The sequence below is a fragment of the Microcebus murinus genome, chromosome 28 (genome assembly GCF_040939455.1).
Source record: "Microcebus murinus isolate Inina chromosome 28, M.murinus_Inina_mat1.0, whole genome shotgun sequence".
Classification (NCBI taxonomy): Eukaryota; Metazoa; Chordata; class Mammalia; order Primates; family Cheirogaleidae; genus Microcebus; species Microcebus murinus.
Genome location: NC_134131.1, coordinates 13,933,885 through 14,074,778, shown reverse-complemented (window position 1 = coordinate 14,074,778; position 140,894 = coordinate 13,933,885). Strand labels below are relative to the sequence as shown.

General features: G+C 56.9%; 2 protein-coding genes across 2 annotated transcripts; both read right to left on the bottom strand.

The window, feature by feature from the left end:
* Positions 1 to 2,230: 2,230 nt before the first annotated feature.
* Positions 2,231 to 15,055, bottom strand: CAV3 (caveolin 3). Its single transcript, XM_012760704.2, has 2 exons — positions 14,869 to 15,055; positions 2,231 to 3,074 (listed from the first exon to the last, which is right to left on the bottom strand). Exons 1-2 carry the CDS (start codon positions 14,980 to 14,982, stop codon positions 2,733 to 2,735), a joined length of 456 nt encoding a protein of 151 aa, XP_012616158.1. The 5' UTR covers positions 14,983 to 15,055; the 3' UTR covers positions 2,231 to 2,732.
* A 26,208-nt stretch (positions 15,056 to 41,263) lies between these two features.
* LMCD1 (LIM and cysteine rich domains 1) lies at positions 41,264 to 108,744 on the bottom strand. Its single transcript, XM_075998434.1, is given in 8 exon segments — positions 41,264 to 41,643; positions 41,750 to 41,934; positions 44,660 to 44,719; positions 44,721 to 44,876; positions 52,161 to 52,496; positions 54,009 to 54,264; positions 59,066 to 59,154; positions 108,633 to 108,744. Coding segments are annotated over 7 exon segments (1,098 nt in total). The 5' UTR covers positions 108,675 to 108,744; the 3' UTR covers positions 41,264 to 41,643; positions 41,750 to 41,775.
* Positions 108,745 to 140,894: the final 32,150 nt, after the last annotated feature.

Sequence of the window (140,894 nt, the reverse complement as noted above, 5' to 3'; positions counted from 1 at the left end):
AGCCCTGAATTTGAGGAAAGTCTCCGGAGTTAACGGGGCGGCAGCCGTGCCACCTCTGGACTCAGGGCGTTCGTTGCTGGGACAGGCACGGAGGGCGTCCACACCAGCCGGTCCCCGCTCTCCGGGCAGCTACAGGGTGCCTGCTGGGGTCTCCATGCCCGAGCACCGGCCCCGGGGCCCTGTGGGCGGGAACGGCGGGGCCTGTGGGCGGGAACGGCGGCCCTGTGGGCGGGAACGGCGGGGCCCTGTGGGCGGGAACGGCGGGGCCCTGTGGGCGGGAACGGCGGCCCTGTGGGCGGGAACGGCGGCCCTGTGGGCGGGAACGGCGGCCCTGTGGGCGGGAACGGCGGCCCTGTGGGCGGGAACGGCGGCCCTGTGGGCGGGAACGGCGGCCCTGTGGGCGGGAACGGCGGCCCTGTGGGCGGGAACGGCGGTCCTGTGGGCGGGAACGGCGGGGCCCTGTGGGAGGGAACGGCGGGGCCCTGTGGGCGGGAACGGCGGCCCTGTGGGCGGGAACGGCGGCCCGTTGGCACCTGTGCCCACTGGCTCGCTGCCCGGCCGGCCCGGGCTCTGCTGCTGTCCGGGGCCGCCCTGCTCGCAGCCAGCAGAGGCCGCCAGGCCCGAGGGGCGGCGGCTCGCGTGAGCTTTCCCTACGGGGCACGGCCTTTCGGGAACCGGGGCGGTGGGAGAGCCGACCGGGACACTGACTCGCTCTCCCCGGGCGGAAGCCGAGTGGGTCCGGCCGCGGCCGCTGTGAGGCTCTGTGGAGGCCGAGGTTCCGGACACCGGCGTGTTCGGGGTGCGTGTCGGCGGCGGCCCGCCCCTTCCTGGTGCTTTCCGTGTCCGCAGCGGTCCACGCCTGCGCGCTAGGCCTCAGGGCTGAGGGTGCGCGCCGCGTGGTGGGCCGGCCGGGGCTCAGCGCCTGGGGGCCCAGGGGGAGGTCTGGGAAGACTCGAACCCAGGCCCTGCCTGCCGGGGAGGGTCCCGGCCTCCGCCAAAGACTGCTTTCCTCCGTCGGGGCCTGTCGGCTGGCCGGAGGCGACAGATCTCACTTGGACCTGACCTCCCAGGGGACGTGGGGTGGGGCCGAGTCCCCAAAACAAGCGAACCCCGCGGACAGACACGCCGGCGGTCCCTGGGTCGACGGAGGGGGAGCAGCGGGGACGCGCGCCGGCCGTCCCTGGGTCGACGGAGGGGGAGCAGCGGGGACGCGCGCCGGCCGTCCCTGGGTCGAGGGCGGGGGAGCAGCGGGGACGCGCGCCGGCCGTCCCTGGGTCGACCGTGGGGGGAGCAGCGGGGACGCGCGCCGGCCGTCCCTGGGTCGAGGGCGGGGGAGCAGCGGGGACGCGCGCCGGCCGTCCCTGGGTCGACGGAGGGGGAGCAGCGGGGACGCGCGCCGGCCGTCCCTGGGTCGACGGAGGGGGAGCAGCGGGGACGCGCGCCGGCCGTCCCTGGGTCGACGGAGGGGGAGCAGCGGGGACGCGCGCCGGCCGTCCCTGGGTCGACGGAGGGGGAGCAGCGGGGACGCGCGCCGGCCGTCCCTGAGTCGAGGGCGGGGGAGCAGCGGGGACGCGCGCCGGCCGTCCCTGGGTCGACCGTGGGGGGAGCAGCGGGGACGCGCGCCGGCCGTCCCTGGGTCGACCGTGGGGGGAGCAGCGGGGACGCGCGCCGGCCGTCCCTGGGTCGACCGGGGGGAGCAGCGGGGACGCGCGCCGGCCGTCCCTGGGTCGACGGAGGGGGAGCAGCGGGGACGCGCGCCGGCCGTCCCTGGGTCGACGGAGGGGGAGCAGCGGGGACGCGCGCCGGCCGTCCCTGGGTCGACGGAGGGGGAGCAGCGGGGACGCGCGCCGGCCGTCCCTGAGTCGAGGGCGGGGGAGCAGCGGGGACGCGCGCCGGCCGTCCCTGAGTCGAGGGCGGGGGAGCAGCGGGGACGCGCGCCGGCCGTCCCTGAGTCGAGGGCGGGGGAGCAGCGGGGGACGCGCGCCGGCCGTCCCTGGGTCGAGGGCGGGGGAGCAGCGGGGACGCGCGCCGGCCTCCCAGACACACAGAACGGCACGACACAGCCAGAACCCTTTATTGGAGCTGTCTCACTCCCGACGCGAGTCCCGGGGGCTTCCTGGGCGGGCGTGGGGGCGGGCGTGGGGGCGGGCGTGGGGGCGGGCGTGGGGGCGGGCGTGGGGGCGGGCGGGGACGCTGTCGGTGCAGGCGCGCGAAGACCTGCAGCGGCTGCCTCTGTGCGCACGCTCCTCCCCCACGGGCCGTGGGCGGCCGGGCCTCGGGCTGGGCCGTGTGTGAGTTTCTGAGACAGAGTCTCACCACCCCGGCTAGAGTGCCGTGGCGTCAGCCTCGCTAACAGCAACCTCACACTCCTGGGCTCAAGCGATCCTCCTGCCTCAGCCTCCCGAATAGCTGGGACTACAGGCATGCGCCACCATGCCCCGCTAGTTTTTTCTCTATATATTTTTAGTTGGCCAATTAATTTCTTTCAATTTTTAGTAGAGACGGGTCTCGCTCTTGTTCAGGCTGATCTCGAATCCTGACCTCGAGCGATCCTCCGCCTAGGCCTCCCAGAGTCCCAGGATTGCAGGCGAGAGACCAGGTGTGCGCCCTTCTTGGGGGGGGGCGAGTAGTCCCTAAAGGGGCTGAGCTCCCTGGCGCCCCTATGGTGCGGTGGCTGGGCGGGGCGGGGGTGGGGGTGCCCAGCCTGGCCCGCCGCCCCCGCCGTCCCCGCCTCAGACTTCCTTGCGCAGCAGGACCTTGATGCTGCCGCACGCCTGGCCCAGGGCAGCGAAGAGCGGGTTGCAGAAGGTGCGCACGCAGAGCGAGTACACGTGGCTGGCGCACTGGACCCCGATCAGGTAGCTCTTGACGCAGGGCACCACTGCCCAGATGTGGCCGAAGGAGATGCAGGCGAACAGGAAGCCCCAGAGCAGCGCCAGCGGCACGCCCAGCAGCGTGGACAGCAGGCGGTAGCACCAGTACTTGGACACGGTGAAGGTGGTGTAGCTCGCCTTCCACACGCCGTCGAAGCTGTAGGTGCCCACGGGCTCCGCGATCACGTCCTCGAAATCCACCTGCAGGGGCGGGAAGGGGAGGGTCTTGGGATGCTCCGCTCACGGCGCCCGCCCACTTTCCGGAACCTTCTGGGTCCCCCGCCCCCGGGGCTCTGGCCCTGCAGGTCTGGGGGTGAGGCCCAAGACTCTGCATTTCTTTTCTTTTTTTGGGAGACAGAGTCTCACTCTGTTGCCCGGGCTAGAGTGAGTGCCGTGGCGTCAGCCTAGCTCACAGCAACCTCCAACTCCTGGGCTTAAGCGATCCTCCTGCCTCAGCCTCCCGAGTAGCTGGGACTACAGGCATGCGCCACCATGCCCGGCTGATTTTTTTTTTTTTTTTTTTTGAGACAGAGTCTCACTTTGTTGCCCAGGCTAGAGTGAGTGCCGTGGCGTCAGCCTGGCTCACAGCAACCTCAAACTCCTGGGCTCGAGTGATCCTTCTGCCTCAGCCTCCCGGGTAGCTGGGACTACAGGCATGCGCCACCATGCCCGGCTAATTTTTTTTTTTATATATATATCAGTTGGCCAATTAATTTCTTTCTATTTATAGTAGAGACGGGGTCTCGCTCTTGCTCAGGCTGGTTTTGAACTCCTGACCTTGAGCAATCCGCCCGCCTCGGCCTCCCAAGAGCTAGGATTACAGGCGTGAGCCACAGCGCCCGGCCTGATTTTTTCTATATATATTAGTTGGCCAATTAATTTCTTTTTTTATTTATGGTAGAGACAGGGTCTTGCTCTTGTTCAGGCTGGTCTCAAACTCCTGACCTCAAGTGATCCTCCAGCCTTGGCCTCCCAGAGTGCTGGGATGACAGGTGTGAGCCACCATGCCTGGCCCAGACTCTGCATTTCTAACCGGTTTCCCTGGTGATGCCGCCGGTCCCTGGGCCACAGGAGACCCTGTCCAACTGCTCACCTGATGGATGGACAGATGGCCTGGAAGTCTTGAGCCACTTGTGTAAAGTGCTGGCCCGGCTCTCAGATTCCCTCTCTGACTCTCAGGGTGGTGGGCAGTCATGCCCACCCTGCAAAGACTGCCGAGCACCCATGGGTGGGCGGTGGTTGGCATGGTGCCTGCCTCACAGTTCCTGCTACAGTGAGAGGGTCGGTTGGGGGGGGGACCAGGCCTGTGGGCACCCCTCCCCCCCCAGAGGATAGAGAGACCTGGGGTTAAAGAAACTTCCAGGAAGAAGGAACATCTACCGTGTTTCCCTGAAAATAAGACCTCCCCATGAAACAAGCCCTAGCAGGATGTCTAAGCACGTGCGCCATAGAAGCCCCACCCTGAAAATCAGCCCTAGTGACAGGCGTGGCTGCGCAGCATCTGCACAACCCGTGCGTGTCGTCGCGGAGCGGGAAAGAACACGAGCAGCCCTTCTCCTCCGCCCCGTGACAGCTTTAGTGCTCGGCAGGAGAGATCGGGGCCGGTGGCTCTAAAGGAAACAGAGTCGCAAGACATTCAGGATGGGACTCGGGGTTTGGAGAGTGAGGATGATGTTCCAGAAGAAGACGACTTCACTCTATTTGAATCAGTATAGATGGTTGTACCATAGTTAAAAAAAAATAACACATCCCCTGAAAATAAGCCCTAGGATGCTAAATATAAGACCCCTGGGGGGGGTGGCTGGGATGGCGCCAAGTCAAGGGGGTAGGGGGTGGTGCTCGAGGCTGGGAGCTGCTGTGGCACGTGGCAGTGAGGGGCACGCAGCTCCCAGGAAGAACCCACCGGCCAATAAGGGCACCTGGTGCAGTCCACCCATTCATGCATCCATCACCCATCCTCCTGTCCGTCCTCCCGTCCATCCTCCCATCCATCCTCCCATCCATTCTCCCGTCAGTCCTCCCATCCAGCCTCCTGTTCATCCTCCCATCCATCCATCACCCATCCTCCCATCCATCCTCCCTTCAGTCCTCCCATCCATCCTCCCGTCCATCCTCCCGTCCATCCTCCCATCCATCCTCCTGTCCGTCCTCCCGTCCATCCTCCCATCCATCCTCCCATCCATTCTCCCGTCAGTCCTCCCATCCAGCCTCCTGTTCATCCTCCCATCCATCCATCACCCATCCTCCCATCCATCCTCCCTTCAGTCCTCCCGTCCATCCTCCTGTCCGTCCTCCCATCCATCCTCCTGTCCGTCCTCCCGTCAGTTCTCCCGTCCATCCTCCCATCCATCCTCCTGTCTGTCCTCCCATCCATCCTCCCTTCAGTCCTCCCATCCATCCTCCCGTCCATCCTCCCATCCATCCTCCCGTCCATCCGTCCATCCTCCCGTCCATCCTCCTGTCCGTCCTCCCATCCATCCTCCTGTCAGTCCTCCCATCCATTCTCCCGTCAGTCCTCCCATCCAGCCTCCTGTTCATCCTCCCATCCATCCATCACCCATCCTCCCATGCATCCTCCCTTCAGTCCTCCCATCCATCCTCCCGTCCATCCTCCCATCCATCCTCCCGTCCATCCTCCCATCCATCCTCCCGTCCATCCTCCCGTCCATCGTCCCATCCATCCTCCTGTCTGTCCTCCCGTCCATCCTCCCATCCATCCTCCTGTCCGTCCTCCCATCCATCCTCCTGTCCGTCCTCCCGTCAGTTCTCCCGTCCATCCTCCCGTCCATCCTCCCATCCATCCTCCCGTCCATCCTCCCATCCATCCTCCTGTCTGTCCTCCCGTCCATCCTCCCATCCATCCTCCTGTCCGTCCTCCCATCCATCCTCCTGTCCGTCCTCCCATCCATCCTCCTGTCTGTCCTCCCGTCCATCCTCCCATCCATCCTCCTGTCCGTCCTCCCATCCATCCTCCTGTCCGTCCTCCCGTCAGTTCTCCCGTCCATCCTCCCGTCCATCCTCCCATCCATCCTCCCGTCCATCCTCCCATCCATCCTCCTGTCTGTCCTCCCGTCCATCCTCCCATCCATCCTCCTGTCCGTCCTCCCATCCATCCTCCTGTCTGTCCTCCCGTCCATCCTCCTGTCCATCCTCCCATCAGTCCTCCCGTCAGTCCTTTCATCCATCCTCCTGTCAGTCCTCCCATCCGTCCTCCCGTCCATCCTCCCATCAGTCCTCCCATCCGTCCTCCCGTCCACCCAGCCAAACAGATGCCCATGGAGCACTGTCTGTGCTGCACACCAGCTCTCGGGCCGCGCTCAGCGCCATGCCTGGCCCGTGCAAGTGCTCAGTGATGGCATCATTTGTACAGGGGCTCTGACGTTCTCGTGGAAATCGCTCTCAGAAATTCTGGTGACACCGGCTCATTCTCCAGCCTCCCTGGTTATAAACGTGCGCATGCAGGTCTCAGTCTACACCGATCAGACAGATGGAGCCCGGCGCGGTGGCTCACGCCTGTCATCCCAGCACTCTGGGAGGCCGAGGCGGGAGGATCTCTCAAGGTCAGGAGTATCGAGACCAGCCTGAACAAGAGCGAGACACCGTCTCTACTAAAAATAGAAATTAATTGGCCAACTAAAAATATATATACAAAAAATGAGCCGGGCATGGTGGCGCATGCCTGTAGTCCCAGCTACTCGGGAGGCTGAGGCAGGAGGATCGCTTGAGCCCAGGAGTTGGAGGTTGCTGTGAGCTAGGCTGACGCCACGGCACTCTAGCCCGGGCAACAGAATGAGACTCTGTCCCCCCCCAGCGAAAAAATCAGACGGACGGAGTCCTTCCCCTCACTTTCCAACTATGGCCCGTGGGCCACACGCGGGTGTTTCTTCCCGTTTGTTTTTTGACTTCAAAATAAGATATGTGCAGTGTGCACAGGAATCCGTACATATTTTTTTTTGAACTATAGTCCGTCCCTCCAATGGTCTGAGGGACAGTGAACTGGCCCCCTGTTTAAAAAGTTTGAGGACCCCTGACTTAGCGTAATAATCCCAGCCCCAACCATCTCTCCGTTGTGTCTCTTAATCATAATGACTTATTATTATTATTTTTTTTTTTGCAGAAGCCATCCATCGGTGCTGATGTTTGAATATCTGAATGATTTCCAGGATTGCCTTCGGGCCGGGCGTGCAGGGGCAGCTGCTCTCTTCTCCCAGCCAGGACAGGCCACGGGAGGGCGGGGCGGGCGGGGGCAGCTGTTCCCCTAACTGGGACTGGCGCGTCCAGAGAGCCCTGGCCGCCGCCGGCCCTGTGCCGCTTTGGGGAGATATTTATAAGCCGCGGCGCAGGCGGCTCTAGCAGCCCTGCCCAGGTATCAGAAGCACACGGTGACTTCATGTCTTAATTCGTTCCCAGAAGTGGAGGGACGTGGGCTTTTCCTTTCGGGGTGGGGGCTGTGGGGGTCCCCGATGGCTGAGCCCCGGGGCGCCGTGGGCGCTGGAGAACCGGCCGGAGGGTGGGGAGGGGCTTTGGCTGCTTGTGCCTTGGCGCCTTCTCTGGCATATTTATTTTTGGAGCAGTAAGAGAGCCAGCTGGCTAGCTGGAGCCTGCCAGCCGGGCCGGGGGGCGGGCCGCGCAGGGCCTGAGGGTGCCCGGGGCCAGCAGCCCCCGCCTGCCGGAGCCGCCACCCGAGTCCTTCGTGACTCAGTCCTGGGGCGTCCAGGGCCCAGGGCGGCTCACGCAGGGCGTCTGCCGGCGGGAACTACCGTGTTTCCCCGAAAACAAGCCCCGGCAGGATGTCTGAGCACGTGTGCAATAGAAGCCCCACCCCGAAAATCAGCCCTAGTGCCGGCGTGGTTGCGCAGCGTCTGCACAACCCGTGCGTGTCGTCGCGGAGCGGGAAAGAACACGAGCAGCCCTTCTCATCCGCCCGTGACAGCTCTAGTGCTCCACAGGAGAGATCGGGGCCGGTGGCTCTAAAGGAAACAGAGTCGCAAGACATTCAGGATGGGACTCAGGGTTTGGAGAGTGAGGATGATGTTCCAGGAGAAGACGACTTCACTCTATTTGCAAAAAGGTAGATGGTTGTACCGTCCTTAAAAAAAAATAACACACCCCCTGAAAATAAGCCCTAGGGTGTGTTCTTGAGGAACAATACATAAAAGGCTCTGTCTTATTTTGGGGGAGATACGGTAGCTCCGGCAGGGGGTCGGCCTAGTATGGGTCCAGCCTCCACCTGGCCACTGCATTCCTGTGTGATTCTGGGCTTGGTGCTGTCCCTCTCTGGGCTTCTTGTTGGCTTTTTTTTTTTTTTTTTTTTTTGTCTCCTGCAACTCTTGACACATGGAGAGGACTGGCGCAAGGTCCCTAGTGAGTGGACTTAGCTCTGGAGTTGGGAGACCCGAGCAAGCGGCTCAGCTTTGCCGGGTCCCGGCTACCCCGCCGGCTGCTGCCTTGCTATTTGCAAGGGGGTCCGCAGGCAGCGGCCCCCCATCCCCACCCCAGCGAAGGCGTTACGGACGTGAGCGTTCAGAAACATCCGTAGAAACTTGATGCCGCGATTTTATGTCTGTTGAATCCCATAACAAAAATCGGAGCTTAGATCTGCATGCCTGTTTTTCATTTCATCCCTCTAGAAGTTAATTCTTTTTTTTTTTTTTTTGAGACAGAGTCTCACTGTGCTGTCCAGGCTAGAGTGCCGTGACATCAGCCTCGCTCACAGCAACCTCCAACTCCGGGACTCAAGCAATCCTCATGCCTCAGCCTCCCCTGGGTAGCTGGGACTACAGGCATGCGCCACCATGCCCAGCTCATTTTTTCTATATATTTTTAGTTGGCCTATTAATTTCTTTCTATTTTTTAGTAGAGACGGGGTCTCACTCTTGTTCAGGCTGCTCTCGAACTCCTGACCTTGAGCAATCCTCCCACCTCGGCCTCCCAGAGTGCTGGGATGACAGGTGTAAGTCACCACGCCCGGCCTAATAGTTCATTTTTATTGTATTTTACAACAGACTGGCATGATAATAATAATAAAACTGGCCCTGTGCCCAGGTAGTGTGAGAAGCACTGGCCTATAAAAGAGGAAGCTAAAATGAGGTGGCAGCTGCAAAAACAGCTTAAAAAACGGCAAAGCTTTGCTTCTTTCTTAATAATCGGCCATAACGATAATAGAATTCCATGCAGTGGAATTGCTGTAGTGATGCCCACAATGCTCCTGGCCCTTGCGGGTGTCGGTTCCAGGCCATGCATCTTGCACCTGCTATTTCATGTGCAGGCAAGTCAGCCCAACATTGACGGTGTGTCTGAGCACCCTCTGCAGTCTCCGTGCGCAGGGTCACCCGGGTCACGCACCCCAGCAGGGGCCAGTTCTGACTCGGGTGAGGAGGTGGCCGGGCGTCACCTGGAGCCAGGGGTCAGGAGCACCCTACAGAGGGGACCCAGGGCACCTGGGCTGGAGCGCAAGGGGACTTGGGTTCATGAGCTGGAGCCGGGAAGAGGCTGAGGTGACAGACGGCTGCAAGGAGACAGAGGACCTGCCAGGGGAGCCCCTCAGCACCTGTAGCCCCCCGCCCACCTGCCCGACCCTCCGCACCTCCTCTCCTGCCAGCTCAGCCTCTGCCCTCAGGAAGGCCAGTGCGGCTGCGGCTCAGAATGGGGCGCGGTAGAAATGCCAGGCTTGGCTGCGCACCAGCTCCCAGTGGGTGGTTCGGCACACCCCAAAGATGGCCCTCCATTACTCTCAGCGTCTGTGCCCTCGGGCAGGCCCGTCCCATCTGAGTCTGGGCTTACCCTGGGACTCTGCCTTCCCCATCAGAGTGTGGCAGAAAGGGTTTGCTGTGAAGTTCCAGAACTGAACTTAGAAAGACCTGGCAGCTTCTGCTTTGGGGGCCCGGAGACCCCATGTGGGAAGTCCACTTTTATACCCTGCTGTGGAGACCCGTGAAGTCAGAAGTCCCCTGCGGGACGTGCTGTAGAGACTGGTGGAGAGGCCATGTGAACGGGGAGGCCTGAAACTACGAGCAGATGGTCATCCCCGCGTCCCGGCTGAGCCCTGCCTGCCAGCTACCGATTCTGCCATACCCCGGGCATGTGACTGAGCCGTCCTGGGTGTCCCAGCTCAGTGGCGCCCCCAGGCGATTGCAGCCCCAGCTGCCGTCTAACTGCGGCTGCATGAGAGGCCCTCAGGGAGAGTCAGGCCAGGAAAACCACCCGGCTGAGCCCCGTCAACACTCAGAGCTATGAGAGATCATAAAATGGTTTAAGCCATCAAGTTTTGGGGTGGTTTGTTACACAGCAATTTGTAGCTGACACAGTGTGTCTTTAGGGGAGATACGCGATAACTCTGGACTCCAGGTCTGTCTGGCTATAGGTTGATGAGAGGAATTTGTTTGCTGGAAACCTGATGTGTTAGAACATGGGACTTTCCACTCAAACATGGAAGTGCAAAATATTCATCCAGATGATATGCGCGTACGGTGGCAGAGACCAGGAACCTGCATTGTTGGCAAGCTCCCTGAGAAATCGGACTGCGTTTTGAGAAAGTCCAGACCGTATGATCCTCAGAAGTCCCCATGACACCCAGTCCTGACACCTGTGGGTGTTGATCAGACGTGGCCCCTTCTTGGAGGTCACTGGCAGAAAGAAAGACGTTTCCCAGAAGGAAGGAATTGACAACGTGGAGTGACTGCGGGTCGGGTGGCTCTCCGCCATCCAGCCTTCGCCTGTCTTCCCTGTCTCCTCTCCCACAAATCCTCTTTCAGATCCTCTGGACTAATCCCGCCGAATAATAGTTCATTCTCCTGCAGACAGAGCACAAAAGAGGCTTCATCCATCGTGCCAGGTTTGACTAGCTGATGGGGCATGGCTTCCTGGGAGAGCGCCAGGATCCGTTAGTAATGTCTGCCGTGAACGCAGGCAGGGGCGGCTGTGGCTCTCTCCCCTCCTGCCCAGGGTCGTGAAACGCCTCCAGGCCTTTGCTTACTCTGTTCCTCCTTCTTGGAAAGCCTTGCTCCTCCTCCGCCTCCCGTTTGTCACTTTTCTCGTCTTTATCACGCGCCTTGCACCTGCCCACAGAGCTGGAGCCTGGTTCTCCCAGGTGAAAGCGATTTCCTCCTCCCAGAGCCTCCCAGGAAGCCTGACCCGGCGTCCACGCTTCGCCTCGAGCATGGCGTTCTGCGCGTTCTCCTCGCTGCAGTCTTGCCTGTTTGTCAGGGTCCGGTTCTGTGTCGGGGTGCAGGCGCCACGCCAGTTCCTCCTTGGTGCAGCTGGGCGTCCCCGAGGGCCGGACTCGGAGCGGGAGGCGGCGGCACTGAGGCTGCTGCCTCGTCTGGGCGGCACTGGCCTGGACTCGTCGCCCGAGGGTGTTGGCTTTTCTGCGAGTGGCAGGTGTGGGCGCTCGGGGGTCCGGGACGCTGGCGGCGAGCTGGAGAAGTTTGGGGTGCTGCGTGTCCGTCTGCCTGTCGGCCGGAGGCGAGAGGAGTCGGATCCAACGACAGGACCACCAGTGGGACCCTCGGGCTCAGTGCGAGTTGGGGGCTGTCAGGGGTCGGCCCTGAGCCCTCTCAGCGGCCACTTGGGGGGACTTTTGAGGTGGGGTGTGCCCTCCCCCTGCCCCAGCACTGACCTCTGTGACCTTCCACGTGACCCCCGCCCCCACCCACACCCCCGGACCTGGGAGAGCACAGCGGGTGGGACGGGGGTGCAGGCTCCTCCGTCTGCCTCTGGCTCCCGTTCTCCAGCCAGGGTTCAGGGCGGCACAAAGGGGGGTCCCCCTACACTGGGGGGCCACACCCAGAGGCCCAGGGGGTCTGTGTCCCGCCGCTCAGGCTGGGCTGTTTGCGTGTGAAGCCCGAGTGGCGGGTGGGGAAGGGCAAGGTCTCCTCTGTCTGTACCCGGGACTCGGGCCCAGAGAGGGAAGGAGATTTTGCCGGAGTCACGCAGCGAGCTAGTGTTGAGGCTGGGGATGGAACCGGGGCCCCCCAGCCCCAGAATTCTTTCCATGTCTCACCAACAGGTGTCATGAGCGGCACTGCCAGGGCCTTCTGTTTTTCTGGACACAGAGTCTCACTCTGTCGCCCAGGCTAGAGTGAGTGCCGTGGCGTCAGCCTCACTCACAGCAACCTCCAACTCCTGGGCTCAAGCGATCCTCCTTCCTCAGCCTCCCGAGTAGCTGGGACTACAGGCATGTGCCACCATGCCTGGCTAATGTTTTCTATGTATTTTTAGTTGCCCGATTAATTTCTTTCTATTTATAGTAGAGACGGGGTCTCACTCTTGCTCAGGCTGGTTTCAAACTCCTGACCTCGAGCGATCCTCCTGCCTCGGCCTCCCAGAGTGCTGGGATGACAGGCGTGAGCCACCGCGCCCGGCCTGCCAGGGCCTTCTGAGAACCCTTCCTGGCCGTCTCACTTGTCCCTTCCCCAGTTGGGGACAAAACCCAGGTGACGTGGGGCTGCCCTGTTCAGACTGGCCCCGCCGCCCCTCCCAGCGCAGCCGCCTCCCCCTCCCGTCCCCTTCTTCGTGCTTTAACGGGCCGTTGCGCTGGGCCTGGCGTGACCGAGCCTGTGTGGGGGGTCTGTCTCGCTGTCTCACCGGCCCTGTCCCGCAGAGCTGAACGTGTCCGTCTCCTACTTGTTGGAAGCGAAAGGAAGCGAGAGTCACTCCCCAGGCCAGAGGAAGCCCCAAACGTGCCCGGTACCGGCCTCCCCTGGCCAGCAGGATCTGTGTCCTCTTTGGGCCTCTGAGTGCTGGTGTCCTGGGGTTCGGGCTCCAGGAGAGCCCTCACGGCTGCTCAGCGCCACCAACCGCCGCCCTGGGGTCACATCGGGCCTCCTGAGAGCCCCTCTGCGCCCCTCACCTGGACTGGGCCCCCCCTCCCCCTCGGCCAGGTGGTCACCTGGGCGTGCCGAGGCCCCTGGCTTAGCTCCCCTGTCCCCAGACCGAGAGCCCCACCCACACGGGTCGCACTCGCGCCGGGCCCTGTGGGAGACACTTCCCAACCCTCGCCTCGCGGTCCTCACGCCGTGTTTCTGTGGCACGGCGCTGCTCTGAGACCCCTTGTTTCCCCCAGTGGAGGCAAATGACCTCATCTCCATTTTACAGGGGGAGGGGGAAACTGAGGCTCAGAGAGCCGAGCTGCCTTGTGGAGTGGCGTTACGTTTGGGCCTGGATTTGGAACCGGGTCCTTTCCAAGTCAAGTCCGGGAGGACTCCCGCTAGAGCGCAGCGTACAGACCGGGACTGGCCGCCCCTCACGTCTGTGTTGGGCTTCTCAGCTGCGAGATTTGCTCCCGGATTTCCCATTGCAGCTTGCACGCTGTGCCGGCATGCATGCTCTACCTCGGTCACTAGTGCTTTCTAGAACGAGCACACACAGCGTCACACGAGTGTTGTGGAGGAATGCCGGAATGAAGGGGTTGTGCGGAGGAGGGAGCAATGGATTGCCTGGAGGAATCAGGGAGGACTTCCTGGAGGAGGTGCCATTCAAGTAGAGCCTTGAAGGCTGCACAGGAGGTGGGCGCTGCTGGCAGAAGCACGGGCGGGTCCTGGCAGGTTTGAGCAGCAGGCTGGGCGCGGACTGTGTTGGGCTCGCAGCAGCGCGGCGAGGGGTCAGGCTATCCGGCGGGGGAGGGGGTGTCCCTTGAAGGGGTCAGGACAGCACAGGACAGAGCAGCCCTAGCCACGCCGCCCACGCCCACGGCCCTGAGCGTGGACATGCGGCGAATGCAGCCGCAGGATTCCATCGCCAGGAAACTCTTAGGCGTGTTTGGGACAATCTGGGCGTGCGAATCCATGTTCAGCCTAGACCCGGCGCAGAGCGACTGCTTCTGGCGCAGTGCGGCCCTGAGCGGGGTGCACCGCGCGGAAGGCGGCGTGGGGAGTCGAGGAGACACTGCACACCGGCTCGCCGACGCCCGGCCCTTCTCGACACGCGGGAACGCCGCTGTTTTACACGCACGTGCGGGCAAATAAAAAATATCACAAGATTAATTTTGCCTCTTTGTTGTTTCCTGTTTTGAACGTGGCTACCAGACAGTGCAGAATTCCACGGGGCGACCGCGCCCCCGTTGGCAGGCGCTGGGCTGAGGCTCCGGCGTGTTCCACAGGCCCCGACACTGCTGCCCGTGACCGGGACCTGCTCTGAGTTCTGCTTTAAAAGGATCCCTCTGAGGCCGGGCGCGGTGGCTCACGCCTGTGATCCCAGCACTCTGGTAGGCCAAGGAGGGAGGATCGCTCAAGGTCAGGAGTTCAAGGCCGGCCTGAGCGAGAGCGAGACCCCGTCTCTACTAAAAATGGAAAGAACTCAATTGGCCAACTAATATATATAGAAAAAATGAGCCGGGCATGGTGGCGCATGCCTGTAGTCCCAGCTACTCAAGGGAGGCTGAGGCAGCAGGATTGCTTGAGCCCAGGAGTTGGAGGCTTCTCTGAGCTAGGCTGACACCACAGCACTCACTCTAGCCTGGGCAACACAGTGAGACTCTGTCTCAAAAAAAAAAAAAAAGATCCCTCTGGGCACCAGGATCGGGGTGTGGCCTGGGGACAGCCGGGCCCAGAAAGAGGCCTCCAGCGGTGGCTGCAGAGACTCCCCGAAGGCCGGGCGAGCCTCTGCCCTGCCTGGCCGCAGGGCGTGGGGTTGGTGGGGGGACAGACGCTGGGCGACGATCTGGGGGTGGGGTGCCCCTCCAGGGGCTGCCAGGCTCTGGGGCCCGACCCCGCGCTCTCCGTGGGGAAAGGCCCTGGGCACAGACGCCAGCCCGGCTGGACACCTGTCTCTGCTCCTCCCAGGACGGGGCCAGGCGTGCCCGGCAAGCGCCCGGAGCAGCAGCGGCAGGAGGAAGGTCCTTTGTGCCTTCCCTGCCCGGCCGAAGCCGCGCCAGGCGCACGGGCGAGTCCCTGCCCTCGGTTGCGGGACTGGGGAGGAGACAGCGGCAGGTCTCCGGGCAGGGCAGCCCCCAGCGAGCGCCCGACCGGGTGGGGGTGGGGACGGCCGCCCCGCCTACCTTGACGATGTCCTCGTTAATGTTCTTGGGGTCCCGGTTCACCAGGTCGATCTCCTTGAAGTGGATGTCCTTCACGATCTGCGCCTCCAGGTCCGAGCGCTCCTCGGCCATCATCGCGGCGGTGTGGCCGGGGCGGAGGGCGCTCGGGGAGACAGGCTGTGTGTCCCCAGACTCCTGTCCCGGCAGCTAAGTAGGCCCCGCCCAGCACGCCGTGACAGCTGTCCCGCATAGCTCCAGCCCGCTGGCGGGCGCCTCCGGGCCCTGGCAGGCCTCCAGGCTAAAATTAAGGCCGGGCTCTCCGGGAAGGCCGCGCGGCTTAACCGGGGCTGCGAGGGGTGCGGGGCCCCAGGACGAGGGAGCAGGTGCCGGGCAGCTTTGCTGAAAGTGGCACTCAGGCTGGGATTGGAGTGTCAGAGGCCAGGCTGCGTCCCGGCTCCGGCCACTGCGGTCCACAGCCTCCCGGGCAGGGCTGGGGGTGCAGGCGCCCGCGTAACCCAGGAGGAGAACGGGGCCCCTAAGTGGCCTGGCCCAGGTCTGATTGGGGCTCGAGACGGAGTCTGGTGCTCTCCCCGCACCCCGGGGTGGGTGGGGACATGGGCACATCCTCGCCTACCGCCCCGCCCTTGGGACTTGTTTTATTTTCCAGCATATGGTGGGGGTACAGATGTCAAGGTTACGTATGTTGTCCTTGCCCCCCCCTCGAGTCAGAGCTTCAAGCGTGACCATCCCCCAGACCAGGCGTCCTCAAACTACGGCCCCCGGGCCACATGCCGCCTGCCTAGCACAATTTATCCGGCCTGCTGGGTGTTTTTGCCACCGCTGCCTGTCCTGCTCAGCAGCCGAGGCGTCCCGGGCCCGCAGTGCGCATGTGTGGAATGTGCACCGCGCTCTCCAACGGCCTCCCACGGTCTGAGGGATGGTGAACTGGCCCCTGTTTAAAAAGTTTGAGGACCCCTGGTCCCGACGGTGCACATCTCACTCATTATGTTTGCATACACCTATCCCCTCCCCCCCACACACGCGAAAGATGTTATTTCTATGTGTTCACTGAGGTGTTGATCCGTTAATACCAGTTTGCTGGTGAGTGCACGTGGTGCTGGTTTTTCCATTCTTGAGACACTTCACTTAGTAGGATGGGCTCCAGCTCCATCCAGGAATATACAAGAGGTGCTAGATCACCATTGTTTCTTAGAGCTGAATAGTACCCCATGGTGTACACGCACCACATTTTATGAATCCACTCATGGATTGATGGGCACTCGGGTCGTTTCCACAGCTTTGCAATTATGAATTGTGCCGCCATAAACATCCGAGTGCAGGTGTCTTTTTCATAGAGTGACTTTTGATCTTTTGGGCAGGTGTCCAGTAGTGGGACTGCTGGATCAAACGGTAGATCCACTTGCATCGCTTTGAGGTCTCTCCGCATTGCTTTCTGCAGAGGCTGCGCTGGCCGCAGTGCCACCTTGGGACTGCTGAGACCTCTCCAGCACAGGAGGAGAACAGAGCCACCCTCGAAGGGGCCGTGAAGTGCCTTCCTCCGGACGGAGGTTGCGGGTGTCTGGAGGCGAATTCCTTGGGCAGAGGGACCTGGCCCCAGCTCTCCACCCGCTCCGTGTCCTGGGACAGGGACAAGTAACGATAGGTCCCCGCGGCGAGACAGGGTTTGCAGTGCTGCAGACGAGCCGGGCGGGCTGGGGAGGCCGTGTGAGTTAAGGGTGTCATTAGAAAGATCACCCGGCTCGGCCGTTCCCGTGTCTGCTTCCGCCGCAGCGGGTTACAGTCGCACAGGGACTGGACTGGGGGTTCACTGCAGGGCGCCTCATGACCCGATGTGAGGGGGGTCCCCAGTCCTTGTCGTGGGGAGGACAGTACCGTGTTTCCCCGAAAATAAGACAGGGTCTCATATTTCTTTCCCTTAAGAAGACACCCTAGGGCCGGGCGTGAGGCTCACGCTTGTAATCCCAGCACTCTGGGAGGCCAAGGTGGGTGGATTGCTTGAGGTCAAGAGTTCGAGACCAGCCTGAGCAAGAACGAGACCCCATCTATAAATATAAAGAAATTATCTGGGCAACTAATATATATAGAAAAAAATGAGCCAGGCATGGTGGCACATGCCTGTAGTCCCAGCTACTCGGGAGGCTGAGGCAGGAGGATCGCTTGAGCCCAGGAGTTTGAGGTTGCTGTGAGCGAGGCTGACGCCACGGCACTCACTCTAGCCTGGGCAACAGAGTGAGACTCTGTCTCAAAAAAAAAAAAAAGACACCTAGGGCTTATTTTCAGGGGATGTGTTAATTTTTTAAGTACGGTACAACCATCTACATTGATTCAAACAGAGTGAAGTAATCTTCTTCTGGAACATCATCCTCACTCTCCAAACCCCGAATCCCATCCTGAATGTCTTGCGACTCTGTTTCCTTTAGAGCCATCGGCCCCGATCTCTCCTGCCGAGCACTAGAGCTGTCACGGGGCGGATGGGAAGGGCTGCTCGTGTTCTTTCCCGCTCCGCGACGACACGCACGGGTTGTGCAGACGCTGCGCAGCCACGCCCGGCACTAGGGCTGATTTTCGGGGTGGGGCTTCTATGGCCCACGTGCTCAGACATCCTGCTGGGGCTTGTTTCGTGGGCAGGGCTTATTTTCGGGGAAACGCGGTGGCTTGGAGCCCCACCTCCACTCCCTGGGAAATCTAAGCCCCTCCCCCAAACCCCAGCCAGTCCCCAGGAGGCCCCTTTCTCGCTCTAGCGCTGAGCGGCTGCTGCTCCAACGGGCAGGCCACCCTGGTCTCCTCAGTTTGCTCTCGATCTGCCCAGACTTAAAACCCGAATCCTCTCGAGGCGGAGATCCTTTCGTGGGGCGGCAGGACATGGCAGGCGCTCACGGGCGAGGATCGGGAAGGAGCGAGAGGGAAGGCTGGGTTACCACATGACAGCCGTGAGTCAGGCAGGGGACGTCCCTGTGTGACCCTCCCGAGACTTGAGCCCCCGTTTTGAGGCTGTCTCATCTCGGTTCTCTCTTTCCTTCTTTCCTTCTTCCCCACTTTCTTGGAAAACCCCAGCAAACTGCAGTTTCCACATCCCTGTCGTTTACTCTTTTTTTTTTTTTTTTTTGAGACAGAATCTCACTCTGTCACCTGGGCTACAGTGCCGTGGCATCAGCCTCACTCACAGCAACCTCAAACTCCTGGGCTCAAGCGATCCTCCTGCCTCAGCCTCCCGAGTAGCTGGGACTACAGGCATGTGCCACCAGGCCCAGCTAATTTTTTCTATATATTTTTAGATGGCCAATTAATTTCTTTCTATTTATAGTAGAGACGGGGTCTCGCTCTTGCTCAGGCTGGTCTCGAACTCCTGACCCTTTAGCGACCTTCCCGCATTGGCCTCCCAGAGTGCTGGGATGACAGGGTGAGCCCCCGCCCGGCCTGAAGCTCGTCTTTGCTGCTCACTTGCCTCGGGCGGCCTCAGTCCCACACCCCTCTGCGGTGCCAGTTTTCTCACCCAGTGGTCCGGTGTCCCCTTTGTCCCAGGGAGGGGCGTCGTTCCTGAGTGGCTGCCATGGGGATCACGGCAGGAGCTGTCCCAACAGGTCACCTTGAGAAAGTCGCATAAACTCAGGGAGAATCACCCGGCGTTCATCAGGACTAAGCTCTCGGGGGGAAAATAATCCGAAAGCACAGAAATAATATATCGTGTTGCAAAGATGGCCTCGCAAGAAACATAGCTGCAGGCTTCCAATTGTGATGGAGTCGCCTGCTAGCGTCTGTTCGCAGCCGAGTTTCCTTTGAGCTCTGCCTCGGAACACAGCATGGATCGGCCGGCAAGCTGACTCCGCAGCCCGCCCCGCGGGCGGGCGGCCGGCCGGTGGGGCTGGAGGCTGGAGCAGGACACGGAGGTTGGCCTCACCTCCCTGAGCCGGGCCGTCTCTCCCCTCTGTCCTGCCAGCTGTCCCCACCGCAGTCAATTTCTTTTTTCTTTTTTTTTTTTTTTTGAGACAGAGTCTCACTCTGTCTCCCAGGCTAGAGTGAGTGCCGTGGCGTCAGCCTAACTCATGGCAACCTCCAACTCCTGGGCTCAAGCGATCCTCCTGCCTCAGCCTCCTGAGTAGCTGGGACTACAGGCATGCGCCACCACGCCCGGCTAATTTTGTTCTATATATATTAGTTGTCCAGCCTATTTCTTTCTATTTATAGGAGAGACGGGGTCTCGCTCTTGCTCAGGCTGGTCTTGAACTCCTGACCACGAGCAATCCTCCCACCTGGGCCTCCCAGAGTGCTAGGATGACAGGCGTGAGCCACTGCGCCTGGCCACCAGCTGTATTTTGTAAGTTGAAAAGCCAAAGAATCCCTCCCTTTCTAACCAAGGAAAATGTTTATGCCCTGGTGAGAAAGCAAATCCCTCTTTTGTCAAGTAAAGCTAAAAGAAGAAGACATTTTCGTAGAACGTGCATAATTATTCAACATGTTTAAATAAGTTTATCTGGGTGCCTTCTACAGTTGCTTTGTGTTTCCCTGGTGGTAGCCATGGAAACCGCTCCCTGGGAAGCCCTGGGTAAAGGAAGGCATCTTCCCGCCTGGGCATCCCAAGGGCTTCGGACTGAGGCTGGGTCAGGAACCGAGACCGCAGCGACCCCTGGTGGCGGTCTCTGCTCCAGCGGACCACGGAATCCCTGGCTTGGCCTGGCTGGAAATCCCAGCCGGACAGCAGCCACCTGCACCCCGCTGCTGCCTCGGTTCCGCCCCACCCTGTTCCCAGCCACAGCTCCTTTTTGAGACAGAGTCTCACTCTGTCGCCCGGGCTAGAGTGAGTGCCGTGGTGTCAGCCTAGCTCTCAGCAACCTCAAACTCCTGGGCTCAAGCGATCCTCCTGCCTCAGCCTCCCGAGTAGCTGGGACTACAGGCATGCGCCACCACGCCCAGCTAATTTTTTTTCTATATATTTTTAGTTGTCCAGCTAATTTCTTTCTATTTTTAGTAGAGATGGGGGGGGGGTCTCGCTCTTGCTCAGGCTGGTCTCGAACTCCTGAGCTCGAGCGATCAGGCGTGAGCCACCACGCCCAGCCTGTTCTTTCTGACTTTTTGCAGCTGTCCTTCTGCTCCCTGCTGCTGAGCAGGGCCTGGCTGCTCTGGTCTGTGTGCTCAGCCTTCCTCTCCGCTTGTCTGTCTGTCTGTCTGTCTGTCTGCTCCTGTCCCCTCCTCCTGCTTCCCCTCCTGCCCGTTTTCTGCTAGCACATACAGCCCCTACCGTAGGTCTGTTTGGTGCTTCCCAGTGGCCCTGTGGGCTCCTCACTGTTGTCATGCCCCTTCCACAGACGGGGACGGGAGTGCCACTCTGGGTCCTGCACCCACCGGGAGGGCGAACCCAGGAGGGGCCAGCTCGGGGCTCTGACCGGACGCTCCATACCAGGGGTCCTCAAACTTTTTAAACGGGGGCCCAACCACTGTCCCTCCGACCGTTGGAGGCCGTTGGAGAGCGAGGCTCACATTCCACACATGCGCACTGCGGGCCTGGGACACGTCGGCTGCTAAGCAGGACAGGCAGCGGCGGCAAAGACACCTGGCGGGCCAGATGAATGTCCTCAGGGGGCCGCATGTGGCCCTAGGGCCGCAGTTTGAGGACGCCTGCTCAATACTGATGTTTGGTATCTGCAGGGCAGCGTAAGAACAGAGACATGCACTTCACATCGGGTGGGCACCCCCCACGCTCTGCTAGGGGACGGTCCCCCCAGCCTCTCACGTTTCTGCATGTCTTGCAAGCAAGGTGCCGCCTGCCCTTGTTCTCTGCTGTCTTTGCACGGGAGAGCAGCTTTGGGAGCTGGAGGCACCGTGTTTCCCGAAAATAAGCCCTCCCCACGAAACGAGCCCCGCAGGATGTCTGAGCACGTGCGCAACAGAAGCCCCACCCCGAAAATCAGCCCTAGTGACGGGCGTGGCTGCGCAGCGTCTGCACAACCCGTGTGTGTCGTCGCAGAGCGGGAAAGAACACGAGCAGCCCTTCTCCTCCGCCCGTGACAGCTCTAGTGCTCGGCAGGAGAGATCGGGGCCGATGGCTCTAAAGGAAACCGAGTCGCAAGACACTCAGGATGGGATTCGGGGTTTGGAGAGTGAGGATGATGTTCCAGAAGAAGACGACCTCACTCTATTGGAATCAATGCAGATGGTTGTACCGTACTTAAAAAAAAATCACACATCCCCTGAAAATAAGCCCTGGGGTGTCTTCTTGAGGGAAAGTAAATACGAGACGCTGTCTGATTTTTGGGGAAACACGGTAGTGTCTCCCACGGGGACAAAGCACAGGCGTGCACACTGGCAGTGCTCAGCTACCCAGGGTCCCTAAGCGAGGGCTGCTCTCCCACAGTGCCCGGCCGCGCTCGCAGGCGCCCCTGCTCCCCTCCCGCGGGGCTCTGGGCAGCGGGGCTCTGGGCAGCGGGCTCTGGGCACCGGGCTCAGGGCAGCGGGCTCAGGGCAGCGGGCTCAGGGCAGCGGGCTCTGGGCAGCGGGCTCAGGGCAGCGGGCTCTGGGCAGCGGGCTCTGGGCACCGGGCTCAGGGCAGCGGGCTCTGGGCAGCGGGCTCAGGGCAGCGGGCTCTGGGCACCGGGCTCAGGGCAGCGGGCTCTGGGCAGCGGGCTCTGGGCAGCGGGCTCTGGGCACCGGGCTCAGGGCAGCGGGCTCAGGGCAGCGGGCTCAGGGCACCGGGCTCTGGGCAGCGGGCTCAGGGCAGCGGGCTCAGGGCAGCGGGCTCTGGGCAGCGGGCTCTGGGCACCGGGCTCAGGGCAGCGGGCTCAGGGCAGCGGGCTCTGGGCAGCGGGCTCTGGGCACCGGGCTCTGGGCACCGGGCTCAGGGCAGCGGGCTCTGGGCACCGGGCTCAGGGCATCGGGCTCAGGGCAGCGGGCTCTGGGCACTGGGCTCTGGGCACCGGGCTCTGGGCACCGGGCTCAGGGCAGCGGGCTCTGGGCAGCGGGCTCAGGGCAGCGGGCTCTGGGCACCGGGCTCAGGGCAGCGGGCTCTGGGCAGCGGGCTCTGGGCAGCGGGCTCTGGGCACCGGGCTCAGGGCAGCGGGCTCAGGGCAGCGGGCTCAGGGCACCGGGCTCTGGGCAGCGGGCTCAGGGCAGCGGGCTCAGGGCAGCGGGCTCTGGGCAGCGGGCTCTGGGCAGCGGGCTCTGGGCACCGGGCTCAGGGCAGCGGGCTCAGGGCAGCGGGCTCTGGGCACCGGGCTCTGGGCACCGGGCTCAGGGCAGCGGGCTCTGGGCACCGGGCTCAGGGCATCGGGCTCAGGGCAGCGGGCTCTGGGCACTGGGCTCTGGGCACCGGGCTCTGGGCACCGGGCTCAGGGCAGCGGGCTCTGGGCACTGGGCTCTGGGCACCGGGCTCTGGGCACCGGGCTCAGGGCATCGGGCTCAGGGCAGCGGCACGGCGAGGCCGACAGGCGGCTGCTGTCGCTGTGAGTGGCGCAGCCTCTGTCTGATCCCGGAGTCTTGCGTGGTCTGCTGGCCCTGCGACGGGGAGCCGGGAGGCCTTGCCGGGAGGCTGAGCCACAGCCCTTCCCGGGTCTCGGCAGGCTCCAGGCTCCTGCGTCCGGGAGGCAGAGTTCAGGCTTTAAAGATGAACCAGACAGAGCTAAAAAGACTAGTGGGAGTGGACGGAAAAAACATGCGAGAGACTCACGCCTGTCACCCAGCACTCGGGGAGGCCGAGGCGGGAGGATCGCTCGAGGTCAGGAGTTCGAGACCAGCCTGAGCAAGAGCGAGACCCCGTCTCTACTATAAACAGAAAGAAATTAGCTGGACAACTGAAAGTATATAGAAAAAATTAGCCGGGCATGGTGGCGCATGCCTGTAGTCCCAGCTACTTGGGAGGCTGAGGCAGGAGGATCGCTTGAGCCCAGGAGTCTGAGGTTGCTGTGAGCTAGGCTGACGCCACGGCACTCACTCTAGCCTGGGCAACAGAGTGAGACTCTGTCTCAAAAAAGAAAAAGATACAGCTCAGGCGTCTGCTTCCCGGAAGAGCCGCCCCTGGCCTCGAGCCTCCGACGCTTGGCGGTGGACGGACACTGCGTCCGTGCCCCGTGTCCACACAGTGGGCGGGACCCCGCTCTGCTCTGAGCAGCGGGAAATCAGGGAAGGCTGCCTGGAAGAGGTGGGGCTGCAGCGGGGCACGGAAGGACGAGAACGAAGGCCAAGGGGCCGGCCGGGGCAAGGCGGGACGGGAGACAGGACAGCGTGACGATTTTGTGAGAGGGAGAAGGAAAGGAGGAGGCCGCCAGGGGAGCAGAAACGGCACCAGAAAACCACTGAAAACGGCCGGTGCGGTGTGTCGCTTAAAACAAAGCACAGAGAAGGGACGAGGTCGCCAGGCCGTCTGCCGCGAGGAGAGAGGAGGAGGCGCTGGAGGAAAACCTGTGGATTTCAGAGTCGGGTGGACCCGGCCCAAATCCCAGCCTTGCCACTTTTTCACTGTGTGACCTCAGGCCGGTGACTTGACCTCTCTGAGCCTGAGACGCGTCTTGCAGAGAACGGGGCTTGTAACATGCAGCTCCCCGGGCTGCTGAGGGCGAGATGGTGGAACGGCAGGCACGGTTTGTCTTGTTTGGGGGGCGGGACGGGGGCGTTGGAGGCCCCACACGATGTCTGCCGTGGCTTTGGCGCTCAGCCCCGTCCTGCGGGCACTGAGCTTGCTTCCTTCTTTCTTTTACTTTTTTCCCTCTGGCCTGAAAGAGCGTGATAGTAGAGCGTGAAGGCCGCCGTCGCAGGCCTGGAGCTGGGCCCGGCAGGGGCCTGTTTCACAGCCTGAAATAGCCGGGCCTCGGCCTCCCTGGCAGGCCGGTCGCCAGGCCTAACAAAGGGAGCTATTTTTGCCACGGGAGCCCAGGAATGGGCTAGAGTCCCCGCGTGTGTCTGCCCCACCTGGCCTCCCGGCCGCCCACACTGCTCTCCGGCAAACAGCCCTGCTGCCCCTGGGGACCCGACGCCCCGCAGGGCGGCCACCAGGCCTCTCAGAAAGGCCCAGAGAGCCTCCTTTCCCCGCAGCCGAGACCAGGAGACCAGGAGACCAGGCAAGAAGCGGGAAGTGTTGAGTGTCCCGGGAATGACAATGACCTGCTACTACCGCGTTTCCCTGAAAATAAGCCCTACCCATCAAATAAGCCCCAGCGGGATGTCTGAGCACGTGCGCCATAGAAGCCCCACCCCGAAAATCAGCCCTAGTGCCGGGCGTGGCTGCGCAGCGTCTGCACAACCCGTGCGTGTCGTCGCGGAGCGGGAAAGAACACGAGCAGCCCTTCTCATCCGCCCGTGACAGCTCTAGTGCTCGGCAGGAGAGATCGGGGCCGGTGGCTCTAAAGGAAACAGAGTCGCAAGACATTCAGGATGGGACTCGGGGTCTGGAGAGTGAGGATGATGTTCCAGGAGAAGACGACCTCACTCTATTTGAATCAATGCAGATGGTTGTGCCGTACTTAAAAAAACAACACATCCCTGAAAGTAAGCCCTGGGGTGTGTTCTTGAGGAAAAGTAAATATAAGAGCCTGTCTTGTTTTCAGGGAGACGCGGCAGTGATGCCCCCCACCCCGCTAGGACGAGGGCTGCCAGACCCCAGGCACGATGCTGACTGGAGTGTCCTGAGGAGGGATGTTCCTAGGTCCCTGATGTGGAAGATGAGGCTCAGAGAGGTTGCGTGACTTGCCCAGGGTTGCCCAGCAGGGAATCGGTTGGGCCCCGGCCCAGAGTGGGTGTTCTCAGCCCCTGGCTGCCGGCCTGCACGGGGGAGGGCAGGGGGTGGGGAGCCAGCCCGGGCTTCACGGGGACAAGGGTGCCTGTGCTGGTGGCTGCGAGGGCTCTGGCAGCGGGGGCTGGGGGAGACTGCGAGAGCCCCACACTGTCCCCACGGCAGAGGTGACGTCTGCCTGCTCCGGAGGGAGGGTGTCACCAAGCCGGAGGCTCCGATGGTGAGCGAGGCGAGGCCGGGGTGTCGGAGCCTGCAGAGGGGGTCCGCGTGAGTTACCTTCAGGGACGTTCTCTCCCTCCCTCCCGTCTGTGCGCCCCTCTGGGTAGCTGCGGCAAAGCTCACACCTGTCATCCTGGCACTCTGGGAGGCCGAGGCGGGAGGATCGCTGAGGTCAGGAGTTCCAGACCAGCCTGAGCAAGAGCGAGACCCCGTCTCTACTATAAATAGAAAGAAATTAATTGGACAACTAAACATATATAGGAAAAGTTAGCCGGGCATGGTGGCGCATACCTGTAGTCCCAGCTACTCGGGAGGCTGAGGCAGGAGGATCTACTGGGCCCAGGACAGGACAGAGCGAGACTCTGTCTAAGAAAACAAACAAACAGGAAATAACCCCGCCCTCGCAGGTCTTCCGTCTCACAGCAGATACGGGGTGACCGTGGGCATTTGTACCCCGTGTCCAAGGGTGATGAGGGTGGTTGAAAACACTCAGCCGGGGCAAGGGGCAGGCAGGGTGGAGGTTGTTCTAGCAGGAGGCAGGCAGGGAAGGCCTCTCTGTGCAAGGGTTTGGGGGGGCAGAAACGGGTGCAGGGCGGTAGGGGAATGGCTCCCCGGGACAGCTGGACAGAACCTGGAGGACCTCAGAGGGCAGACACGAGCACTGCTGGCTGGCAGCCAGACGAGACGGTCCTGTGAGCCGGTGTCAGCTCAGCCGCCCTCCACTTGCTCTTATAAATAAAGCTTTATTGGCACACGGCCCCGCACACTCACAGGCGCTTTCCCTGTGGCCGCTTTCCTGCCGCTGGACCCGAGCTGACGGACTCCACGGCCCCAAAGGCTGAAGTAGTGACTATTAGTGTCTGGCCCTGTGCAGAAAAGGTCCCCGGCCGGCGGGGAGAGGCGCTCAGCCTCCGACCGATCCTTGCCCTGGGAACCAGCTTCCTGGAGGCTCCCCCAGGCCTCCCGCTCTAGGAAGCCCCAGTGAGCCTGCCCCCTGTCCCCTGTGCTCAGCCCTGCCCGGGGACATCCTCAGGCTGTCACTGGTGCTTGGTGGCTCGGTGGCGAGCTCCAATGGGGTAGGGGGGGCAGTGGTCACCTCCCCTCCCAACACGGTTAGGGGAGACGCTTGGCTCTGACGTGTGGGAAGGCTCACACGTGGCAGGAAGGGACTTGGGGTGTCGGGGCTCTGGTGAGACACGCCCGAGTGCCTGCACTTTATTTCGGGCTGACTGTGCGCACCTGCTCCTGTCTGTGGTTCGTTCGGTGCCTGCAGCTCACGCAGACAAGGCCTGGCGCATAGTAGGCAGTTTGAATGCCTGGGTGGGATGGGACTCTGGGTGCCTGTCCAGCCGCAGGGGTACAGACCTCACGTGTCCACGAGGACCCGGGACCACACCTGCCGTGGGTGCACTTAGCACCAGGCCAGGTGCGTAGTAGGCTCTCAGCCGGGGCTTGCTGGGGGCGGGCGGGCTGCGGGGAGGGCTCTCTCTCTGCAGCCTGCTCCTTGTGTTGCACTCCCAGGGACCGGGACCTGGGCCTGGGGGCCTCAGGCGGGTGGCTTGGGAGGACCCTTCCCAGGCTGGCGCTGGCCCTGCGCCTCCCAGGGCTCCAGGTGAGGTTGCCTGTCTCGCCGCAGGTGTACCCCATCGCGGACTTCCCGCTGCGGGACATCACCCTGGCCTCGTGGAGGGGCCTTGCCCCCCACGTCCTGCGGCAGGTGAGCCCGCCGGGCTGGCCAGGGCGCTGCCCGTCCTTTGGGCATCTAGGGAAACTGAGTCCTGCTCTCTGCCTGGGGGCTCTTTCCTGCGAAGGGCAGGGCGGGAGGGGGAAGTGTCAGCTGTCCAGAGCTCAGGGCTGGGGCCGGCCTGAGGCTGGCGTGGCCAGCGGGCAGAGCGGGAGGCGCGGGCGCAGGGCGGGGGTCACGGGCGCAGGGCGGGGGTCGCGGGCGCAGGGCGGGGGTAGGGGGCGCAGGGCGGGGGGTCTCGGTCGCAGGGCGGGGGTAGGGGGCGCAGGGCGGGGGGTCTCGGGCGCAGGGCGGGGGTTGGGGGCGCAGGGCGGGGGGTCTCGGGCGCAGGGCGGGGGTAGGGGGCGCAGGGCGGGGGGTCTCGGGCGCAGGGCGGGGGTAGGGGGCGCAGGGCGGGGGGTCTCGGGCGCAGGGCGGGGGGCGGGGGCGCAGGGCGGGGGGTCTCGGGCGCAGGGCGGGGGTCGTGGAGTGCAGAGCGGGAGGCGGGGGCGCAGGGCGGGGATCGAGGGGCTCAGGGCGGGGGTCACGGGCGCAGGGCGGGGGTAGGGGGCGCAGGGCAGGGGGCGCGGGCGCAGGGCGGGGGGCACAGGGGCCCCCACGGGAGAAGTCCGGGCTGGATTCTGCCGGAGACGAGGAGCGATTGCGGGGCGGGAAGCTCCCAGTGCCACCGGGTGGCTTTGACTCGACCTCCCTGGGATTCAGGTAGGGGCGGGAAAGCTCGAGAGCCGGGGTCACAAGCCTGGCTGGACCCCCCAGACCCTGGGGCACCCCCAGACTCCCGGGTACCCCCAGACACCAGGACACCCCCAGACTCTGGGGCACCACCAGACTCCGGGGCACCCCCAGACCCCAGGACACCCCACACACCCCAGAGCACCACCTCATCCTGGGGCACCCCCAGACCCCGGGGCACCCCCAGACCCCACCCAAGGTCTCCTCCCTTGGGCTCCCGTGCTGCAGCCGCTGCATCCCCGATGGCCACCAGGTGGCGCTGACGCCCTCCCGCGGCGGGACCGGCTGGTCTTGCAGGGGAGCCTCGCAGCCCGGCCTCGCTGCTGAGCCTCGCAGCCCGGCCTCGAAGTCGAGCCTCGCAGCCCGGGCTCAGGTCCCTGCCAGCTCCTCCGCGCCCTTCACGCGCGCTCCTCGCCTGTGAGAAGGGCGCACTGAAGCGCCAGCCGCAGAGGGCTTTGCGAGGGGGATGACTTGCTTGACGCTTGTCACAGGCACGACGCACCTGTCCTCTGTGCTCTGCAGGGAGCACCCCGCCTCCGCGCCGCCGCCCTGCTTGCACGAGGGGAAGGCGCGTTGTATCTGCGCTAGCGCGGCCGCCGGAGCGGACAGGGCTGGTCAGGAGAAACCGCCGGGCGCTGCGGACTCCCAGGCCTGCAGGCCCAGCTGGCCGTGGCGGACGGCGCCCACCCACGGGACCCCGCCGCTCCGCGGGGGCAGCACCGGCCCAGAGTTTCCAGACCATCTGAAGTCCAGATTAAAAAAATTTTTTTTTCTATTTTTAGTTGTGTGGCTAATTTCTTTCTATTTATAGTAGAGACGGGGTCCCACTCTTGCTCAGGCTGGTCTCGAACTCCTGACCTCCAGCGATCCTCCCTCCTCAGCCTCCCAGAGTGCTGGGATGATGCGTGAGCCTCCGGGCACCCGGCCTGAAGTGCGGATTTTTATATGAAGCCTTCCACTTTTTAATGTTGTTTAAAAAATAATGTTTTCAGGCCGGGTGCAGCGGCTCACGCCTGTCATCCTAGCACTCTGGGAGGCCGAGGTGGGAGGATTGCTTGAGGTCAGGAGTTCGAAACCAGCCTGAGCAGTGAAACCCTGTCTCTAGTAAAAAATAGAAGAAATTAATTGGCCAACTAAGAATATGTAGAAAAAATTAGCCGGGCATGGTGGCCCATGCCTGTAGTCCCAGCTACTCGGGAGGCTGAGGAAGGAGGATCACTTGAGCCCAGGAGTTGGAGGTTGCTGTGAGTGAGGCTGACGCCACGGCACTCACTCTAGCCTGGGCAACAGAGTGAGACTCTGTCTCAAAAAACCCCAAAAAACCGAATGCTGCTGGACGTCACGCTTGGCTCCTGGCTCCCCATGTGCACCCCGGGCCCCCCTGGCGGCTGCACCCATTGGTGACACCTAAGTCAGGCGTTGGCTAGAGACGAGAAGCCGCTTTGGGCAGCGCGTGGGGCGCACGAAGGAGCGCAGCAGGAAGTGCAGCCAGCAGGGCGGGCGGGCCCAGCTGTGCAGGTCCTGGATGCCGAGCCAGAGCCGAGCTTGCGGTCACGCCCGCGGGCTGCGCAGGGAGCTACTGAGCGTTCTTGAGCAGGCGAAGGACTGGTCAGAGCACGGAGGCTTTGCTCGGCTGTTTGTCCCCCAGGGCCAGACCACGAGCTGGTCCCCTCAGGGCGCGCACTGCTGGCACTGAGGGAAGGCCTCCGCGCACCGCGTGCGCGCCCACCGCCAGCCGTGCGCCGCCGACCGCGGGTGCGCCCCCAGCCGTCCAGGGCCGCCGGCTGGACCGCGGGCGCTCTCGCAGCCCTCGCACAGCCGCCCTGGCCCGCCATCCGGGACATCGTCTTCTCCCTCGTCGAGCCACGAAGCCGTCGTCGCTCGTGTGTGGCCCGCCAGCCTCCACTACACGCGTGCCTTTAGCGCGCGACCATCTGAGTCGCGAAGGCCTCGCCCGCGCCCCACACTCGTGCCGCAGGGAAGCGTGTGGTTCGATCTGGCTTTTCCCCGCCACTCTCGTGTGCGTGATGTGTGCGTGTGTGAGTGTGGTGTGTGCGTGTGTGTCAGTGTGTGAGTATGCTGTGTGTGCATGTGTGGTGCATGTACATGTGTGAGCATGTGTGAGTGTGTGCATGTGTGAGTGTGTGCATGTGTGTGTGAGTGTGGGCATGTGCGAGTATGTGCATGTGTGAGTGAGTGTGTGCATGTGTGTGCGCGTGTGCAAGTGTGTGCATGTGTGTGAGTGTGTGCATGTGTGAGTGTGTGCATGTGTGTGTGAGTGTGTGCATGTGTGTGTGAGTGTGGGCATGTGCGAGTATGTGCATATGTGAGTGTGTGTGCATGTGTGTGTGAGTGTGGGCATGTGCAAGTATGTGCATGTGTGAGTGTGTGCATGTGTGTGTGTGTGGGCATGTGCGAGTATGTGCATGTGTGAGTGTGTGCATGTGTGTGTGAGTGTGTGCATGTGTGTGTGAGTGTGGGCATGTGCGAGTATGTGCATGTGTGTGAGTGTGTGCATGTATGTGTGAGTGTGTGCAATGTGAGAGTGAGTTTGTGCATGTGTGTGTGAGTGTGGGCATGTGCAAGTATGTGCATGTGTGAGTGTAGGCATGTGTGAGTGTGTGCATGTGTGTGTGCGTGCGTGTGCAAGTGTGTGCATGTGTGTGAGTGTGTGCATGTGTGTGTGAGTGTGAGCATGTGTGTGTGAGTGTGGGCATGTGTGAGTATGTGCATGTGTGAGTGTGTGCATGTGTGTGTGAGTGTGTGCGTGTGTGTGTGTGCGTGTGTGTGCAAGTGTGTGCATGTGTGTGAGTGTGTGCATGTGTGTGTGAGTATGTGCATGTGTGTGTGAGTGTGGGCATGTGCGAGTATGTGCATGTGTGAGTGAGTGTGTGCATGTGTGTGTGAGTGTGGGCATGTGCGAGTATGTGCATGTGTGAGTGAGTGTGTGCATGTGTGTGCGCGTGTGCGTGCGTGTGCGAGTATGCATGTGCGAGTGAGTGTATGCGGGTGGGAGGTTGCTGCTCAGAAAGCAGGTCTCTCCCTGCGGCTCCCCCGCCCCTCCAGGCCCGCCACTCTCTGCGCCCCAGCACCCGGCCTTCACCCTGCGGCTGGCTGTCACAACACGCCGGCTGCAGTTTCTAGGGCGTAGGGAGCCGTTTCTATGGAGAATGATGGAAGGGCTGTGTTTCTTCACTGTCGGGGCAGATGGCCCGCGTGGGCTCTGGCCTCTCAGCAGGAAGGGGCGACACTCAGTGGGGTCCAAAGTGACCCAGGGTGGCCTTTGCATTCACAGCCAGGTGAGTTTTTGAGACAGAGTCTCACTCTGTTGCCCGGGCTAGAGTGTCGTGGCGTCAGCCTCGCTCACAGCAACCTCCAACTCCTGGGCTCAAGTGATCCTCCTGCCTCAGCCTCCCAAGTAGCTGGGACTACAGGCATGTGCCACCATGCCCGGCTAATTTTTTCTATATATTCTTAGTTGGCCAATTAATTTCTTTCTGTTTTTTACTAGAGACGGGGCCTCAGTGCTCAGGCTGGTTTCGAACTCCTGACCTCGAGCAATCCTCCCACCTCGGCCTCCCAGGGTGCTGGGATGACAGGCGTGGGCCACCGCGCCAGGAGGCCTCACTATTTTCCTTGCCTGGAGCAGCAGGAAGGACACCTGGTGGTTTCCAGGGCTCCCCACTGCCTCTCGCTGTGTCCACCAGGGGGCAGCAGGCTCACGGCGAGGCCCCGAGCACTTTCTCCCAGGCAGGTGCACAGGCGTGTTCAGGTCCCTGTCACATGCAGCGGTTCCTGGGCCGTCCAGCCCCTGCAGGGCCTGGAGCCCCAGGGAAATTGAGGTGGCTCCAGGACGTTTCTTCAGGAACAGACTCAGTGTGTCCTCAGTGATCTGTAGGCCCCAAGTAAAGCGTTTCTTTTGTTTTGTTTTGTTTTGTTTTAGCAGTTGTGCTTAGAAACCCCCGGCGTCCACCAAGCAGCTGCCTGACCCGTTACCTGTTCTTCTGTCCTGTCACCCATCCGGCACGCTCGTTGCCATTGTCCTTTCCCAAATGACTCGGGGTTGTTTGTTTCTCCCCGTCGAGGACCCTAACAGGTGCAAGGAGTTTGCACTCTTGGAAAGACCCTGGGCGGGTGAGGGGCGGGACAGACGTGCGTCTGCTACGGGTGATGCTGGTGACCTGGAGGGGCGGCTTGTCTCACGGGGCAGGGAGGCGGGACTCGGGCCGGCGGGCGGGCAGCGCTGAGGTCCCCGAAGGAGACACTTGCTGAAAGTCTCAGCAACGCCCCTGGGCGGACCAGGCAGGAAGGTGGCTAAGAGCTCAGGCTACCAGGACAGACCTGCGTTCCAGTCTGGACTCTGCGGCTCACCTGGCGGTCATCACGGGAGAGTCGCTTGGCCTCTCCTCGTCTGTTTCATCGTCTGGGAGACGGGCTGGAGGACGCCGCGCTGCTTGTGAGGGACCCGCCGGAGGGCTCTGGTGGAGGGTGGCACAGCATGGCCACCACATTCAGGGAGCACGCAGGCTGGCCACGGTGGTGATGGTGATGATGGTGATGGTGATGATGGTGATGGTGGTGACGGTGACGGTGATGATGGTGATGGTGATGATGGTGATGGTGGTGATGGTGATGGTGATGGTGATGGTGATGATGGTGATGGTGATGATGGTGATGGTGATGGTGGTGATGGTGGTGATGGTGATGGTGATGATGGTGATGGTGGTGATGGTGATGGTGATGATGGTGATGATGGTGATGGTGATGGTGATGATGGTGATGGTGATGGTGATGATGGTGATGGTGATGGTGGTTATGGTGATGGTGATGATGGTGATGGTGATGGTGGTTATGGTGATGGTGATGATGGTGATGGTGATGATGGTGATGGTGATGATGGTGATGGTGATGGTGATGATGGTGATGGTGATGATGGTGATGGTGGTTATGGTGATGGTGATGATGGTGATGGTGATGATGGTGATGGTGATGGTGATGATGGTGGTGATGATGGTGATGGTGATGATGGTGGTGATGATGGTGATGGTGATGATGGTGATGGTGATGATGGTGATGGTGATGATGGTGATGGTGATGGTGGTGATGATGGTGATGGTGATGATGGTGATGGTGATGGTGATGATGATGGTGGTGATGATGGTGATGGTGATGATGGTGATGATGATGGTGATGATGGTGGTGATGATGGTGATGGTGATGATGGTGATGGTGGTGATGATGATGGTGATGATGATGGTGATGGTGATGATGGTGATGGTGATGATGGTGATGGTGATGATGGTGGTGATGATGGTGATGGTGGTGATGATGATGGTGATGGTGGTGATGATGGTGATGATGATGATGGTGGTGATGATGGTGATGATGATGGTGATGATGGTGATGATGATGGTGATGGTGATGATGGTGATGGTGGTGATGATGATGATGATGGTGATGATGGTGATGATGATGGTGATGATGGTGATGATGGTGATGGTGATGGTGATGACAGTGATGATGATGATGGTGATGGTGGTGATGGTGAGAGGGTTGCCATGGTGATGGTGATGATGATGATGATGGTGAGAGGGTGGTGTTGGTGATGATGATGACAATGATGGTGATGATAGTGATGATGATGATGGTGATGGTGATGACAGTGATGATGATGATGGTAATGGTGGTGATGGTGAGAGGGTGGCCATGGTGATGGTGATGATGATGATGGTGAGAGGGTGGTGTTGGTGATGATGATGACAATAATGGTGATGATGGTGATGATGATGATGGTGAGAGAGTGGTATTGGTGATGATGATGACAATGATGGTGATGATGGTGATGATGATGATGGTGATGGTGATGATGGTGATGGTGATGATGGTGATGGTGATGATGATGATGGTGATGGTGATGATGGTGATGGTGATGGTGGTGATGGTGATGGTGATGGTGATGATGATGATGGTGATGATGGTGATGGTGATGATGGTTAAAACCACAAACTATGGATATTGTCAGTGAGACCGGAGAGCAAGCCCCATACGGCTCCCGGCGCTCTAGGCCAGGTGACTGAGGGCCCTTCTTTAAGGTTTACAAAACACACACAGTGATACGTCCTGCGCGATTGCAGAACTCAGACAGCGGACTGCGGCCATCCCAGTCCACGGAGGCTGCCTTCTCCGTCGTGCTGACTTCCGGCTCGAGGCGACCGGTGACCTGGGGGAGCTAGAGCGGCTCAGGAAGGGCCCACGCAGTGCAGGCGTCCCCGGCTCTCTGCCGAACCCGCCTCCCTTTCTCCACCATGTGCAGGATGCCTGGATCGCCGCACACAGCGCTTCTTTGCGCCGTGGCCCGGCCGCGCGGGACCGCGCTGTGTCCGCGAGCAGGAGGTGGCCGCAGGAGGGAACGCGGTGAAAGCCAGAGCCAGCCACTGCATCTCAGCCAGGCGCGGCGGCCTGCGGCGCCCAGACCCGAGGCTTGCTCTTTTCTCCGCTCCACAGGGAGATTAGCCATTGTCACACCAGGCGTCAGAGACAATGTGGCCCCCAAGTGAGACTTTCTCCTTGAAGTGGCCGCAGACGTTGAAGAGAAGTGACCGGCTGTGGGACACTTGTCACGTGTGAGCCGGTGCTGTTTCACGCTGAGTCTTGTGGCCACGCCAAGCCGCGTCCCCAGGCAGCTGGTGACACTCACCTGCACCCGGACAGTCCTGCCCCGACGACAGGCTGTCTGGTGGCAGGCCACCCACCGCACCGCGCAGGACCTGTGGGGACTGACGCCGACAGGTGGGCACAGGTAAAAATCAGCTTGTGGCTGATCGGCTCGGCCTCTGGCCCGGCTCCGGCAGGCGGCTCCGGCGAGGCTGCAGTTTCGGGAAGGCAGCCGGCAGCGGGGCTCGGGCGGGCCGGCCGCAGGGGGACCGCTCGGGGCCCCAGAGCGGACGGCTGGGGGCGTCACTGGGGCCAGGAGCCACCAGCCGGCTCAGACGTCCCCACGGAGCAATTAAAGGGACAGGAACCCCCCACCCCCGCGCCCACCTCTCTAGAAGCTTCTTCAGAGGACCCTCCTCCCCCTGGACGAGGCTGCAGCTGTAAACGCAGCCCCTAGAAAAGAAATGAGGGTGAGCAACATTTTTGCCACGGTTTTTATTTTTTTTTAATTGTTTAAATTTTTGTTTTTTGAGACAGTGTCTCACTCTGTTGCCCGGGCTAGAGTGCCGTGGCGTCAGCCTCGCTCACAGCAACCTCAAACTCCTGGGCTCAAGAGATCCTCCTGCCTCAGCCTCCCCAGTAGCTGGGACTACAGGCGTGCGCCGCCATGCCTGGCTTATTTTTTCTATATATATTAGTTGGCCAATTAATTTCTTTCTGTTTTAACTAGAGACGGGGTCCTGCTCTTGCTCAGGCTGGTCTCAAACTCCTGACCTTGAGCGATCCTCCCACCTCGGCCTCAGGAGTGCTGGGATTCCAGGTATGAGCCACCTCGCCCGGCCCTAAAACGTATTAGTTATGTATTTCTGGAATATTCCATTTAGTATTTTCTGACCATGGTTGACCAAGAGCAGCTGAAACTGCCAAAAGCAGAGCCCTGGATGAGGGGGGTGCTGCTGCCAATTTGTCCCTGGAGCCCCCGAGCTCTTGTGGGTCCCGTCCGCCCTCGGCAGGGGGGCCCCGCCTCCTCTTCTTGCGTGGCCGGGGTCTCCTCCCTGCAGAGGGAGAGGTGGCAGGCCCATGTCCTTGACTGGACGTCCCCTTGCTGGGGACAGCCTGGGTCCCCTGCTGCTCTATTTCGGTCACTGTTTGGCAGGTGTCCGCCGGGGCTTCGGGGACAAAAGGCCACCACCTGCTACAAGCATGGTAATGCGAGGAAGCCTGGCCCCCGGGGCCTCGGCGTTCTTTAGGACAAGCCCAGTGCTGACATCGTGGGCTTAAGCCCCTCCTTGATCACTCGGGCCCTCGCCTCTGGGCCCCCGGGGTGGGGGTGCGCCCAGGAGCCCGATTTAGGAACAGGAGTCAGTGGGGTGGCAGCTGTCGAAAGTGCTCAGCTCCCTCCCTCCTTCGGCTAGAGAATCTCAGAAAAAGACGCACTCTGGGAGGCTGAGGCAGGAGGATTGCTCGAGGTCAGGAGTTCGAAACCAGCCTGAGCAAGAGCGAGACCCCGTCTCTACTGTAAATACAAAGAAATTATTTGGCCGACTAATATATATAGAAAAAATTAGCCGGGCATGGTGGCGCATGCTTGTAGTCCCAGCTACTCAGGAGGCTGAGGCAGGAGGATCGCTTGAGCCCAGGAGACTGAGGTTGCTGTGAGCGAGGCTGATGCCACGGCACTCACTCTAGCCTGGGCAACAAAGCAAGACTCTGTCTCCAAAAAAAAAAAAAAAAAAAAGAAAAAGAAAAAAAAAGGCTCAGTTCTTGAAGATATAGGGGGCCCATAGAAGTCATCTTGGCCAGCTAATACCCTTCCTTCCCAGTTCCCGTAAAAGGTGATCACTCTGGTTGTGCTTGATTACTCCTGGTGACGGGGAGCTCAGTCTCTGGAGACAGCCCGTTTCATCCGTGGACAGCTCTGACTGTAGGTCCTTGTCAGCCTGACTTCCACACAACCCAAATAGGCCGGGGTGTCCCTGGCACGGCCCTGGTTTCACCCGGTGGAGACACGCAGAACACGTTTAGGTTCCCTTTCCTTGTGGCAGCCCTGCAGATATCGGAGAGCGGCTCTCACGCCCCCCTGAGCTTCTTCTCTAGGCTAAACATTGCTCTTTCCGCCATCGCTCAGATGACAGGCTCCAGTCCCCATCCCTGTCCTTCCCATTTCTGGGCGACTAACTACTACCTGACTCAGCAGGTTAGACGGTTAGTTAAGGGGCAGCATTATAGAGGGGCTTTTGAGATTCGCTCCATGCAAGGGGCATGGCAGGTGCCGAGTGAACCCTCAGGATCAACTAGTGGGTGAGGAGTGGCCCGTTGTTTGGAGGACAAAACACAGAGTCTGAGATAATAACTCCAGCCTGGCCACAGACAGAATCAATCACAGCCGTTTGCTCTGACTTTGGCACCATGTGGGTTCTTGAAAGACGGAAAGGGTTTATTTAGACTTGCAGACAGAAGACATATTACCCAGGCCTCTCCTGTTGCGAGTGAGGGACGTCCGATGCAAGGCGGTTTAAAGAAAAACAGAAAAGGTGAGAAGGGGTCTGCATTCCACCATCTATTTGCTGTCAGAAAGTTCAAGCAGAGGGCCAGCTCCAGGAACAGCTGGATCCAGCAGTTTCAAACTATACGTTCAGACTCTGCTTCTCCACTTGTAGCGGGAGCTAAACAGCGGGCGCACAGAGACAGAGCGGAATATCAGGCACTGCAGACGCCAGAGGTGGAAGGGGTGGGACGGGGTGAGGGAGGGACAATCACCGGTTGGGGTGCTGGGGACACTGTTTGGGTTGAAGGTACACGAAAAGCCCAGAGCTCACCACTGCGCAATGTATCTCTGTCTGCACTTGTACAAATCTGTACTCCCCAAATCTATAAAAGTCTTTAAAAACTGAAAAAGTGAAAAAGATACAACTCTCCTCTGAGCACCTCAAGGACCATCTGCGGGAACCCGGGAGGGCTCCCTGGAGGAGGGGGAGCTTGTGCTGAGCCTCGAAGGCGGAGGCGGCTGGAGGGAGGGCTTCTCCTGCAAACGGTTCGTCTGTGTGCGTCGGCCCGAGGCGTCTTCAGACTCCCTCGCTGTGGCAGGGACCACCGCGGCGCGGGGACCGGCCAGACAGACGCCCTCCCGCCCGGCCCGGGCTTCTGCCGAAGGCGTCTTCCTCCCTGCCCGCTAGGCCGCCGGCCCGCGCCCTCCTCTGCCCTCGCCAGCCGGGAGGAGCGGCGCGGCCGTCCTTGCGGGCAGGGGCAGGGGCGGGGGCGGGCGGGGGCGGGCAGGGGCGGGGGCAGGGGCAGGGGCGGGCAGGGGCGGGCAGGGGCGGGCAGGGGCGGGGGCGGGGGCAGGGGTGGGCGGGGGCGGGGGCGGGGCGGGGGTGGGCGGGGGCGGGGCGGGGGCGGGGGCGGAGGCGGGGGCGGGGCGGAGGCGGGGCGGGGGAGGGCGGAGGCGGGGCGGGGGCGGGGCGGAGGCGGGGCGGGGGCGGGGCGGAGGCGGGGGCAGGGGCAGGGGCGGGCAGGGGCGGGCAGGGGCAGGGGCGGGGGCGGGGGCGGGGGCGGGCGGGGGCGGGGGCAGGGGTGGGCAGGGGCGGGGGCGGGCGGGGGCGGGCGGGGGCGGGGCGGAGGCGGGGGCAGGGGCAGGGGCGGGCAGGGGCGGGCAGGGGCAGGGGCAGGGGCGGGGGCGGGGGCGGGGTGGGCGGGGGCGGGGGCGGGGCGGAGGCGGGGCGGGGGAGGGCGGAGGCGGGGCGGGGGCGGGGCGGAGGCGGGGGCGGGGGCGGGGTGGAGGCGGGCGGGGGAGGGCGGAGGCGGGGCGGGGGCGGGCGGGGGCGGGCGGGGGCGGGGCGGGGGCGGGGCGGGGGAGGGCGGAGGCGGGGCGGGGCAGGGCGGAGGCGGGCGGGGGCGTCAGCTGCAATCTGGCCTCTCGTGCAACTTTCTCATATTTGAAGCCAAATATTTGGAGCAAACTCTGATAACCCCGTGGGCCAAACACTCATGCCCCTCTGGCTGGCGTCTCCACGGGACAGACTTGGCTGAAAATTGCTAAGACAGTAGATTTTAAACATTCTCACCATTAAAAATAAAAAAAAAGATGAGTAAGTGAGGTAATGGACATGTTAATTAGCTTGACTGAGCCATCCCACAATGCCCACATTTAGCATCGTGCTGTACAATATAAATACACACATTTTTGTCTGTCTATTAAAAACAAATCCAAATAAAGTAGGAAGGGTCATGGCTTCAGAAATGCACAATTCGTCCGAGCTGCAGTGTGAAACGTCCTGGTATTAATCCCACCGTTCTTGGCCACAGTGAACAAAATCCCCAGTAATGAAAAACTGTGTGACAATGAAATATACTAAACAACAAGGGAATGTATTATTGCCCTACAGAAATTATAAGGAAATCAATTACAGCAAACCAGACCGGGAAACAAACCGAGAGCCACACGAGAGTACTGCAAAACAGCTTTAGTTACGCCGGCCGGCTCAGAGGGGTCTCGCCTCCCAGTTCTGAGCGATATGGGGTCTAAGCCTGGTGGCTTTTATAGGTTACAGAAGCAAACGGTTACAAAGTCCTCATGAGACCGAGGTCTAGTTACTCTATAGTTGCTTCGTCATGCTATTTACACAGGATTGAAATCTGGTCAAAGGTCACTCTTTTAGCTGCTTAGTCATGCTACCGCGTTTCCCCGAACATAAGCCCTACCCGTAAAGCAAGCCCCCGCAGGATGTCTGAGCACGTGCGCCACAGAAGCCCCACCCCGAAAATCAGCCCTAGTGCCGGCGTGGCTGCGCAGCGTCTGCACAACCCGTGCGTGTCGTCGCGGAGCGGGAAAGAACACGAGCAGCCCTTCTCCTCCGCCCGTGACAGCTCTAGTGCTCAGCAGGAGAGATCGGGGCCGGTGGCTCTAAAGGAAACAGAGTCGCAAGACATTCAGGATGGGACTCGGGGTCTGGAGAGTGAGGATGATGTTCCAGGAGAAGACGACTTCACTCTATTTGAATCAATGCAGATGGTTGTACCGTCCTTAAAAAAAAAATAACACATCCCCTGAAAATAAGCTGTAGGGTGTCTCCTTGAGGGAAAATAAATAGAAGACCCTGTTTTTTGGGGGGGAAACGCAGTAGTTTGCAGTCATGCTACTGTGAGGAAGGGAGTGGAAAGATTCTCCCTTGCATCCGCGTCGCTGGTGTCGGCTGACTGCGGCCGTGTCGCCCGAGGCCCACCCTGCCGCAGGCCGCAGCGCGCACGGGGCTGGGCCGGGCTCTCTGTGCGTGCCGTATGCCGGGTACTCAGCACGGCCCGGAGGGCTGCGGTGGTCAAGCAATACTTGTGGAATAAGCCAGTGAACGAAGAACGGGTGAGTACCTCACTAGTGCTTCAGGGAATGGCCAGAGAGGCAGGTGATGCCTGAGAAACACCTCCTAGGACGAAGAGAGCCTGGACAGGCAGGGCTGGCCGGCGGGCCACCGAGCTGTGCCGGCCACAACTAGCAGAAGCATGTGGGGGCCTGCACTGAGTCAGGGGGGCTTCTGCATGTCCAGGAGAAATACCGTGATTCCCTGAACATAAGACAGGGGCTTCTATTTATTTTTCCCCAAGAACACACCCTAGGACTTATTTTCAGGGGGTGTGTTATTTTTTTTTAAGGACGGTACAACCATCTACCTTTTTTCAAATAGAGTGAAGTCGTCTTCTTCTGGAACATCATCCTCACTCTCCAAACCCCGAATCCCATCCTGAACGTCTTGCGACTCTGTTTCCTTTAGCACCACCGGCCCCGATCTCTCCTGCCGAGCACTAGAGCTGTCACGGGGGGTATGAGAAGGGCTGCTCGTGTCCTTTCCCGCTCCGCGACGACACGCACGGGTTGTGCAGACGCTGCGCAGCCACGCCCGGCACTAGGGCTGATTTTCGGGGTGGGGCTTCTGTGGCACACGTGCTCAGACATCCTGCTGGGGCTTGTTTTACGGGTAGGGCTTATTTTCGGGGAAACACGGTAGGGAAATAGAAATCTAGGGAAGTAAAGGGTTCTAAGGCCGGAAAGACAACTGAGCCAAGTTTTGGAAGGATGCAAATTTCAAAGTGAGGACTTTATTCTTAGCTCGATGGGCAGCGGGGAGCCGTGGGGGTTGAGTGAAGGAGATGACCCACTCGAGAATTATCCTTGAGAAGATGACAGGACAGGGTGACTGCAGAGGGGAACTGGGAGCAGGAAGCACCGGCTTAAGAAGATTTTGCAATAGCTTTGGCAAAACTTGGAAAGCACGCCAATGGGGGTATCGTAGGTAAGAGACAGGATGGCAAACTGTGGGTGGTCACATTAGAAAACCTAGCAGCAGATGAGGACGTTTAAGAAAGAAAACCACTGGTAACCGGACTGTCAGCTTCTAGGACTCCTGTGTCTTTTTCATCCTTATATACCCAGTTGAAAAGATAGTTTTTTTCTTAGAAATTGTGGAAAGGAAATTAATTTGAGGGCTGAATATGCTCGGAGAGACACCACACACACACACACACACACACACACACACACACACACACACACACACACACGGGAGATAAAATCTGGCCCAAAGATCTACTCTATTTGGCTTATTCAATGTTTGGTTAGCAACATTTAAAAACTGAGAGATTTCTGGCTGGGTGTGGCGGCTCAGGTCTGTGATCCTAGCACTCTGGGAGGCTGAGGCAGGAGGATCGCTCAAGGTCAGGAGTTCAAGACCAGCCTGAGCGAGAGCGAGACCCCGTCTCTACTATAAATAGAAAGAAATTAATTGGCCAACTAAACATATATATAGAAAAAATTAGCTGGGCATGGTGGCACATGCCTGTAGTCTCAGCTACTTGGGAGGCTGAGGCAGGAGGATCGCTTGAGCCCAAGAGTTGGAGGTGGCTATGAGCGAGGCTGACGCCACGGCACTCTAGCCCAGGCATCAGAGTGAGACTCTGTCTCAAGAAAGAAAATAAATAAATAAAAATAAAAATCGAGAGTTTTCCCATGACGGTCCCGCACGGCACTCACTGGTGTCCTTCTCAGAGGGGTTCACTCGTGACCCGCCTGGGCTCGCAGGGCAGCTGAGTCGGGTCCCTGGCTAAAGAGAAGCTGATAAGGTCCAAGGAGGCCACTTTTGGGTGCACCACGAAACGTGGCCTGGGAGTATCTCGGAGGAGGAGACACCTGCTCTCCCCCCACCCAAGACGTCTGATGACCCAGGGAGGGACAGACTCTCAGCACTGACAGTGTTCCCTGCCAGCACCAAGTCCAGGGTCGTGGGGTTAAACAGATGTCGTGAAATCACCGGGCCACAGTGCAAAAAAAAAAAATCAGATGAGGGTGCGTGTTGAACTCGCAAAACTTTTATTGATACGTTTACCATGAGGCGGAAAAAGTCATCTATTTGAAATCCAGATTCCACTTGAAAAGGAGAGAGGCGACACGTGAGAGTTAGGGTCCCTGCCTGCTCTTGGAGGGGCTCCCGTGCCCACAAAAAGAAGAAAAAGAAAGCACTCGCGTCCTATAGCTAAGCGACGCCATCCCTCAGAAATGCATTCTGGGAAGTCCCTCCACGAGCTCCCTGGGAGGGTTCTGCTGGCGTCTGTCGCTGGTCGCAGGCGGGAAACAGCCGAGAAACCAAACAGAGCACTCCATCCTGGCACGTCCTGAACGTTTCTGGTTTCGAGGCCCCTGACCCTCCGGGACCCGCCGCCCTCGAACCTAGAATATATATATGCATGTGTTAATATGTATACTCCCGCCGGGAACCGCACGGCTGTGCCCGAGCCTGCTGGCTCTGCGTCAGCCCCGGGGACGGCGCGCACACCTGCTCTTCTCGTGGCGGGCGGCCGCTCAGGCGCGCTTGGACTTGCTGCAGGTCGGGCACAGAAGCTGCCCCTTGGTGACGATGTACGCCCGGCCGCTCAGGAGCTGCTCGCAGCCCTCGCAGGCGAAGTGCTTCCGGTGCCAGGCCAGCCCTTCCACGCGCTGGTAGTCCTCGGCGAAGATGAGCTGGGGAGGGCGGCAGAGGCAGCGTGAGGCTCGGGTTCGGTCCCTGCCGTGTTTCCCCGAATATAAGCCCTCCCCATGAAACAAGCCCCACAGGATGTCTGAGCACGTGCGCCATAGAAGCCCCACCCGAAAATCAGCCCTAGTGCCGGGCGTGGCTGCGCAGCGTCTGCACAACCCGTGCGTGTCGTCGCGGAGCGGGAAAGAACACGAGCAGCCCTTCTCCTCCGCCCCGTGACAGCTCTAGTGCTCCACAGGAGAGATCGGGGCCGGTGGCTCTAAAGGAAACAGAGTCGCAAGACACTCAGGATGGGACTCGGGGTCTGGAGAGTGAGGATGATGTTCCAGGAGAAGGCGACTTCACTCTATTTGAATCAGTGTAGACGGTTGTGCTGTACTTAAAAAAAAATAACACATCCCCTGAAAACAAGCCCTAGGGTGTCTTCTTGGGGACAAATAAATATAAGACCCTGTCTGATTTTCAGGGAAACACGGTATGTAGGGCAGGTTACAGGGAGGTGGTTCATTCGTCGCATTCATATGTGGACTTTTAAAAGCCCCAGCAGAGGAATGGGACGTGGGTCTGAGGCGGTAAGCCCAGCAGCTGGCAAAGGGCGTTTTTGCGACTCAGCTTCTGAGATGGAAACAAGCCGCCTCCGCCCCAGGCGGGTTTCACTGAGCCAGCGTCTGTGATAGCTCTTTGGGGCAATCCCAAAGTCCCCCTGTCCTGAGATGGGCCGGCACTCCCGGGGAAGACAGCTTAGGGCGCACAGACAGCCCGCCAGTGGCCAGTCTTCGAGAGCAGGAATGCAGAGCGCCCCTGGGCGTGGACTGAAGCGACACTTTGGAAGATGCATATGTGAGGAGCCCGAGGCTCAGAATAGTGCGGTGGTTTCCGGACTTCTGAGTTTGGAGTCAGACGGGAACGGATGGGGACAGACGAGCGCCTCTCTGAGCCTCAGCTTCTACACCCGTAAAACGGGCACGCAAATGCTCGCCATCCCACAGGGTTTAGGGGTGCTGAGGGACCTGCGACATTGGCCAAGGTCGGTGCTGCGTGATTGTCATTGGCCTCTCTGAGCTGCATGTTCTTCAGATGTGACACGGAGACCCGTGTGAGTCTCTCTGTAGAGAATTATCACGAGGCGTCCGTCCGCGACGCTCACAGCAAATCCCGACTCGCCGTGAGCCCTCACCGGCCACGGGCCACGGAGACCGCTGCTGGGTGTGAGCTGTCGTCTCCGCGGAAACGACGCCAAGGGCAGGCCTGTGACGCGCCTGCCCTTCTCACTGTCACTTGGGAACCTCGTACTAGGCAAGAGGATGGCAGAGTCCCAGCTCACACGGAGACCGGGACGCAGGTGGCGGCAGGAAGCAGATTCTGGCCAAATGGGAAGAGGACATATCTAGCCTTTGTACGGGCCGAAGAGGAAGGCAGTGTGTGGCCTGCTACTCGCAGCGTGTAGAGTCCTCACTATTATTAATATTGTAATTAGCTGTTATTAATACACCTTGGGGCCGGGCGCGGCGGCTCACGCCTGTCATCCCAGCACTCTGGGAGGCCGAGGCGGGAGGATTGATCGAGGTCAGGAGTTTGACACCAGCCTGAGCAAGAGTGAGACCCCGTCTCTACTAAAAAAATAGAAAGAAATTAATTTGGATGACTAAAAATATATAGAAAAAAGAATTAGCCGGGCATGGTGGCGCATGCCTGTAGTCCCAGCTACTCGGGAGGCTGAGGCAGGAGGATTGCTTGAGCCCAGGAGTTTGAGGTTGCTGTGAGCTAGGCTGACGCCACAGCACTCACTCTAGCCTGGGCAACAAAGCGAGACTCTGTCTCAAAAAAATAAAAAATACACCTGGGGGTTCCTCTTGTCCCAGCCTGTATCAGAGTCTTGGGTGGCTTCCGCGGCATCCGTAAGGACCGCGTTGTGCTGTGCTACACTCTCGCTGAATCGTCACAACACATCGTATTAAACTGTGTCGTCGTGAGACTAACAGCAGGTGCATTTGTTGGTTACCGGGCGGGCCCTGTGCACCAAGCATTTTCACGCATCATCTCTTATCTTCGTGGGGTGGGTGCTGTTCTCACCCCCGTTCGAGTGATAAACTGAGGCACAGGGGCGAGGCGACCAGGCGACTCTGCTAACGGACCCAGGCCCCTGTTTGAATGCGGTCCCGCTGACGGGCTTCTGCGCTCGGAGTGAGCGCCAGACGCGGAGCCCAGGACGGGGCTGGGACGGTCTGCGGTCTGCGTCTGACCCGCCCCAGCAGCCTCGAGGGCGGGAATTCGCATCAGCCCCATTTTGCAGATGAGAGACAGGGCTGAGAGCGCGCCATGAGGCCTGGCCTCAGTTTCCCTATCTGCACAGCCCCGCCCCTGTGGGCCTGCCCTCTCCCCACAGCAGAGGGGTCCCCGGCCCCACGCGCCCGGCCCACCCCCCGCGCCCGGCGCCCCTCCCCCCCGCGCCCTGCCCCGCCCCGCGCCCCCCCCGCGCCGCCCCGCCCCCCGCCCCCCCCCCCCCCGCGCCCAGCCCCCGCCCCGCCCCCCCCCGCACCCGGCCCCCCCCCCCCGCGCCCAGCCCCCGCCCCCCCCCCCCGCGCCCGGCCCCCCCTCCCCCCGCGCCCGGCCCCCCCGCCCCCCCCCGCCGCCCGCCCGGGCCCCCCGCCCCCCCCCCCGCCCCCCCCCCGCCCCCCCCCCCCCCCCCCCCCGCGCCCGGTCTCCCACCTCATCGCAGCCGGAGCAGCGGGGCCGCAGGCTCTCGCAGTAGTGGCGGCCGCACCAGGGGCGCGCCGTCCTTCCAGAAGTAGATGAGGTCCACCAGCGGCTCGCGGCAGCGCGCGCACAGGAAGCAGGCCGGGTGCCACTGCTTGGCGTAGCCCGCGCGGCCCGCGTACACCACCGGGCTGTCCGCGGGCGCCGCGGCCTTGCACAGCTCGCACACCTGGAGGGCGGGAGGGCCACAGAGACGGGCAGCAGTCAGGGGCGCAGGGCTGGGCACCGCCCTCTCCGCCTGGCCCCTCTCCGCCTTCCGCGCCCCGCACGCCTTCCCGGCCAGCTCAGGGCCTCCACCAGGCCGAGCGCCACTCACGCTGCTCCGCAGCGCGGTCCTTTTTGTGAGGCAGAGTCTCACTCTGTTGCCCCGGCTAGAGTGAGTGCCCTGGCGTCAGACTCGCTCACAGCAGCCTCCAACTCCTGGGCTCAAGCGATCCTCCTGCCTCAGCCTCCCGAGTGGCTGGGACTACAGGCATGCGCCACCATGCCCTGCTAATTCTTTTTTCTATATAGTTTTAGTTGGCCAATTCATTTCTTTCTATTTTTTTTTGTTTGTTTTTAGTAGAGACAGGATCTTGATCTTGCTCAGGCTGGTCTCGAACTCTTGAGCTCAAATGATCCTCCTGCCTTGGCCTCCCAGAGTGCTAGGATGACAGGCGTGAGCCACCGCGCATGGCTCATAAAATCTTTTGGGCCATGTTGGAGTTATCCCCTGCTCTTCAGAGATGATGGTGATGATGATGATGGTGATGATGATGGTGATGATGGTGATGATGATGATGATGATGATGGTGATGATGGTGAAGATGATGATGGTGGTGATGATGATGATGGTGGTGGTGGTGATGATGGTGGTGGTGGTGATGGCCATCGTGTCCTCAGGACTTGTGCTCGTTCCATGCCCTTACACACATCCAAGAGAGTTATCTCCCCTTCTAGAGTTCTCTCTAGTAGGGAAATCATTATTTTTCTCTCCTAGACATGGCAGAAGTGAGGTTCAGAGAGGTTCGGTGACCGGCTCAGTGCCCCACAGCGGACGGGAGGCAAAGCCGGGCCCTGAGCACAGGCCGAGCGGACCCAAAGCCGGAGTTCTTTCTCCTGCGTCCTGTGGCCTTCAATCTGGCCTCAGCCACCGCAGCCACGGCCAAGCCTGGCCACTGTCTGCTCTTGTGAGACCCGTGAGAATGAAGAGTGAATTCTACATTCGCCCTCCAATTAAGTGAAATGTGTTCTCTCAAAAATAAAGAACTCCATTTTTTCTCATCAGTAGAATTATATATATATATTTTTAAAAAACAGCTCTGCCCTCAATTATTATTATATTTTAATTTCATTGATAAAAATCCCATAGAAGGCCGGGCGCAGTGGCTCACGCCTGTAACCCTAGCACTCTGGGAGGCCGAGGCGGGCGGATTGCTTGAGCTCAGAAGTTCGAGACCAGCCTGAGCAAGAGTGAGATCCCGTCTCTACTATAAATAGAAAGAAATTAATTGGCCAACTAAAATATATAGAAAAAATTAGCCGGGCATGGTGGCGGGCAGAGCCGGGCAGAGGAATGTGACTGGCTGGCCGGAGACACCCTTAACCGGGTCCTGACCCCCAGAATGTGCTGGATTGGGGTTCAGTCACACCCCAGAGAGCTAGCGGCCCGGGCTTGCGCCACAGCGGGACACCCAGGCGCTGTCCTCGCGACGGGGCCCAGCCACCTGGCGTGAGCTCCTGGCCCAGCGACGCCTCCGCATCCCTGGCTGCACCACGCCTCGGGGAGCCGGAGTCGCAGCTGCCGTGTTTCCCCGAAAATGAGCCCTGCCCTTAAAACAAGCCCCGGCAGGATGTCTAAGCACGTGCGCAATAGAAGCCCCACCCCGAAAATCAGTCCTAGTGACCGGCGTGGCTGCGCAGCGCATCTGCACAACCCGTGCGTGTCGTCGCGGAGCGGGAAAGAACACGAGCAGCCCTTCCCATCCGCCCGTGACAGCTCTAGTGCTCGGCAGGAGAGATCGGGGCCGGTGGCTCTAAAGGAAACAGAGTCGCAAGACACTCAGGATGGGACTCGGGGTTTGGAGAGTGAGGATGATGTTCCAGAAGAAGACGACTTCACTCTATTTGAATCAGTGTAGATGGTTGTACCGTACTTAAAAAAAAAACACCACATCCCCTGCAAATAAGCCCTAGGGTGTCTTCTTGAGGAAACATAAATAGCAGGCCCTGCCTTATTTTTGGGGAAACGCAGTGTTTCCCCGGGGCTGCTTGGGCACAGACGAGTCCCCGTCTGGCTTCCAAGCGTCAGGGAGAGGAACCTCCAGCCCTTTGCCGCCCGCGCAGAAAGGCCTGTTATTGTTATTATTATTATGCTTCTTTGAGTTCAGGGCTCGGCCAACACGGCCCACCCATCTGCGGGCCCGCGCGGTGCACCGCCTGTGTTTGCAAGCGGAGTTATCAGGTGGGCACGGCCACGGTGCCTGTCGCGACGTCGTCCGTGGCAGTTCTGATGCACAGGGCCGAGCTGGTCGGGCCTCGGGGACCGCGAGGTCTTCAGCAGTCACGGCCTGCCGCTACAGAGGGGCGGCCGCCCGTGTGCCCGAGGGGCTCTGGCAGCCCCTCGAAGGGAGGAGGAGGACATGCTCATGCACGCCGCGTGCCCGCGTGGGGAAGTATTCATAGCATAAAAACTGGGAGAAAGGGAATTTTCCTTGGGAAAAAAAAAGATCTCCTTGAATGTCATTAAAATGTCCGCACTACAGAGGAGAGGGGGAGGGGAGAAGCTTGTAACCATGGTGACTTTGCCGGGCTGCTCCCAGGCCCCTGTCTGTCAGTGCTGGAGGCAGGGGCGCGGGGTGGCGTTCCCTTGGCTGAGCGACCCCCGCTCTGTCCTGCCCCCCTCGTGGCGGCCTTGGCTGTCCAGCTCGGAGGGTTGCAAAGGGGCGGAAGGGTGGTTGAGGTTTCGGATTCCCAAATGGGGCTGGCGGGACAGCCAGCCAGCCAGCCTCCCAGCCCAGGAGCCAAACATCTGCTGGGACAGAGGCCTGCAAGTCCCTTGCCCACAAATACGTCCCTGTGTTGGGGTGGAGCCTGGCTGGGCCTCCGGCAGCTGTGGGCCTCCATCGGAGAGGCGGGAGGGGCCCGGCCCCCGCGCCCCCATCCTTGCGCAGGAAATGGAGCAAGGAGAGTGCCCCGCAGGCAGGGCCCAGGAGGGTGAGCAGGGCCACTCACACATCTCTAGGCCCGCCAGCGGGGGGGCATCTTCACTCCCTCCAGTCACTCCTCCTCCCAGCTTGCTCCCTTTGGGGTGATCCCTGGGCCTGGCATGGGGGCGGGCAGGGGGGCTCCTGGCCGAAGCGATATTCACACTAAAGAGTAGGAGTCGCCGCCCATGCCATGCTCCTGCTTTCTTTCCCGCGTCCTGCAGTGGCAGGGCCGGCGTGCGGGACGGGGTGGGATTCCGGGCAGCCTGAGCCTGTCCAGCAAACCCGCGGGTTCCGTTCTGAGAAAATACCCAGCCGGCGTCCATGCAGGGGACCGGCTTCGCCGCCCGAGCTGTGCGGGTCAGGGCGTTGAGGGTGGCGGCCGAGATGCACCCAGGCGGGGCGCGGGGCGGGGCGGGGGTAAGGGGCTTCGCCGCGCAGCTGTGAAGGGGCCGGGTTCTTGGAGCTCGCAGCTGGCTGCCCGCAGAGCCCTCTGAAGCCCGAGACCCTCGGGACCCTTGGGGAGCCCTGGGTGGAGGGAACTTTCTCGGCGGGCAGACGGGAGGCTCCCAGCCTCTCCCGGGGCGAGCTAGGAGTCACGAGCACGCCCGGGCACTGTCGCCCCACCCTTCCAGGCCCCCGCCCCGCCCAGGGCTGCTCAGACTCGGCAGGGCAGCCGGCAAAGCAGAAAGGCCTGGGGCGGGTTCCCAGCCCAACACGCACCGCCAAGCTGGCGAGCGCCCTGCCTCAGGGCTCTCATCTGCGTAACGGGCACGGCAGCCCGACGCCTCGCACGCCTCTTGCAGGGCGTCGCAAAGGGCTAAGCCAGGCGTCCTCAAACTGCAACCCGTGGGCCACATGCCGCCCGCCGAGGACGTTCACCTGGCCGCCGGGTGTCTTTGCCGCCACTGCCTGTCCTGCTCAGCAGCCGACCGTCGCAGCCGCAGTGGGCATGTGTGGAATGCGCCCCGCTCTCCAGCCGTCTGAGGGACGGTGAGCTGGCGCCGTTTAAAAAGTGTGAGGACCCCTGGTCTAAGGGCATCTCGACCTGAACAGCCGCCCCCCCTTCTCGCCGCACCCCACCCCACCCCTGCACACGGGCAAGGGAGGGAGACGGGGCGCAGCGCCCTCAGGCTGCACCTGTTCTCAGCGGCTGAGAGGGGCTTCTCGGGGAGGGCGGGTGAGTTGCTGCCGCGTTTCCCCGAAACTAAGACAGGGTCTTCTGTTTAGTTTTCCTCAGGAAGACACCTGGGGCTTACTTGCAGGGGACATGTTATTTTTTTAAGGACGGGACAACCATCTCCACTGATTCAAAAGCGTGAAGGGGCGGCGGACGCCGCGCTGCCCAGCACTGCGCTTGGCTCAGCAGCGCCCGTCGGCTGAGGCTGCCGGCAGCCATGACGACGGCCACGGCCACGAATCACGACAGGCAGGTGCTGCCAACAGAGCTCCAGAATGTTCCACGGGTCTCTCCTTTTGAGGTTCATTCCCCCCAGATAGATCTCTGTTTGGTTTGGGGGTGTCAGGCTGAGCCCCACAGTTTCCTCCCCGCCCGCGCACCCCCAAGTCCAACGCCCTGACTGTTTCATTGCCTTTCGCCAGGGGGCAGAAATTGGGCTCCCCGCCTGGGGCTGGGCTCCCGCAACGGTTCCACGCCGCCCTTTGGTGGGGAAGGAGAAGGGAGAGGGCTCACACAGCCGGCCGGCGTGCATCTGCCTGAGGTGGCCGACCTGGGGGACGGCAGACAGTTGAGGGGTGCAGGCCACGCGAGCGGCCTGTCTGCTGCGGACCCCTGTGCCAGCATTTGCTCCCCTGCTTCACACAGACAGACACGGAGTCAAACAAGACCACCCTGTCTTCTTCTTTCCTGGATCAAATAACTCGGCATCCTGTGGTACAAAAGAGCATCGCCTCTTATAACCCTGGCACTCTGGGAGGCCGAGGCGGGAGGATCGCTCAAAGTCAGGAGTTCGAGACCAGCCTGAGCAAGAGGGAGACCCCGTCTCTACTATAAATAGAAACAAATTAGCTGGACAACTAAAAATATATATAGAAAAAATTAGCCGGGCATGGTGGCGCATGCCTGTCGTCTCAGCTACTCGGGAGGCTGAGGCAGGAGAATCGCTTGAGCCCAGGAGTTTGAGGTTGCTGTGAGCTAGGCTGATGCCACGGCACTCTAGCCTGGGCAATAGAGTGAGATCCTATCTCAAAAAGAAAAAAAGAGTATTTATTGCCTCTTAGAAACTGCAGGACCTTGGAACAGCTACCTACTGGCTGAATCGTAGATTCCTCACCTATAGAATGGGGTTGGTGAAATTCACCCTGCCAGGCAACTGGCAGAATTAGAGACAGTGTGAGCACGGTGGGCGGGCAGAGCAGGCACTCAATAAATGTGGACTGGGGCGCTCCCCACCCTCCCAGGCAACGTGGCCGTCCAAACTGACCCCCTCTTCCAAGGCCCGATGGAGTTCAAACATTCATGGGCTTGTTCGTGGACCGCATATCTGCTGAGCACCTACTGTCCTTATCAATGGCTCCTGCTGCAGACACAAAGCCGAATAAAACCTTAGCATCTGGAGGCTGTTGGAGACATTGTAACTAATTACATAGTTAATTAAAATTGTGTCAGGGCAAAGGAGAAGTCTGTTTTCTGCAGCTGGCTCAGCCTCAGCCCCACCTGTAATGGGCTTCCTTCAGATTCCCTACTTCTTTTCTTTTCTTTCTTTTTTTTCTTTTTTTGAGACAGAGTCTTACTCTGTTGCCCGGGCTAGAGTGCCGTGCCATCAGCCCAGCTCACAGCAACCTCCAACTCCTGGGCTCAAGCGATCCTCCTGCCTCAGCCTCCCGAGTGGCTGGGACTACAGGCATGCGCCACCACGCCCGGCTCATTTTTTTCTATATGTTTAGTTGTCCAGCTAATTTCTTTCTATTTTTAGTAGAGACGGGGTCTTGCTCTTGCTCAGGCTGGTCTCCAACTCCTGACCTTGAGCCATCCTCCCGCCTCGGCCTCCCCGAGTGCTAGGATGACAGGTGTGAGCCACCGCGCCGGGCCCCTACTTATTTTCTGACTATGGAATTTACCATGTACTGTCCAGTACTGTCATTTGAATCCTTCCCAAGTGTCACAAGTATTTCTTAGAGCTGACTGTAGGCAGGGATGGGGCATCTCAGGCTGCCTTTGCCCCAGTTCCACAGAGAACAAACATGCAGGGCTCGGTCAAGAGCAAAATGCATTCTCACGTCAGCCGCTCTCTCGGGAGTGGCAATGTGGGAACGTCGTGGCGACTTAGAGGCCTCCTTCCAACTTGGGATCATTAGATCGACAACTATTTGAGAGAGTACGGAAGGACGGGATTGGGATGAGGCACGAAGACCAGTTTATGGGACGTGGGAACTGGCTCTGATTGTCGTTGTTGTTTTTATAAAAATAGAGATGGCAGTCTCGCTGTTGCCCAGGCTGGTCTCAAACTCCTGAGAGTCAAGTGATCCTCCCGCCTCGGCCTCCCAGAGTGCTGGGATGACAAGCGTGAGCCGCCGTGCCCGGCCTAGATCTGACTTTTTATTTGTTTGTTTGTTTTTGAGACAGAGTCTTGCTCTGTTGCCTGGGCTAGAGTGCCGTGGCGTCAGCCTCGCTCACAGCAACCTCAGACTCCTGGTTCAAGCCATCCTCCTGCCTCAGCCTCCTGAGTAGCTGGGACTTTTAGGCATGTACCACCATGCCAGCTAATTTTTTCTATGTATTTTTAGTTGTCCATCTAATTTCTTTCTATTTTTAGTAGAGACGGGGTCTCACTCTTGCTCAGGCTGGTCTCAAACTCCTGAGCTCAAGCAATCCTCCTGCCTCGTCCTCCCAGAGTGCCGGGATGACAGGCGTGAGCCGCCAGGCCGGCCACACGGGACTTCTTTGGATGCTCTGACCTCCCCGTGCTCTCAGCCTGGCGGCTTCGTGGCGCACGCTCCCATTGCAGCCTGGAGGCGTGGGGACCCTGCTCACGCTCCAGAGCCCAGCTGGTGCCTGCCCCGCGGCCGGCAGCCTCCCTCCAAGCAAGGCCGGGCGCCCTTTCTCTGTGCCGAGACGGTTTGGTTGCCTGTGACCTCCACTGTGCTATGAATGAGCCTGTCAAGGGTTTGTGACCTTGAATTATTTTCCACGGGACAGTGTCAGACACAGAGTAAACGAGCAACCAACCCGCGCCGCATGCATGAATCCACGGATAAATGCATGGAGCCTCGCAGTGGAAGCTGGTGGAGGCCGGGGAGACACTTACGTATTCCGCCTCTTTGGACGGGTCCCCGAGGCTGCCGTTGGTGGCAGGGGCAGCGGGCTCAGCGGCCTCCGGCTTTTGCTGCGGCTTCCCGTCCTCCCTGGGCAGGCCGCCCTGGCCCGGCAGGGCCACCTCGCCCACGCCGAGGGCCTCGCTCTTATACTGCTTGACGAATGCTTCCATCGCCGGCAGCTCGTCCTCTGCAAGGCCCCGGCAGCAGGCGGGGTCCTGGTCGTAGACGGGGAGCTGGCGCATGAGCTGGCGCCGGCGGTACAGTGCGCCCTCCGTGCCGGTCACCGGCTGCTTCTCCTTGGGGACCAGCTCCATGTACTGCAGGCCCTGTTGGAGGGGAGGCCAGGTGGTGTGGACGGGCTCTGCCAGCCAGAGAGACGACGACAGAGCCCACTCGGAACGCAGCGCACAGGGGCCGGGCACGGTGGCTCACACCTGTCATCCCAGCACTATGGGAGGCCGAGGCGGGAGGATCATTCGAGGTCAGGAGTTCGAGACCAGCCTGAGCAAGAGCGAGACCCCCACGTCTCTACTAAAAATAGAAAGAAATTAGCTGGACAACTAAAACTATATAGAAAAAATTAGCCGGGCATGGTGGCGCATGCCTGTACTCCCAGCTACTCGGGAGGCTGAGGCAGGAGGATCGCTTGAGCCCAGGAGTTGGAGGTTGCTGTGAGCGAGGCTGACGCCATGGCACTCACCCTAGCCCGGGTAGCAGAGTGAGACTCTGTCTCAAAAAACCCAAAAAACTCCACATGCCACACCCTTCAGCCAGCGCCTGAGACAGCACAGCCTTCACGTCGGAACGTGGCTTTAGGGAGAGTGTAGGGGGGCGTGATCTCCGCGTGCCTCGTGTGTGCGGGAAATGTCCTGTGTCTTGGTCTTGCTGACGGTGCCATGGAAGTCCGTCTGTGTCAGCAAGTGCAGCGGGCTGCACACGTGAGATGCACACGGTTCACCGTCGCACAGCCGTGTGACACGAGTGACATTTCAGTGTGCGGTGGGCCACATACCACAGGGGTCCCATAAAAGTATGGCGGGGCTGAAGAATTCCCATCGGCTAGCGGCAGGCGTTGTGACCGCCTGCTGGGCCGTGTGTGGCACAGTGACACACGTCTGCAGCCCGGGAGCGACACGCCACGCCACGCCGTGCCCTCCCTGGCGCCTCTGCTCTCGCTGCTCCGTCTACCTGAAGCGCCCTTTCTCCCTGCTCTTTGGCGTGGCTGGGTCTTCTCAAAGAGGCCCTCTGTCACTGCTCCACGCACAGCAGATGCCCCCGGACCTCCCGCCACGCGCCCTCTCTTTCTGTTTCTGCAGAAGCCTTTTCTGCAAGCTGGGATTCCCTTACGCTCCGCTGCGCTCGGTGGGTCTCCTCTCTTCTCCACCCTGGGGTGAAGTGGCTCCCACAAGGGCAGACGCCGGGCCTGCCTGGCCACCGTGCCACCCGTGCCCAGCACAGTCTAGACCAGGGGTCCTCAAACTTTCTAAACAGGGGGCCGGCTCACTGTCCCTCAGACCGGTGGAGAGTGCGCACTGTGGGCCCGGGACGGCCGGCTGCCAAGCAGGACAGGCAGCGGCGGGCCGGATAAATGTCCTTGCAGGCCGCATGTGGCCCTCGGGCCGTAATTGAGGACGCCCGGTCCCGAGGGTCTCTATCTCAACCTAACTGGCTGCAGGGCCGGGGCTAAGGCCACCGCTGCTAAGGCCACCGCCGCCCCCACCGTGTTTGGTGGCATGACCTCTTGCCACCCCGTCCTTGAAATTCGGAAACCCGCGCCGCCACCCCGGTGGCTGAGGTTACGGGGCGTGGAGACCGTGGGTGGGCGGAGGCCGTCTTACCAGTTTCTGGGTGACCCCTGGGGGTGCCCACTCGTAGGTGATGGTGTCGAAGGTGGGGTCCTTCCCGGTGGCGATGGGGTTGGTCATGATCATCCGGTTCCGCTTGTAGATGCGGACGCCGCCGCCACCTCGCACGCGGGCTGTGAGGGAGGCGTGCGTGGAGCCCGTCAGCAGGCGGCCGATCTTCCGGTCGTCCTCCAGGTCGGAGCTGAGGCAGTGCTCCTCTTGGCCACACCGGCAAGACCTGCATATCTTCCTGGGGGGGGGGAGAAACTTCCAGAAAAGAGGCAGAGGCTCCTTGCCAGCAGCAACTACCCTTTTTGAAAGCATGTTCAAAGTTTCACATAGTAACTTGGAAAAGGGAGGCAGCAGACAAGTGGTAACTTGAGACAAAAAAATGCCTTTGGGATTGGAAACTGCATTTGGGCCACGGCAGTCTCTCTCCTCTCCTCTCCTCGCCTCGCCCCGCCCCGCCCCTCCCCTCCCCTCTCTCTCCCTCCCCTCCCCTCCCCTCTCTCTCCTTCCCCTCCCCTCCCCTGCCCTCCCCTCTCCTTTCCTTTCCTAGACAGAGTCTCACTGTGTTGCCCAGGCTAGAGTGAGTGCCGTGGCGTCAGCCTCGCTCACAGCAACCTCACACTCCTGGGCTCAAGCGATCCTCCTTCCTCAGCCTCCCAAGTAGCTGGGACTACAGGCATGCGCCACCATGCCCAGCTAATTTTCTCTATATATTTTTAGCTGCCCAATTAATTTCTTTCTATTTTTAGTAGGGACGGGGTCTCGCACTTGCTCAGGCTGGTTTTGAACTCCTGACCTCGAGCAATCCGCTTGCCTCGGCCTCCCAGAGTGCTAGGATTACAGGCGTGAGCCACTGCACCCAGCCCACTGCAGTCTATCGGTCTATTTGTGCAGAATGGGGAATACGACTTTTATCGGTAAAAAGAGTGGCACATTTTTCCTCCCTGTGGTTGCCATGGCAAAGGCTGGTTTGTTCCTTAGACATGTTCTCAGCCTGGAGTCTATCTGTCTGGCCCATAGCCTGAACCTGGCCCACAACTTGCTTCTCTAAATAAAGTTTTATTGGAACATAGCCACGCCCATTTATCTGCATATCGTCTGCGGTTGACTGGGGGCCACCGTGGAGCAGGTAAACAGAGACCAGCTGGCCCACAGGCCTGAAATATTTACTTTCTGGCTCTTTACAAAAAAAGTCTACTAACCTCTAACATTAAAGAATTATTAAAATTGTCTCCCATGATTCACGAGTCATGGAACTTGGGCCACTTTTAAACTCTTTAGCATGCGTGATGCATACAGTGGAAACTTTTTTCGAGAAACTGGTGGCCAGGCCCGCAGAGGGGGCAGGGGGTGGAGAGACCATGAACCGGGGAAGGCTCCGTCGGGACGTGGGGGAGGAAGCCCTGCTGGCAGGGCCACATTTATCTGACAGCCTCACCACGCTTCTCTCTGGCACTGACAGAGAAGTGCCTGCTCTGTGTCACTGTTCGGGCTCAGAAAGCCAGAGTCCCGCGGTGCGGGAGGAACCCCCCCCTCGCCGTGGGCGGGCTGGGCCGCGTCTCTCCGAAGCTCTGACACCTGGGAGTTGAGAGCTTGGTAAGTGAAAAGTAAGCAAGGTCGAGACCGCCCGCATGGACGGGGAAGGCCGAGCCGGGGAGGCCTCCCTGCAGCTGCAGGACCCCGCCCCGCCGCCCAGGCGAGCCCAGAGGGACCTCTTCGCCTCTCCTATCTGCCTGCGAAGGGTGACGGTGACTGTGCAGTGACGGTGACCATGGCCAGCAGGGGCCAGACCCGCAGGCCTCTCTATCGGCGGCTCTCAGTTTGGCCCCGCACGGTGCCGCTAGCGACACCTAGAGACAAGTTTGTCTGTCCCAGCGGGGAACGGGGTGGGGCTGGGGGTGCTACCACGTTTCCCTGGAAACAAGACCTTCCCATGAAACAAGCCCTGGCAGGATGTCTGAGCACGTGCGCCATAGAAGCCCCACCCCGAAAATCAGCCCTAGTGACGGCTGTGGCTGCGCAGCATCTGCACAACCCGTGCGTGTCGTCGCGGAGCGGGAAAGAACACGAGCAGCCCTTCTCCTCCGCCCTGTGACAGCTCTAGTGCTCGGCAGGAGAGATCGGGGGCCCGTGGCTCTAAAGGAAACAGAGTCACAAGACATTCAGGATGGGATTCGGGGTCTGGAGAGTGAGGATGATGTTCCAGGAGAAGACGACCTCACTGTGTTTGAATCAATGTAGATTGCTATGCCGCACTTAAAAAAAATAACACATCCCCTGAAAATAAGCCCTGGGGTGTCTTCTTAAGGGAAAATAAGTATAAGACCCTGTCTGATTTTCGGTGAGACGCAGTACGGGCATCTAGAGGGCCGAGGCCGGGGATGCTGGCAAACACCCCAGGTCACGCGGGACAGCCCACAGCAAAGATCGGGCGGGAAGGTCACTTGTGCTGAGGCGGGGACGCCTTCATCTGCCGCGAGGAGGAGGAGCCCGCCGCAGCAGGCGTGAAAGGAGCTTCCCGCCGGGCACGAGAGGGAAGAGCACCGGCTGGAAACTGCAACATGGAGCAGAGCGAGCCGGCCGAAGAGGGCTGCCTGCGGTCTGGGCTGTCCCCCGGCCCGGCCCCCGGGGAGGTGACTGGCGCGTGGAAACGGAAATGGGCTCAGCCCTCCCTGGTCGCGAGCTTGGACAACAGAGGGTTAAAGGGGACCCAGCGCCCTTGTCCGCGACGCGCTGATGCGCAGCTGCGGCGCTTGCCGTGTTCGTCTGAGCAGCCTGCAGCCCAAGTTCAATGTCAGCGGGCTGCCGCTTGAGAACCGTGAAAACCGAGGCTCTCCAGGATTCGTTCCGGCAGCAGCAAAGAGCAAACGGCCCCCGAGGGCTGCAGCCGGACGAGAACAAGAAGTCTTCTCCCTCTCAGGAGAGAGGGGTGCTTGTCAATGAGATGTCACTTAACTCCAGTAAGAACGGCCTTTAGCAAAAAGTCCCCAAACAGCAAATGCTGACGTGGATGCGGAGAGAGAGGAGCACGCCTACACTGGTGGTGGGACTCAGCCTCTGTGGAGAGCAACATGGAGAGACCTTAAAGCCATACAAGTGGATCTGCCATTGGATCCAGCAGTCCCACTACTGGGCATCTACCCAAAAGATCAAAAGTCACTTTATGAAAAAGACACCTGCACGCGAATGTTTATAGCGGCACAGTTCACAATCGCAAAGATGTGGAAACAACCCAAGTGCCCGTCAATACATGAGTGGATTGATAAAATGTGGCGCGTATACACCAAGGCATACTACTCAGCTATGAGAAACAGCGGTGACAGGGCACCTCTTGTATTTTCCTGGATGGAGCTGGAGCCCATTCTACTGAGTGAAGTTTCCCAAGAATGGAAAAACCAGCACCACGTGCACTCACCAGCAAATTGATATTAACGGATCAAAACCTAAGTGGACATATAGGAGCAACATTTGTCGGGCGTCGGGCAGGTGGGAGGGGGCGGTGGGTGCATACATACATTATGAGTGAGGTGTGCACCGTCTGGGGGATGGTCACGCTTGAAGCTCTGACCCAAGGGGGGAGGGGGGCAAGGGTAATATACATAACCTTGACATTCGTACCCCCATAGTATGCTGAAATAAAAAAGAAAGAGGGGTGCTTGTTTTGCAGAATTGCGGCATTTTATTCACGATCGGTAATATTCTCTTGCCTGTCCCCGCTCGGAGCCCAGCGGCAGGAGGAGGAGGAGGAGGCTGCTTCTCTGGGAAGGCGAGTGACAGGCGTGGCCACAGTGGTTCACGCGTGTAGGGACGGAGGACAGAGAGCCAGGCAGGGGAGGAGGATGATGAGGCGGAGAGAGGAGGAGGCCCCAGGGAGGAGGGGCAAGGAGGAGCCCTGACCCCAAGTCACCCCGCCCCGTCTTCCCAAGCTGCCCTTTGCTTTCTTGGTTACCGTGGAAGCTCAGCGTGCCATTAGAGAGGACAGGAATGCAAAACCCTCGCAACAGAAAAATTTTAAGAGACAGGACGCGTTCTTTGGGATTGCGTCGACATTGTTCCTCCTTTCCCGCACACTCTCCCTGCCCCGTGCACGCCGCGCTGCTGGGACCTCACAGGTGAGCGAGACGCCCCTCTCGCCCCACCCCCGCTCTCCCCAGGCACCCGGAGCGCAGAGGGCACGGACGTGCCCCAGAAGACGTCCGTGGTGGCACAGCGGCCGTCCTGCGATCTGCCCTCAACAACCTGGGACTGAATTGTCGCGCCCTGTCACGACTGGTGGATGGGCTTTTCCTTAACTGAGCCAGGCTGGCCGGCACTCTGAGCATTGAAACAGCATTCGAGCCGGCGCGGTGGCTCACGCCAGTCATCCCAGCAAGGCAGGAGGATCGCTCGAGGTCAGGAGTTTGAAACCAGCCTCAGCAAGAGCGAGAACCCGTCTCTACTAAAAGTAGAAAGAAATTAATTGGCCAACTAAAAATATATAGAAAACATCAGCCGGGCATGGTGGCGCATGCCTGTAGTCCCAGCTACTCGGGAGGCTGAGGCAGGAGGATGGCATGAGCCCAGGAGTTGGAGGTTGCTGTGAGCGAGGCTGACGCCACGGCACTCACTCTAGCCTGGCAACAGAGTGAGACTCAGTCTCAAAAAAAGAAAAAAAACCAAGATGGTGGTGGAGTGGCTGGTGTTCCCGTCCCACGGGGCCAGGCTGGACCCGATCCCGCCAGCAGGGACGATGGCACCATGGGGCAGTGATGGGGACCCCCTCGGGCAGAGCCCCCACGCAGGCACCACGGCCCTGCCCGCCTGCCCAGTGCAGCCCTCGAGGGCCGGGCTTGGGGCCCGCCTGCACCTGCTCACGAGGCACTAAGCTCCACGGGCAGCATGAACAGGACTCTCCTCCCGTTTCCGAACCGGGCGTGGCCGGCGAGCCTGCCCTCCTCCGCGGCCAGCCCTCCCGGCCCCAGCAGAGAAAGCCGCCGGGGTCCCCGCGAGGACAGCCAGGACCCGCGGCAGGCAGAGCCCCCCGCCCCGACAAAGGCCGTTACCTCCACGAGTGTGGCTCGAAGCCCGGACACGAGCCCTGGCAGCCCAAACACGCCACGCCTCTCGCCGGCGGCAGCTGGCCCAGGGACATCTGGAAAAGGAGCAGAGAGGAGGGTGTGTTTTCCTTCCCAGCGTCGCGCCCCGGGCGGGGGATGCCTGGCCTCAGAGAGACTCGGCGCCGCCGGGCAAGGGGACGGCGTGGGGTTCAAAGGGCTGCAGGCCCAGCAGCCATCGCCAGCTGTTTACCGGGAACAGAGAAGACCAGAGACAGGGCCGTGGAACGTGGTCCTAGGGCAGCCAAATGCAGGGGGCTTCCCAAGGAGAACGCAGTGGGGGCTCCTCCTTCCCAGCCCTCGGCCGCCAAGAAAACCCAGACCCGCTGGAAATGCCCTGCTGTGGGCGGCCACCTGCCCCTCCCCCGACCTCGCCATGCCCCCCTTGCCACCTGCCCCTCCCCAACTCTTGCCATCTGCCCCTCCCCCACCCCCACCATGCCCCCTCCCCACCCCCGCCATGCCCCTCTCCACCCCCACCATGCCCCTCCCCACCCCCGCCATGCCCCCTCCACCCCCGCCACGCCCTTCCCCCACCCTCACCATGTCCCTCCCCCACCCTCACCACGTCCCTCCCCCACCTTGGCCATCTGCCCCTCCCCTTCCCCACCCTTACCACCCCTCCCCCACCCTCACCACACCCCTCCCCCATCCTTGCCATGCTCCCATCCACTTGTCACTGCAATGGAATCTTCCAGAGTCTCCTCCTGTCCCTCCTTGATTTGCGATTTATGGACAGGGTGTGATCAAACCAAACAGACGTGCACGCCGTCCAGTGTTTATGGCTCTGAAGCCCAGCTTAAATATTTTGGCAAAGCACTGAGAAACAAGACCACACGAGCGTCTAGCATCTCCTCTAAAGGGGGAAGGACAGCGCACACAAGGCGGGCCTTAGGACTGGCCGCCAGCGAAGGCCACGAACGTGCTGCTGCTGCCGCCGCCGAGGTGTTTGGGCTCGGTGGTTCTCAGACGGCACCTGCACACCGGGAGCGCCACCCGGGCCGTCCGGGAAGGCAGGACCCCGGCCCTACCCCAGCCCTTCTGAGCAGGAATCTGCAGTTTAGCAAAATTCCCAGCAGATCCGTATGACGTTAAAATCAGAGAGGCGGTGGGTTCGCATGTGGCCCCGCACTTTACGTTATGTTTTCTCTGTACCCATTTGGCAGGTGAGGAAACTGAGGCTCGTCTGGTCTCCAAGGCCACGCAGCCGATAAGTGGAAACTCTGGCTTTGGAGTCCAGGTCTGGCCAGCAGCCCAGCTGGCTTTGGGAAGCGGATTCGCCGGCTGAGAAATCCACGACCTCCCACCTGGGTGCAGGGCGCGCACCGATGGATCGTGATTTGGGCAGAAGCAGGGCTCGATCGACCAGTGATGCAAAGGGATTCAACAAACCTGGCGAGTCGCTGAACCACTTCTTGAGCACCCACTAGGTAGCAGGCACGGGGGCCAGAGCGCACGGCTCAGGTGTGCCGTGGAAGACGCCAGTCTGGGCGAGGCGGGACGGGGAGAGGCAAACCGCCCCCTCCTGCTCCTGGAAGGACCAAGGTCGCGTAGGAGGGACGCTGCCTCTCGTGCCGTAGAAAGGCACGGACTCTGGAGTCTGGGACGCCTGGACTCCAAAGCCAGCATTTCCACTTACCGGCTGCGTGGCCTTGGAGACCAGACGAGCCTCAGTTTCCTCCCCTGCCAGATGGGCACAGAGAGAACATAACGTAAAGGGCAGGCCCTATTAGGCGCTAGAAACGGTCCCTGCTGGTGTCTCGCACGCAGACTTTAGGAAGCCACAGAGGAAGGCGTGAATACATTGCTATGGGAAATCCAGGGAGGCTTCCTAGAGGAGGTAACTTGGAGTTGGGCTGCACAAGATGGACAGGCAGAAGAGGGAGGGAAGGCAGTGCCTAGCAGAAGGAAGAAAACGTGTGAGGGTAAAAAGGCACGAAGGCACACTGGGTAGGGTGTTGCAATCTGAGCACACCTTACGGTACGGTACTAGTGTCTATTTTTTTTTTTTTATTTTAAGAGGGGGGAAAAATGGCCGGGCGCGGTGGCTCACGCCTGTATTCCTAGCACTCTGGGAGGCCGAGGCGGGCGGATTACTCGAGGTCAGGAGTTCGAAACCAGCCTAAGCAAGAGCGAGAGCCCGTCTCTACTCTAAATAGAAAGAAACTAACTGGCCAACTAATATATATATGTAGAAAAAAATTAGCTGGGCACGGTGGCGCATGCCTGTAGTCCCAGCTACTCGGGAGGCTGAGGCAGGAGGATCGCTTGAGCCCAGAAGTCTGAGGTTGCTGTGAGCTGGGCTGACGCCAGGGCACTCACTCTAGCCTGGGCAACAAAGCGAGACTCTGTATCAAAAAAAAAAAAAAAAAAGAAAAGAAAAGAAAAGAAAAGAAATTGAAGACAACACCCACCACTGACGCTCGCCCCAACCTGGGGAGCCTTCGTGTGCAGGCAGAACTGTGCTCCCTGAGGCCACGGCGGTGGCCTTGCCAATTCCCGCTTCTCCTTCCATTCTGCTCGTTGAAATACAGTGATCCTCCCGCACTTAAACTGTGAGTCACGCAGAGCTTATTGCGGGAGGCGCGATCTGCGAACCAGGGCTGCCTCAGGTGTGCCGGAGGCCAGGACCCAGAGACGCCGCGAGCACCACAGTGCCCTGGCCCGTGGGCGCCCCTGCGCTGCTGACGGGGGCGGATCGCACCCCGTCCTGCCAGGGGACCCGTCCCGTGCTTGGCCTGGAGCGTGGGGCCGTGAGCCCGTCCGCGGGCTCAGGGTCCCGTTTGGAGATCGCCATGTCAGGGCACCGGGCTGCGACGCGAGGGATGAACATGTGGGGCCAACGCTGGCCTTTATGACCGTGTTTCCCTGAAAACAGGACAGGGTCTTATATTTATTTTTCCTCAAGAAGACACCCTAAGGGCTTATTTTCTATTTTTAGTAGAGACGGGGTCTCGCTCTTGCTCAGGCTGGTTTTGAACTCCTGACCTTGAGCGATCCGCCCGCCTCGGCCTCCCAGAGTGCTAAGGGAGGAAAACAATGTTTTGACAGTTTTCTCTGCATGGGGTCTGTAGGATGCAGTTCGTCTGACGGTCTGTGGAGCTGGGCGGTGGCACGGCCTCACACAGACCGAGGTCATGCCGGGAGCCCCCAGGGGCGCCAGGAGGGGAGGGTGACGGCGGGGACCACGCTCCTTGCAGCATCTGCCTGCAGGGGTCCCTGGGAGGGCTCTGGGGGGAAATGTCACCAGGGACAGGGAGAGAGCAATCCATGCAGGACCGAGGGGGAGAGGGATTCCCAAGGGAAAATGCCATGTGGGCCCAGGCAGGAGCAGGGCACTGGAGCCGGACGGTGGGGCTGCTCCCCGCTGGGCTGCCCCCTCCTTAAGCGACTCTGTTTCCTCCTCTGGACGGAGGATCACCCCTTACCTTCCTGCCTCAGTGGCGCTGCCGTAAGCATCACATACAATTAACGGGTTCTTTGTGAAATGAAATAGATATATTGTTTATAGAGCATCCAGAGCTTGGACATAAGGCAGGGGCGGGTGGCACACCCTCTCGATGGTGCACAGTGGCAGCAAAGTACCCACAGTGGCAGCAAAGTACCCACAGTAGTAACAAAGTACCCACAGTGGCAGCAAAGTACCCACAGTAGTAACAAAGTACCCACAGTGGCAGCAAAGTACCCACAGTGGCAGCAAAGTACCCACAGTGGCAGCAAAGTACCCACAGTAGTAACAAAGTACCCACAGTAGTAACAAAGTACCCACAGTAGTAACAAAGAACCCACAGTGGCAGCAAAGTACCCACAGTAGTAACAAAGTACCCACAGTGGCAGCAAAGTACCCACAGTGGCAGCAAAGTACCCACAGTGGCAGCAAAGTACCCACAGTAGTAACAAAGCACCCACAGTGGCAGCAAAGTACCCACAGTAGTAACAAAGTACCCACAGTGGCAGCAAAGTACCCACAGTGGCAACAAAGTACCCACAGTGGCAGCAAAGTACCCACAGTGGCAGCAAAGTACCCACAGTGGCAGCAAAGTACCCACAGTGGCAGCAAAGTACCCACAGTAGTAACAAAGTACCCACAGTGGCAGCAAAGTACCCACAGTAGTAACAAAGTACCCACAGTGGCAGCAAAGTACCCACAGTGGCAGCAAAGTACCCACAGTAGCAACAAAGTACCCACAGTGGCAGCAAAGTACCCACAGTGGCAGCAAAGTACCCACAGTGGCAGCAAAGTACCCACAGTAGTAACAAAGTACCCACAGTGGCATCAAAGCACCCACAGTGGCAGCAAAGTACCCACAGTAGCAGCCAAGTACCCACAGTAGTAACAAAGTACCAACAGTGGCAGCAAAGTACCCACAGTGGCAGCAAAGTACCCACAGTGGCAGCAAAGTACCCACAGTAGTAACAAAGTACCCACAGTGGCAGCAAAGTACCCACAGTGGCAGCAAAGCACCCACAGTGGCAGAAAAGTACCCACAGTAGCAGCCAAGTACCCACAGTAGTAACAAAGTACCCACAGTGGCAGCAAAGTACCCACAGTGGCAGCAAAGTACCCACAGTGGCAGCAAAGTACCCACAGTAGTAACAAAGTACCCACAGTGGCAGCAAAGTACCCACAGTGGCAGCAAAGCACCCACAGTGGCAGCAAAGTACCCACAGTAGTAACAAAGTACCCACAGTGGCAGCAAAGCACCCACAGTAGTAACAAAGTACCCACAGTGGCAGCCAAGTACCCACAGTGGCAGCAAAGCACCCACAGTGGCAGCCAAGCACCCACAGTGGCAGCCAAGCACCCACAGTGGCAGCAAAGCACCCACAGTGGCAGCAAAGCACCCACAGTAGTAACAAAGTACCCACAGTAGTAACAAAGTACCCACAGTGGCAGCAAAGTACCCACAGTAGTAACAAAGCACCCACAGTGGCAGCAAAGCACCCACAGTGGCAGCAAAGTACCCACAGTAGCAGCCAAGTACCCACAGTAGTAACAAAGTACCAACAGTGGCAGCAAAGTACCCACAGTGGCAGCCAAGCACCCACAGTGGCAGCCAAGTACCCACAGTGGCAGCCAAGTACCCACAGTGGCAGCAAAGCACCCACAGTGGCAGCAAAGTACCCACAGTAGTAGCAAAGTACCCACAGTAGTAGCAAAGTACCCACAGTAGTAGCAAAGTACCCACAGTAGTAACAAAGCACCCACAGTGGCAGCAAAGTTCCCACAGTAGTAGCAAAGTACCCACAGTAGTAACAAAGGACCCACAGTAGTAACAAAGTACCCACAGTGGCAGCAAAGTACCCACAGTAGCAGCCAAGTACCCACAGTAGTAACAAAGTACCAACAGTGGCAGCAAAGTACCCACAGTGGCAGCCAAGCACCCACAGTGGCAGCCAAGTACCCACAGTGGCAGCAAAGTACCCACAGTGGCAGCAAAGCACCCACAGTGGCAGCAAAGTACCCACAGTAGTAACAAAGTACCCACAGTGGCAGCAAAGTACCCACAGTGGCAGCAAAGTACCCACAGTAGTAACAAAGTACCCACAGTGGCAGCAAAGTACCCACAGTAGTAACAAAGTACCCACAGTGGCAGCAAAGTACCCACAGTAGCAACAAAGTACCCACAGTGGCAGCAAAGTACCCACAGTGGCAGCAAAGTACCCACAGTGGCAGCAAAGTACCCACAGTAGTAACAAAGTACCCACAGTGGCAGCAAAGCACCCACAGTGGCAGCAAAGTACCCACAGTAGCAGCCAAGTACCCACAGTAGTAACAAAGTACCAACAGTGGCAGCAAAGTACCCACAGTGGCAGCAAAGTACCCACAGTGGCAGCAAAGTACCCACAGTAGTAACAAAGTACCCACAGTGGCAGCAAAGTACCCACAGTGGCAGCAAAGCACCCACAGTGGCAGAAAAGTACCCACAGTAGCAGCCAAGTACCCACAGTAGTAACAAAGTACCCACAGTGGCAGCAAAGTACCCACAGTGGCAGCCAAGTACCCACAGTGGCAGCAAAGTACCCACAGTAGTAACAAAGTACCCACAGTGGCAGCAAAGTACCCACAGTGGCAGCAAAGCACCCACAGTGGCAGCAAAGTACCCACAGTAGTAACAAAGTACCCACAGTGGCAGCAAAGCACCCACAGTAGTAACAAAGTACCCACAGTGGCAGCCAAGTACCCACAGTGGCAGCAAAGCACCCACAGTGGCAGCCAAGCACCCACAGTGGCAGCCAAGCACCCACAGTGGCAGCAAAGCACCCACAGTGGCAGCAAAGCACCCACAGTAGTAACAAAGTACCCACAGTAGTAACAAAGTACCCACAGTGGCAGCAAAGTACCCACAGTAGTAACAAAGCACCCACAGTGGCAGCAAAGCACCCACAGTGGCAGCAAAGTACCCACAGTAGCAGCCAAGTACCCACAGTAGTAACAAAGTACCAACAGTGGCAGCAAAGTACCCACAGTGGCAGCCAAGCACCCACAGTGGCAGCCAAGTACCCACAGTGGCAGCAAAGTACCCACAGTGGCAGCAAAGCACCCACAGTGGCAGCAAAGTACCCACAGTAGTAGCAAAGTACCCACAGTAGTAGCAAAGTACCCACAGTAGTAGCAAAGTACCCACAGTAGTAACAAAGCACCCACAGTGGCAGCAAAGTACCCACAGTAGTAGCAAAGTACCCACAGTAGTAACAAAGGACCCACAGTAGTAACAAAGTACCCACAGTGGCAGCAAAGTACCCACAGTAGCAGCCAAGTACCCACAGTAGTAACAAAGTACCAACAGTGGCAGCAAAGTACCCACAGTGGCAGCCAAGCACCCACAGTGGCAGCCAAGTACCCACAGTGGCAGCAAAGTACCCACAGTGGCAGCAAAGCACCCACAGTGGCAGCAAAGTACCCACAGTAGTAACAAAGTACCCACAGTGGCAGCAAAGTACCCACAGTGGCAGCAAAGTACCCACAGTGGCAGCAAAGTACCCACAGTAGTAACAAAGCACCCACAGTGGCAGCAAAGTACCCACAGTAGTAACAAAGTACCCACAGTGGCAGCAAAGTACCCACAGTGGCAGCAAAGTACCCACAGTGGCAACAAAGTACCCACAGTGGCAGCAAAGTACCCACAGTGGCAGCAAAGTACCCACAGTGGCAGCAAAGTACCCACAGTGGCAGCAAAGTACCCACAGTAGTAACAAAGTACCCACAGTGGCAGCAAAGTACCCACAGTAGTAACAAAGTACCCACAGTGGCAGCAAAGTACCCACAGTAGCAACAAAGTACCCACAGTGGCAGCAAAGTACCCACAGTGGCAGCAAAGTACCCACAGTGGCAGCAAAGTACCCACAGTAGTAACAAAGTACCCACAGTGGCAGCAAAGCACCCACAGTGGCAGCAAAGTACCCACAGTAGCAGCCAAGTACCCACAGTAGTAACAAAGTACCAACAGTGGCAGCAAAGTACCCACAGTGGCAGCAAAGTACCCACAGTGGCAGCTAAGTACCCACAGTAGTAACAAAGTACCCACAGTGGCAGCAAAGTACCCACAGTGGCAGCAAAGTACCCACAGTGGCAGCAAAGCACCCACAGTGGCAGAAAAGTACCCACAGTAGCAGCCAAGTACCCACAGTAGTAACAAAGTACCCACAGTGGCAGCAAAGTACCCACAGTGGCAGCCAAGTACCCACAGTGGCAGCAAAGTACCCACAGTAGTAACAAAGTACCCACAGTGGCAGCAAAGTACCCACAGTGGCAGCAAAGCACCCACAGTGGCAGCAAAGTACCCACAGTAGTAACAAAGTACCCACAGTGGCAGCAAAGCACCCACAGTAGTAACAAAGTACCCACAGTGGCAGCCAAGTACCCACAGTGGCAGCAAAGCACCCACAGTGGCAGCCAAGCACCCACAGTGGCAGCCAAGCACCCACAGTGGCAGCAAAGCACCCACAGTGGCAGCAAAGCACCCACAGTAGTAACAAAGTACCCACAGTAGTAACAAAGTACCAACAGTGGCAGCAAAGTACCCACAGTGGCAGCCAAGCACCCACAGTGGCAGCCAAGTACCCACAGTGGCAGCAAAGTACCCACAGTGGCAGCAAAGCACCCACAGTGGCAGCAAAGTACCCACAGTAGTAGCAAAGTACCCACAGTAGTAGCAAAGTACCCACAGTAGTAGCAAAGTACCCACAGTAGTAACAAAGCACCCACAGTGGCAGCAAAGTACCCACAGTAGTAGCAAAGTACCCACAGTAGTAACAAAGGACCCACAGTAGTAACAAAGTACCCACAGTGGCAGCAAAGTACCCACAGTAGCAGCCAAGTACCCACAGTAGTAACAAAGTACCAACAGTGGCAGCAAAGTACCCACAGTGGCAGCCAAGCACCCACAGTGGCAGCCAAGTACCCACAGTGGCAGCAAAGTACCCACAGTGGCAGCAAAGTACCCACAGTGGCAGCAAAGCACCCACAGTGGCAGCAAAGTACCCACAGTAGTAGCAAAGTACCCACAGTAGTAGCAAAGTACACACAGTAGTAACAAAGCACCCACAGTGGCAGCAAAGTACCCACAGTAGTAGCAAAGTACCCACAGTAGTAACAAAGGACCCACAGTAGTAACAAAGTACCCACAGTGGCAGCAAAGTACCCACAGTAGTAACAAAGCACCCACAGTGGCAGCAAAGCACCCACAGTAGTAACAAAGTACCCACAGTGGCAGCAAAGTACCCACAGTGGCAGCAAAGTAGCCACAGTGGCAGCAAAGCACCCACAGTAGTAACAAAGTACCCACAGTAGGAACAAAGTACCCACAGTGGCAGCCAAGCACCCACAGTGGCAGCCAAGCACCCACAGTAGTAACAAAGTACCCACAGTAGTAACAAAGTACCCACAGTGGCAGCCAAGCACCCACAGTGGCAGCAAAGTACCCACAGTAGTAACAAAGTACCCACAGTGGCAGCAAAGTACCCACAGTAGTAACAAAGCACCCACAGTGGCAGCAAAGCACCCACAGTAGTAACAAAGTACCCACAGTGGCAGCCAAGCACCCACAGTGGCAGCAAAGTACCCACAGTGGCAGCCAAGTACCCACAGTGGCAGCCAAGCACCCACAGTGGCAGCCAAGTACCCACAGTGGCAGCAAAGTACCCACAGTAGTAACAAAGCACCCACAGTGGCAGCAAAGTACCCACAGTAGTAGCAAAGTACCCACAGTAGTAACAAAGTACCCACAGTAGTAACAAAGTACCCACAGTGGCAGCAAAGTACCCACAGTGGCAGCCAAGAACCCACAGTGGCAGCAAAGTACCCACAGTGGCAGCAAAGTACCCACAGTGGCAGCAAAGTACCCACAGTGGCAGCAAAGCACCCACAGTGGCAGCCAAGTACCCACAGTAGTAACAAAGTACCCACAGTGGCAGCCAAGCACCCACAGTGGCAGCCAAGTACCCACAGTGGCAGCAAAGTACCCACAGTAGTAACAAAGCACGCACAGTGGCAGCAAAGTACCCACAGTAGTAACAAAGCACCCACAGTGGCAGCAAAGTACCCACAGTAGTAGCAAAGTACCCACAGTAGTAACAAAGTACCCACAGTAGTAACAAAGTACCCACAGTGGCAGCAAAGTACCCACAGTAGTAACAAAGTACCCACAGTAGTAGCAAAGCACCCACAGTAGTAACAAAGTACCCACAGTAGTAACAAAGTACCCACAGAGTAGCAAAGCACCCACAGTAGTAATAAAGTACCAACAGTGGCAGCAAAGTACCCACAGTAGTAACAAAGTACCCACAGTAGTAGCAAAGCACCCACAGTAGTAACAAAGTACCAACAGTGGCAGCAAAGTACCCACAGTAGTAACAAAGCACCCACAGTGGCAGCAAAGCACCCACAGTAGTAACAAAGTGCCCACAGTGGCAGCCAAGCACCCACAGTGGCTGCCAAGTACCCACAGTGACAGCAAAGTACCCACAGTGGCAGCCAAGCACCCACAGTGGCAGCAAAGTACCCACAGTGGCAGCAAAGTACCCACAGTGGCAGCAAAGCACCCACAGTGGCAGCAAAGTACCCACAGTAGTAACAAAGTACCCACAGTGGCAGCCAAGCACCCACAGTGGCAGCCAAGTACCCACAGTGGCAGCAAAGTACCCACAGTAGTAACAAAGCACCCACAGTGGCAGCCAAGCACCCACAGTGGCAGCCAAGTACCCACAGTGGCAGCAAAGTACCCACAGTAGTAACAAAGCACCCACAGTGGCAGCAAAGTACCCACAGTGGCAGCAAAGTACCCACAGTAGTAACAAAGTACCCACAGTAGTAAAAAAGTACCCACAGTGGCAGCAAAGTACCCACAGTGGCAGCCAAGCACCCACAGTGGCAGCAAAGTACCCACAGTGGCAGCAAAGTACCCACAGTGGCAGCAAAGTACCCACAGTGGCAGCAAAGCACCCACAGTGGCAGCAAAGTACCCACAGTAGTAACAAAGTACCCACAGTGGCAGCCAAGCACCCACAGTGGCAGCCAAGTAGCCACAGTGGCAGCAAAGTACCCACAGTAGTAACAAAGCACCCACAGTGGCAGCAAAGTACCCACAGTAGTAGCAAAGTACCCACAGTAGTAACAAAGTACCCACAGTAGTAGCAAAGCACCCACAGTAGTAACAAAGTACCCACAGTAGTAACAAAGTACCCACAGAGTAGCAAAGCACCCACAGTAGTAATAAAGTACCAACAGTGGCAGCAAAGTACCCACAGTAGTAACAAAGTACCCACAGTAGTAGCAAAGCACCCACAGTAGTAACAAAGTACCAACAGTGGCAGCAAAGTACCCACAGTAGTAACAAAGCACCCACAGTGGCAGCAAAGCACCCACAGTAGTAACAAAGTGCCCACAGTGGCAGCCAAGCACCCACAGTGGCTGCCAAGTACCCACAGTGACAGCAAAGTACCCACAGTGGCAGCCAAGCACCCACAGTGGCAGCAAAGTACCCACAGTGGCAGCAAAGTACCCACAGTGGCAGCAAAGCACCCACAGTGGCAGCAAAGTACCCACAGTAGTAACAAAGTACCCACAGTGGCAGCCAAGCACCCACAGTGGCAGCCAAGTACCCACAGTGGCAGCAAAGTACCCACAGTAGTAACAAAGCACCCACAGTGGCAGCAAAGTACCCACAGTGGCAGCAAAGTACCCACAGTAGTAACAAAGTACCCACAGTAGTAAAAAAGTACCCACAGTGGCAGCAAAGTACCCACAGTGGCAGCCAAGCACCCACAGTGGCAGCAAAGTACCCACAGTGGCAGCAAAGTACCCACAGTGGCAGCAAAGTACCCACAGTGGCAGCAAAGCACCCACAGTGGCAGCAAAGTACCCACAGTAGTAACAAAGTACCCACAGTGGCAGCCAAGCACCCACAGTGGCAGCCAAGTAGCCACAGTGGCAGCAAAGTACCCACAGTAGTAACAAAGCACCCACAGTGGCAGCAAAGTACCCACAGTAGTAGCAAAGTACCCACAGTAGTAACAAAGTACCCACAGTGGCAGCAAAGTACCCACAGTGGCAGCAAAGTACCCACAGTAGTAACAAAGCACCCACAGTGGCAGCAAAGCACCCACAGTAGTAACAAAGTACCCACAGTGGCAGCCAAGTACCCACAGTGGCAGCAAAGTACCCACAGTGGCAGCCAAGCACCCGCAGTGGCAGCCAAGTACCCACAGTGGCAGCAAAGTACCCACAGTAGTAACAAAGCACCCACAGTGGCAGCAAAGTACCCACAGTAGTAGCAAAGTACCCACAGTAGTAGCAAAGTACCCACAGTAGTAGCAAAGTACCCACAGTAGTAACAAAGTACCCACAGTGGCAGCAAAGTACCCACAGTGGCAGCAAAGTACCCACAGTGGCAGCCAAGCACCCACAGTGGCAGCCAAGTACCCACAGTGGCAGCAAAGTACCCACAGTAGTAACAAATCACCCACAGTAGTAGCAAAGTACCCACAGTAGTAACAAAGCACCCACAGTGGCAGCAAAGTACCCACAGTAGTAGCAAAGTACCCACAGTAGTAACAAAGTACCCACAGTAGTAACAAAGTACCCACAGTGGCAGCAAAGTACCCACAGTAGTAACAAAGCACCCACAGTGGCAGCAAAGCACCCACAGTAGTAACAAAGTACCCACAGTGGCAGCCAAGTACCCACAGTGGCAGCAAAGTACCCACAGTGGCAGCCAAGCACCCGCAGTGGCAGCCAAGTACCCACAGTGGCAGCAAAGTACCCACAGTAGTAACAAAGCACCCACAGTGGCAGCAAAGTACCGACAGTAGTAGCAAAGTACCCACAGTAGTAGCAAAGTACCCACAGTAGTAGCAAAGTACCCACAGTAGTAACAAAGTACCCACAGTGGCAGCAAAGTACCCACAGTGGCAGCAAAGTACCCACAGTGGCAGCCAAGCACCCACAGTGGCAGCCAAGTACCCACAGTGGCAGCAAAGTACCCACAGTAGTAACAAATCACCCACAGTGGCAGCAAAGTACCCACAGTAGTAGCAAAGTACCCACAGTAGTAGCAAAGTACCCACAGTAGTAACAAAGTACCCACAGTAGTAACAAAGTACCCACAGTGGCAGCAAAGTACCCACAGTAGTAACAAAGCACCCACAGTGGCAGCAAAGCACCCACAGTAGTAACAAAGTACCCACAGTGGCAGCAAGGTACCCACAGTGGCAGCAAAGTACCCACAGTGGCAGCAAAGTACCCACAGTAGTAACAAAGCACCCACAGTAGTAACAAAGTACCCACAGTGGCAGCCAAGCACCCACAGTGGCAGCCAAGTACCCACAGTGGCAGCAAAGTACCCACAGTAGTAACAAAGCACCCACAGTGGCAGCAAAGCACCCACAGTGGCAGCAAAGCACCCACAGTAGTAACAAAGTACCCACAGTAGTAACAAAGTACCCACAGTGGCAGCCAAGCACCCACAGTGGCAGCCAAGTACCCACAGTGGCAGCCAAGCACCCACAGTGGCAGCAAAGCACCCACAGTAGTAACAAAGTACCCACAGTAGTAACAAAGTACCCACAGTGGCATCAAAGTACCCACAGTAGTAGCAAAGTACCCACAGTAGTAACAAAGTACCCACAGTAGTAACAAAGTACCCACAGTGGCAGCAAAGTACCCACAGTAGTAACAAAGCACCCACAGTGGCACCAAAGCACCCACAGTAGTAACAAAGTACCCACAGTAGTAACAAAGTACCCACAGTGGCAGCCAAGCACCCACAGTGGCAGCCAAGTACCCACAGTGGCAGCCAAGCACCCACAGTGGCAGCAAAGCACCCACAGTAGTATCAAAGCACCCACAGTAGTAACAAAGCACCCACAGTGGCAGCAAAGCACCCACAGTAGTAACAAAGTACCCACAGTGGCAGCCAAGCACCCACAGTGGCAGCAAAGTACCCACAGTGGCAGCAAAGTAGCAACAGTGGCAGCAAAGTACCCACAGTGGCAGCAAAGCACCCACAGTGGCAGCAAAGCACCCACAGTAGTAACAAAGTACCCACAGTAGTAACAAAGTACCCACAGTGGCAGCCAAGCACCCACAGTGGCAGCCAAGTACCCACAGTGGCAGCCAAGCACCCACAGTGGCAGCAAAGCACCCACAGTAGTAACAAAGTACCCACAGTAGTAACAAAGTACCCACAGTGGCAGCAAAGCATCCACAGTAGTAACAAAGTACCCACAGTAGTAACAAAGTACCCACAGTGGCAGCAAAGTACCCACAGTGGCAGCAAAGTACCCACAGTGGCAGCAAAGCACCCACAGTAGTAACAAAGTACCCACAGTAGTAACAAAGTACCCACAGTGGCAGCCAAGTACCCACAGTGGCAGCCAAGCACCCACAGTGGCAGCCAAGTACCCACAGTGGCAGCCAAGCACCCACAGTGGCAGCAAAGCACCCACAGTGGCAGCCAAGTACCCACAGTGGCAGCCAAGCACCCACAGTGGCAGCAAAGCACCCACAGTAGTAACAAAGTACCCACAGTAGTAACAAAGTATCCACAGTGGCAGCAAAGTACCCACAGTGGCAGCCAAGTACCCACAGTGGCAGCAAAGCACCCACAGTGGCAGCAAAGCACCCACAGTGGCAGCAAAGTACCCACAGTGGCAGCAAAGTACCCACAGTGGCAGCCAAGTACCCACAGTGGCAGCAAAGTACCCACAGTAGTAACAAAGTACCCACAGTGGCAGCAAAGCACCCACAGTAGTAACAAAGTACCCACAGTGGCAGCCAAGTACCCACAGTGGCAGCAAAGCACCCACAGTGGCAGCCAAGCACCCACAGTGGCAGCCAAGTACCCACAGTGGCAGCAAAGTACCCACAGTAGTAACAAAGCACCCACAGTGGCAGCAAAGTACCCACAGTAGTAGCAAAGTACCCACAGTAGTAACAAAGTACCCACAGTAGTAACAAAGTACCCACAGTGGCAGCAAAGCACCCACAGTAGTAACAAAGTACCCACAGTGGCAGCCAAGTACCCACAGTGGCAGCAAAGTACCCACAGTGGCAGCCAAGCACCCACAGTGGCAGCCAAGTACCCACAGTGGCAGCAAAGTACCCACAGTAGTAACAAAGCACCCACAGTGGCAGCAAAGTACCCACAGTAGTAGCAAAGTACCCACAGTAGTAGCAAAGCACCCACAGTAGTAACAAAGTACCCACAGTGGCAGCAAAGCACCCACAGTAGTAACAAAGCACCCACAGTGGCAGCAAAGCACCCACAGTAGTAACAAAGTACCCACAGTGGCAGCCAAGCACCCACAGTGGCAGCAAAGTACCCACAGTGGCAGCAAAGTACCCACAGTGGCAGCAAAGCACCCACAGTGGCAGCAAAGCACCCACAGTAGTAACAAAGTACCCACAGTAGTAACAAAGTACCCACAGTGGCAGCCAAGCACCCACAGTGGCAGCCAAGTACCCACACTGGCAGCCAAGCACCCACAGTGGCAGCAAAGCACCCACAGTAGTAACAAAGTACCCACAGTAGTAACAAAGTGCCCACAGTGGCAGCCAAGCACCCACAGTGGCTGCCAAGTACCCACAGTGACAGCAAAGTACCCACAGTGGCAGCCAAGCACCCACAGTGGCAGCAAAGTACCCACAGTGGCAGCAAAGTACCCACAGTGGCAGCAAAGCACCCACAGTGGCAGCAAAGTACCCACAGTAGTAACAAAGTACCCACAGTGGCAGCCAAGCACCCACAGTGGCAGCCAAGTACCCACAGTGGCAGCAAAGTACCCACAGTAGTAACAAAGCACCCACAGTGGCAGCAAAGTACCCACAGTGGCAGCAAAGTACCCACAGTAGTAACAAAGTACCCACAGTAGTAAAAAAGTACCCACAGTGGCAGCAAAGTACCCACAGTGGCAGCCAAGCACCCACAGTGGCAGCAAAGTACCCACAGTGGCAGCAAAGTACCCACAGTGGCAGCAAAGCACCCACAGTGGCAGCAAAGTACCCACAGTAGTAACAAAGTACCCACAGTGGCAGCCAAGCACCCACAGTGGCAGCCAAGTAGCCACAGTGGCAGCAAAGTACCCACAGTAGTAACAAAGCACCCACAGTGGCAGCAAAGTACCCACAGTAGTAGCAAAGTACCCACAGTAGTAACAAAGTACCCACAGTAGTAACAAAGTACCCACAGTGGCAGCAAAGTACCCACAGTAGTAACAAAGCACCCACAGTGGCAGCAAAGCACCCACAGTAGTAACAAAGTACCCACAGTGGCAGCCAAGTACCCACAGTGGCAGCAAAGTACCCACAGTGGCAGCCAAGCACCCGCAGTGGCAGCCAAGTACCCACAGTGGCAGCAAAGTACCCACAGTAGTAACAAAGCACCCACAGTGGCAGCAAAGTACCGACAGTAGTAGCAAAGTACCCACAGTAGTAGCAAAGTACCCACAGTAGTAGCAAAGTACCCACAGTAGTAACAAAGTACCCACAGTGGCAGCAAAGTACCCACAGTGGCAGCAAAGTACCCACAGTGGCAGCCAAGCACCCACAGTGGCAGCCAAGTACCCACAGTGGCAGCAAAGTACCCACAGTAGTAACAAATCACCCACAGTGGCAGCAAAGTACCCACAGTAGTAGCAAAGTACCCACAGTAGTAGCAAAGTACCCACAGTAGTAACAAAGTACCCACAGTAGTAACAAAGTACCCACAGTGGCAGCAAAGTACCCACAGTAGTAACAAAGCACCCACAGTGGCAGCAAAGCACCCACAGTAGTAACAAAGTACCCACAGTGGCAGCAAGGTACCCACAGTGGCAGCAAAGTACCCACAGTGGCAGCAAAGTACCCACAGTAGTAACAAAGCACCCACAGTAGTAACAAAGTACCCACAGTGGCAGCCAAGCACCCACAGTGGCAGCCAAGTACCCACAGTGGCAGCAAAGTACCCACAGTAGTAACAAAGCACCCACAGTGGCAGCAAAGCACCCACAGTGGCAGCAAAGCACCCACAGTAGTAACAAAGTACCCACAGTAGTAACAAAGTACCCACAGTGGCAGCCAAGCACCCACAGTGGCAGCCAAGTACCCACAGTGGCAGCCAAGCACCCACAGTGGCAGCAAAGCACCCACAGTAGTAACAAAGTACCCACAGTAGTAACAAAGTACCCACAGTGGCATCAAAGTACCCACAGTAGTAGCAAAGTACCCACAGTAGTAACAAAGTACCCACAGTAGTAACAAAGTACCCACAGTGGCAGCAAAGTACCCACAGTAGTAACAAAGCACCCACAGTGGCACCAAAGCACCCACAGTAGTAACAAAGTACCCACAGTAGTAACAAAGTACCCACAGTGGCAGCCAAGCACCCACAGTGGCAGCCAAGTACCCACAGTGGCAGCCAAGCACCCACAGTGGCAGCAAAGCACCCACAGTAGTATCAAAGCACCCACAGTAGTAACAAAGCACCCACAGTGGCAGCAAAGCACCCACAGTAGTAACAAAGTACCCACAGTGGCAGCCAAGCACCCACAGTGGCAGCAAAGTACCCACAGTGGCAGCAAAGTAGCAACAGTGGCAGCAAAGTACCCACAGTGGCAGCAAAGCACCCACAGTGGCAGCAAAGCACCCACAGTAGTAACAAAGTACCCACAGTAGTAACAAAGTACCCACAGTGGCAGCCAAGCACCCACAGTGGCAGCCAAGTACCCACAGTGGCAGCCAAGCACCCACAGTGGCAGCAAAGCACCCACAGTAGTAACAAAGTACCCACAGTAGTAACAAAGTACCCACAGTGGCAGCAAAGCATCCACAGTAGTAACAAAGTACCCACAGTAGTAACAAAGTACCCACAGTGGCAGCAAAGTACCCACAGTGGCAGCAAAGTACCCACAGTGGCAGCAAAGCACCCACAGTAGTAACAAAGTACCCACAGTAGTAACAAAGTACCCACAGTGGCAGCCAAGCACCCACAGTGGCAGCCAAGTACCCACAGTGGCAGCCAAGCACCCACAGTGGCAGCAAAGCACCCACAGTAGTAACAAAGTACCCACAGTAGTAACAAAGTATCCACAGTGGCAGCAAAGTACCCACAGTGGCAGCCAAGTACCCACAGTGGCAGCAAAGCACCCACAGTGGCAGCAAAGCACCCACAGTGGCAGCAAAGTACCCACAGTGGCAGCAAAGTACCCACAGTGGCAGCCAAGTACCCACAGTGGCAGCAAAGTACCCACAGTAGTAACAAAGTACCCACAGTGGCAGCAAAGCACCCACAGTAGTAACAAAGTACCCACAGTGGCAGCCAAGTACCCACAGTGGCAGCAAAGCACCCACAGTGGCAGCCAAGCACCCACAGTGGCAGCCAAGTACCCACAGTGGCAGCAAAGTACCCACAGTAGTAACAAAGCACCCACAGTGGCAGCAAAGTACCCACAGTAGTAGCAAAGTACCCACAGTAGTAACAAAGTACCCACAGTAGTAACAAAGTACCCACAGTGGCAGCAAAGCACCCACAGTAGTAACAAAGTACCCACAGTGGCAGCCAAGTACCCACAGTGGCAGCAAAGTACCCACAGTGGCAGCCAAGCACCCACAGTGGCAGCCAAGTACCCACAGTGGCAGCAAAGTACCCACAGTAGTAACAAAGCACCCACAGTGGCAGCAAAGTACCCACAGTAGTAGCAAAGTACCCACAGTAGTAGCAAAGCACCCACAGTAGTAACAAAGTACCCACAGTGGCAGCAAAGCACCCACAGTAGTAACAAAGCACCCACAGTGGCAGCAAAGCACCCACAGTAGTAACAAAGTACCCACAGTGGCAGCCAAGCACCCACAGTGGCAGCAAAGTACCCACAGTGGCAGCAAAGTACCCACAGTGGCAGCAAAGCACCCACAGTGGCAGCAAAGCACCCACAGTAGTAACAAAGTACCCACAGTAGTAACAAAGTACCCACAGTGGCAGCCAAGCACCCACAGTGGCAGCCAAGTACCCACAGTGGCAGCCAAGCACCCACAGTGGCAGCAAAGCACCCACAGTAGTAACAAAGTACCCACAGTAGTAACAAAGTACCCACAGTGGCAGCAAAGTACCCACAGTGGCAGCCAAGTACCCACAGTGGCAGCCAAGCACCCACAGTGGCAGCAAAGCACCCACAGTAGTAACAAAGTACCCACAGTGGCAGCCAAGTACCCACAGTGGCAGCCAAGCACCCACAGTGGCAGCAAAGCACCCACAGTAGTAACAAAGCACCCACAGTAGTAACAAAGTACCCACAGTGGCAGCAAAGTACCCACAGTAGTAACAAAGTACCCACAGTGGCAGCAAAGTACCCACAGTAGCAACAAAGTACCCACAGTGGCAGCAAAGTACCCACAGTGGCAGCAAAGTACCCACAGTAGTAACAAAGTACCCACAGTAGTAACAAAGCACCCACAGTAGTAACAAAGTACCCACAGTGGCAGCAAAGTACCCACAGTAGTAACAAAGTACCCACAGTAGTAACAAAGTACCCACAGTGGCAGCCAAGCACCCACAGTGGCAGCCACGTGTCTGCGCCTCCCTTCCCCACAGGATGGCTGCAGAGACTGTCTTGGCTCAGCTCCAAGACTTGCTACCTGGCAGATCTGGGATCTCCAGCAGAGATGCAAATCATTTCTGTCCTTTTTGCAAAGGATAACCTCCGCCCCGCCACCAATATATTGTCCTGGAAGACACTGTTAACTAGTTCTGTAACTAACCCATCAATCTCGCCCTGACATTAAATGCCCTATAAATACTTTAGTCCTCGAATGCTTTGTAAACCGGCCTAAACATCTCTCCGGTCCCCTCACTAATGAGTAGAATAAAATCCTTGATAAATGTCACTTTATATTCCCACGACAGTCTCAGGATTGTATCTTTCTGAGGGCTGTGTCTCAGCACTGCCCACGTCCCCAGGGCTCTCCACGGGCTTGCTTTCCGTGGCCTGTTCTGAATCGGCATGAAATTCTACTCCGTGGGGGCTCGTTTTTCAGGTAAATTCTCTGAGCATGGGCCCATGTGTTATTCAAGAGTGTTGGTCACCATGTCTTATTACTTAAAGGCAAACTCTTCCTTAGGGGTTCCGGGAGAGAAGACGGGGTGAGATGGGTTGGGGATGGGGCGGTAAAGTCATGAGAAAGTCCGGGAAGGAAGTGGGTCAGACACCAAGCAGTGACCCGGAAGCCGCCCACCACCACCAGCCCCAACAGTCCAGCTTCACAGTCCACGAAGCGAGTTCACTTACTTATTCTTTTATTTAACCAAAACAACCTTTCCTTGAGGCATAGTCATTGTTCCTAGTCCACAGATGATGGATGGCCCTGAGTCTGAGCGTGGAGAAGTGGCCTGGCCATTCAGAATGGCCTCACTGGAGGTCCTTAGGGGACAGGGACACGGGCCTCCCAAGTCTACCCGTACCCTGTGCTGGCCTGTAAGTAAAAGCATTTTATCTTTTCCAGTGATTGTGATTATAGCTAGCGTCTACTATGAGCCAGGCACATGCCACGCATTTTCATATTTTCTTTAAGCTTCTTGGCAACCCTACAAGAAGGAGACTCTATTGACCTCATTTTCAGATGAGGAAACTGAGGCTCAGAGAGGTCAAGCCTCTTCTTTCTTCAAGTCCAACCGCCAGGAAGTGGAGGAGCAGGGCCGTGGACCCGGGCGGGTCTTACACATCTCGGCTGAGGTCTCACCCATCCGCTGTGGCACGTTCCGCCAGGGCACCGCGCTTTACAGTTTACATAAAGCAGATCCGCACCCCTTATCTCATTCGGTTCTCGCGACAGTCCTGGGAAGTGGACATTTCACATTTTGCCCATGAGAAAAGCAAGCTCAGAGAAGGGACAGGATCTGCCACTAAGCGCGTATAAGTCACGCACACACACACACACACACACACACACACACACACACACACACACACGGCGTCGGAATCCAGAGCCCGTGGTTCTCACCATGCTAGGAGTCTGCAGACCCCAGACGGCCTCCTGCGAGTCTGGCCTTGACCCTGGGCGGCAGGCCAATGGGGTCCAGAGAGGAGGACGGCGTGCCTGGGGGTGGGGGGCGTGGGGGGTCCCCGGAGGGCTCGGGCTGGGGGCAGCGGGACTAGGTGTAGACGCAGTCACCGTGTAGCCAGGAGTTTTACCACCCTCTCCTGTCCCGCCAGGCAGAGCGCAACAGGCGGACTTCAGGCGTGCCCGGTGGGTGGCGGGCAGAGAGGAAAGGGATGAGAACGCGCCGGCCGCGGGCTTCCCTTCGGTCTGGGAGCCCGAGGAGGCCACAGGCTGCGTCTGCTCAGCAGCAGATCCGGGAGCTGGAACTCACGCTGGGACCCGAGTTCGGGACACGCCTGCACAGGACGGCAGCTCTCGGGACGACGGCACGCTGGAGACCGTTTCCTAGCAGCTGTTCTCGCTTACACAAACAAGGAACCAAAACCATATCACCACGGAGCCAGTCATTTCTGGGTTTATTCCCAGCGCTTAACAGTTTGTCTAATTAAGGGTACGAGCGTCCCTCTCGTTTCGAAGTTGTGCTGGCCCGCTCGGAAAGGAGCAGAGGGCGCTGGGTGTCAGGCGGGCAGGGCTCCCCGGAGGCGGCCCGTCCCACCTGTCCAAAGATGAATCTCTACGTCCGTGTCGTCTGCTGTTCCTGCCTAGGCTTTCTGTCCAATCCCACGGGCCCCTTGCAGCCCTGGACCCGCACCACCCGCTTCTGCCCAGCCTCGCCCACAGGGTCCAGCCCGAGTCCCATCTTTCCCATCACAAAAGAAAGAAGAGCAGCTGTCACCAGTGCCGAGTTTCCCCGAAAAGAAGACAGGCTCTTCTATTTATTTTTCCTCAAGAAGACACCCTAGGGCTTGGTTTCAGGGATGTGTTATATATTTTTTAAGTACGGTACAACCATCCACATTGATTTGAATAGAGTGAAGTCGTCTTCTGGAACATCATCCTCACTCTCCAGACCCCGAGTCCCATCCTGAATGTCTTGCGACTCTGTTTCCTTTAGAGTCACGGGCCCCCGATCTCTCCTGCCGAGCACTAGAGCTGTCACGGGGCGGATGAGAAGGGCTGCTCGTGTCCTTTCCCGCCCCGCGACGACACGCACGGGTTGTGCAGACGCTGCGCAGCCACGCCCGGCACTAGGGCTGATTTTCGGGGTGGGGCTTCTATTGCGCACGTGCTCAGACATCCTGCCGGGGCTTGTTTTGTGGGGAGGGCTTATTTTCGGGGAAACGCATTACTAGGATGTGTGCTTTTCCAGGTGCTGTGCTAAGCCTGACCTCATACGTATCTTACGACCACCCTGTAAGCAGATACGTTGGGGTGGTTCTCAAGGCGTGGTCCCCAAGTAGCGGTATGTAGCACTTGGAAACTTGTCAGCATTGCAAATTCTCAGGCCCCTCCCCAGACCTAGGAAATCCAGGTAGGGTCCAGGCATCACTATTTACAACCTCCAGGTGATTTTGATAAATAACTCAAGTTTGAGAACCACTGACATATATATCGTTAGTTGCCCCCAATTACCTATGGGTTAACTGAAGGGTAACTGTCCCAAGTTTGCCCCAGACTATTTAGTGGATACGACATGGGACATTTAGCACTAAAACCAAGAGTGCCTGGAACAAACCAGTAAGAGCTGGTTTCCCTAGTTAAGTGGAGTTTAAAAGGGTCAAAAATTAAAGTGCTCTTAGAGCTTGGATTTGGACACAGGAATCCGAATTCCAAATCCACATTTTAGTTTAACAAATGCACTGCAGTTCCACGCCAAGGAGTCTCTTCTTGGTATTTCAGGGCCCTCACTCTTTCTTTCTCAAATAACTCACATAAACATAGAATTATAAATGCAATCCGTGCTAAGAAGGAGAAAACCCAGTGAGCCAAGAGATTGTGTTTTAGGGGATTTGGTCCACTGTGAAGCAGGGTCCATAGTGGAGAGCAGTGCTGCTCGAATTAACCAGATGCTCGGATTAGCGTACAGATCACCTGGGGTCCAGCTCAAATGCACATTCTGTTCTAAGCGACTCTGGGGAAAGCCTGACATGGCATAGTTTTACCAACCTCCCGGGGCCAGCCAATGCTGCTGGTCCAGGGACCAGAGTTTGAGTATCGAGGGACTACGTCAGTGGCTCCCAGTCTTGTCTGCTCATTAGAATCCCGTGGGGATCTTTTAATACTTTGAAAGCCCAGGCTGGAGCCTGGGCCAACTTAGCTATAATCTCTGGGGCTTGGTCACAGGCGTCAGTATTTTTGGAAGCTCCGCGAGGGATTTCCGTGGGCAGACAAGTTTGAGAAGCACTGGGTCTCATCCTTGCACCCTCTCAGCTGCCCCAACTGGAATTTTTTTTTTTTTTTTTTTTTTGAGACAGAGTCTCACTCTGTTGCCCAGGCTAGAGTGAGTGCCGTGGCGTCAGCCTCGCTCACAGCAACCTCAATCTCCTGGGCTCAAGTGATCCTCTTGCCTCAGCCTCCCGAGTAGCTGGGACTACAGGCCTGTGTCACCATGCCTGGCTAATTTTTTCTATATATATTAGTTGGCCAATTAATTTCTTTCTATTTATAGTAGAGACGGGGTCTCGCTCTTGCTCGGGCTGGTTTTGAACTCCTGACCTTGACCAATCCTCCTGCCTCGGCCTCCAAGAGTGCTAGGATTACAAGCGTGAGCTACCACACCCGGCCTCCAACTGGAATTTTAAGGCTCTCAGCTCACTGTTTCATAATTCCCCTTCCAGAACACTTGCACACTTTGGTGGAAATGCAAATTGGTGCAGCTGATAAGGGAAATGCAGTATGAGGGGTTCCTCAAAAAATTAAAAATAGAACTGCCACACAAGCCAGCAATCCCACTGCTGGGTACACAGCCAGAAGAAATGGATCCAGTGTTTCGAAGAGGAATCCACCTGCATCCCTGTGTTTGCTGCGGCACGATTCCCAACAGCCAAGGCATGGGGATAACCCGAACATCTGCCGGTGGATAAACAGTAAAAGAAAACACACACATGCTGGAATATTATTTGACCTCTCTAAAGAACAAAATAATGCTATTAGTGACCATATGGGTGAACTTGGAGGGCATCGTGCTAAGAGAAATAAACCAGGCACAGAGAGACAAATGCTGTACGATCTCACTTAACACGTGGCGTCTAAAATAGTCAAACTGGGCCGGGTACGGTGGCTCACACATGTCATCCTAGCACTCTGGGAGGCTGAGGTGGGAGGATGGCTCAAGGTCAGGAGTTGAAGACCAGCATGAGCAAGAGACCCCGTCTCTACTAAAAATAGAAAGAAATTAATTGGCCAACTAAAAATATATATGTAGAAAAAATCAGCCGGGCATGGTGGCGCATGCCTGTAGTCCCAGCTACTCAGGAGGCTGAGGCAGGAGGATCGCTTGAGCCCAGGAGTCTAAGGTTGCTGTGAGCGAGGCTGACGCCACGGCACTCACTCTAGCCTGGGTGACAGAGTGAGACTCTGTCTCAAAAAAATAAAATAAAATAAAAATAAATAAAATAGTCACACGCACAGAAACGCAGAGTAGGACTGCGGGCGCCGGCAGGGGTGGGGAGGTGCGGTGGGTGGGGACGTGCCGGGCAAACGATGCCAAGTGCCGCGTATGCGCAATGAGCACGTTCCGGAGCTGTGGGCGCAGCCTCGTGCCCAGAGATGACACTGTATGGCACGCTTGAAATTCGCTAAGAGGTGAGATCTGACGTATTCTCACTACAAAAAAAAAAAAAAGGTAACTGTAGTGGGGTGGCGGACAGGTTCCAAGTCTGATTACTCCACAATGTATGTGCATATCAAAGCATCAAGCTGGGCTCCTTAAATATATACAATTTTTGGGATACTTCACTTAGTAGGATGGGTCCCAGCTCTATCCAGGAAACTACAAGAGGCGCTGGATCACCGTTGTTTCTTATAGCTGAGTAGTGCTCCATGGTGTACACGTGCCACGTTTTATTAATCCACTCACGGATTGATGGGCACTTGGGTTGTTTCCACAGCTTTGCAATTGTGAACTGTGCCGCCATAAACATTCGAGTGCAGGTGTCTTTTTCATAAAGTGACTTTCGATCCTTTGGGTAGATGGCCAGCAGTGGGACTGCTGGATCTAATGGCAGATCCACTTGTATGGCTTTGAGGTGTCTCCATGTTGCTCTCCGCAGAGACTGCGCTAGTTTGCAGCAACACCTCAGTGGACATAAAGGGGTAACATCTATCGGGTGTCGGGCAGGTGGGGGCGGGGGGAGGGGATGGGTATACACAAACACAATGAGTGAGATGTGCAACGTTTGGGGGATGGTCACGCTTGAAGCTCCGACTCGAGGGGGTGGGGGGCATGGGCAATGTACGTAAACTTAACACCATACCCCATGATACGCTAAAATAAAAAAAATACATACAATTTTTGTTTGCTATCCTTCAATCAAGGCAAAAATTCCCCTCTCACACTCAGCTTGCGGACCATCATTTCCCACAAGGAGAGTTTTTACAGGAGGTTTGACTTCTGTGATTGACATTTCCTGTTGGTCACACCTGCCCTGGCAAAGCCTGCCCCCAGGGTTTGGTGCCAAATGCAGCGTTGTCTCAGCGACCAGACAGAAGGGAAACCACCGCCCTTCCTCTTCTCTGAATTTCGCTGGCTGGCTGACCTCCATCTGGGGTCTCATGGACACTGAGACCCTCAGGCCCTGCGGAGGCCAAGGATGTCCCCAAACCGTCCCCAACTCCAGGCTGAAGGGGGAGACTGAGAGACCCTGCCAGACAGAGGAGCCGGCCCCAGGAAGGCGCGACACCCACATGGTTACAAGTGGCACAGAGAGTCATTGCTTTCTGTTTTGTTTTGTTTTTCCCTTAAGAAGTATAATGTTTTGGGGGAATGGCCTGGCTAGGAGAGCTTTTCTCACTTGCCCATTTAAGAAGTCTGGGAACACGCCTGTAATCCTAGCACTCTGGGAGGCCGAGGCGGGAGAGATTGCTCAAGGTCAGGAGTTCGGAAACCAGCCTGAGCAAGAGCGAGACCCCCCTGTCTCTACTAAAAATAGAAGGAAATTAGCTGGACAACTAAAAAATATACAGAAAAAATTAGCTGGGCCTGGTGGCATGTGCCTGTAGTCCCAGCTACTCGGGAGGCTGAGGCAGGAGGATCGCTTGAGCCCAGGAGTTTGAGGTTGCTGTGAGCGAGGCTGACTCCACGGCACTCACTCTAGCCTGGGCAATAGAGTGAGACCCTGTCTCAAAACAAAACAAAACAGACTCTGGGGTCTTGACAAGGGTGTGCACTTTTCCACTTCTTGAAGCTCCCCAACAATTGAAACGATGAGTTGCAAAAACGGGCTCACACGGTCTGAACACAGTGACAAAGTCGATGCACTCACCGATATGATCGCTGTCCGTGCATAACTCACATTCCACATCCGCTGCCCTTCCTGAATGTAACCCCCTGCCCAACGGCTCCTTTGGGGACAGGTCTTGTGGGCCACCAGAGCCCGTGGCCGTGGGTGGGAGGCCCAGGATGCTGGGGGAGGCACATAAAGGCCCTTTCCCGGCTGTTTGCTTTATTTATTTATTTATTTATTTATTTATTTATTTATTGGTTGATTGATTGAGACAGAGTCTCACTCTGTGGTCCGGGCTAGACTGCTGTAGCATCAGCCTAGCTCACAGCAACCTCCAACTCCTGGGCTCAAGCGATCCTCCTGCCTCAGCCTCCTGAGTAGCTGGGACGACAGACATGTGCCACCTTGCCCGGCTAATTTTTTCTATATGTTTTTAGTTGGCCAGCCAATTTCTTTCCATTTATTTTTTTAGTAGAGACGAGGTCTCGCTCTTGCTCAGGCTGGTCTCGAACTCCTGACCTTGAACGATCCTCCCGCCTCAGCCTCCCAGAGTGCTAGGATGGCAGGCGCCCGCTGCTTGCTATTAAACACCTGGGTGTCTTTTCACATCCTATTCCGCAATGTGTACTTTTTCTATTCTAACATAAAACAAACGCACCTCACCTCGTTCCCTCCAATCTTAAGGCAGAACCGTTGCTCTGTGTCACCCCTCTCCCCCCACTCCAACTTCTTGCTCTCCTCAAGCTCCGGGAAGCCCCAAGCTCGGGCTCTTTGCTGTGGCCGAGAGAATCCTGTTTCCCCGATGCTGAGCTGACAGAGCGGGGACTTGCGCCGGTCCTGTAGGGGTCTCCTTCCAACCCCCGCAACCTCCTGGCGCAGCGTCCGACGGCAGCAGCGGGGCGGCGCGCAGAACTGGCTGCTGACGCCTCCTCCTTGCAACGTCTGTCCCCACCACCTGACCTACGGTTTCCATGGCGACGCGCATTCGGAAGCATGTCCGACAACCACGGCGAGTCTCGTGGGGACGGCAGCAAGGACCCTGTCTACATTAGAGGTCATATGACATATTCTTCAGGGCTCTGTGTATGCATGTGTGTGTGCATGTTCAAGCATGTGTATGCGTGTTCAAGCATGTGTGTGTGTGTGTGTGTGTGTGTGTGTGTGTGTGTTTTCAAATCTTTGGATTCTACCCTGGGCTTGCTCCTTGGGTACATCCATTCCTCTGGACCAGCGCAGATGTGAGGCAGCCCCTCTGACTTAGATCCCCTTTCCCCGAACCGTGCAGTGAGAGGAAAAATGCGCAGACTAAACAAACTGCGATTCAGCCCCGCTGATCCAGCACTGAGAATTCCACGGCGGAAACTTTGTTTTGTCTTCACAGACATCGCCCTATTTAAAGCAACAGCACTGGGACAGGGCTGGCGGCCGGCAGGCTGGAGGCAAAGCGCCCGCACGGCGGTGTGCGGTAAACAGTCAGTTATTCTTCCTGTTAAATGGTCTGTTCGTGTTCAGCGTATCCCGCAGGCCGGCTGCAGTTGAAAAAGTCAGATGGATTTGTCTCGCGACGTTAGGAGCTTCCGGTGGCCCGCGGTGGCCCACACAGGACGCTTTAAACAATGCTGAACGAGAGAACAGTTTTTAGTCTAAGGCGGGGGTCCTCGAACTTTTTAAACAGGGGGCCAGTTCACTGTCCCTCAGACAGCTGGAGGGCCAGAATATAGTTTAAAAAGAAACTATGAACAAATTCCTGTGCACGCTGCACATATCTTATTTTGAAGTAAAAAAAACAAACGGGCAAAACCCCCGCATGTGGCCTGTAGTTTGAGGACGCCCGGTCTAAGGCATGATATTTTTTAATTTTTAATTTTTTGAATTAATGACTTCGGTCATTCATTTTTGTCTCTCAGGAGAGCTTTCCCAGGTTTTTAACTCTAGGAGAATTGGCGTTTGGGGCAAGATATTCCGTGTTCTCCTTCCCGTCCGCCTCTTCTGCAGCACGTCAGGTGAGCGGGTGAGGTCAGGTGAGCGGGTGAGGTCAGGTGAGCGGGTGAGGTCAGGTGAACGTGTGGGTGAGGTCAGGTGAGCGGGTGAGGTCAGGTGAGCAGGTGAGGTCAGGTGAACGTGCGGGTGAGGTCAGGTGAGCGGGTGAGGTCAGGTGAGCGGGTGAGGTCAGGTGAGCGGGTGAGGTCAGGTGAGCAGGTGAGGTCAGGTGAACGTGCGGGTGAGGTCAGGTGAGCGGGTGAGGTCAGGTGAGCGGGTGAGGTCAGGTGAACCTGCGGGTGAGGTCAGGTGAGCGGGTGAGGTCAGGTGAACGTGCGGGTGAGGTCAGGTGAGCGGGTGAGGTCAGGTGAGCGGGTGAGGTCATGGTGAACGTGCGGGTGAGGTCAGGTGAGCGGGTGAGGTCAGGTGAACGTGCGGGTGAGGTCAGGTGAGCGGGTGAGGTCAGGTGAACGTGCGGGTGGCCACGCAGGGGAAGAAACCGTGGACGCGGCATGCCGCACACAGCCCGGGGGAGGCTGGGGGGCATGAGCATCCCGGGCCCTGTCCCAGAGCTGTGAAGGGGCCCTGTGTCCTGCCCTGGCTGTCCGTGACCTTGTCGGGGCTCCTCCAGGAACGTGTCCCTGGGGCAGATTTGGAAAACGGCCACGTGCTCAGGGAGGACTTTAACATTCCCAGACCAGACGCTCTCTCTGACCTCCCGACCCCCGCGGCCGGCCCCTTGTGGACGCTGCCCTCCCTGCCACCCCTGCCTCCCAACTCCAGGGAAGGGACGGTTGGTGAACACCAAGTCTCACGTCGTCCCTGAGCAAAAAGGGTTAATCTGGCTATAAAAACACAGAGCAGAAAAGCAAACCCATATGTGCAAAGGAAATAGAAAACGGAAGGCTTCTCTGTTTAAGACGCTACCCCAGCTTGCCCCTCCCCACCTCGGCCAGCCGAGCTTCACCAATTCGAGATCAGTTTCAGAAAAGCCAGGACGCCCAGCCCTGGGGGGCATATGAAATCCGCCTCCAGTAGCCCCTCTTGTAAGGCTGGTGGCTGGGTCTCCCCGTGCCCTCTCCCCCTCCTCACAGCATTGCAAAGCCTGCAGACCTTGCCCGACAGCTGCCCTAACTGCGTCCTGTTACTGACAGAACATCCCGGTCTGGACCCCCCACCTTGCTGAGGCTAAGCAGGAAGACGCCCCAGGTATAAAACATCCTGCCCTGGCCCCCGGAGACAGACAACAGCAACAGCTAGCCCCCTGTAAAAGCCAACTTGCAGTCCTGGGTGGCACGAACTTCTAGGGCTCCTGCTCTGGGACCCTTGAACCTTGCCCGGGAGCGCTTTCAATAAATGCTACGTTTGTTAGCGTCGATTCAGCCTCGTGACTCTTCCTCCACCACCACAAAACTTACACGTCTCAGCAGGTGACCCTGCTGTCTGCACCCTGGACATTTTCTGATTAAAACAATCTTGCAGGCACAGTTCCCGTGGTCATCTGGTCTACCAACGGGGTCTACTAGTACTGTGCTTCCCCGAAAATAAGACATTTTTCCTCCAGAAGACATCCTAGGGCTTATTTTCAGGGGAGGTGGTGTTTTTTTTAAGGACGGTACAACCATCTACATTTATTCAAATAGAGTGAAGTCGTCTTCTACTGGAACATCATCCTCACTCTCCAAACCCCGAATCCCATCCTGAATGTCTTGCGACTCTGTTTCCTTTAGAGCCACCGGCCCCGATCTCTCCTGCCGAGCACTAGAGCTGTCACGGGCGGATGAGAAGGGCTGCTCGTGTTCTTTCCCGCTCCGCGACGACACGCACGGGTTGTGCAGACGCTGCGCAGCCACGCCCGGCACTAGGGCTGATTTTCGGGGAAACACGGTGCTGCCTACCTCTTACCACGCCGGCACTTGGCATAAAGGGGCAGACGCCGCGTGCTCCGCCAGCGAACCCAGGGCACCGTCCACCCCCGTCTGCCCTTCCTTCTGTCTGCCTTTTGCGTCCTTTCCCTCTTTTGCATTTTTAGCACTTTCAACAAAACACAGGCGAAGAGGAGGTAAGACTCCAATCAGGACATTTTTTCAAGGGTCTGCAACTCTCGGAGGGCCCGACAGGAGGCAGACGTCCGGGCAGAGGGGCGGCGTGACACGTGCGGCCAGGCTCCCGCGCCAGCTGGCAGGGCGCCGCCGGTGAGAAGGGGGGCCTGGAAACAGCCAGAGACTATCTCTTTGGTCTCCCAAAGGTGACGGAGTGGGGGTCACTTTGAAAAAGAGGGGCAGGGGACGAGGAGGAAAGGTCCAGACCCTAAACCCAGCGTTGCGTCGCGGGGCGGCTGATCTGTGGGACGGCGTGCGGGAAATCCAGGACGCTGGGGGCTGGGGGGACGCGGACGCCTCGGCTTAGCGCTCTGTTGGCAGCGAGAACAGGAGGGTGACCCAGGGCACGAGGAACCACTCTGCGCTGCCAGCTCCTTGCTGATGGCGGTGTCTGACGCGGCCACAGATCTCGCGCGTGGGGGCCGCGGGGCCGAGGCGCCAGGGTGTTCAGGGCTGGGCGAATATTTCCTTTGACGCCGGCTCCCTTCCAGCGAGCCGCGGGCCGCTGGCTCGTGTGGATGCGAGTCGTGCCAGGGCACGGAGAAAGCCGGCCGAGGAGGCTGCACCGCGCGCTGCTGTTTGTTTGAGAGTCGCCGAGTTTCTAGGACAGCCGGCCCGTCATCTGAGGGGCCGACTGCTTACTTGGGCTGGTCGGGGAGAAGTTGGCCTATGTCCTTCTATCTCTGAACTCTCACTCTGTCGCCCGGGCTAGAGTGAGTGCCGTGGCGTCAGCCTCGCTCACAGCAACCTCCAACTCCTGGGCTCAAGCGATCCTCCTGCCTCAGCCTCCCGAGTAGCTGGGACTACAGGCATGTGCCACCACGCCCGGCTGAGTTTTTCTATATATATATTAGTTGGCCAATTAATTTCTTTCTATTTTTAGTAGAGATGGGGTCTCGGTTTTGCTCAGGCTCACTTTGAACACCTGACCTGAGCGATTCTCCCCCCTCGGCCTCCCAGAGTGCTAAGATGACAGAGGTGAGCCACAGCGCCCGGCCTATCTCTGAACTTTTTATAGATCTTTTGAGACCGTGGAGATCCTCAGAGGGTGGGCTCTGCTTTAGTCGCCTGTGAAAAGGATTCATTCCTCTAGAGCAGGTGCCGGACTTGGCATTTCTTGCCAAACTGAGAGCTTCTAGAGGCTCCAATGCAATCTTTTTTTTCTTGGAGTTGTCTTTTTCTATCCTTAGATAGGCCCTGCCAGCGTCGGGGAAGATGTAGTGAAGACACCAGCTTCCCTCCGAGCCGGATGTTATTCAATCTTGGGGATGACGTCCCAAGGGAATCTCATCCATATTCCTGGGAATCTTATCCAGAGATTTACCAAGTAGCTTGGGGAGAGTCAAGATCAAAGGAAATCGGGTCCCCAGGGGACTTGTGACTCTTCCCCACCCCGCCACCTCCAGTTCCTAAGCGAGAACAAGCTGTTGGTGTCCTCAGGGCTGGCGTCTTTGGGTTACACTTGGAAACTCAAATCTGATCAGTTTCACGATTCTCAGATTTTGGCTCCTTCTCAGGATGAATCTGTCAGCCGGAGGCCGTCCCTGCCTACTGACGCCACCCCAGATTTATAAGATGCTCCTAATTTTAGCAGCCTGATGTCTTACGAATGTCGTCCTACAAGAGTGTCATTTGGGGGGCTGGTGTGTGGTGGGGTGTGTGTGTGTCTGAATTCTAAACCTGCAGCCTTACAGAGCTTTCCAAGGATAGCACAGTTTTTTATTGGAGTTGATTTTGGAAACCGGGGAGACTTAGCACACCGAGTTGGAAGATTTTTTTTAAACCTTGTCTGTCTGAATCTTAATATCTCGAAAGGAAATGTGCTGTGTAAGTGTACAGGACTGTTATTAGAGGTCTGGAGGCTTGGCTTATGCTAATGCTTCCTGCTGGGACTCTCACGTCTGAATTCCTGGGCTGACTTGTGGGATAAAGGGGGCATTGAGACGCACGCACACGTGCACAGGGAGGCGGGTTTCCTTCAACCAACACTGGCGCCTTGATAGCAAAATACCACTTTGTGTGTAGTGTAGGGCCTCTAGCAAGATGTTTCCCTGTTTAAAACAAGCACCCTTCTTATAAGTAACTCCTTTTTCTCTTAGGATACTATGTGTTTCTAAAACTAACATTAAACATGCTTTTTAGTTAAAATATTTTATCCTTTCCCAATTCCCTCCCCCCACACACAAAATAATCTAGTCGTGCACACTCTGTGTAGTTCGATTCTGCACCTAAGAAAAATCACAGATCCTTGGAACCAAAAGGACCTTAAAGAAGATTTGGGCCAACTTTTTTCTAAGCTCAGTTTTATGAAACAGAAATCAGCCGATGGCTGCTCATTTTGTAAACGATTCACTTTCCCAGTCTCACTTTTAAAACTTTTATCTGACACAATTCAGATGTAAAACAGAACTGCAGAAACCAAGTTACTTGACAGAAAATTATCTCTTGAGTAAACTTCTAGAATTACTCATTTAACCGTATGCCCTAGGTAAGATGCCACAGTCCTCTGAGCCTGGCCACATGCTGTTCTCCCGTCTGCACCATTTCTCGTTCCCCTCACCTGAGAAGCACCTGTGGTCCTTCAGATGCCCCTGCCATGCGGCCCTAGGAAACCCTGTGCCTTGCACTTCTCTGTAGTTCCCATCAGGATGGTGATTATTATTATTATTATTATTTTTGAGTCAAAGCCTTGCTTTGTTGCCCAGGCTAGGGTGAGTGCTGTGGCGTCAGCCTAGCTCACAGCAACCTCAACCTCCTGAGCTCAAGCGATCCTCCTGCCTCAGCCTCCTGAGTAGCTGGGACTATAGGCATGCGCCACCACACCTGGCTAATTTTTTCTATATATTTTTAGTTGGCCAATTCATTTCTTTCCATTTTTAGTAGAGACGGGGGTCTTGCTCTTGCTCAGGCTGGTCTCGAACTCCTGACCTTGAGCGATCCTGTCGCCTCAGCCTCCCAGATAAAAAAGCTTATTTCTTGAAAAAAACTTTATTCTTAATGTGTATACAAAAATAGAAAGTAATCATAACAAATTCAAATAAATGTGACTCATTAAATTCTAGCTAGAGAGGATCATGGCCTTCTTTTTGGCAGGGGGGGGGGCAGAGTCTCACTGTGTTGCCCAGGCTAGAGTGAGTGCCGTGGCTTCAGCCTAGCTCACAGCAACCTCCAACTCCTGGGCTCAAGCCATCCTCCTGCTTCAAGCTCCGAGCCGGGGGCTGCTTGCCCTCTGTTAAAGTGAAGCTGGGCGAGTGTTTGCGATGTCGAAGACACGGCAGCCCCACATGGAGCCTTTCTCCTTGATATAATCAGAAAGATGAAAGAACCGAAACGAGAGAAAGATCTCTGCTACCGCCCAGCATTGCTAACGTACATCTGGGGCCAAGAAGTGCGCGGCCCCCCTTCCGGAACACAGCGTGTCAGGTACAGAGGAGAAATAGCACCGGTTGAGTGTCCTTCATCTGAAACGCTTGGGACCAGAAGCATCTTGGATTTAGGACTTTTTTTCCAGGTGTTGGAACAGTTGCATATATAAATATAAAGAGCTATGTTGGGGACGGGACCATGAAAAACACGAACTTCATAGATGTTTCCTATACGCCTTATGCAAAACGTAGCCTGAAGGAAATTTTATGCAATATTCTAAACAATCTTGTGCACGAAACAAGCCCTATGCGCACGAGGTCAGGTGTGGGGCTCCCACTGTGGCGTTGCCGCCGCTCAGAACATTCCCGATTTGATAGCGTTTGTCAAGATCAGGAAGAAATGGCACAGCACAGTGCCTGGCACACGGCCCCTGCTTGGTAATTACCGTTTGCCTCTTGCAAGAACAGGGCTTGTGGGTCGGCCCCTCACCCCCAGGGCAGGCCGTGGTTGAGCTTTCTGGAGGTTTTTTTTTTTTTTTTTTTGCTTCTGAGGAACAAGGGATGACTAATAAAACTAAGGAGGAAATTTGAGGGCCATTTCATTTCTCTCACCAGCAAAGAAGAGGAGAGAATTGGACCATTCGGATTTTAGAAATATTTTTAGAAATATCGACCCACAAAGCAATTCCACCCAGAAGGACTCTGAGCAGACGCACGCACTCCTTCAAACGCGCGCTCGGGTCAGCGCGGGGGCCAGGGCCTGGCTGGCATCGCAGGGTGGCGGGAGGTGCTGATGCCGAGCGCTTTAAAGAAGAAAGCGCCAACAACGCTCGAGTCTTCAGGGTAAGAAGAAATATGACGAGTCCAAGGCCTTCTCAGAATTTCTTGCACTTCAAAGAGCATGCACTTGGCAATGATTCCAGCACTTTCCTGATTTTGGTCAACGTGGCTGAGGAAAGGCAAAAACTCTTAAAACCCGCACTGATGGAACCTTTCCACTGGCCCTATTTTGGTATAAATATTCATCAAGGACTAGAAACGTAAAGTAGATATTGGTCTGAGCTGTGAGTGGTTTGGACCAAATTTCCGCCTGTTTCCAGGCATCTCTGGCTCTCGTCTCGGGAGGGCCAGCCCCTCCCTGGGAACCTCAGGGCTTTGCTCTCAGGAGACTTCCAGCCAACAAGAGAGGGGCCTCGGGAGGGCTCAGACAAAGGTTCCAGTTAGCTGCTTGGAAAAGGAGAGCGAATCAAGGCTGGACTCCTGCATCACCCCGAAGCCAATCTTTTTGTAGGCAAGTTTGAAGACGGGGAATAAAACTTGGGAATGTACGTCAAAAATTCAGGGTCTAGGCCGGGAAGGGTGGCTCACGCCTGTCATCCTAACACTCTGGGAGGCCGAGGTGGGAGGATCGCTCAAGGTCAGGAGTTCGAGACCAGCCTGAGCAAGAGAGAGACCCCGTCTCTACTAAAACTAGAAAGAAATTAATTGGCCAATTAAAAACATGCAGAAAAAAAATTAGCCGGGCATGGTGGTGCATGCCGTAGTCCCAGCTACTCGGGAGGCTGAGGCAGGAGGATCGCTTGAGCCCAGGAGTGTGAGGTTGCTGTGAGCTAGGCTGATGCCACGGTGGTCTAGCCTGGGTGACAGAGCAAGACTCTGCCTCAAAAAAAAAAAAAAAAAAAGATAAATTCAGCGTCTGGCTTGGCATGCTGCCTGCCCCCCCTCTACTTTCACTCCTTTGTTCATCTTAAGATTCCTTGGAAAAGCTGCCAAGGAGGCCCCCAACCCGGCCAGGCATGGCGCACTCCTATGCTGGCCCAGGTGGCAGGCGCCACGTGTGGGCCCCACGGGCCAGCGGCGGCGCCACTGGGCGGCCGGTTTGCATCCTTCGCCCGCATGCTCTCGGCCCTCTCCCTAGCCCTTCCGGATCCCCTGTCCCTGGCAAGAAGGAGGCGAGGCTGTCCTCACCCTTTCGGTGCCTTTCCTTTGCTCCCCTGCTTCCTGACGCCATTCGGTTCCCCCTTCTGTCCGGGGACACTGCTGAGCCCGTAGGGCCTGCCAGGCTCCAGGACACGCACAGAGGGACGGGGACATCTTCGGGAGGATTGCTCGTGTTCTGACAGCTTCTGGCTGCCCGGTTCACCTCCCTCTGAGATTTTGCAGGGAGCAGTCAGACAAAACAGAGCTTTCAGACGTCTTTCTGAACTTGAGACGCCGAGTTGCCCTGGATTCTAATCCGGGCTCATTCACTGACCAGCTCTGCGACCGTGACTGAGTCGTCTAGCCTGGCTGGGTCTGTTTTCTTTTCTTTTCTTGAGACAGAGTCTCACTCTGTTGCCCGGGCTAGAGTGCTGTGGCGTCAGCCTCGCTCACAGCAACCTCACACTCCTGAGCTCAAGCGATCCTCCTGCCTCAGCCTCCTGGGTAGCTGGGACTACAGGCATGGGCCACCATGCCCGGCTAATTTTTATTCTATATATTTTTAGTTGGCCAGATAATTTTTTTCTATTTCTCAGTGGAGACAGGGTCTCGCTCTTGCTCAGGCTGGTCTCGAACTCCTGACCTCTAGTGATCCTCCCGCCTCGGCCTCCCAGAGTTCTAGGATTACAGGCATGAGCCACCGAGCCCAGCTAATTTTTTCTATATATATATTTTTAGTTGGCCAATTAATTTCTTTCTATTTTTAGTAGAGACGGGATCTCACTCTTGCTCAGGCTGGTTTCGAACTCCTGACCTCGAGCGATCCTCCCGTCTGGGCCTACCAGAGTGTTAGGATGACAAGCGTGAGCCACCACGCCCGGCCATGAGTCTCTATCGAGTCTGCAGGAACTCCAGTGTTGGGCTCGGGAGAACTGAAGCCAAAGCTGTGACAAGTCTTCCACCTGCCAGCTGGGCTGAACCTGCCATCCCACCACCCCAAAGGTTTCGGGTTCCGAGGAAGAGGACCAAGTTCTCCGATGAGAAAATAACAGCTGTGCACCTGCGGATGGATGGGGACATTGGGATGTAGGTGGATGATCTCCCCCAAGTTGGAAATCGAACAGGAGGGAGAATAGGGGTGTCAGATTCGCAAGGCGTAAACCTGGACCGTGCCCCGTCCTCACAGCTCATTCGCCCTCGTCTCTCAGCACGCAGCTCAAACGCCCTCCTGGGGTGCTGGCCGGACCTCCCCAGGCAAGTCAAGTCCTTCCTTTCCTGATGTCCCTCAGCCCCACGTGTGTGCCTCTGGTCCAGGTCTCCAGGTACTGCTAATTCTTTCATGATTTGAGTAGGCTGTTCCTTTTCTGAAACCATCAGATTTGGGGGTGTCTTTCCTTTTAATTTCCCCATTTCCCAGCTCTGCCCCTGGCATATCATAATTGTGCAGTATGTTTGAACCAAATAAATTCTTAAAGTCGGCCAAATCACAGGTGGGTTAAAAAAAGTTTCATCAGAGTAGCATTTTTATTCTCTTTACCATTTCATTAGCTCTTTTAATGGTGATGATACCCATGTTTGATATTCATTCATTATATGTCTCAAGTTCTGTGCTAGGAACTTAAATAACTGCCCAGGCATGGCAGCTCACATCTGTAATCCTAGCACTTTGGGAGGCTGAGGTGGGCAGCTTGCTTGAGACCAGAAGTTCAAGACCAGCCTGGGCAACAGCTACAAAAAATTAAAAAAAAATTAGCCCCGTTTGATGGCACATGCCTGTAGTCTCAGCTATTCAGGAGGCTGAGGCAGGAGGATCGCTTGAGCCCAGGAGTTTGAGGTTGCTGTGAGCTATGATGCTGCCACTGCACTTTAGCCTGGGTGACAGAGCAAGACCTTATCTCAAAAAAAAAAAAAAAATTGAACTTAGATGATTATGAGTAGTAAAATAACTTTCAGGTCCATTTTATTGATGACGAAACTGAGGATCAGAGCTAATATGACTTGTTTGAGATAATAGGAGATAGTGGCAGAGCTGGGATTTGAACCCAGTTTGTTTACTCTGAGAGCTTCAGATCTCAATCTGCCATAGTTGCATGTGTATGCATGTTACATTTATATGTGCACATATGTGTATATTTTCTCTGTGTATGTGTGTATAATACTTTTAAAACTGTATCTTGATGAGGGGGTCCTAATATTTGGGGGTTCTTTAGGCTGTTTGGACATGAGAGCCTCTCTTCTCAGAACAATGTTTTAAAGGCATAAAATAAAATTACAAGGAGAACCAATATTACTGAGATAGCACAAACACATAAAAGCAAGTCTGTGACGTAGTCCTATGTGTCTTTATCAGAGTAGCGAATAAGGTATAGCAGTGGGTCTAATTACTGTCATTTCAGAGCAGGGATGGATAATGTATAAATGATGCATTATGTATAAATGTATCATACTTTTATACATACATACAATACATACATATACATATGTATGTACATATACATGCAATGTATAAATGATACATCAAGGCTCTATCTTAGCTTTAATGGGGCAGGAAACACCTGGCTTCCCTAGTATCTAGGGTACAGAGGCTGCTAAACTTCAGGGCCTTTGCCATCATTCTCACGGAAGGCGGTACCGAATTTCAGCTGGAGGTCAGGGGTACAAAGATACAATGTTTCCTCCTTTGGGTTCCCGGACACCGTCAGTTCTACCCACAGATCCCTGGGTAAAAGCCTCTGCTCTCTCCAATAACAAGCCTTCAAAAAATCCCCCTTTCGCACTTTCTCTAAAATACGGAGCCCCCCAGTGCTGACCTCTCCTCCCACAAGAGCCAGACCCCTAACACGGAGCCTGGCTGGCACAGAGCCGGGCCGGGCCGGGGAGCGCAGGGGAGCCCTGCTGGCGGGGTGGCTCTCCTCCAAGGTGAGGCCATGCTGGGGTCCCCGTCCCTCCACTTCTTCCAGCTGGCAGACGCCCAGGACCGGCCACCTGGCAGGGCGGTCAGCTTCATGCCTCGGTACCTAGAAATGCCACTGAGTCATCAGCCCAAATAGCTGCTCTCTTCGTAAGGGCAGGTTTCTTCCAGGGTCATGAGTCAGCCTGTGCTCCTGCCCGTTGGTGCCCCGGACACGCACACCAGGAAGAATCCAGCCTGCAGCACCCTGCTGTCCCTGCAGGACGTCGCGGAGCACGGGCCACTGGCCTACCAGGGCACCACTGCAGGAGCTGCAGGACGTCACGGAGCACGGGCCACTGGCCTACCAGGGCACCGCTGCAGGAGCTGCAGGACGTCGCGGAGCACGGGCCACTGGCCTACCAGGGCACCCTGCTGTCCCTGCAGGACGTCGCGGAGCACGGGCCACTGGCCTACCAGGGCACCACTGCAGGAGCTGCAGGACGTCGCGGAGCACGGGCCACTGGCCTACCAGGGCACCCTGCTGTCCCTACAGGACGTCACGGAGCACGGGCCACTGGCCTACCAGGGCACCACTGCAGGAGCTGCAGGACGTCGCGGAGCACGGGCCACTGGCCTACCAGGGCACCACTGCAGGAGCTGCAGGACGTCGCGGAGCACGGGCCACTGGCCTACCAGGGCACCCTGCTGTCCCTGCAGGACGTCGCGGAGCATGGGCAACTGGCCTACCAGGGCACCACTGCAGGAGCTGCAGGACGTCGCGGAGCACGGGCCACTGGCCTACCAGGGCACCGCTGCAGGAGCTGCAGGACGTCACGGAGCACGGGCCACTGGCCTACCAGGGCACCCTGCTGTCCCTGCAGGACGTCACGGAGCACGGGCCACTGGCCTACCAGGGCACCGCTGCAGGAGCTGCAGGACGTCACGGAGCACGGGCCACTGGCCTACCAGGGCACCACTGCAGGAGCTGCAGGACGTCACGGAGCACGGGCCACTGGCCTACCAGGGCACCACTGCAGGAGCTGCAGGACGTCGCGGAGCACGGGCCACTGGCCTACCAGGGCACCCTGCTGTCCCTGCAGGACGTCGCGGAGCACGGGCCACTGGCCTACCAGGGCACCACTGCAGGAGCTGCAGGACGTCACGGAGCACGGGCCACTGGCCTACCAGGGCACCGCTGCAGGAGCTGCAGGACGTCGCGGAGCACGGGCCACTGGCCTACCAGGGCACCCTGCTGTCCCTGCAGGACGTCGCGGAGCACGGGCCACTGGCCTACCAGGGCACCACTGCAGGAGCTGCAGGACGTCGCGGAGCACGGGCCACTGGCCTACCAGGGCACCCTGCTGTCCCTACAGGACGTCACGGAGCACGGGCCACTGGCCTACCAGGGCACCACTGCAGGAGCTGCAGGACGTCGCGGAGCACGGGCCACTGGCCTACCAGGGCACCACTGCAGGAGCTGCAGGACGTCGCGGAGCACGGGCCACTGGCCTACCAGGGCACCCTGCTGTCCCTGCAGGACGTCGCGGAGCATGGGCAACTGGCCTACCAGGGCACCACTGCAGGAGCTGCAGGACGTCGCGGAGCACGGGCCACTGGCCTACCAGGGCACCGCTGCAGGAGCTGCAGGACGTCACGGAGCACGGGCCACTGGCCTACCAGGGCACCCTGCTGTCCCTGCAGGACGTCACGGAGCACGGGCCACTGGCCTACCAGGGCACCGCTGCAGGAGCTGCAGGACGTCACGGAGCACGGGCCACTGGCCTACCAGGGCACCACTGCAGGAGCTGCAGGACGTCACGGAGCACGGGCCACTGGCCTACCAGGGCACCACTGCAGGAGCTGCAGGACGTCGCGGAGCACGGGCCACTGGCCTACCAGGGCACCCTGCTGTCCCTGCAGGACGTCGCGGAGCACGGGCCACTGGCCTACCAGGGCACCACTGCAGGAGCTGCAGGACGTCACGGAGCACGGGCCACTGGCCTACCAGGGCACCGCTGCAGGAGCTGCAGGACGTCGCGGAGCACGGGCCACTGGCCTACCAGGGCACCCTGCTGTCCCTGCAGGACGTCGCGGAGCACGGGCCACTGGCCTACCAGGGCACCACTGCAGGAGCTGCAGGACGTCGCGGAGCACGGGCCACTGGCCTACCAGGGCACCCTGCTGTCCCTACAGGACGTCACGGAGCACGGGCCACTGGCCTACCAGGGCACCACTGCAGGAGCTGCAGGACGTCGCGGAGCACGGGCCACTGGCCTACCAGGGCACCACTGCAGGAGCTGCAGGACGTCGCGGAGCACGGGCCACTGGCCTACCAGGGCACCCTGCTGTCCCTGCAGGACGTCGCGGAGCATGGGCAACTGGCCTACCAGGGCACCACTGCAGGAGCTGCAGGACGTCGCGGAGCACGGGCCACTGGCCTACCAGGGCACCGCTGCAGGAGCTGCAGGACGTCACGGAGCACGGGCCACTGGCCTACCAGGGCACCCTGCTGTCCCTGCAGGACGTCACGGAGCACGGGCCACTGGCCTACCAGGGCACCGCTGCAGGAGCTGCAGGACGTCACGGAGCACGGGCCACTGGCCTACCAGGGCACCACTGCAGGAGCTGCAGGACGTCACGGAGCACGGGCCACTGGCCTACCAGGGCACCCTGCTGTCCCTGCAGGACGTCGCGGAGCACGGGCCACTGGCCTACCAGGGCACCCTGCTGTCCCTGCAGGACGTCGCGGAGCACGGGCCACTGGCCTACCAGGGCACCCTGCTGTCCCTGCAGGACGTCACGGAGCACGGGCCACTGGCCTACCAGGGCACCACTGCAGGAGCTGCAGGACGTCGCGGAGCACGGGCCACTGGCCTACCAGGGCACCCTGCTGTCCCTGCAGGACGTCGCGGAGCACGGGCCACTGGCCTACCAGGGCACCGCTGCAGGAGCTGCAGGACGTCGCGGAGCACGGGCCACTGGCCTACCAGGGCACCGCTGCAGGAGCTGCAGGACGTCGCGGAGCACGGGCCACTGGCCTACCAGGGCACCGCTGCAGGAGCTGCAGGACGTCGCGGAGCACGGGCCACTGGCCTACCAGGGCACCACTGCAGGAGCTGCAGGACGTCGCGGAGCACGGGCCACTGGCCTACCAGGGCACCGCTGCAGGAGCTGCAGGGGCTGCCCGTCCCTGTGGGCCTGAGAACTGCCCGCAGCCCCCTGCCCCAGGCTTCTTTTCCATTTGGTGGCTTCTTCCCAAAGGCTCTGCTTAAAATATAGTGACTGGGGGAACTGTCACACTCTTCTCTCCAGGACTCCGGGAGATGCTGGAGTTGCGACGCGGCTCCGAAGGCTGGGCGGGAAAGCGAGGGTGGGGAGCGAGGAAGGGAGCGGGGAGGTTGAGGAAACACAGAATCCTACCGCGTCTCCCCGAAAACCAGACAGGGTCTTATGTTTATGTTTCCTCAAGAACACACCCTAGGGCTTATTTTCAGGGGGTGTGTTATGTTTTTTAAGTATGGCACAACCATCTACATTGATTCAAATAGAGTGAAGCCGTCTTCTTCTGGAACATCCTCCTCACTCTCCAAACCCCGAATCCCATCTGAATTTCTTGCGACTCTGTTTCCTTTAGAGCCACCGGCCCCGATCTCTCCTGCCGAGCACTAGAGCTGTCACGGGGCGGAGGAGAAGGGCTGCTCGTGTTCTTTCCCGCTCCGCGACGACACGCACGGGTTGTGCAGATGCTGCGCAGCCACGCCGTCACTAGGGCTGATTTTCGGGTGGGGCTTCTATGGCGCACGTGCTCAGACATCCTGCTGGGACATATTTTGTAGGCCTTATGTTCGGGGAAACGCAGTAGAATCCTGACACTTAGCTCTTCTCCTGTCTTATAAATGGACTCTACCAGACTCAAGTTCACGTGACGGGGCCAAAGCTTTCTTTGGCGTGCAGAGAGGGGCATATAGATGCCCGGTGACATCGCACAGTGCTGGGCAGTTTCGGGATGGGATGGTCAGTGAGTTCAGTGGGTTGGATGAGCTTGTGTGTGACGCTCACAGGAATGATCTCAGTCCCTGGGCACTAGATTTCTGCTTCTCATGAATGTCTTCTTGCTTCTTGTATCATGGAAAGAGCTTATGTTTTGGAAACAGGGAGGCCTGAGTTTGGTTCTTCCTTTTTTTGAGATAGAGTCTCACTCTGTTGCCCAGGCTAGAGTGCTGTGGCATCAGCCTCGCTCACAGCAACCTCAAACACCTGGGCTCAAGCGATCCTCCTGCCTCAGCCTCCCAAGTAGCTGGGACTACAGGCATGTGCCACCTTGCCCGGCTAATTTTTTCTATATATTTTTAGTTGGCCAATTAATTTCTTTCTATTTTTTAGTAGAAACAGGGGTCTCGCTCTTGCTCAGGCTGGTCTCAAACTCCTGACCTCGAGTGATCCTCCCGCCTTGGCCTCCCAGAGTGCTAGGATTACAGGCGTGAGCCACTCCACCTGGCCCTGAGTTTGGTTCTTAAACTGTCATCATGTGACCTTAGGCAATTCTTTTAAACTCTTAGTCGTAATGTCCTCATGTCTAAAAAGGACAGTGATATTTTTGCGTGGTCATCCTTATGGCTAAATGAGATAGGCAAGAAAATGTTAATCATCTCCGCATGCTTGAAAGATGTTGTTTCTTTCCCTCTTTTGCCTGTCTCCAAACTTGTCTGTCCTAACAGAGAATATGTAAGTCTGCTGGGAGGCAAAAGTTCAAACAGATGATAAAAGTAAGAACAAACACATCCCAAGAAAAAAATGTGAAGCGGTTTGCTTCTGATCTGAAAAAGCAGTTAGGAGCCAAGGAGTTGATTTGAAAACTTCACAAAGCTTTGCAATTGCATTATCATTTCTGTCTTTGTGAAAGCAATTTCTGCATCAAACACTTGGGCTTAGATACCACATGTACATTTCAGCCACTCAACGAGCCTCAGCGCACAGAGTAGACCCAACTTTGTGCGACCTTTTCTGCAGAAGTTTTATAGAAAGCATTTCCCAGTGCGTTTGCAGATCTGTGCTATCCATAAATGCGAAGCTCCGAGAATGGCTTAGGACGCCCCCAATGTCCCCTGTGAACTTAAGGGGGTACTGTGATCTCGAGCGACTTCTGCAGCAGTGGCTGGTGGCCCTGGACTGGTGGGAGAAGGAGGCCTGCTTCTCGTCCAAGTCTGCCACTTCCTGGGAAAAGTGACTTATCCAAAGTCACCCAGTGAGTAAATGCCTGTGGTTATTGTAATGACTCAGCCCCCCCCTCCCCCGCCAGAAATCTATTCTTAAAATAAAGATTTAAATGGTGCTGGATGAATGGAGCAGCAGAGTCACGAACCCCCATGGCCTGTTGTTTATCATGGCAAATCTCCTCTTTATTATGCACAAACTGTTTTGAGTGTGCAAGTTGGAAAGAAAGGAAGATAGGCCTTCCCAAAGTCACAGCAAGTACCTCCCTACCGTGTTTCCCCTAAAATAAGCCCTACCCATAAAATAAGCCCTAGCAGGATGTCTAGGCACGTGCGCAATAGAGGCCCCACCCCGAAAATCAGCCCTAGTGACGGGCGTGGCTGCGCAGCGTCTGCACAACCCGTGCGTGTCGTGGCGGAGCGGGAAAGAACACGAGCAGCCCTTCTCATCCGCCCCGTGACAGCTCTAGTGCTCGGCAGGAGAGATCGGGGTCGATGGTTCTAAAGGAAACAGAGTCGCAAGACATTCAGGATGGGACTCGGGGTCTGGAGAGTGAGGATGATGTTCCAGAAGAAGACGACTTCACTATATTCGAATAAATGTAGATGGTTGTACCGTACTTAAGGAAAATAACACGTGGCCTGCAAATAAGCCCTAGGGTGTCTTCTTGAGGAAAAATAAATATAAGACCCTGTCTTATTTTTGGGGAAACACGGTAGTTGGCTCCCGCAGTGTTGCAGGAACGGTCCCTGATCTCTCTACCTTTTTCTTCACCAGAAGTGGCCAGAAGGCAGGGGCAGAAGACAAGATACATGCAAGAGCCCCTGTGGCAGTCCCCTCTCTCCTGGTCCCCAGCCTGTGCTGAATTCAGCCTTTTTTTTTTTTTCTTTCTTGCCACCTTTGGTCAGTTAACCTGGAAATAAGATCAAACTGAGGATGCTTAGAGGGGCCTGCCCGAGTGGCTTTCCTCCCTGTAGGGGACTCTGGGAAGTTCTGGGCTGTCTCCCACCCAGAGATGATCTGTGATTTTTTTTTTTTTTGAAGACCGAGTCTCACTCTATTGCCTGGGCTAGAGTGCCGTGGCATCAGCCTAGCTCACAGCAACCTCCAACTCCTGGGCTCAAGCGATCCTCCTGCCTCAGCCTCCCGGGTAGCTGGGACTACAGGCACAAGCCACTGTGCCCCACTAATTTTTTCTATTTTTAGTTGTTTGGCTCATTTCTTTCTATTTATAGTAGAGACGGGGTCTCGCTCTTGCTCAGGCTGGTTTCAAACTCCTGAGCTCAAGCCATCTGCCCGCCTCGGCCTCCCAGAGTGCTGGGGTGACAGGCGTGAGCCCCCTCAGCTGATGGGCGCCACAAGTGGCAGACACGTTGGGGAAAGTCAACTGTCAGCCCACAAGCCCACATATGCAGACACACCTGCAGCCCAGGACGCGAGTCTGCGACTTTCAGAGCCTTTAAGAGGAACTTGGACAATTTCTTTCTTTTTTTCCCTTAAATACGGCTTGCTTTTGGTGCTAAGCTGCTTACACACCTATGGGCATGGCTCCAGCGTCTCTCAGCGATTAAGGCCTTTAAGTGACAGTTTAATGTTTTTAAGACTGAGGGAGCCAGGGCGATCCTGGACGGGCCGTGTTTACGCTGGCCGGGCCGGGTGGCGCCGGCAGCCCTGCGCCCGCGGGACTGGCGGGGAGGCGGAAGGGCCGAGCGCAGCGGGAAGGGCTCGCCCAGGACGGGAAGGCGAGGGCGGTGCTGTGGAGCAGCGCGCGGAGACACGCCCTCGGGCTGGCGACGCCCCTGGGAGTCCAGGGCTGCGCGCCCACGGGGCGCCGCCTGAGGCGAGAAACAGCCCTTCCGCGGCAGCGCCCGCGGCGGCAGCGCTGTCTCCCGCCGCCCTTTCTAATCCCTGCACTGGCTCCCGACAGTCGGGGTCTGTGCTCTGGCAGGGCCCGCTGGCTCCAGTGCTCCTTCTCAGCAGACCTCTGATGGCGAGCCGGACCCGCGGGGCCTCAGTGTCCTTATCTAAAAGTGAAGAAGAGCTCCAAGCCCCTTTCCAGGCCCCCCAAATTATTTTGTGATTCCAGAGTGAAATGCTCACCGACAGTCAACGCATGTTAGAGAGGAGAGACTCTCTGCCGGTGAGAACGAAGGCAAGGTCAAGGCCACAGTCCTAAGGTCAAGGTCAAAGGCCCTGGCTTCTCATGGCTGAGCAACTGCCTTAGGGCTGGCTGAAGGAAAGCTGGCTGCTCTTCAGACAGGACTGTCATAGAGGTGTGTCCTTCCTTCACCAGAAGACTCCCTGCAGCATCTCCACGCCCGCGGAAACACACTGCCAGCAGCACCCGCCATGACGGCGGCCACCTCAACTGAGCGCTCCAGTGCAGGCCCTTTATCTGCGTCATCCCCGGTGACTATCACAGCCACCTTGGGGAGCTAGACGCCGCTACTGCTCCCTCAACTTCGCGGTGCGGTGGGGTACGGACACCGCCTCGGAGACAGTCAGTGTGCCCCAGAGCACACAGCCAAGTAAGTGGCAGAGCTGGGATTTGAACCTGGGCCCAAGGCCAAAGCCCGTGCTAATTCATAACCAGCACCCTTAATAAACAGTAGCAGAACAAACCCATAATAGTGACTGGTTTCACCAAGACTTGGGCACACACCAAAGTCCCGAGCCCACTGCTGCACAACATACCCATGTGACAAAACCGTACTGGTACGCCCCTAAATACGCTGAAGTTTTTTAAAAATGACATTTGGCCTTCAAGGCCCTTTGTTGACAAGGACTCTTGGCAATTCCCCTGTTCTCTGGGAACTCTCTGTGCCAGGAAATCTCTTTCCTGGTAGAAAAACAAATGACAGTTCAAGATCCGCCAATGGGTGCATTTGACTTCATAAGGATGAGGAGAGTTGGGGACTATGCATGTCTGTGATTCCCAGTGGGTCCCTTACCCTGTCTGAGGTTGGTCAGGTGGCTTCTAAGGCTGCTCCAGTGTTTGGGTTTTATGTTCTCTGTTGAAGATCTTTTCATGATCTTATAGTTGCTAGGGGTTCCCCCCACCTCACTCCTGGAGGCCGGGGCAGTGCAGACGGTGTGCCTTTTAAAACCATTTCTCATTTTGTGAAAAGGTCCCTTGCAACTCTTTAGCGTCTATGACATTGTTTCCAAATGTCTAAGCGTGATTAGGCATCCTGAAGCCAAATGATATACAATGCCCTCGCGGTTGCAGATTTAAGAAGTAAATACGCAATAAACACTTTTCAGCGTGCTGCTGATGTGACGCAGTGCTTAATCACGTCCGAGACACTCAGCTCAGCAAGGCGAGCTTCTGCCCAACTCTCTGCCCGTCCCTAGGCTTTCTGTGTCGAAGGCATTGGTTAATCTACAGGGCGATGATCTTTCTCCCGATTGCTGCAGTACCAAGAGGTAAAAAATATCTGCCCTTTCATCTCTACCCACCACATTCTTTCTCTAAGCCTGTAATTGGATCTAAATGGAAAATAAACCCCTTGCAGGCCAAGGAAGTTGGCACTAGAGGGTGACAAGAAAGAGAACATGTTCCGCCTCTAATCTGGATACTCATACACCCCGTGAAAAGGAAAATAAAAGCAAGGCTTCCTCTGAGCAGTGGCCCCGCTGGACCCGTGCTGAGGAGGGGACGGTTTCCATATGCCCGTCTCGCGCCACATGTCTAACCATCAGCCAGCTTAGATTCGAAATACCCAGAAATCATTTCACTTTCCGGAGGACAATGGAACTCGGCCTGCTTAGCCCTGCCTCTTCTACTTCGACAGAATTCGGGGAGGCCGTCAGATACCCAAATAGCACAGCGCTACAACAAGATGAGAAGTACCAATGCCTGCAACGTGCCCTACGCAAACACTGCTGTCTTAGCTGGGCAGATATTCTCAGTGGCTCACTCATAGCTTTTTGGGTCCTGCTGTGTGTATCGTGGCATGCTGTGCCGGGACAGGGGTGAGCAAGACAGGTTGGCCCTCAGGAGTTCGGAAAAACGTGTAGAGAAAGACAAGCGCAGCAAGCACGAACTCCCTACTAGGTAGAAATGAACAGGTTATCTTCCAAAGGTCTAAAGCGCATGGGAATTCCACAGGAGAGATGACTTGATTCTGCAAATAGTCTGGCAAATGCCACCAGGCACGGGACATTCCAGAAAGATGCCCGGATGAAGTCAGAAAGATCCAGTGTGTTCCGTGTGGAGGTGTGGGGCGGGCTATCTGTTGACGAGCGCAGCTCCATAAACTGGATGCTGAATGCTGAGCCTCTAAGCGGCCGGCTGGCACTCTTGTTTTGATCCTGACATAGTCTTCCCCACCCCCATTCTACCCTGTAGGTCATGGCAAATGTTTCAGGATTAGTCTTTGCCCTGCAAGACTAAACTCCCTGAGATCAGAGTTTAATGATGACTGCTTTGGAGGTTACCCCGCAGTGTCACTCTTCCTGCTACTGTGGACAGTGAAGGAGTGTGGCCTGCCACCCCCACATCAGAGACAAGGAAACTGAGGCTCAGAAGAGTGACTTGGCCGACACCGTGCAGTTAAAATGCAGCAAGCAGGCCTGGGTTTGAATGCCTAAGGCTTTCCTTACACTCTGCTGCCTGCTGGAACTAACTCTGTCACCCTGGGCCTCAGTTTCCCAATCTGTAAAGCCCAGGTTGTCTCTCTGCCCCCTCCGCATTCACAGGTCCTCTAAGCGTAAGTGTCCAGCCAGTACCCTCCGCTCCCAACTGCACCCAGGTAAGCGCCCGGCGGCGGGGGCAGGGAGCTACAGCCGCAAGCTCCGTGAGCAACAGTTTAGCTGTCACCTTTGGGCACCGGGCCAGCCCTTGTTGAAAAGGAAAAACGCACAGATCCCCGGGGGACAGAAATCCGCTTCCTTGCGCTGGATCTGCGGCCACTGCCAACATCGCCAACTGCAGACACTGGTTTTATGTGCACACGTGTGTGTAGGAGTGCGTGTCTGTATTGGAGGAAAAGCACAGAACAGCAGGATGACAGCAAGAAGGGAGGCCCCTGCGGGTGGTCATCACACACCCCCAGTGCTCCCCTCGACCACCAGAGGGGCAGGGGAAGGGAAGCGAAGGTTTTGAGCTCAGCAGGCCATAACATTGCAAAAAAAAAAAAATTGTCTGAATTAAATTTGAACTAGCATCACCAAAGACCCTTTTGGCAAGGACTCCACGCAATGGCTCAGTGAGTGCATGCTGCCTGCATGTGCCCGCCAGCCCAGACCCGCTCTGTTCCCGGTCACTGGGTACCCCGCCAGCCCAGACCCGCACTGCTCCCGGCCACTGGGTGCCCCGCCAGCCCAGACCCGCACTGTTCCCGGCCACTGGGTGCCCCGCCAGCCCAGACTCGCACTGCTCCCGGCCACTGGGTGCCCCGCCAGCCCAGACCCGCACTGCTCCCGGCCACTGGGTGCCCTGCCAGCCCAGACCCGCACTGTTCCCGGTCACTGGGTGCCCCGCCAGCCCAGACCCGCACTGTTCCCGGTCACTGGGTGCCCCGCCAGCCCAGACCCGCACTGTTCCCGGCAACTGGGTGCCCCGCCAGCGCAGACTCGCACTGTTCCCGGCCACTGGGTGCCCCGCCAGCCCAGACCCGCTCTGTTCCCGGTCACTGGGTGCCCCGCCAGCCCAGACCCGCACTGTTCCCGGTCACTGGGTGCCCCGCCAGCCCAGACCCGCACTGTTCCCGGTCACTGGGTGCCCCGCCAGCCCAGACCCGCTCTGTTCCTGGCCACTGGGTACCCCGCCAGCCCAGACCCGCTCTGTTCCTGGCCACTGGGTACCCCGCCAGCCCAGACCCGCTCTGTTCCTGGTCACTGGGTGCCCCGCCAGCCCAGACCCGCACTGTTCCCGGTCACTGGGTACCCCGCCAGCCCAGACCCGCTCTGTTCCTGGCCACTGGGTGCCCCGCCAGCCCAGACCCGCTCTGTTCCTGGCCACTGGGTGCCCCGCCAGCCCAGACCCGCACTGTTCCCGGTCACTGGGTGCCCCGCCAGCCCAGACCCGCTCTGTTCCTGGCCACTGGGTGCCCCGCCAGCCCAGACCCGCACTGCTCCCGGCCACTGGCTGCCCCGCCAGCCGGGACCCGCTGAGTCTCCCTGGGCCAGCGCGGAGCGCGGGGAAAGGACAGAGCCTGGATGCGGCGCAGACGGGCTCCACTCACCTTCTTAACGCCGGGGTTGAGGTCCTTGGCCACCTGCGCCATCCTCTCCCCCGGTAGCGGCGACTCGGCGCCCGCAGCAGCTCCGGCTGGGTTGCGCGCGGACCGGGTAGCTCTGCGCGCAGCCTGGGCCCTCGGGCCGCTTTAATTGGAGAGCCGGGGCTCCCCCGGAACCGCGCCAGCCAATCCGCGCGGGCGCTCGCGCGGGGCCGGCCAATCCCGGCGCGCGGCCTTTCTGTGGCCACGCCCCTCCCGGGTGGCCACGCCCTTCTCATTTAAAGGACGCCGACTGGGTGGGGCGGGCGCGCGGCCGGCCAATCCCAGCGCGCGGCAGGCCCCCCTCCCTCCGGGTGGCCACGCCCTCCTCCTTTAAAGGACGCCGCGCCAGGGGCGGGGCGGGCGCGCGGGACCCATTCAGGTCAGGAGGGAGCGCGGTCCGGGCGGGACGGCCGAGGTATTTTTAGGGAGCCGGTCTGAAAATAGACGCTGAGCTGTCCCCCCAGGCGGGCCCCCCTGCCCTGCGGCGGGGCAGGTGGACCGCAGGAGCCCGGGGCCGGCCGCCTCCCCGGGCCTGGGCGCGCTCTGCAAGCGCCGGAGACGGCCGAGGGTCCAGGGAGCTGTCATTTGAAAAAAGCAAAAAAGGCGGGGCGAGGCAGCTCGCGCCTGTCATCCCAGCACTCTGGGAGGCTGAGGCGGGAGGATCGCTGGAGATCAGGAGTTCGAAACCAGCCTGAGCAAGAGAGAGACCCCGCCTCTACTAAAAATAGAAAGAAATTAATTGGCCAATTAAAAATATATATAGAAAAAATTAGCCGGGCATGGTGGCGCATGCCTGTAGTCCCAGCTACTCGGGAGGCTGAGGCAGGAGGATCTGATGCCATGGCACTCACTCTAGCCTGGGCAACAAAGCGAGACTCTGTCCCCCCCAAAAAACTTTCAGTGACTCCATTTCCATAGGGGTAAAAGGACCTTTTGAGCTTCCTCTCCTAAGGCCCTAGCTCTTAGCCCAGACCAACATTTCTATGGGCCCAGTCTAGAGCTCTCCACTCCTACCTTGGCTTGGCGAGTTCCTGCTCATGCTGCGTCTTTTCTTATGTGGGAAGCTCTCCTTCACTCAGACCACACAACCCTTCCCCTCACTGTCGCAGCAATCCCGACACTGGCTGGTCCTTGTCTGTGTCTGAATCTGTCTTTCCAACGGGACTATGTCCTCTGTGAACGCAGGGACTCTGACTCCACACTCCACGCGGAATTGGCCCCAGGGGTCCTCAGGACTGGACTGACGGGCGTTAGGGATGGAGCGCATCTCTTAGGAGTAAGACACCATGGAAGGGGTGGGAAAGCTACCTTGGAATGAGAATTATTCAGTCTTATAAAAAGAATGCTCTGGGCCCTGTGGGCGCGGTGGCTCACGCCTGTCATCCTAGCTCTCTGGGAGGCCGAGATGGGCGGATGGGGCAAGTTCAGGAGTTTGAAACCAGCCTGAGCAGGAGAGAGACCCCTGTCTCTACTAAAAATAGAAAGAAATTAATTGGCCAACTAATATATACAAAAAACTCAGCCAGGCATGGTGGCGCATGCCTGTAGTCCCAGCTACTCGGGAGGCTGAGGCAGGAGGATCGCCTGAGCCCAGGAGTTGGAGGTTGCTGTGAGCGAGGCTGACGCCACGGCACTCACTCTAGCCCGGGTGACACAGTGAGACTCTGTCTCAAAACGAACAAAAACGTAACCCTTGTAGAGTATTAAGCTGCTTTCTCATAACTTGCTTTAACGCACACATCCTCCCTCTCTGCGAGGAAGACAGCTGCTCCTGTGGACACGCTTTCCCAGCGTTGTCACTAGGACGACTCCAGGTGGACAGAAGAGGAGTGACGGGGGAGGGTGACTGGCCCCTGAGGGAGGGGCCTGAGAACGACCTGGGGGACGCGGTGCAGGGCCATGAACCTGCAGAGGAGGGAGCTACTAATTTTCGGGCAGATGGGGTCGGGCAGGCCTGGGCAGGCGAGATTCCATCCGACTGTGCGCTTCCTTCCAGCGGGCGGCCCCGTCCTCGCAGCTTCCACAGACCTGGTGTCCTTGGGCGCAAGTGGCCGGGCCACCCCACGCCCCCGGCACCTTGGCTCTGGTGAGACGGTTCCACAGACCTGGACTCCCGGAGGCATTTTGGCCCCTGCCCCGATGGAGGAGCAATCACAGCCCTTTCTGTCCCAAAGGGAATACCGTCCCAGGGTGGCGTTGCTCCCCGCCAGAACCCGGGATTCCGGTGGGCTAAAATAAACCCCAGCCGGGAGACTGCGGAGTGGTCTCGGAGTGCACCGTTTGGGACAGATTTTGCAGGCCTGGGGCGTGGGATACAGGCCGCACTCTGGGTTTTCTCTCTTACTGGAGGATTTCTTTTCTTTTCTCTTCTCTTCTCTTCTCTTCTCTTCTCTTCTCTTCTCTTCTCTTCTCTTCTCTTCTCTTCTTTTCTTTTCTTTTCTTTGACAGAATCTCACTTTGTTGCCCAGGCTAGAGTGAGTACCATGGTGTCAGACTCGCTCACAGCAACCTCAAACTCCTGGGCGATCCTCCTGCCTCAGCCTCCCAAGTAGCTGGGACTACAGGCACGCGCCACCATGCCCGGCTAATTCTTTCTATATATATATTAGTTGGCCAATTAATTTCTTTCTATTTATATAGTAGAGACAGGGTCTCGCTCAAGCTGGTTTTGAACTCCTGACCTTGAGCAATCAGCCCGCCTCGGCCTCCCAGAGTGCTAGGATGACAGGCGTGAGCCACCGCACCCGGCCTGGAGGATTTTTTTTTCTCCTTAAAAGTGTCCTCCAGTTTAGTTCTCGTCATCTCCAACAATCCGAACTCTCAACCAGGGATTTTTAATTGTGGTTCCTTTCTGTACATTCCTGCAAAGACAGCTTTCCATTTGTGGCTTGTCTTTTCCAAGGTGACAGATGGATGGCCTGTTTCTTCTTTCACAAATTTCTGCTCTAACTGACCTCTGTCTCACTCCAGCCCAGCTATAGCCTCAAATGCCTGGGCTGCGGGGCAGGCTCAGCACGCATTTGGTACGTGAATGGAGGTTGGGTTCTGGCTTTTATTGATTGATTGATTGATACATAATTGCATGTATGATATTTTGACACGTGTGCACACAATGTGTGATGATCACATTAGGATTTCTATCACCTTGAACATTTATCATTTTTTTGTGTGTGTGTTGGAAACATTTCAAATCTTCCCTTTGAGCTGTTTTGAAATATACAATAGATTGTTTTTAACTATAGTCACACCACTGTGCTGTGGAATAAATAGTAGAAGGTTTTCCTTCTCTCTAATTAAAAGTTCATTCCCATTAATCAACCTCTCTTCACACCCCACGTCACCCTCCTGGTCTCTGATAACCATCTTCTACTTTCTACCTGCAGACAAGGCGAGAATGCGGAGAGATGGTGCAATGGCACACCTGTCCTGGTTTGTCCGAACTTCCAAGGTGGGCTGCATGTTAAACCAGCATGCAAATAAACAGTAGCCAACAGAAGCCTGGCCCAGGACAGGAGGTTCCCATGTGAACAGTCCTTTCAGTAGCAAATCCTAGGAACAATACTGCTATGCTGGGATGTCATGCCAGAAGCTTTTAAATTTCAGAGCTGGGGAACAGAGGCCAGGAGTATAACAAAGGCGAGCCTTATCCCTTTCCTATCTGGCAAAAAGCCGGCCCGGTGAAGTCATTTCCCGTTCCCCTCCCGGCCACTGTCTTGCCCCGTCTTGAAACACCATTGTCCCACAGGATAATGCTCGTTTGATTGACTTTCACACTCTCTCCTTGTTTTCACCCTTGGGTCCAGGTGCAGTCGGGGAGGCAGATCCCCGGGACGGTTGCTTCTCAGGTTGTGAGAATCAGGAGCTGCTGCTTGGGGCGGCCCCTCCCCTCCCTTCTGGACAAAGACTCTTTGCTGGAGGCAGAGAGGGGATCTCTGCTCTGCAGCGGAGGATGCTCACTCTGGTCCTTTACTCCCTACTCTCAACCCACGTGTTCCAGGGACCTATAGTTAGAGACGTGGCCAGACACCTGGACAGACAGTTACAACGTGGGACTGTTCAGGAAAACAGGGGAAGTGGGGGATTGCACGCTAGCCCTGCCACCCTCATCGCTTCTCTGTGGAAGGAGATGAGGGATCTTTTTTCCAGGTTGGAAGGGTAGAGAGATCTGATTTCCACAGGATTTATTGCTTTGTAGGTCCCGGGGCTTATGAGAAGCATTCATTCATCCATCGAGCAGTTTGGGGGCATCTGCCTTAAGCCAAGCCCTGTGATGGGTGCGGGAGATGCCCAGGTGAACCGGACAATCCTTCCCTTTGGAGAATGTCGTGGTCTAATAACTAACATGGGGCCCCCTCTGGTCTGCCAAGCTCTTAGCTTACTCGAACTTCAAGACAGCCACTCCGAGAGAAGACGGAAATTCTGAACAGTCCAGAGCGTTATCCAAGGTCACACGGCTAGCGCGTGGCAGGGCTGAAGTTCAAGTTCAGGGTTGCTAGCTTCAGATCGGGTGCTTCCAGCGGTACCGTGCGGACCTCCCGGAACGACTGCGGAGGGTCGTTCTTAGGCAAAGAGGAAGTGCTTGGAGCAAGAGGATGCTGTGACCGTCGTTGCCGCTGGGTTTGTCCCACCTAGGGTTTCTGCCTCCGCGGCAGTGCTCTTTGGACCGCTCGTAAATTAGTTGATTCGGTGAACGCACATGGGGTTGGGAGCTGCTGTGGGTTCCGTTAGGGCCTGATCTGAATTGCAGCCGCGCATGGACAGAAAGGTCTCCGCCCTCACTCAGCTTCCTTCCAGGGGCGGAGGGAGAAAGGCACTGGCCAGTGAGCACATGGCTAGCCGAGGCAGAGGAGGGTGGCAGGGCCTGCCTGCCCAGGGGAGTCAGCGGGGAGAGGCATCCTGGACGAGGTCCCTCTAGATCAGGTGGTCGGGAAGGCGGGTGGCATGTGAGCCGAAGCCTAAACTCGGAGGATGAGTCAGCTGGGAGAGGTGGCCGGGGACGGAACATCTCGGGAGGATGGGGTCACCGGGGCAGGGACGCCGAGGTGACACAGGTGTGGCGTGCCTGGGGTAAGGTGCGGGGCCAGGGAGGGTGGCCTGAGGGGACCTGGGTGAGCTGGGCAGGGCCTGTGAGCCACTAGAAGGAGTTTAAATTCTTTTCGGAGAACAGTGAGATATTTGACATATGACCTATTGGACAAGAGCCTTCTAGCTGGAACATCATGTGAGCCACGCATGTAATTTTATTTATTTATTTATTTATTATTTTTGGGACGGAGTCTCACTCTGTTGCCCGGGCTAGAGTGCCGTGGCATCAGCCTCATCACAGCAACCTCCAACTCCTGGGCTCAAGCAATCCTCCTGCCTCAGCCTCCCCAGTAGCTGGGACTACAGGCATGCACCACCATGCCCGGCTCATTTTTTCTATGTATTTTCAGTTGTCCAGCTAGTTTCCTTGTATTTATTTTGGTAGAGACAGGGGTCTTGCTCTTGCTCAGGCTGGTCTTGAACTCCTGAGCTCAAGTGATCCACCCGCCTCTGCCTCCCAGAGTGCTAGGATGACAGGCGTGAGCCACCACGCCTGGCCCATGTATGTAATTTTTTTTTTTTTTTTTTTTTGAGACAGAGTCTAGCTTTCTTGCCTAGGCTAGAGTGAGTGCCGTGGCATCAGCCTAGCTCACAGCAACCTCAAACTCCTGGGCTCAAGCCATCCTCCTGCCTCAGCCTCCCAAGTAGCTGGGACTACAGGCACAAGCCACCATGCCCGGCTGATTTTTATATATATATATATTAGTTGGCCAATTAATTTCTTTCTATTTTTATGGTAGAGACGGGGTCTCGCTCAGGCTGGTTTTGAACTCCTGACCTTGAGCAATCCACCCGCCTCGGCCTCCCAGAGTGCTAGGATTACAGGCATGAGCCACCGCGCCCGGCCCATGTATGTAATTTTATAATTTCTAATAACCACATTAAAAAATCAAAAAGAAACAGGTGGGATAATTATTATATATTCTATTAGCCCAACATAACCAAAATGTTGGCATTTCCACCTGTGATTGATATAAACAACTGTCGAGATGGATTACATTTTGTGTGTGTGTTTGTGTGTGTGTGTGTGTGTGCGCTTCATGTTTGAAATCTGGTGTGTGTTTCGTACTTACAACACGTCACCATTCAGACTGGCCAGCTCGCAAAAGCACGGTAGCCGACGTGGGCTGGTGGCCCCCGCGTTGGGCAGGGCGGTCACAGAGCGTTTTAAGCAGGGAGATGGGGGTGTCTGATTCGCTGTGCAGCTCACAGCAAGGACATCAAGAGGCCCTACTAGAGAGCTGCCGTGTTTCCGCAAAAATAAGCCCTACCCATAAAACAAGCCCCGGCAGGATGTCTAAGCACGTGCGCAACAGAAGCCCCACCCCGAAAATCAGCCCTAGTGACGGGCGTGGCTGCGCAGCGTCTGCACAACCCGTGCGTGTCGTCGCGGAGCGGGAAAGAACACGAGCAGCCCTTCTCCTCCGCCCGTGACAGCTCTAGTGCTCGGCAGGAGAGATCGGGGCCGGTGGTGCTAAAGGAAACAGAGTCGCAAGACATTCAGGATGGGACTCGGGGTCTGGAGAGTGAGGATGATGTTCCAGGAGAAGGCGACTTCACTCTATTTGAATCAATGGAGATGGTTGTACTGTACTTAAAAAAACAACACATCCCTGAAAGTAAGCCCTAGGGTGTGTCCTTGAGGAAAAATAAATAGAAGACCCTGTCTGATTTTCGGGGAAACACGGTAGCTGGTCAGTAAACTCATGTCACCATCGAGAGAAAGGGAGGGACTGGGAGCCATAACTGGCTGGTCTACTGTGGTTTGCTCTGTGTCTGAAACGCTGTGCTGGGGGCAGTGACTTGCCTAGAGTCACAAGGCTAGAAAGGGGCAGAGCAAGACCTTGAACCCAGACCTTTGGATTCCAAGCCAGACACTTTCCTAAATCTCTAATAATCATGGCTCACAATGATGTTGTTTTCTAAAATTTTTTTATTTCAGCATATTATAGGGGTACAAACGTTTAGGTTACGTGTGTTGCCTACTCCCCCACCTCCAGAGTCAGAGCCTCAAGTGTGTCCATCCCCCAGTTGGTGCGCATCACACTCATTATGTGTGTACATACCCCCCCACCAACCCGACACCCGATAAGTGTTACTCCTGTATGTCCACTGAGGTGTTGATCAGTTCATACCAATTTGCTGGTGAGTACATGTGGTGTTTGTTTTTCTATTCTTGGGATACTTCACTTAGTAGAATGGGCTCCAGCTCTAGCCAGGAAAATACAAGAGGTGCTGGATCACCGTTGTTTCTCATAGCTGAGTAGTGCTCCATGGTGTACATATACCACATTTTATTAATCCACTCATGTGTTGATGGGCACTTGGGTTTTTTCCACATCTTTGCAATTGTGAATTGTGCTGCTATAAACATTTGAGTGGAAGTATCTTTTTTACAGAGTGTCTTTTGTATGATGATGTTTTTACTGTTACAATGTAGTAAGCATGGCCCTAGCGGTTTCAATGTGCAAACATGAGTGATGGCTTCTATTTGGTTACCATTTTTTTCTTCCATATTGTATTCATTAAAAATACCTAACAGCAAGGGTCCGTAGATATAAATAATCCATGGGCCACATAGTATATTTTAATTAACTGATATAAATATACATGAACCCCGTAATATATTTTTCATTTGTATCAACTGGGACCACCATTGGTACCCTGTAGATGTGAATTGTTCACAACTTGAATTTTTTTCTGGTTTCTTTCCTGTCATTTTCATGGTAATTTTAATTTTAAAATAACGATCTAATCTTCTCCAGATCTTTGGACGGCCTCCTACATTCAGAAAGGCTTTGCCTATAAAGCCAAAACATCTGGATGAAAACAAAACATTGACTGTCGGACCCAAAGCAGTCTTCTAGCAGGGGCCGTGAACGCTGTAAGAAGAATGTCCCCCTCACTCACCCTGGCTTTGCTGCCCTTCCTCCCGGAGCTCAAAGGTATTATCATTTCCTGGGGCGAGTGGCGCCCTGGGCGTCCACTGCATCCTTCCTGCGCGCGCGGCGCCCCTTCTTTGACGGGTCCCCGCGGAAGTGGAGCGAGCCCAGCATTCAGCCCTAGAAAAACCCGTGCGCGTGTTTCGGCCCCATCGCGCGGCCAGCTGGATGACTCGGGCGAGATGTCGTGCTCTGGCGTGTCCGAGCCTCTGAGGAATGGAGGCAGCGGCCTTTATTCCCTCTGGCTTCCAGAGTGTGCCCCTGGCTGGTCTGTGCCTGTTGCAGGCAGAGTTCTGAGACGGACCCCTGACCTGGGCCCTTGCAGCCCCTCCGTGCCCGAGACTTGCGCCTGACCCCCTGCCCACCGCAGAGGCGTCGGGGGTGGCTCCCAGGGTCATGTCGGTGTTACGGCAAAGGTGAAGGGACTTTGCAGGTGGGATTAAGGCCCCTAGTAAGTTCGTCCAAAGGGAAGATTTCCGGCAGGGCTGACTTAGGTGAGCCCCTTAAAAGAGGGCCTAGAAGGGACAGACAGACGTCCTCTCTCCTTCTGTCCGGGGACCTGAAGAGGCAGGGGCTATGAAGCCTACCATCTGCAGGGGAGTGAGCTCTGCCACCCGCCATGTGGATCTGGAAGAGGACCCAAGGTGATGAGCCCTCCGTCACCGGGGAGGAACCAAGCTGGAGTTGGGGAATGGGTGTGCGGCCAGCGCCCAGCCCACGGCTTCACACAGGGCAGCGCCTGCAGTCCCCTCCCTCCCCCAAGAGTCCCCTTTCTAACGTCCACCCAGTTGTCCCTGGTGCATCGCGCGGAGTTTTGGCATGACAGTTCCCACCTGCCTCCTCTGTTCCCAGGGAGGTGACACCGCACGTGCTCAGGCCGAACCTGCGAAGACTGGCCCACTGCACGCCCGCAGCGAGCGGGCGGGCGAGGGCAAACCTCTCGGATCGATTGCGAGCATCCGGCCAACGCCAACAGAGGGGCTCAGACAGGGGCACCCCACCCCCACCTCCCTGGCCCCCCGACAGGATGTGCTGCCCACCCTCTGCTTGGATGCTTCCTGTGTCAAAGAGCTCATTCCCTCGCCAGACAGTTCCAGGTGTTTTGGGGACAGCTCTAGTTCCTGGAACGTTCTTGCCTTGGGCTGACATCCTCCTTCCTGGACCGCCACCCGGCTGTGCTTTCCCAGCCTGGGGAATCTCTTCGAAGGGCCCTTCCTTTCCCATGTAATGACAATCCACGAGGACACTACAGCCAGACGCTCAGCCGGTCTTCTCCGGGGTTCAGGTGCCTTGTACGCCACCTACGTTCTAGCCTGCCATTGTATCCCACTCTGCGGCTGTGGTCCTTCCTCCTCGTGGGCCGGGGTACAAACTGTAGCGGGGCGAGAGCACCTGCTTTGGAGTCAGACAGATGTGGTCGCATCGCTGGCTGGCCGCTTACTGTGAGCCTCAGGGCACCTGTCTGAAAAATGGGGGCAATGCCGCCAATGTCATGGTACTGCCGTGCAGATCAAACCACCAGAGGCATATCAAGCGTGTTGTCAGTGCCCGGCAGGGAGAACGTGTTCGGGACCTAGTAGCTGTGTCGTTACCATTTGCTAATTGCCAGGAGGGTGGTCATCATGTTTGGTTCTCTTAGAAAATCTTGGCCGGGCGAGGTGGCTCACACCTGTAATCCTACCGCAGCACTCTGGGAGGCCGAGGCGGGAGAGATAGCTCAAGGTCAGGAGTTCAAAACCAGCCTGAGCAAGAGTGAGACCCCGTCTCTACTAAAAAATAAAAATAGAAATAAATTAATTGGCCAACTAAAAATATATAGAAAAAATGAGGTGGGCGTGGTGGTGCATGCCTGTAGTCCCAGCTACTCAGGAGCTGGGACTACAGCTCAGGAGGCTGAGGCAGGAGGATCACTTTGGGCCCAGGAGTTTGAGGTTGCTGTGAGCTGGGCTGATGCCACGGCACTCTTGCCTGGGCAACAGGGCGAGACTCTGTCAAGAAAAGAAAAGAAAAGGAAAGAAAAGAAAAGAAAAGAAAAGAAAAGAAAAGAAAAGGAAAGAAAAAATCTTCCCAGTGACCTTTAAGGTTTTCTCAGCCTGGATTTGGAAGTCCTTTCTTCCCTCATTACAGGAAAGTGACATTCAATGTATGTTCCACTGTGTCATCACGATGGTGGATTTTAGGAGGAGACCCGGACAGTCACCGTACTGCTCGGCGGCTGCATGGAGTGTGTCGCTGGGGGCGGGCTGTAATCTAGAAACCCGACCGGGTCTTCTGCGGCTGGCCACACACGTCCTAGGAGGCCCTGGGAGCGCGGCAGAATGTCCCGACAGCCGGGCAGAATCCCAGAGCTCCCGAGGGATGCGTGTGTCTGTCCGTGGCTGATGAGCACGGTATGAGTCACCAACCCCCGAGGAAGGCCCGAGAGGGGCCAGCGAGCTCACCAGCAGGAGGGGGGGGCAGAGGGCAGGAAAGATGCAGAGCTATCAGAAGTCAGGCGGCCGAGAGAGCCAGGCCTTCCTGGTGACTTCCCCAGTTGTTCTCGCGCCCGGGACGCATGGCTTGGCCATGATGTCACCCGGCCAGGATAGACGCGCGAGGCCAGAGGCCCTCAAACAGATCCCGGACAGAGGAGGGGTGGGGGCTGGGCAGCGCGAGGGCCGCATGCCTGTGCAGTGAGTGACGCTGTGCAGCACAGCACTGTCACCCTTCCCGTCAATGACGGGAAACGAAAAAAGAACTGCATTCTTCAAGATACTCAAAAATAGTTACTATGACCGATGCCCCCCTCCCGCCAAACCTTACTGTTTCCAAGATGAGATCCAGTGTTTGGCAGTTCCACCTGTTCTCATGCCAGCAAAGCACTTTCATATGATCCCATTGAATGCAGATGGCCAATTTCAAGCATGTAGTTGATTGATTGATTGATTGATTCATTCATTCATTCATGGAATCACTCCATCGGTCATTCTGTCGTTCTGTTTGCCCACTGGGCCGTTTAGTCTTTCGACTCGACAAGTAACTGTGGCACGTGTCTCTCTGCACCAAGAGCTCTGCTGGGTGCTGGGGACCCAGCAGTGAAGAAGGACACACATGCTACTCATTGTCCCGGGGAGATGGTTACTAGACAAGATGACAACAAAAGGTGATGGGGACACGATGACAGGAAAAGGACAGGCCCCAAGGCCAAAGGAGCTGGGTGTGGCCGGAGCTTACAGCTTTCTATCACCGAAAGCATCGATTCCAGCGGCCCAACCGCTGGAGCAGCTAAATAGATGGCTCCAGGCCCTCTGCTAGAGAGAGGGGGCGACACTTGTGGGCTTTCGCCATGGGCCCAGGCACTGAGCCAAGCCCCTCGCAGAGACAGTCACACGTAACCCTCTCCACAGTCCCGTGAGTTAGAGGCTCTGAATGGCCCCAGTTCACAGATGAAGCAGCTGAGCTCAGAGAGGGCAGGTGACTCGTCTGTAGCCACGTGCAGCCACGTGGCAGACCCAGCAGGCGGACCCCGGTCTGTCTGATTCCAGAGCTCACAGTGATGGCAACGGATGCTTGTCCTCCCGGCGCCCGGGAACTAGAAACCCTACGGCAGAAGTCGCTGAGACATCGGGGCAGAGGAGGGTCTCCGGGCCTTCCTCACGTAGCCTGGAGAGCCGGGAGCCCTGAAGCGCGAGGCTCAGAGCCCCGGGAACAAGAGCAGGAACTTGGGGTGACCAGGTCAGAGAGGGGAGCTGCTCATGCGTCCCAGCGGCGTGAGAACGCTTTGCGGGAAGCTTTGCTTGTAAAAGTAGAAAGAGCTTGGGCAACGCAGCCCAGAAATGAATCAGCCTTACGCTCACACGTGGCATTTGGAACGCAGCTAGAACAACATAAACAGAATTAGAAGCCTAATGTCCACATGGCATCTTTATTTGGTTCTAAAGCAGTCCATGACACCCGCTCTTTTCCTTTTCAATGATTAAAAAAAACAACAGCTAAAGTGAGTCAGTCATTTCTGTAAAAATAGGTTCTGTCTTTCAAAAGAAAATAGATTGTTTTCTCAAAGAACACAGCCTTCCCTCTATTTTTTCTCACTCCTACGTTCCCGCAGCTCCCGCTCAGTGCCATGTGCCTCCTGTCCAGGTGTGACATCATCACCAACTAATTTGGAAATCTTCGTGCTCAATTTAGAAGTGATTCATCTGCAGATTGAGTGGCACCTAGGTCTGCCGAGAGGCGGGACACTCACGCGGCTGGCTCGGGCTTGCCAGTAAGCAGTGCCCGCCTGCCTTCTGTCCTCTGGGGTGTCACTGAGCTGCCGGGGTGACTCAGGTGGGAACCTGCACGGGCTGAATGCCGCGGGGAGCTTCCCGGCTGCCGCGTGTCTTGTGGTGTCCCCGCGTGGTAGGGACGGACGTGGCTGACGCAGGGCCACGTGCTCTCATGGTGGCGGGAGCGATGTGAGTTTCCTGGGTCTCCCCCGGGCTCTGCTCAGTGGTCCTGCAGCCACCGCGCGCTTGGTCCCTACGTCGCCGCCTGTCCCAGAGGGATTCTCTGACCCGGCGTCTTGGCTATGGGTCAGGACGACGCCAGGCCTTCCCCACTCAGGGACAGGAGCCTCGGAGTCCAGCCAGTCCGCCTACATGCCACGCCACTCCACACTGCCGCCAGGTCCCCCAATATCAGACAGGGTCTTATGTTTATTTTTCCTCAAGACACCCCAGGGCTTATTCTCAGGGGATGTGTCATTTTTTTTTAAGGACGGTACAACCATCCACATTGATTCAAATACAGTGAAGTCGTCTTCTTCTGGAACATCATCCTCACTCTCCAAACCCCAAATCCCATCCTGAATGTCTTGCGACTCTGTTTCCTTTAGAGCCATCGGCCCTGATCTCTCCTGTCGAGCACTAGAGCTGTCACGGGGCGGAGGAGAAGGGCTGCTCGTGTTCTTTCCCGCTCCGCGACGACACGCACGGGTTGTGCAGACGCTGCGCAGCCACGCCCGGCACTAGGGCTGATTTTCGGGGTGGGGCTTCTATGGTGCACGTGCTTAGACATCCTGCTAGGGCTTGTTTTATGGGTAGGGCTTATTTTCGGGGAACACAGTAGTACTCCTCTAGTGGGATACTACAACTGCCACCACTACCACTTCTGCTAATACTAATAAGCCACATTCCAGAACACTGGCCAGGTTGAAGGCACTGGATTTTTCTCTTTCTTTTTTATTCCTCTCCTAAAACAGAACATGCCACGGGTCAAGGTCTTTTATATCTGCTGTATCTCAATCAATCTTCACACCAGTTGTGTGTGCTATTTGGACCCCTATCTTGTTTAAGAAGAAACTGAGGCTCAAATAAGCAAAGCACTTCAGGTAAGGTCTCCCTGTCGGGAGGCTGCAGAGGCATTGCAGTCCCAGCTTGCCCGGCCCAGGACTTCATTGCTTTCCACCTTCTCGACCTCTCGCCACCTCCTGTCGTCTGGGCGTCATTTACTCAACAGCGAGGGCCTGACCCACGCTACACTCACAAGAAGAAGGCTGCAAGAGCAGACAAGTCACTTGGAGCATGCAGTCCTTTTAACCAACTGATATTTCGACTGTACCCTGCGTCATCCATCAAAGTAAATCCCACGGAGGAAAAGAGAAATCCCAGCATTAGCCCAGACTCAGGAGGATGAGTTTTTGCAAGCTCCTGCTCTCCTCTGCGGTGGATCCTTTTCTTATAAATCTCCAGATGGGAGAGTCGTTCTCTAAGTGGTCCTTCCCTTTGCTATGTGGTTTCATTTCTCTACTGTGCAATGTTTCATTTCTTTTAGGGAGAACTGTGGTTTTCTAGAACTAGTCTGCGGGCATCTATAACGTTTTGTGCAAACTTTATTTCTCTAGGTTGAACAACTCTAACCTCTCCCTGGTTGTACATTTGGAAATTGGAAATTATTTCTGGGCTTCTAATTGCAAGGAGCCACCAGTGAGTGGTGACTACCAGTGTCACCTTCAGACCCAGACAAGAGTGGCTCCAGTGGTGGGGACCCCGCTCTGGCCCTCCTCTGGCCATCTAGTCCTCTGGGCCAGGCTTGAAGTTCCCGGACCCCAGAATTCCTTGTTGGAAGGGTCTGGATCCCACTTCCAGAGCAGAGTGGGCCTCTTCTCTGGGTCCATTCTCCTCCAAGATGGACCTCATAACAGTTTGCCCCTTGGCCCCAGGAAAAACCCAGAGCTAGGTGTTAACAGGGTGTGAATGGAGCTTTTTAGCATCTGCAAGAATATGAGCAAGACCCTGGGGGTGTGGAAGAGGAGTTGGAGTCAGACCAGGGTCCAGAGAAGAGCCCAGGAACGTGGAATTCAAACCTAACCTTCCAAGTTGTTTTGAAAACATCTGTTGTGGTAGGAAGACAGAATATATTTTTAGTCAATGGTGTGTTGGCTTGATGTACGACTGTTACGTAATTTAGATATACAGCGTGTGAGCCCCACCTGTACGTACCCTTTGGGTCCACCAAGTGGTAGGGACAAGGGCTGTTAGCTGCCACTAGGGAGACCAGCTGTCCTGGTTTATCTGGGACTAAGGGGTTTGTTTCCCCAGGATGCAGGATTGATTGACAGCGCTGACAGACAAAGTCCCAGGCAAACCAGAGCATGCTGAGGAGGTCACTGTCTGCGATGCCAGTGACTGCTATTGATCTGTGTAACTGCGCATAGCTTAGAATCCTGCCTGCCGGGGGGGGGGGGGGTGAGGGGAAAGGGACTTCTATTTATGATTTCACCATAATAGGCTGCTAGAAATTCTGTCTGATGATAGCTCTGCTCTCGGAGCCAGGGGATAACTAAAGGCCATCTAGCCGTGGGCAGGCCTCCTGTCCTCAGGGCGGGAGGGAGACTATTAGCAGTGGCCTTTGTGAAGTTGCCACCAAAGCCCACTGTGAGCCTTCATCAACCACTGGAACAAGAAGTCTCTTCCAAAGTCAAGACCAACACCTATGCCCTGGACGGTCGCATTTCGGTAAGAACGAGGAGGCTGGGGATGGTGGCGTGGGACATCATTCCTAGCGGGACTCCGTTCAGACCTCTGCGGGCGTCCGACGTGACCGCTTTGCAGAGAGCTTACGGACCGCTCAGTGCCGTGCGTGCTTTGAGGTTATCTGATACCTGAAGAAAGACTGGGCGAAACGTCTGGAACCAGACAACTCTCTAGGGCCAACGAGAAGGAGGCGAAGACGATCCCAACCTGCGCTGCCGATTCTGCTTTTGCCACCAACTTGTTTCCCGAGCTCTTAGGGACAAGACGCTCATTCACTCATCCATTCTCTCACTTACACATTCACTCACTCATTCATTCTCTCACTTACACATTCACTCACTCATTCATTCTCTCACTCATCCATTCTCTCACTTACACATTCTCTCACTCATCCATTCTCTCACTTACACATTCACTCACTCATTCATTCACTCACTCATTCATCCTCTCACTTACACATTCACTCACTCATTCATTCACTCACTCATTCATTCTCTCACTTACACATTCTCTCACTCATACATTCACTCACTCATCCATTCTCTCACACATTCACTCACTCACACATTCACTCACTCATCCATTCTCTCACTTACACATTCACTCACTCATTCATTCACTCACTCATTCATCCTCTCACTTACACATTCACTCACTCATTCATTCACTCACTCATTCATTCTCTCACTTACACATTCTCTCACTCATACATTCACTCACTCATCCATTCTCTCACACATTCACTCACTCACACATTCACTCACTCATCCATTCTCTCACTTACACATTCACTCACTCATACATTCACTCACTCATTCATTCTCTCACTTACACATTCACTCACTCATTCACTTAGTCACTCATTTGTTCACTCATCCATTCACTCACTCATTCATTCACTCATCCATTCATTCATTCACTCATCCGTTCATTCACTCACTCATTTGTTCACTCAGTCATTTGCTCACTTATTCATTCACTGACTCATCCACTTAGTCACTCATGTGTTCACTCATTCATTCACTCATCCATTCATTCATTCACTCACTCCCTCATTTATTTACTCACTCACTCACTCACTCACTCTTTCTTTCCTTCAGCATATTAGGCCAAGAGTAGTAACATTCCAACCAAAAAGAACTGCAAGAACAAAGGTCTGGAGGCCACGCACTCACTCGAAGGCCCCAAAGCAGGCCAGAGGGGTGGGCTGGGCACCAGGAGAGCGGGCAAGCGGAATGAGATGAGGCCCGAGAGGGGCAGGAGCCAGGCTGATAAGGCCTGACGGGCCACAGTGAGACTGGATTTTATCAAGTGGGACGGCAAGGCAGTGTGGGAAGCTGAGTAACGGATTCTGAAGGGGATCCGAGTCCCTGGAACCTGATGTGACGAAAAACGGGCTTTACAGCCGCGAACAGGTTGAGCATCTTGAGACGAGGAGACTTGGGAGGCCCCTGAGTGTGATCACACGCGTCGCGTCCCCGTGACAGGGAGGTGGGGCAGTCAGAGCGGACGGGGGAGACAGGGCAATGCAGCCACGGGGCAGAGACGGGAGCCATGTGCCTACAAGCCATGGAACGCCAGCACATTCTAGAAGCTAGGAGAGGCAAGGGGCAGATCCCCACTCCCTCTCCAGCAGGAGCCTGTCCCTGCCAACAGGCTGATTTCAGCCCAGGGCTATGGATTCCGGACTTCAGCCGCAGGACTGGCACGCCACGCATGTCTGTTGTTGTAAACCACCACGCGTGTGGCAGTTTGTCACTGCAGCCGAGGGAAACTGGTGCGGGCGGTCCTTAGCCTCAGGCTGGGGCATGGCTCGGTCTGATTTGTGTCCTTCACAAGGACTCTGAGGGCTCTGTGGGGCGGAGACCAGTGGGGACGACGGAGACCCTCCTGGGGGTCCCTGCCGGCGCGGTGGGACAGGCCTCGGCCGGGGAGGCGGAGACAAGTGGAGCATGCGGATTTTCTCTGCAGGGAGAAGGACGGCGGCGCTTGCTGAGGGACCGCCGTCCGGAAAGGCAGGCCCTGAACAGCCACTGACAGCTTAGTCGGGGGTGAGTGAGCTTTTCCATCTCAGGCAAAGAAAAAACTTGTAATCTTTAGCCACTTCGGGACGGCGCTCTCCGGCCGCGGCGCCTCGGCCGCAGCCGCACTTGCAGTCGCACGGGGGCCGGTGCTGAGCACGGCGGCGCGTCCGTTTCCTCTCGTGTGACGAGGAAGGCTCGAAAGCACCGAGAGCTTGTTTGACTTCACGGGCAGCTTTCCTTGTAACGTCAATCAGAATAGGTGACATAGACATGCATGTTTTCATCACGTTATTTTTAAATGTTCATAATTTTATTTTGATAAATGAAAAATTAGAAAATCACATCATGGCTGTCGGCTAAAGTCGCTGTGCGCGTTCATCTGTGGCTGTCGCCTACAGCTGATGCTCGTACCGAAGTGGGTAAAGAGAACCACAGGTTCAGCGGTGGCGGGATTTTAGGCTCTGTTCTCCTCCAGACGCGGGGGGGGGGCAGCGGGTTGTGAGGTTGTGGGGTTTCCCTACAACATCCTGCTACGCTCCTGAGCCGGTCACCTGCCCAGTTTAGAAGCTGTCGCAGACCCTTCTCTAGAAGTAGGGAGATTGCCAATGGACGGGTGACACTGTCCGCGTGCTCTCCAGGGGACGTTGGTGGCCCTGCTGGGGGAGCACGGGAAAGATGGAGCTTGCAGGGCGCAACACTGACAAGCTCAGGCCCCTCACTGGCGTCCCGAGCTGGCATCCAACTCCACGGTGTTCCGGTTAATCTGGTGCGCGTAGCAAGCCTGTGGGTTGGGGGAAGTAGCTCGGAGCCTGGAGTAGGTTGGGGACAGCGATTCTCAGACGTAAAAGCCGTTGCGGGGGCTGGCTTGCGGCTAGGGTTTGGCGGGGCGGGCGGAGAGCCCGCACCCCTGGCGAGCCCCCAGGCAGCCGGTGTGCGCTGCTGGCGTCTGGACGACACTCCGCGAAATTCATAGGGAGGGATCCTTCGCCTCAGAGCTCTAAGCCCCGGTGTGGCAAGGGCAAGCCTGTCCCCGATTTGGATGTGGCACCGCACGGCCCCGAAAACCAAGGCAGCCCGGCCAGGGTGCCAAGCGGTCTGTGCGGTGGCCCGGCTGCGGTCCCCGTGCGGCCGGTCCTTTTCCTCTCCGGCCGCGCACGCTGCATTCCCCTCGCTGAGCTCAGCAGTCCCGCGCCTAGCCCACAGAGACGGCTTCCCGGACGGGGTCGCCAGGCCCGCGCCGCGCCAGGCCGCTCCTGCCCAGGTGCCAGGCGTGGGCTAGACGACTTCCGAGGCCCTGCGGCGCCTGTCCGCCCGGGCCCACGAGGGCTGCACGCCGCGCCCAGCGCCCGGACCCCGGCCACGCCGCTCCCCGACAGCAGCCCCGCCTGGCCCGCAGCCCGGGAGGAGCAAGTGCACTGCGCCGCCCCCACGCCCAGCCGTCACCTCCCGCCCGCAGGCCCCGAGTAGAGCCGGACTCGCTGCTGTCCCAGGAGGCGTCCTCCCACTGCCTGGGGAGGAACCCTGAGAGGAGAGGAGCGGGATCCAGACGCAGTGCGACCCAGTGGCCCGGAGCGGGGCGGCGGCATCAAGCCCGTGCTTGTTCACAGCCTCCGATGCGTGACCTTGAGCTGTCCTTGGGCCTCAGTTTTCTCATCTGTAAAATGGGGGAAACAAAACCGTTCTTTAGGAGCTGTTGAAAGGATTCGGAGAGATCATGCATCGAAGGGCTCAGCTTTGCGGCGGCGCAGAAGGAGCCAAGGTGAGCAATCGCTGTCTGCCCCCCCTCGCTCTCCTCAGGATCTGGGGCCTTTGCAGACGTGCAATTCCTGGCCTTTTCCCCAATTGAGGCTCCACAGGACCAGGAAGAACTGATTATAACCCAGAGGCTGTTTCTGATAGTTGGGCCATAGGAATGGTTTTTTTTTTTTTTATTTTTTTTGAGACAGAGTCTCGCTTTGTTGCCCAGGCTAGAGTGAGTGCCGTGGCGTCAGGCTCGCTCACCACAACCTCCAACTCCTGGGCTCAAGTGATCCTCCTGCCTCAGCCTCCCGAGTAGCTGGGACTACAGGCATGCACCACCATGCCCGGCTAATTTTTTCTATATTAGTTTTTTCTATATTAGTTCTATATATAGTTTTTCTATATTAGTTTATTATATATTAGTTGGCCAATTCATTTCTTTCTATTTATAGTAGAGATGGGGTCTTGCTCTTGCTCAGGCTGGTCTCGAACTCCTGACCTCGAGCGATCCTCCTGCCTCGGCCTCCCAGAGAGCTAGGATGACGGGCGCGAGCCACCGCGCCGGGCCATAGGAACGGTTTCGAGCCGTCCTCTTAGCTACATTATCATCAAGAGGACTCGAAAAGGAAATGAAGGAACACAGTCGTCATTCCGGCCATGAGGCCATGCCTGGAGCAAACAGGAATCTCTAGGTCCGGACATTTCCCCTGTAAGGCTTTGCTTGCCTTGGAGACCAGCGTGACGCAGTCAGGTTTCCATGGCGACAGCACAGGACAGAGACCCGCCCTGGGGGGCCATGGTCACCAGCTTCCTTCCTGGGGAGGGAAGGGCCGCTCCGGAGATTAAATATCAGCAGCCAGGAGCTGACGTTCCGGCTGGAACCACACCTGGAATTCACCGGCAGTGCAGATGGAGTCCCGAGATGAGGACCTGGTGAGGTCCAGCCCCTCCACTGCCAGTCAGACCAGCGTCTGTCTGTGGGTCACTTTGCTGGGGTCATTCGTCCACTCGACAGATGTCCCCAAGGACCCGGGGTGCGCCGTGAAGGCGGCGCCGGCCATCCTCGCCTCCCTGGGCCACCGTCCAGCCGGGCACACCGTGAGGCCTGCAAGCCACCTGCGCGCTCCGCCTGGGCTCACGGGCACCAGAGGCTCCAGGTCTTGGGGTGTGGCGGGGACGGAGACTCAGAGGTCATCTCCACAGTGGCTCATCACCCTTCCTAGGGCCACACGCTTCTTCGAGAGTGTCGTAGAAGCTTCCAGACCCCTGTCGGTCGAGCTCTGCAAACTTTCGCCTCCTGTTTCCCAGAGTTCATCCTCCCCCTCCCCTGCCGCCCAGCTTCCAGCCGAGGCTGGAACCTCTGATCTGGTTCTACCATCTCTGGAATGTTCCTCAGTATCCTTGCAGAGAGGGACTTAGTGCAAGGCATACATTTTTTCTTTTCTTTTTTTTTTGAGACAGAGTCTCACTCTGTTGCCCAGGCTAGAGTGAGTGCCATGGCATCAGTCTAGCTCACGGCAACCTCAAACTCCTGGGCTCAAGTGATCCTCCTGCCTCAGCCTCCCGAGTAGCTGGGACTACAGGGACGTGCTACCATACCCGGCTAATTATTTTATATATATACTTTTAGTTGTCCAGCTAATTTCTATTTTTTTAGTAGAGACAGGGGTCTCACTCTTGCACAGGCTGGTCTCGAACTACTGAGCTCAAATGATCTGCCCGCCTCGGCCTCCCAGAGTGCTAGGATGACAGGTGTGAGCCACCGTGCCCGGCCACGGATTTTTTTTTTAATGATGGGGAACTTACTCCCTCCCAGACAACTGACTTCATCCTAGAGCTCTGGCTCTAGACTGTCCCAGTTTCTTTGTCGACCTGTTCCTGGTCTCTCTCTCGCCCCTTGACCTGGTGCAAATGTCTGGCATCCTGCTGGCTGGAGCTTCCATTCCTCCTGCAGGTATGGAGGGAAGTGCCTGCGTCTCCCCTGCCCCACCCACAGGCGCTGAGGCTGCCACAGGCTTGGTGACTGTTCTTTCCCTGAAAGGGCAAGAGCTCAGCAGCCGCTCTCCTCCCTGCTTGTCTGCAGAGACGCTGGCCCGAGACAAGCCTCCTCAGTCTCCCACCGCCGCCGACCTCCTTATCTGAAACTATCAGCGGACTTGCAAGCAAGCCAAAGGAAACAGAGACATGTTTTCAAGGCTGGCGACTTGCTTTTTGAGCCTGCCAGGATTTATTAAAGCTTAAATGACTTCTCCCTGTTCCTTGTGTTACGTGGATGGAAAAAGAAAACTCTTCCCTTCGGTAGGGTGGGGCAGCCTTGTCTAGGAGGCATCCCCCACCCTCTGCAAAAGCCAGTTTTTCCTTTAACCGGAAGCAATGAGAAATACTTTTTAAAAGTGCCACAGGACAAAGAAGAGGGGCTGCATTTTGCGTTGAAGCTTGGAGCAAACACTTCTTGTCAGCACATAGGTGCAGCCCAGCACCGTCCAAGGCCTGCAGTCCGGAGGGTCTGGGTCTGAGCTCTGCTCTGCTGCACGCCCCGAGCAAGTTACTTCGCTTCCCTTCCCCGTGCCTCAGCTGCCTCATCTGCAAAGTGAAACAATAATAACAGTGCCCTCCCAGGCAGCTGCTAGGGGTAAATGAATGAACACTCAGAAAGAACCGTTAGGGAATAAAGGTAAATGCTGGAAAGCATTTGGTAAATTAAAAACAGGCCAGGTTTGATTCTCTTGACAACCCTCATGATAACATAAGGAACCTATTAAAAATGCTAGGTGCTGCCCCCTTCTTTACTTTATTGATTTAGAGAGACAGGGTCTCACTCTGTTGCCCGGGCTGGAGTGCAGTGACTTACTCATAGCTCACAGCAACCTCAAACTCCTGGGCTCAAGCAATCCTCCTGCCTCAGCCTCCCGAGTAGCTGGGACCACAGGCCTGCGCCGCCATGCCCGGCTAATTTTTTTTTTTTTTTTATACAGACGGGGTCTAACTATGTTGCCCAGGCTGATCTTGAACTGGCTTCAAGCAATCCTTCTGCCTTGGCCTCTGAAATTGCTGGGATCACAGGTGTGAGCCACTGTGTCTGGCCTCTCTTCCTTTACTTTACATGTCAGCATATTTATTGTGACACAACCCCCCCCCCCCGCCCCCCGGGTTTGGGGTCATCCGGTCCTAATTTTACCCTCAACCCTGCCATTTACTGGCTGTGTGACTTTGGTGAGTCTCTTACCCTCTCCAGTGGCATAATTTTCTTCACAAGTAAAATAGAAAAAACAGGGTGACATGTTGGTGAATCGTTAACTGGCTTTCTGGGGCGGAAAAGGCCCTTATTTGTAGCATTTGCTGATTTCCGTGGTGTAAAGTTTATCCACAGTAGCTGAGTTCAAGCCAGCTCCGTGATGTCAGTAAGTGCAGTTGGGAAGAAAAGCACAAAATCTTCCCTTGTGAGCCTGTATGTGTTGGCTTCAGAAAATTCACCAACAAAAGAAATAGCCCCCATTTACCAAGCACTTGATTTGCATACAACACTGAGCAAAGTGAAACAGAGTATTTCAATTAATCTTCAAAGCAACCTTATGATGAAAAATATGAGACATTTCATTCTGGGGAGATTTAGAAGGTTGCACTGAGACGCCTTGATGATTTTTTTGGTTGGGAAGGGAGAAGAGGCACATGGGATGAATTCCAGATTCATCCCTCGTGTGCACAGTCGGATGTGGATCTCATTCACGGACGTGCGGCCGTCGATAAAAGCGCAGGCTTGCGCAGTTCCTTAGTCAGCCCGGGCTAAGGGATAACAGATGGCCACGAATCCCAGTGGCTTACGCAAACAAAGGCCGATTTCTTGCTTGCGCTCTGTGGCCACGTGGATCGGCTGTCCTCCTCTTCCTCGTCATCTTTACTCTGGCGCCGTGGTGGTGACGGGGCAGAGGCGGCCCAGAGGGCAGAGGGAGCAGAGAGAGGGCAGACCACAGGCTGGTGCTTAAAGCTTTGGGAATGGCACGCATCACTTCTTACTCTCCACAGGACAAAGCAAGGTACGTAGCCGTGGCTGAGTGTGTCACCCTCCTACGGTCAGGGACGTCCCAGGGTGGGTGACAAGTATTTTGAACTAGGATAAAATCTACCAAAGGAAAATTCAGACTTCAGCTTCATCATCTGAAAAATGAGAGTGATAACAGTGTTTGCTTCGGAGGATTCTTCTCATGGTTAAGTGAGTTAATGCATATACAGCGACTAGAGTGTTCACATAATAGACCCTGTGGCTCGGAAGGCAGAAACAGTTTGCCCAGTGATGCCACTGACCTATAATACCTGCTGCACCCACATGCTGATGCGTGGGAAGAATAACATTCCGTCTCTTTGCCAGCTCCCTGGCTCTCGTCTTGTTCAGCGGGATATGGGCTGAGGGAGGGGTGGGGAGACGGAGTTGGCAGTCAACTGGAGAGCAGTTTTGGGATAAACAAGGGCAGAGAGACATTGAACAGTTATTATAGGGAAAGGAAATCTGAAGAAATGCTTTAAAGGGGAATTTTTAGAGGACATGCGGCCAAGTGACACTCAGTGTAATTCCCCCCTCAGTCTGCACTGCATAGACTTTCAGCAAAATTTTACTTTATTGTCTGAATGCTACAGGGACTAGATCTGTGTGCCTGTGCACCTGTGCGCGTGTGTGTTTGAAAGGAGGAAATGTGTTGAACTTGACCGCAACGCAACGGCAGGCAGGCCTAGAAAGTCCAGTGCATTTGGGTCATGGCCGAAACGGCTCAGTGCTAACACGTAAAGTGAGATGCAGGCGGCGCTGGAATGTGGGAACACAGGAGCAGGCAGGGCAGCGTGAATGGCTTTGAACATCCAGCTAGAACTTACACTGGAGCGCCCAAAGTCAAAGACAATTTATAGGCCGGGCGCGGTGGCTCACGCCTGTCATCCTAGCACTCTGGGAGTCCGAGGCGGGAGGATCGTTTGAGCTCAGGAGTTTGACACCAGCCTGAGCAAGAGTAGACCCTGTCTCTACTAAAAATAGAAAGAAATTAATTGGTCAACTACAAATATATAGAAAAACTTAGCCGGGCGTGGTGGCGCATGCCTGTAGTCCCAGCTACTCGGGAGGCTGAGGCAGGAGGATCGCTTGAGCCCAGGAGTTGGAGGTTGCTGTGAGCGAGGCTGACGCCACGGCACTCACTCTAGCCTGAGCGACAGAGTGAGACTCTGTCTCAAAAAAAAAAAAAATAGAAAGAAAGAAAGAAAGCTTTACAAGTACACAGGACTCATGTGATACGGGGACCAGAGGAGAAGGAAAGCCCCTCGGTGCAGGTGGCCAACTGTCCCCACACGCTCTCGAGAAAAACCAGCAACAGCGCCGGTGTGATTGTGGAATGAGAGAAAAGGGAGAGAATTTGGTTCGGTTTCAAGGTAAACAACATTGCTTAAACCAAACCAAACAAAAAATAATAATAATAAAACCCCTGCCATATCTCTATGGGGCGTTGCCATGGAAAGAGTTATTTTCATCAGATGTGAGAACAGGAAGCCACATCAGACAGACAGAAACGGCCAGAAGGAGAGCTCGAAGTTCCCCGGGCTGCCCTAACTTAGCAGCATTTTAAGAGAGGGCAGTTGCTTCGTGTTTATAGGACAGGAATGAGAAAAATGAAAGCCTGCAAGGACCTATTTCTTCCATTTTCCCATTGAATGAGAAAATATGCCTAAAATCCGTGGAACGGGGGAGATGTTCCAAGTAAATGACAACTTGCTGAGTGAAGAGCGGTCCCCGGTGGCAAGCCCGTGCCCTCACGCCGGCCCGCCCTCCCCAAGTCCTGCGCCGTCTGGGAACGGCGGGCGTACCTCGCTGCCTTCCTGTTAAGCGTGTGCATTCAACGTGTTTGACAGGTCGCCTTTGACGTTCTGAGGGCCACATTATGCTCTTGCAAGGTCTGAAAAACTGTAATGAGGACAGACAGATCTCTCCAACAAAAACACGTTTTAAAAAAGAAGCACATTCATCACGGGGGAAAACATAAAGCACGGCCAGAGCTTGGAATGAGACGCTGGAGCCACCTCAGGTGTCTGATGAAGTGATCCGCGCCGGGGCGGTGGCGCGGCGCAGCTCTGGGCTGGGGCAGGAATGTGGCGTGCAGTCTTGAGGTTCCGGGGCGCTGGTCCGATGCCCCAGAAACCAGGGGCGAAAATAATGTTTTGTTAGCAGTCTGGCTCCTCTGTGGCCCCGCGGTCCTGACCTCCAAGCCGACACGGTCTGCGAGGCGGGGGAAGGGAGGGCCGGCGGGCTCAGGCAGCTCGGTGGGACATCAGGGCCTGTGTCTTCTGAGCCACTCCGCGGGGGACAGGCCTCGGCTCGGGAGGCGGGTCTGCAGACGCACACTTCAGAGAGAGGCTCGGATCCCAGCCAAATGTCGTTTGCCGCCGGCGCTGAGCCCTGAGCAGCCTCTCGAGCGCTCGCAGGGACACACACGGGTTACGAGGGCAGCGCGCAGACTGGAACGTGACTGGAAAGAATTCGGCTGGTGTGGGAATGCGGGCTGTGATTATTTTCTCACGACGGCAACATTTCCTCTTGAGTTTCTGCTCACGACGCGAGCCATGTGGGGCTGCTTTCTGGATAGCTGCAGGAGAAGGGGGCACGGAAGCCACCTGGATGCCCGAGCAATGTCGGGATCGCATCCAGTTTAACGCAGCACACACTTACTGAGCATCTACTATGTTCCAGGAGAAACGCAAGGCGTCATGACAGAGAGAGCAGCAGCGCGTCGTCTCTGCCCGGGGAACTCACAAAACCTGGCGCATGGACTCAGCCCCACGCAGCGGGCTCCATGCTAGAACCCTAAAGCGACGGCTGAGGTGCGGGGCCGGGCCTGCCGCACGCTCTCGCTCTCGCTTGGTCCTCACGGGAGTCCGCGGATTGGTGCTGCTAGGATCACCATCTTCCAGATGAAAACATTGAGGCTTAGAAAAACTAAACATTTTACTGAGCACCCCTAGCTAGTGAGTGCTGGGGACAAGATTCAAATGTGGGCCCATGTTCTATTACATTAGCTCTCTGTCCCCAGGGGCTGAGCCGGGGACCCAGGCAGGCCACATACAGAGGAGGTGACATCGGCCCCGCAGAACGAATGGACCTGTCGGGCGGTCCAGCGGCGCGAGGGGTCAGGAGCTGTGCAGGGCGTCCGCTGTAGCTCGCGTGTGGCTCGGCGGCGGCGAGGAGGAGGGGACAGAGAGAATTATTCAGCTTTCCAACAAACATCTGAGCGCCAGTCATGGTTGGTGGAGGCCCTGGCCATCTACGGGACAAAGACTGGACGGGGCTCTGCCCTCACGGGGCCATCCTGAGCCGTCATGTGAACATGTCAATAAAAAGCACACGTAAGCTTGGCACATGCTGGGAAACAAAACGGTGCCGTGTGGAGCGGACTGCGGGGTCAGTCCTCTGTGACAAGGCGGCACTGGAGCTGAGACCCGCGGCCCAGGCCGAGGCAGGCGGGTCACAGAGAAGGCCGTTCTAGGTGGGGAAGCAGCAAGGGTGAAGATTGGGCCGTGCGATCTGTCCGCCCAGACTCGCGTGGCACGTGATCCTAGGTGTGCCCTGCGGTCACTTCAGGGGCCGGATGTCTGACGAGCAGGAGGGCCCCATTCTGGAAGTCCTTCCGCATCTGGTCTGTCCACTTTCGGATTCTTGCGGTTCCTTTGTGCTCATCTTAGTGTTTCATTTTTCCCACTGGCCTGCGATTGCCTGGCGACCGGCTGCCCCCACCCCCGACCGTGAGCTCCCGCGGGGCAGGGGCTGGGCCGTGTCTGCCCCCCGGGGACCCTGCCGTGTCCTGGGCCCCAGGGCTTTGTTGCTTGGCCTGCTGGATGCCCAGCACCTGCCACATGAAAGTGACCATGGTCACAGGGCCCGCGCCCGGCCCCGGCTCATACTCAGCCAGGTGGGTGCGTCCAGTGACTTCTTGTGACCGTTTTCGTGGGCAGCTGCTGAATGTCCGCTCATCTCAAGCCGTCTTCATTTCTTCTGGGGTCACTTCAGTTCCCCCGGCTGGTAACGCCCAGCTACTCCCGGCCAGTCTGGGCGTCCCTGTTCGGACTCAGACAGACCTGTGCCCGTGAGCCCTGTGTCGCCCCTTCCTGTGTGAGCTTCGGGGATTTTCTCAGGCCTGTGGGCCTGAGAAATGGGACTGACGCTGACAACCCTTTCTCGTAAGGTGATAGAGAGGGTTAAACGAGAAGCGCGTATGAAATGCTGCATGCGCCGCGGCTGGCCGTTCAGTCCTCATGCTCGGCTGTCGTCGCGGCGACGCCCCAGCCGGGTGCCGGGCGGGGGCGTTTCTCCGAGAGGCGCCCTTCATCCCGGAGGAAGAGCAGACTCAGGCTTCCGCCTGGCATTCCCAGTAATTACGGTTTTCCATAAATAGTTTCTTTCTTTCTTTTTTTTTTTTAAAATGCAAGAATGCTTGAGCCCAGCCCAAGAATGTGCGTTATGTCCTCTAAAAAGGAAACGTCGACAGAGGGTGGGGTGACTCCCAGCCTCGGCCTGCTCCAAGCGAGGCGGAGAGGGCGTCGCGGGAGTGCCGCCCAGGCCTCCTGGAGTGGGCCAGCCTCCCGCTCGGAGGGCAAGGGGCTCACAGGGCCGGGGCTGGCAAGACTTTCCGGAATGAGCACCGCAAGCCTTGAGAGGACACGGCCACTTCCCTGGACCCCGTGTGGGCGGCCTGAGAGACGGGCAGCCGCGTGGTGGGGCCCGGGGTCGAGGCTCCGCCACCTCCCCACGCAGGCCGACTTCTCTGGAGCTCGGTTTGCCCGCCTGTGAAATGGGCGTCATGGCAGGTAGCTGCCAGCAAGGGTGACGTGGAGACGGAGCTCACGCTCTCACTTGGTGACACCCTGGATGCTGTGGTTTTCTTCCTCCTCCGCCTGCTCTTCTTTGAGGACTACTTCATTACGCCGCCACTTCCGTGACCGCGGCTTCCGCCCTTGACCTTCCACGGCCACTGCTGCTTCTTTCACTGCTGACCTGCTGTCACCGTGAGGGCCACCACCGCGCCTTCCGTGACTGCGGCTTCCGCCCCCGACCTTCCACGGCCACTGCCGCTTCTTTCACTGCTGACCTGCTGTCACCGTGAGGGCCACCACCGCGCCTTCCGTGACTGCGGCTTCTGCCCCCGACCTTCCACGGCCACTGCCGCTTCTTTCACTGCTGACCTGCTGTCACCGTGAGGGCCACCACCGCGCCTTCCGTGACTGCGGCTGCTGCGGTGGCTGCCGTGGCTTCTTCTGTCTGTTCTGCTTTTCCTGCCGCCGCTACCTCCTCCCCCCACTATTGTGTCACTGCTGTTACTCCCACCGTCACTTCTATGATAACCTCTTCTATTACTTCTTCTATGACAGGCGTCCTCAACTATAGCCCGAGGGCCACATGCCGCCCGCCGAGGACATTTACCCGGCCCGCCGGGTGTCTTTGCCGCCGCTGCCTGTCCTGCTTAGTGGCGACGCGTCCCGGGCCCGCAGTGCGCACTCTCCAGCGGTCTGAGGGACAGTGAGCTGGCTCCCTGCCTAAAAAGTCTGAGGACCCCTATTCTATGACAACTGCTATGACTTGCCATTACTACTGGTGCTCCTGCTGCTACTTCTACTACCCCTTCTTCCATCACTACTGCCACTGCTGCTGCCACGACTACTAGGTTTAATCCAAGCAGCTCATTTTATGGATGGGAAAAAGAGCCCACCCATGATCAGAGTCAGAGAGTGGGGGGCACTGGAGAGTGGATTTGGAGGGGGCTCTCGAGGTTGTCGTGTCCGGACTTTCACGTCACGCCAGGAGGAAGTGAAGCCCAGGGAGGTTCGCAACTTTGGGCCAGTGAGGGCAACAGTGACCCAAACTGGGGGGTAAACACGTCCACTCTGGGGCCGGCTCGCAGGGGTTTGGATCCTGCTCCTGGTGCAGCCCTGCCATGGGACTTTGGGTCGGCTGTTTGGCCTCTCTGAACCTCATTTCCTTGTCTGTGATAACGGCACCCCAGCCACTGGATCAGACGAACATGAAACCGGTCAACGGCTGTGAAGCACGTGAGACGGCGCCGGCACGTGGTCAGTGCTGGGCCGCTGTTAACTGTTACGGCTGCTACTAACTGTTGTCATGTCGTGGAACCCTCCCGGACTCCTTTTGTCCTACTTGCTCGGCGTGGCCGAGCCACCTCTGGAGTGCCACGCTGACACAGCCTGGGTTTTCCGGAAGCAGATCCTGAGGTGTTCATTACGCGCACGACGCTCGTTAGAGGCCAGCTTCAGGGACTAGGGGCTGGGCAGGGAAGAAGCTGAGCCGTGAAGCATGCCCGACAACGACCTGCAGCCCAGGGCGGGCTCAGGAGCCAGCACCGCCCATCAGGAGTTGTCCCATGTGGTGCGGGATGGCCAGACCTTCACACCCCACCACACTCGGTCGCTGGACGTGGCCTGCTCCCCAAACGCCGAGCTTGGTGGATGGCTCTCTGGCGCTGAGGCAGACCCCAGGGAGCCGAGAGGCAGGCAGCAAACCCTTCCCCGCAGGAGGGGCCCGGGAGGCGCAGCCCTTGCTCGCCGGGACGCGTGCCTCCTGCATTTTTGGGCGCGCAAGCTCCGCCGGTCGTTTTAAAGATGGCTCCTCCCGAGCCGTTCTTCCAAGACAGCCAGCGGGATGAACGCCAGAGCTGGAGGGGGCTCGCAGACCTTCTCACGAGTCCCCTTGTTTACTGACGGGGACTGTGAGGTCCAGGGAGGGGTGTGGCCTGCTTAAGCGGGTCACCGAGCTGGGAAGAGAGCCCAGTGTAACTGAACAACTGAGTTTTAGATCCTATTTTACTTTAAATAATTTAAACTTAAATTTCCTACAAGTGGCTACTGGCTACTGTATCAGACAGTTCCACAGCCTTAGAAGAATGCATCCTCAGTCTTACTCAAAGCCCGCAGTGTCATGACCAAGAGCAAGGGGCTTTCTTTTTCCTTCTCTTTTTTCCTTCCCAGACTGAGACCAGATTTCTGCCCGTTTGAGGTGTCTAATATCCTTTGATTGCAATTCATTTGAGGGACTTTGTTTGCAGACCTGTGAAAACTGCTGCCTCCCCTTTGCTCTTCTCAGCTGCTTGCAAACGTCTGATTTTCTCATCCGCAGACGAGTGCAGTGATCTCTCATACTTCAGTCATGAGGCATTCACGCCAACTTTGCATTTCAGCCGCTCAGATTTACGGGAAACTAGCAATTCAGCTTCCCAGGAGTCGACACCGTGGTTTCCCCTAGCGCCTTTCCCCGTCTCATCTGTGTGACTGAGCATCATGCCTCTCTCCCTCTGAATAATCTTCTCTTCCTGCCCGGATGAGCTGGCATTTGTGGCAGGAGGATGCTTCGTGGTAGGGGACTGCCTCGCGCACTGCCGAGGAATAGGTGTGTCCTGGGTGTGACAACCCGCCGATGCCCCCTGGCTGTGACAGCCATCACTGCTGAACACCCACTGCCCAGGATGAAGTGCCTCCCTCCCTCCTTGCGTGACTAAGCTGCCAGGATCAGACTCTTCCCTGCTTGGAACTGAACTCTTCAGCTGCGGGAACGTCGCTGGCCTTGGCTAGTCAAGAACACTGTACCCTGAAGACTGGGCCTGGGTTCTTGCTACCTAGATGCTCGCAGATGCCCTAGTTTCTAACTTTCTCAGGCCTTTTTTTTTTTCTTACAAATTTAGTTTTCCTTTCATTCTATGAGCCACCCCATGTCCTTTAATAAATCAGTGGTGCCCCACCATGCCCGGCTAATTTTTCTATTTTTAGTTAGAGACGGGGTCTCGCTCTTGCTCAGGCTGGTCTCAAACTCCTGAGCTCAAGGGATCCTCCCACCTCGGCCTCCCTGAGTGCTGGGACTACAGGCGTGAGCCACCGCGCCGGGCCAGGAAATCCTCTGCCTTTGCGACTTCACCAAGTGTTGGTGACGGAACACTCTGCTGCAGGGGCCTCAGACTTTCTAAACAGGCCCAGTTCACCGTCCCTCAGACCGTTGGAGGGCCAAACTATAGTAAAAAAAAAAAACTATGAGCAAATTCCCATGCACACTGCACACATCTTATTTTGAAGTACAAACACAAACGGGCAGAAACACCCACGTGTGGCCCGAGGGCCGTAGTTTGAGGACGCCTGCTCTATTGCCTCAGGGCACATCATCTAACTCAGAGAAATATATCTGGACTTTTCTTCCAGGGATTTGTCTTTTCCATGTCTCAGATAAGTTCTTCCTCTCCAAAAAAGGCGTTATTACTTTTTTGGCCTTGGAGAACATCTGTTCTGTTTTCCCGGGGAAGCTATCTAACTCTGGAATGTTCCACTCCCAGGGATGGTAGTGTGGACTGAGTCTGCTGCTGCTGGCTCTCCCAGGGGCGTGTGCAGCGACTGTCCGGAAGGCCCTTGGCACCCTTCCCGCCAGGCTCCCGCCGCGCCGCGTTCTCTCAGCCCTGCTCGTGGCGTTCTGGGTCTGCATGGGACTTCCCTGCCGTCAGGGTTAGGGGAAGAGCGCTGACAGTGGGCTGGCAGTTCTCAGAAGAAACTTATCAAATCCATATGTTTAAACCATTAAGAGAGATTTTAGCCACTTAAGAATGTTCTTTGGGAACTTGCCATTAAGAAAAAATCCTTTCTTTCCTAAGGATTTAAGAATCCTTAGTCCTGATACTAAGAATTATATAGTGTCTCCTTTTTTCCTCCTGGCTGCTAGGAAACTCACGGCCAAATCTGATGCTACTCATGAATTCTATGTTATCTCTATACTCAGGCCTCATATTTTCTCTCTCCTCTTTTTCTTTGTCTGAATTTACCTTTCCTATGTTTATTTTAATAAACTTGTTATATTCTTTATTGCAGGCTGTTCTAAAGTCCTTTTGAGAAGGAATTCAGGTATAATGAACAAGTAATTTTTAGCCAGTGGCTGTTCCTACGAGGTTGATGCTATTCTGCCAGGCGGAGTACTCGGGCCTGTTGTGTTCCTCCATTCTAATCTTCCACTACTTCTGTCTTTGGGTTTGGCAAATGAACAGGCCCCAAGCACATGTCAAACACTCACTTAATCATGTTTCCTTTGTTTTTGTTCATTTTTGATTCTTTGGATTGGAAAGGATCACAAACCAAGTCACTTAGCTCATTTCAAAATGAGGGGACACTTTACATAGAGGAATCATAAACGAGTGGCTTGGGGAAGGACGGCTGTCGCAGCCCATGGAAGAGTGCCCTTTGCCATTCTGTTTCACCTGTCCAGTGTTTCAACAGGCAACGTAACAAGGCAGAGGTTGCACCTGCCTACAAAACAAGCAGCTCGGCCCTAACACCTTTCAGTCCTTTGGTTCGAATTTTGTGTTATCTATGTGACCTTGTGGTTATTTGCATTTGACACATTTGCCTCACGGTTATTAACCCATTTCACTG

Coding starts and splice junctions, on each gene's coding strand:
- CAV3 (XM_012760704.2), bottom strand. CDS start 14,982: ATGATGGCCGAGGAGCGCTCGGACCTGGAGGCGCAGATCGTGAAGGAC. Junction 3,075..14,868: donor TTAACGAGGACATCGTCAAG/GTAGGCGGGGCG, acceptor CCGCCCCTGCAG/GTGGATTTCGAGGACGTGAT.